The following is a 132,203-nucleotide window of genomic DNA, read 5'->3' as shown; positions in this document are numbered from 1 at the left end:
AATACATTCCCTGCTGCAACTGCACAATTCAAGGTGATCCAACAAAACAATCTTTCACGGAAGATTATAAGGACAATCCTCCGCTGAGCTGGACTCTGTATAATATTCAAACAACAAATTAAAAACAATATGAATAAAAACTATGGTTTACGGGCATGTGGAAAGATGGAATTACTTCTCCACCCACTCACCATCTGTGTGTAAAACCAGTGAGTTACTATCTTTAACCTGCTCTCCTCCACACCTCGGCACGGTGCACCTGAAACTTCCTGTCACATACAAATGGCCTGTCTCATGAACCGCTGTGTCAGACACAGGGACCAAACATTTCCAAATGGAGATGGAGACTATCTTGGTCGTATTGGTACTGATGCCATTCTATCTTTTCAGGGTGATGGTGTGACCTTGCTTAGAGCCCCCAATGATGAGTGGGGAGGAGACAACTGAGACGCGGAGAGGCTCAAGGAGGTGAACAGGAGTTGAGAGTGTTTCGGGCTGTGCTGTGTCTGAGAGATCGGTGGAGCAAAGAGTAGAGCTGATGCACCAGACAGTGTAACAATGACTCACTTTATGACAATTAGATTTACCTGAGCTTACGTGAGAGCTCTTGTTACAGGGTGACGGCTGCTGAGAGTGATGGTGAACACGGAATCTGAATCCAAACATAATCCATTTAAAAAATCTGACTGCCGCACGCTACATGTCTCCATCTTCACTGAAGCGTCCATTTTTAGTTTACTTGCAAAGGAAGTTTCCACATCACACTTGCGTGAGTTGAACGCTTGACCACGATTGGCCTCCAAACCTGTGATGTCACCATGTCAGCTCGTACGGACACGTCTTAAACTGAGACATGAGGTGAGGACAGAGAAAACATGTATTACCTCAGTTAAGGAGGATGTTTTCAACCCTGTCCATTTGTTTGTTTAGTAGTTTGATTTTAAGATTATACGCGAAAACTACAAGACAGATTGTTATGAAACCGGTTGGAAGGATGTGGAATGGATCAGATTATGGGGCAGATCTTGCTGAATTTTTCAAGATTTAATAAAGAGATCTTTATGAAAAAAATCAGGCATGCACAGAGTGCTAATAGATTATCAGATAAGATTGAATGCAGATAATGTATAATGTAAATTTAATTTTGCAAATCAAAATATGTATTTTCGGGGGTGACCTTTAATCAGTTAACGGTAACAAATATTCTTTTCAGTATATTAGAGAATGTATATTTTGTGTGTGAACATTTCTGTGTATGTGATACATCTGATCTCAACATGCAATATTGTGATAAAGTGGCCAATCTACTGTAAGTGCGCTTCTAGTCAGAGTAAAGTATCAACTGGCTTCTTGTGTCAAAATCTGTACATACTGGAGGTCAAACATTTGAGTGAAGTGACAATAAGCAAAACAGAAGGAGAAATCAACCAAACAAGTACATGTACATATCTACAGTATATGTACACGTAAGGATCGGGTAGCATAGGTAACCTGCCTGTGCCTTATTAGTGAGAATGAGTTTTCAAATGAAGCCTTGTAACAAAGCCCTACTCTGGATAAAGGTGGACACATTACGTTATGAAGAGAAAAAAAACCCAGAAAAATTCCTGAGATAAAAGTAGAAGAAAATGACATCTCATGAATGTGATCATTGTTTCCTTTCCTTTGGTGTTTCACATCATAAACCTCCCGGAATGCAGCTGCATCAGCGTTTGAGCTTTGACTAAATCCATTCAGACTCTTTGTTGTGCAGTCATTCAGATCGTACACACACACACACACACACACACACACACACACACACACACACACACACACGCACACATTTACACAACACCACACCTCACCTATCAGTCATCTACTACGCCTCTGATAACCACGATCAACACAGCAAGACACAGAGCAATGCAAGCTACAGCCGTGCAAGCACTTCCTTTCACTCTCAGTGTCTGCGGTGACTTCTTTCTTCTGCTTCCCCTTGTCATTTCCCACAATGCATAGAGGAGGTTATCGATCTAAAAGCAACCAGATGCCCTCACTGTAACATTTCACACCTTTACTGGAAGATATAAGTGACATTGAAAGAAGGAGAAAAAAATAATTGCGGAAAAGCAAAATTTCATATCTTTTGTCTTTTGACAGAAAAATGGAGGCCGGTGCTGAACGAAGTTGCTCAAAGCACTAATTCAGCCGTGTTTGTGGAAAGAGCCCCGAGTGCAGTGGAGCCGCGGCGTCGCCTTTGAATCTGGCGAGGTGTTCGGATCAGACCTGCAGCCATGGTGCGGCTGTAGAGCGCTGTCTGATCAAACAGCTGCCAATATGAAAAGGACTGCCATATCCTCTGAGCACCCCCGGGCTGTGTGAAATGAACACAGCCTCTCTGGTTTCCCTCGCTCACAGACACCTCTCGGGGTTGGAGCATTTTTTCATAATTGCATTTAATTCTACGTTAGGTGTCCCCACGGTGCCACTATCGAGGTTAGGGCTAATCTGCAGAAGCTTTTCAACCTTTGTCATCTGGGCTTTTTGCTCATTAAGAGGCAGTATCATCGATCTGACGCTAAGAACACAAGAAAAGACAAGATATATCAAGTTGTATCCCTGTTATTTTCAATATTATAACTACTCACATGAATAGTCTTTTTAATTGACTGATATTGTGGAATGCCCCTTGATGAATCAGGTTGCTTGGAAAATGGATCTTGTGTGAGAGTCTTTAATGAGAGAGGGAATTCTCAATTTGAAATCCTGAGTCTTTATTTCATTATAGTCTTTCATTAGGTCTGTTTTCTTCTCTCTGCAAAGCTTAAGGAGTGAAGGCTCATTAAAAGCTGTGACAGTGCCTCCTCTATCTCACTTACAGCTCTCACAGGGGGATCTGTCGAGTCGTGGATGTTTCGGTTCGGGTTGACTTCACCCGAAAAGGCGGCGTTAAGTGTAATTTGCGGGCAGCTCCTTGGTGGGTCAGGATTTGGCGCGGACAAGCAGCGAGCCATGTTTGAAACGTTAGCGGACGTGCACAGAGTCACACTCGTGCCTCCACTTGCGTTGCATGTGTTCCCACACACAACACTTCGGAGAGGGAGGTCTTGTTTTGACTTTAAAATTAAAGGACAGATTCATTATAGGATTATAAAGTCAGCTCGGGAAAAAAATTCAGCGTTTGGTGAGATTAGTATTGAATCTTCATAGAGAATAACTAATGACGGGGTAATGCATGACAATAACATTAAAGCAATTACACAGTAAATTAAAATGAATCAGTTTACCCTTTTATTATCACCAGTTGTTGATCATTTGGATATGATATCATAAAAATCTAAAAGAACTTGGAGACGGGCCATGATGATACAGTTGCGTGCATGTGGGAGCCCCTAGTAGGTGCTATTCGTCTCCTTCTCTGCTCTCCAAAAACATGTTTGGTGCAAGCTAAGGCCCCAAGGCTAGCTGAGGGTACATGTGCATTCCTTTCTGCCTGATTTAAAAGAGAGGTGTCGTCTTTTTTATGCACTTAGTTGAATCGGAGATGAGCAGGAGGCATTCCTCCATCAGAATCCTGACTGTAAAAAAAAAGTAATGTGACCTTCAAAGTCAACGCTGAGTTCACACAGTCTCTGCTGTTCAAGGGAAAATGTTAAAATTTTGAGAACTAGGACGTTTCTATTATTTCTCTCTACCTGCAGCTGCCCTGCACGGCGTACCTCTCAATTTCAGCAACTGTCTTGATGCAGGCAAGATGCAAGCAAAACACGCACACACACAAAGAACCCCCCCCCCCCCACACACACACACACACACACACACACATGCAGAGACTCATGCACAAGCAGAGGTATGCACACAGAGGGCAGCTCTGAGCCAACAATTCAGTGGAAATGAAGCCCTGCACCATGGCCTGAGCTTTCAGATGTATATCTATACTCAGAACAATAACGACACCTGATTGTACAAGATTCACATGCTGAACATTGTAAGTGACCAGACAACAGATGGCTTAGAGGAACAGAAACACACAGGAAAGTTTTAATTTCTTATTCAGGATCAATGACATATTTTTTCACCTGAAATAAGCTGCAGTTCACGTACATTACGTGCGGTTTAAGCTGGATAGTGTAACAAACTGCTTTAGTGTTGTTTTGGCTCAAAATAAATACAGGACATAATCTCACTGAGGCAAAGCACCTGAAACAGCTGCATGGTAAACCGGTATCATCCAGTTGCTGAGCTGCCCTGCGAGCAGTTTCAGACCTGCAGCTCTGGGCCTGCAGCTCCACTCAAACCTGGCTCACCGGAGATAAGGGACGATTACACCTGAGCCGGTGTCCAACATCCAACATCTCCAGGTAACAGCTTCTACAGTTGTCAGACTTCTGCCACCTGCAGGCAGAGTGTGTGTGTGTGTGTGTGTGTGTGTGTGTGTGTGTGTGTGTGTGTGTGTGTGTGTACTTGTACCTATGGAGTGATGTACATTTTTTAAAAGTGAGGACATTTTTGGTCCTTACTTTGAAAAAGTCTTGTGTGAGGGTTAAGACTTGCTTTTAAGGTTAGGGTTAGAATTAGGTTAGGGTCAGGGTAAGGCATTTAGTTGTGATTGTTAAGGTTAGGGTCAGGGTCATTATTATGAGTAAGGGTAATGCATTATGCCAGTGAGTGTACTCACCAAGGAGTTAGGGTTAGATACCTTAGCCTGGGTAGCAGTTTCAGACTTTGTGCTAAACTAATCTAAGCTAAACTAAACTAATCTAAACTAAGCTAAGCTAAACTAAACTAATCTAATCTAAGCTAAACTAAGCTAAGCTAAGATAAGCACCTTTCTTATCGTATTTGTATGACTGATCTCATGATGACCAATTATTTCTCTTTGTTAAAGAATGAATGTGCATGAACAAATTAGCTTCTCTGTTTTTCAAGACAACAAAATTCTCTCTGGGTTAGGGTTAGCGTTGATACAGGTAAATACGCAACCCAGTGGTAAAGTGTTTGGCACTGTCGCCTCACAGTAACAAGGTTCCCAGTTTGAATCCCGTCCTGGGAGGAGTCCACCTGTGTGAAGGTTGCATGTTCTCCTTGTGTATGCGTGGGTTCCTCTCATGTCTCTGGTTTGCTCTTATGAATCGAAATCGTTTGTATATGTGAATGGTTTTGTGCACCTTGCCTCTCGCCCATTGTCAGCTGTGATTTGCTCCACCCACTTTCTGCAACCTGATGGATGGATGGAAAGTTAAGTGCTGATAAAGATACAATCCAACAGAGGCTTTGTGACTTATGAGTGAGTTTTCGTGAGGTGCTCTGTATCAAAAAAGAAATGAGAAAAGAAAACAAAGAAAACATGGTGACGCAGTTGTATTTATTTTGGCTTGGTGCTTATCTAGCTTGATGACATCTGTTTGGGGAAACACAGTTCTGGGTGGCCCCGAAAGGTTCCTGAGAGTCATAACCTGGACATAGAACTGTGACTATCTACTGTACGTCAATCTCAGTCAAGCTTTGAAGTTTCAGCTCCGCAGACATTTTCTTTGTTGTCCTACGTTAGTCCTCGCTTTTCAAATCAAGTGACCTTGTGTGTGAGGTAATTGATCAGTCAGATATATCACCTCTCTGTTCTGTCTTGGTGATGAAATACAATATCAATATCTTTCCTCTGGATGAGTTGTGCTCTGTGTGCTATGGCATACAGTTACGTGTGTACATTTTCTTCCTGTTCCGTCGTTGCTGCCTTTTCCCCGTTTGCACGACAGTCTATTCAACCAGTTTCAAGCTTCCTCTTTACGCAAGTATTTTACCTGCAGGGCTGTGTTTTCTGTGTTTTTGTTCTACTCTGCCTCATTGACTCTAATATGGGCTTCCTGAATGGGTTTATCTTCAGACTTGTTCCCACAGGAGCTGATGACTCAAATGATATCAAACATGCATGATGAGAATGCAGATCTTTGTGGTCTGACACAACTGGATTTGTTGCTATTTATCCTCCAAACCCAATCAAAAGTTCAAAGACGTTGAACGTTGAACGTCGGAGCACACAGGTGAACAGAAACTGTCAGGACAGCTGCGTGACTCTCTCCTGTACGGAGAGAGTCACGCAGATTAGAAGCCCAGAGGTCCTGAGGCAAGTGCGTTCACTGTCATGAGAAAAAACAGCTATATTGACAAAATATGGATTGTTCAAACAGGTATATACTGTAGATGCACTTTGGACCAAATATCTCAACAGAATTTTTTCAAGAAGGCTATGAAATATAGAACTTTCATTGTTACCAGATTAAATGTTGAAATGTCTCAACAACTATTACAGGGATGATGACATTTGATTGGTGTGGATGACTTGTAACAAACATTGTGTTTCCTTAACTTTTGCTCTTGCACCAATAAGGTCAAGTAACCAGGAAGTTTGTAAAGAGCCTATATTTTGAAAATAAGCACCCCCCCCCCCCCAACATAGTAACAGGATGTAACCAGGAAGTCTGTAAAGAGCCTATATTTTGAAAATAAGCACCCCCCCCCCCCCCAACATAGTAACAGGATGTAACCAGGAAGTCTGTAAAGAGCCTATATTTTGAAAATAAGCCCCCCCCCCATAGTAACAGGATGTAACCAGGAAGTTTGTAAAGAGCCTATATTTTGAAAATAAGCCCCCCCCCCATAGTAACAGGATGTAACCAGGAAGTTTGTAAAGAGCCCCCCCCCCCCCCATAGTAACAGGATGTAACCAGGAAGCATGACATCACCATGCCATTGATCCTCCATGCCATTGATCCTTTCATGACTTTGACCATTCATGCCTTTTATACATGATACTTTACCTGTGACATTGTGTGGTTATTAGGCTCATTAGCAGAGGCACAAAACAAGAGAAGCAGATTTTTCTTCATTCTGATCCCTACATATTCATAAAGGAACAAAACCCAGCAACATGCCCTTCCTGACCCTTGGTGTCCTTGTAGGCACCGCAGTAACTAAAACTGTGAAGAGTCTTTTTGACCATTTCCTCCCACCTGGAGAGAGAAATATAGCAGCACCCATTCTAACAACTGAACTGCCTGAATGGGAAACTAATGTTGAAGAGGCAGAGGCCAATCCATTGGCAGCTGTGTTCGATAAAGAACAACAGGATGAGGTTGGACCTGCTGCAGCTGTGTCCCAAGTTACTACGGCGTTCAGTAACGCTGCACGCGCTGTGGATAAGGCTGTAGCAGAACTGAGAAGGACCTGCCCCACCTCTATTTTTTCAGGTGATACAGCACCAATGGGAGAGACCTGTGCTGCACTTCAGTGCAACCTTTCTGAAGCTGCAGATGCTCTGTATAACTCATCAGTAGAACTGCACCAGGCCGGTGCTGACGTTGATGTGCTTGACACTGCAGTGGCTGCCCTCAACACTACAGCTCTAGAGGATGACTCCAGTGCTTCAGCTGTGCTCAATGTGGCTGTAGATGTGTACAGTGCCGCAGATGCTTTGCACAAAGTCACACTAGCATTGGATTGGACCAGTGCTACAGCTATGTGCACCTTTGCTGCAACTTGGTACAATGCTTCACTCGCCATATACAAAGCTGCAGCAGCACTGCATGAGGCCAGTCGTGCTGAAACTCTGTTTGGTCTAGTACCACCTCTCTTATACATAACAGAAAGAGCGGATGTGAACAGTGCTGCAGCTTTGTCACCCGTTGCCACAACTGTTTAACGGAGCCGGTGATAGTTTTGGTTTTTTTTGGAGGATGGAAACTGTCAAATTAGAAATAAATAAAATTGAACAATATCTGCTGAGTATCTATTTTCTTGTATATACCAGTAGCATTGCACCTCTGTTGATTCACACCAATGTTTAAATTTACAGAAATTAAAATTTGTCCTAATACTCTACTATTGATACAACTTTAACTTTCATTTCAATTTTTTTAACTTTAATGAAAAATTACAATCTATTATCAGTGAATTTTACATTAAGATGAAACACACAAACATGAAACCAACTGGTTCCTTCTGCCTCCCTCTTCTCTCTGGCATACTGTATATGAGTGCATGTGCTGTGTTGCATTGCACCGCGCTGCTCAAGAATCCTGTGTGACAGTCCTGACTCACTGCAGAAAAGCACAGGAGTCAATCAATTCAATGCATTTGTTTAGAACCATACAACAACATACATTATGTCAAAGCACTTTGGGGGGGGGGGGGGGGGGCAGGGACATGACATCACCATGCCATAGATCCTCTAGTTACTTCTTCAATTACTTTTGAGCAAATAGCAGAGACTGTATATTTGTAGGTGGATGTTGCACTTCCAGTTCCTCCAGCTGTACAAAATTTGTATTAAATTATCATTGATATACGTAGATGCCACCAGCTGAAATTTTGCAGCCATGGCAGAAGTGATCTTGGTGTGGAGCCACAATACACGCGTTCAACCAATCGCAGTTGGTCATGACAATTCACCCCGTTGTTACATTAAATAACAAAACTCCTGAAACTACTAAAAGCCAAACTTACTAGATGTCCAATCCAATAACATGGAGAAGGCAAAGCTTATGACTAAAACTGCAGCCAGCCACCAGGGGGCGATTGGTGCGCTTTGGCTTGACTTTTGCTGAGCAGTCATGTTGTCCATCTGTATATACAGTCTATGCTGTATCATAGATTATATATAAAGAAGGATAATGTATCTCCACTTCCTTCTAATATCAAAAAATGAAGCCAGATCATCCTGGATATGAATGCTGCCATCTTCTACATTGTAAGTTAGTCTCAGCTGTCAATCATGACATTTCACGCTGTTTTCATGGCATCAAAAAACTAAGAAAAAGCAAACCTACACTTGAATAAACATCAGTGTGATACCTAAAATTTTAAAATGTTATTGAGCTTTTTCTTTTGTCCGTGTCACATGCACTAGCAGGATTTATGACCTGTACTGCAGCCGGCCACTAGGGGGCAATTGAGACTCTTTGGCTTCACTTTTGGGAGGACTTCCTACATGAATTAATCTGCATCATCTATATGGGATCCAAAGCTGTGGAGGCGTGGCTTCATACCTGACATCTCCTCGGCTGGCACAAGGCATTCCTCTCAAACCGCTCACAGCCAACCTACAATGGAATGCATACAGTCCACTCTTAAGTGGATTTCAGTGAGGGTAATACATTTTCTGCGGGTGAGCAATGGGCAGAGGAGAATGATGATGAAGAGTCGAGGCTTGCCTTTGGAAAGAAACAGTGTCACCCAAGTAATGAGCCGGCTTCAAGTGTTTGTTATTTTAAAAGACATTTTTCCTCTTCAAGGTGCAATCGTCATACAGATGTGGACTGTGCTGTGGCATGTTGCGCTCAAAAGAAAGGAAAAAAAAAATGTGAAGAGGGAGAGACAGATTTGTTTTAGGGGTGTTCCCAAAAATACTGTTGGTAAAAAAACACACAATCCAAAAATAGTATAAGTGAATGTGAACATGTGATTTGTATGAATTAGCTTGAGATTTGTGTATTCACTGATGTGGAGTTTTAGACTAAAACTCAACTGATCTGGATGAAAGCAACCCTTCCAGTTATTGTTGAAATTCCTCCAACATGATGAGAAATGATAGATTCAGCCAGTAGAGTTCAACAAGTTGAGTTATTGTAGTTTTCAAGACTCTACATTGAGGTTTTTTAAAAGACTTTGCTCTGTTTGGTTTGCATACATCGTCTATGGAGTAAATCTGACTGAAAACTGCACTTGGTCTGTTTCCAGGCCTGAATCGAGCATTTCCTGCTTCAGATCATCAACTCTTTTAAAAATAAAGATTTTCCAACACACAAGAACAGACAGGAATCCCCTCGTGTGGGGAAGTTATGACACGCACATGTCAAGAGATATGCCTTGAAGTCACTTCCAAACACTGCTGCTTTCACCGGTGAAGAAGAGGACAAACAGTAATGAATACACAAATGCCTGGATCAAATTTTTATTAGCGTGAGATGAATTGTTGCCAAATCCATCCACAGTGTGCAGGGGCACTTATCCTAACACAGTGTGAGACAACTTACCCAAATACTTGAAGCTATTAAAAGCACACTGTTCCTTGCACCTTATACCTTCTGAGTTTGGCTATATGACCGCTTGATAAAAGAATCTGTTTATAAGCTGAAAATCACCAGGCGTTTGTTTGTTGACTGTTTCCTTTGCTTTTGGGAGCACACACATGCAGTTTTTATTTTAAATCATTGTGTTCTTGAGTGTTGTGGGGGAGGATCAACCTGCCACCATGGCAGCCCATTTATTGCTGCTCTCCTACACATGAAATTAAGCTTCCATGTGCAAATACAGTTATGCAGGTTGGCACAGAACTCTGGAGGAATGTGCTGCTCTTCTTTTTATTGAATGCATAAATTCAGGAAGTCCAAACATCGGCCGAGAGTGCTCGCTACCCCGGGAGAGTTCTCAGAGAGCAGGTTACAAAACGTGCGCTCAGTCAATCCCACTCATCCGTGATGGGATGATACCTCTGTCAGTGTGGCCCTCTCAGATGGAATTACTGTCATAGTTGGCAGGATGACTCTCTTCAGGTGATAAAAGAGGTGTTGATACAGAAGCATCTGGCAGGCCTCTGAGCTCCAGACAGATTCTGGCTTTCACCCACACTCACCCGAATCTATCAAACCACAGACAGCATCTGTTTGGGGCCGAGGATCAGCCTAGTTAGCTCATATTGTGAAGTTCAATTAGCCTGTTGCTTGTACGGAGCAGAAATATTGATTTTGTTGATGCAACTTAGGAGAATCATAAATCCATCCAGGAGAGAGGGGTGCACAGTCCTCTTCAACTTCTCCTCCACAGCTTTCAAACAGCAGGGTTTTTCCTGAAGATGCCGCCCAAGGCCTGTTTTGGAAAGGTTGTGATTGATTACCAGGATTTAGTGAGGAATCTCACACAATTTAACACAATCATGAAAGACTTTGAGAGTAAACCACAGGGATGCTCAAAGGCAGTGGCATTTAGACTTTTCAGTCTAAGTATAAGAGCACAGCTGGTCTTATATCCACCATGCTGACAGATCTGTTGATTGTGATTTCACTGATGTCATTTTATAAACTTGATGACTGTGGTGTGCTTGATATCAAAGAGACGCTGACGGCCAATTGGACAGCTTTGTTGGATTAATTTTAAACATACAATATGTAACTTCGTCGTCAGGGGGTCTCTCAATCAAAACAATAACACAGTCTGAAGCAACGTAAATCATTTTCACGGATGAGGAAACACTTTAAGTTTTATTAATGTTACTCATGCAACCGGCAACCAGTAATTGTTATCGGTTATGAGTGACCTATACAAATAGATGAAGAAAACTGGCTAGGTGTCAAGAAGTGAGTTTTTCCTTTGGCATGTGTTGTTTGCCCTGGACAGTATTAAACATTGTGCTACTTTTCTGGGATTTCTGGGTTTGACCATTGTTGGACACATTTTGGAGAATGTAAATAAATTAATTTTATCTGTAAAAAATAACAGTACCAGAAACAGGAACAAAGTTAAGAAGTGGATCATTCACACAGGTACATACTAACCTCGCTGTCTCTTATATGTTGGTGTTTTTACATTTTACATTTATAGTGCGCACACACACACACACACACACACACTCACACGCACCCTCACACGCTCAGGCACACACTCAGGCACACACTCAGGCACACACATATATGTATAGACACCTCTTCTGTCTCTTAAATGTGGCCAAAACCCCGCAGGGACCAAAGCCATTTTTCATGTAATTACAGAAAACCTGCCTGACTGGCTTTGAGGCAGCTTGTGAAAGAAGGGACTGAGTCTCGTACGTTGCACTGTACATCTAACCAGCTACTATTAGCAAATGGGTAATTTTACTTGTTTCACTTTCAGTCATTGTGCCAAATTTGTCGGCACATCTAAGAGCTCTAAAAGGTGCGCCACAGTAAATTGGCAGGTTGAACAGCACCCGTGTGACGTGAAATGCTTCCATCCATCATCTCCTGCTACTGCTCTCTTTTTTATTTGGCTTCAATGATCCACCAACTTGTTTTGTCTTTCCAGACTTTATCTACACTTTGTCTGGTCCTCATCTTAAACCTGCATGTGTCTTTCAGCCTCGCTGTTCAAGCATGTGTTCACAATAGTGGAATTTTTCCATTATTGAAACACACATATATATCATCGTATGACCCACCACTGACAACTACAGTCTGCTCAGAGAGGGACAGTGGTAGAAAGGAATTTCCCCCGGGACAGACTCGATGAACTGACGCTGTCTTTGGGGTGTACGGCAAGTCTGCAGAGGAGGCAGCTCTGAGGTAATGTTTGTCTCTGTCTGTCTTCGAGATAAACCTGTCATTAGAGCCCTGATGAACGTGTCACATTGTGCGACTGTCTTCTCAGACAAATGGTGTCTAACTTTATGAGAACACATGAAAGTTGTGTTGCAGTGATACACTTAACAGGGGCAGCATAGGAGATTCTTCATTCTGGTCTCTGTCTGTAGGGGGCGACTGTTGCTTTGGATTCTCTCTTATAAAACATTGGACCATTATTCTCTCACCTGAATATCAGTAACGGTTACACTAGAAAACAGACACAGACAGAAGTGGCCTTTTTTTCCCAATGCAACTCACCAAACATCCCTCAGATCTGATCATGTAGCCTGCGGCACAGGTTCCCTGTAATGATAAGTCTCTCGCAGCTCATCTTATGTGTAAATCTATCAAGAAACACCACCTTTGCTTTTGTTAAATAATTGAGTCATTGCTGTTTTAGCATGCTTGTGCCCTCAGGTTGTCTGGAGCTCAGATTTATATATGTAGAACTAAGATATTATTATTCTACAGTTCATCTCTCTGAACCTCATTGACCTTGAGGGTCCTCACGACCTCACAGTCTGGCAGCGTACATCCGGCAAATGCAGTTGTTCGATGTCTAAACATGTCTCCCAGTGAATGTTTACCACCTGCAGCAAGCTTCCACCTGCTGAAGACTGCTGCAGTGCTTGTGGACGTTATCGCCTCTAAAGACTCATCATGCAAGAGCTGCAGCTCTCCTGCCAATAGTTTAATTGTTTTGTTTTAGACAGTTTTAATATTTTATATTTAACATCAACGAACAAAGAATCACATGTTTTGAACTGTGTTTTTTTCGCAGTGATGTTTGGTTTTACCTGCAGCGTTAAAGGATTTTCAATTTTCGCTCTCACAGCGTTATAAGGGCTCATCTCTCCCCTTTCGTACAGCATGGGAGAGGCACGTGATATTTTGGTCCCACAACTTTCTGTATGTTAGTCATTTTGTATTATGTTACGTTCACCTGCTAATTTAAAAACGCAGAGTAATACGCTGACGTATTTGTGTTGTTTTACATTGGGGGGGCTCCAAATATGAACAACACTGACTGGAGGATTTTGTTCTTTGGCTTATTTTTTCTGAATAAATGTAAATAACTTCCAAAGACCTTCATGGTCTGCCCCTTTTCCATCACATCGTTGGAATCCACCAGTTACATTTTTCAGCCACTAATAATATCAGGCTGCTTCTGGAGGAAGAAAACTCATGACACATTTGAGAAGAAACAACATCCTCATTCCCCCAGTGAGTGTCCTCTCAGCACCGTACTGTTTCTGTCAGAGCAGGCGCTGCTTTGTTCAGTCTACTCGTCCTGTCACTAGACACCCATCCTTTTGAGGAGCTGTGATTTATGATGGAAGTGATCACTGTGGTTTCAGTGCCAACTGACAATACTCCAACTGGTTTTGTTCTCTCTTTCCAGGTGACATCATAGTCCAGATCATGTTTACTCTCTGGCCCTCGTGACAACTGCGGAAGATACAACTCGACCTCTGTGATCCGTGTGACTGATATTACTGGATGGATAATTATAAGCCTGCAAAAGAGCAAAGAAACCAGAAAGCCAGAAACCCTTCAGGGTGTTTGTCTCTGTCTGGCACATTGTCAAGAGTCTCTGCCCACCAGGCTTTCTTTCTGGATTTAACTATGCCAGGAGAAGACACTCGCTAATGAATGACCAGCCCTAAAAAAATGTCATTTGTATTGCTTGTTTTCACTATTGTGAATACAACAACAGCCCTATAACATTACAATAACCATAAATCAACGTACTGTAGGTATAGAGCCTCTACAAAATCATTAAAGGCGAGTGAAAGTGAGATTCTCTGGCCTTTCATCGTTCTCTTTATGCAGTTTCCCTTTTGTCCTATTCTTTATCTCATTACCATCACTGAAGCTCAGCATCCAGCTGTGCTCCCCTGCCCTACAGACAAACCTCTGACCCTGCGCTGAACCGCAGGATCATCCACCACTGTCACTCAATGACCTCCGTGACTCTGAGGTCATTCGGTGCACAACCCGTTTCCATTTTTATTTTCTTTCTTTTTTCATGTGGATTAGGAATTTAATAGTGTACATGAATGCGTTGTCAGGGAAAAAGTAATGAATGGAAAAAATGAAACGTGTCGAGAGGAATGAACAGAATGACCTGAGATACCACCTGTCAGACATTTCCACAGAGGCCGCTACCTTGTTTACAGGCAACACTGGCTATTATTTACAGGGAGCCACAGACATAAAAACTTCAAACAAGTGGTTATTACAGTTCATGACATCATTGTCATGAAGTGTGTGCGCGATTAACCGCATACAAAGGCCCGTTTGTGGCTCACACTCACACGCTGTATGCAGAGAACACGTTGCCACAGAAGCGTCTGTTTCTTTCTTTTATTTTCTGGAATATGCATTTCAGTGCAGCAGCAGGAAATGAAATGAAGATAGCATGATTGAAAAGGCATGTGGCACTGACTTCAAAACACTTTTGTCACCAGCACTGCGGGATACATATCAAAAGAAGGTACTTTCAGGTATCTCTTTACCTCGCTGGGTTGAAGGTGAGGGTGTTTCCATATCTTGTCAATGCATGAGCAAAGCGAGGGAGAAGATTAATGATATAATAGCTCTGACCACACGGTTTAGATATTTAAACTGGCAGCATCAGCTCAAATTGTTTCATGGCTTTCTGCAATGATACATTTAGGAGCGTGTCTGGACAGGTTACAAGATGCTAGAGGAGAGAATTCATTGCAACTCCCTCTGAACTGTTCAGCCAAGAGACAGGAGCTTGGAAGCTATGACACCATCAGTAAAGTACACGCAGAATGTTTACTTCCCGCCAACCTGTTTGTGCACCTTCTCTGTTGACAGACAAAGAAATTAAAAAGTGAGACAGCGTCGGCATTGACCGATAAATTGGTTGCCTAATCTCAAATAGAAAGAAAAAATCACACTTGGCAGAGTTCCCTGTTTCATTCTAAGTATTCTCCGAGCAGGGAAAATGTTTCGTAATCAGTAGAGGAGTCAAGGAGTGCAGCTTTAAAAATGAGACTCTGGTAATAATGAACCTGCGAACAAGCGATCGACTCAAGGAGAGAAGATGCCAAGTCCTTATAGGATCGAGGAGGAGCAGTATGAGATTAAGAAAGCGGCTGTGATGACGCTGGAGGAAGAAGATCAATGTTTCCAAAGCGTCTCGGAGTCTTACAGGGTTGTAGTGAGTTTGGTGTTTTTGTTCAAAACATCCCGTGTCAGGACGCCCGAGACGTCGGAGGATTACTGTAAGCTTAGCTCAGGTGACGTCTACTGTGGAAGGGGTGGTGTGTGTGTGTGTGGGTGTGTGAGTGGGGGGGGCAGGTATGAGGGCCCTCCATAGCCCTGTTCCAAACCACTCCAAAAACAAGGAAAAGTATCATATGTGGTTCTCAGATCATTTGAAGTACACTATGTGCCATCAAAAGACGCTTTTAACAGACTCACTCAAAGTTCTTTTTACCCCATTTCCCAGATGCCGTTGCCATGATTACATATTTCAAGAGCTTTCAAAGGCAGGTTAAGTGGACGGGTATGTTCAATCAGACCACGGTAAATGGCTCCTTTAAAATACCCCCAGAGAGCCGGGGTTCTTACCTTAATGCCCCTGACAATGCCTGGAAGCTATTTGACCACTGTGTTTACCTGCAAAATCAGATAGAGCATGGGAAGTCAGATAGACCCTCTGAGGGGCCAAACAGTTGTGGATCCCTCTCTTGTGGGGAGTGGATATTGTCGGCTATCTCTGGCTTCCATCTCAAGCGGCGTGCGGTTAAGAGAGTGCATGAATGAGCTCGGCACCCATACAGTATCTCTGGAATCACATAAAGACAACCTTGTGCTCTGCAATTTACTGTGCAGCGCTCAGGTGCTTGTGCATGTCCCAACCAGAGGAAAAACAAAAGTATGACTGACATAATCATGTGTCAGAAGATTTATGGTCAGAGGGAGCGAACGGTAGAGAAAACCTGGAGAGCACATTTTCTCAATCCTCCTCCTTCAAATTATTGTCTTTAGTGCCGTCCACTTGTTTGAGTGAAACGTAGGAAGCGCTTGAATCGTCCACACACGCGGAGCGTCGTGTTAATGAAGGCCCTGTAAAATATATGATTCAACAACTCTGAGTCATTTCCGTCTTCATTGGTGGCATATTTTTTAGTTGTCAGAGGATTTTCTAAAGGAAAAGTAAAAGCAGGGTGATGCTGGTTTTTCATATGTATTTCTGAATCATGTTCAATAACAACTGAACAGGTAAGACTAAAAAGGAAATCGCGTTGGATGTTTAAATTAGGTTGACGTCTGTCTCTGGTTTTGACAAACTCCTGGATCACCAGGTAGACTTTTAATTCCATCCATAAATCTGGTCACTGACAGGCCAATCTAATGATAAAACAGAAAGCAGGATGGGTCTTGCTTAAATATGTTTTAAAAGACTCGTTGTTGGCTGTGACACTAATTGCTGGCTGGGGCTCACTGCTGGGCTGCCCTGATGTAACAGGTCATGAGCGCAGATAGGGAAGCTGTGGCAGGCCTCCAGCAATAACAGAGGGAGGGAGCCAGACTACCACCCATAAATCTGCTGCAGCTACCATCAATTTCCAACCACCACGGGTGATGGGTGAGAGCGTGTGTGTGCGTGTGCATGTGTTTGTGTGTGTGTGTGTTTATAAACAAAACTCCAAAGGGCAATGCAACCCCACTTCAGAGCAACATGGATATTACACCCCTGAACATCTTGGCATGGGCCTGCTCCTGTTTATGGAGAAACAAGGCTAAGAGTATAATTAGCACTGCAGTGATCCTGCAGGGTGTCTGACTTAGGCTGCGATATCAAAGAAGGTGGTATTTTGTGCTTGTGACTCAATAGAGATGAAGTGACTGTGGCCTCTGTGTGGGGAGGTGTTTTTGCACCTGACTGGAAAACACTGCAGGTGGATTATCCTGAGGCAGTGGCCAATCTGCAGATTTTATTTTAAACCCGCACCAAGGAGGTTTTGTTTCGCTCCTGTCTGTTTGTTTGTTGGTTGGTTTGTACGCAAGATTATGCAAAAACAACTGAACAAAGTTTTACGAAAACCTGGCAGAAGCATGTGGTGTGCGTCAGGGAAGATTCCAGTGAATTTCAGTGTGTCTCCAGATGAGGATTCAGATCTGGGAATTTATGAAATTTTTTGAAAACGTCAAAGGCAAATTAAGTAAACTGACATCTATGAGTGTTTGCTTGCCTGAATTTAGACGGAATGCACTCTACTGCTTGATATTCTAGTTAGTTGTTTTTTTTGACAGTATTATGCAAAAACTACTGAATGGATTTCCACAAAACTTTTTTTTCTGGACTTTTAAGGGCATTTTTGACATTTTAACCAATTCCCCAGTGAATAATTTGTTAATTGTGGTCAAATAAATGGGGCATGTAGGGGAACTGGTATCTTTGCTGGAGGTGTGTGCTCAGTGAGTGCCATTCTAGTTTGTTTCTTGGTTGGTTGATTTGTGTACTTGTTAATTTATTTGCCAGTAGGATTACGCAAGAACTACAGAATGGATTCCCAAGAAACTCCATGGAAAGATGGGAAATCGGCCAAGAGCGAACCCATTCAATTTTTGGCACAGATTTCCCAGAGAATTATTCAAGGACATTACGGTAACTGTTAATTATGAGTGTCAATTTGGTGCAGCTTGATTGATTTAAGGGGTCGGTTGGGCCTTGGTGGAGGTATGTGCTCTACTGAGTGAGTTGGTTGCTTGGTTGGTTTGTATATTGAGGGAACTGATATATTTAGTAGAGGTTATTTTGTGTGTTAATTGATTTGCCAGCAGGATTAAGCAATTACTACAAAACAGATTTCCACAAAACTCGATGGAAGGATGGCACAGGGGTCAAGAAAGAACCGATTAAATATTGGTGCGGATCCAGACAATGTACTCTATTGATTGCCTTTATAGTTTAAAACATGTTATCATCAACAGAAAATGTTTAATTGTGTAAATATTAGCGATTGATCCACCCTGTTACTTAACAACACGATGTTAAAGCTCCCCACACAACCCTGGTATTTTGTCATTTCGATTGTTACGAGTGAAAACAAGGTAACACACAAACTAAGTGACTCTGAAGTGTATGTGTTTTGTTCTTGAGACACTGTGGTGTGTTTCTCACACACAAAACCCTAGTTTAGGTTTAACCCGAGCTTTTGGAGCAGCTGCCTTTTCTTATGTGAGAGTCTTTTGTATCAATATTACGAAAGCTGAAAGCTTTTGTTAGACAGAGACAAGCCTCTATTATTATCCCCCTCACGCCCTTTTCTCTTTATTCTGGGCAGATTATCTCAGCCAATGACACATGATATGGCTAATCTACTGTAAATTAAACCTGAATTCCCTGATTCAGCTTCTTCAATAAGGTTTTTTTTTTTTTTTAAGTGTTTTTACCAGGAACCCCCCCCCCCCCCCCCCCCCCCCCCCCCCCCATTGAAATGTTCTAAAGCACAGGTGAAAACTTTACAGGCCACATTTGTCAATCCCAGGAGATTATTGGGAGCAGGTTTTCCGTCAACACCTCCGGGTCCGTCTCCTGACTGCACTTCCAGGCCGATGAGAGTGGAATCTGTAACGACCGTGGGCTTCAGCATCGTTAACATTTCCCTGACACATTGGCCGGCCTCTCTTGGAGACTGCCCCGCATTTTCTCTGCTGCGCTGGAGTTGTTGTAGCAACTAGTGGCCCAGGAGTGAATGAAGCAGATGTGCGAGTCATCTATCACCTGACAGCTCCCACTCCCCCGACTGAGCAAGTCATCACCGTGACAGTCTGTCCGGCCAGTCTCATCAATTACGCTGGTACCCTACCATTAGACCACAAACACTATTTCTCCCCGGACACATTCAACTGCTCCCCAGTCTGGGAGACGGGCCCTCAATTAAGCCTGAATAACTTTCCCCTTCCCAAAGAACGGATCTCTTTCTGTGGCCTAGTACAAGACACATGGTACGTGTGGGATCAGCCCATTGAGATGTGATTTATCTCCACGATGAGCATTTAATACTTGATAACATTTATCTCTCATTTATGAGACATGGCAGGTGCCTGATAATCCAAAAATCTTATTTAATGGGCAATTTAGGTCATTTATGTCATAAATGTTTGATAACTCCACTGCAGTGGTTGATTATATAAAGAAAACAGAGTCATTTTTGATTGTCGCCGTTTCAAGCACATTACAACATGTCAAGTTTGTTTTCTTCTTGCAGTACTCTCACAAAACGAAATGCTCTCCATGGGTTTCCTTTTTTTTTAAATCTTTTGAATAATGGAATAAAACATCGCCACTTGTGCTTTTGTCACGATCTTGATATATGAAGAAGCAATAATGGAATCCACGTCTTGTTAGTGTTATTCTGCTCCTGTATTCCATCAGTAGTAGTCATGAAATGCAGTAAACACAGACACATATAATCAGTTTCTATCACTTACAATACACAACTATGGCAGTGACAGCAAGGGGCCAACTTACATACATCAGCTTTTTTTCTCACAAAGGTTTCAAAACAGGTGTCGGGGTCAGAGCTCGACATTGAATATGCAAAAAAGATATAAATAAGACATTCATATAAAAATAGGCTTTTACAAAATAAACTCTATCAACCAATATTTACCAAAAGTGGAGAATGTGCCCATCTTTTTGATCAGTGAATAAGTCCAGTTAAGCTAAATCAGCTTGAAGTGAGCAATGCCATTGAAGACGGTCAGTAGAGCGTATACGGCCTTCTACCTCAACAAGTGGGATTCTCTAGACTAGCAGCAAACAGAGGGAAGACAAACTCATGAGAAGGTCAGAAGGTCAGTGTGAGCAGCCTACAGCAGTTTCATGTGGAACAACGTTATTCTACAAGTTATTCCAGGCAGATTGGAATCCAGTGTATCAACCACAGACGAGGGCCGATTGCTTTAATAAACTAAAACCTCCCAACATTTAGTTACTTTTGATCCAAAATGGACAAAAAAAATCAGTAGTTTTCTTTATAGAATAAATTAATATTAATCATTTTCATTCTCTAAATACAGTATGTTAAATATTCCAAATGGCTGTGTCATTTCATCTGGGCCCAGGGAGCGAGAACTACAGCGATGTGCTCCGCCCAGCAATCACATCCATCAATCACTTGCATCGGCAAAGTCCGAACAGTCAAAATGTAAGTACACGTCCACATAGCTTAAAGTCTTGACCTTTTTGCCTGGGTGACTCACGCTGTGGTCACCCTGTCCCGTATGACACAGTCCAGTTTTTTTCCTTTAACAGTCACCCCCCCGACAAACTACAATCCAAGAAGAGGGGTGAAGAGCTTTGTGTGCAAAAGAATCGCGACGCCCCATCCTCCGCTTACTGTATGCACATTGCAGTAGTTCCTCCTGACGTGCGAACAGGCTTCAATCACAGCCTCCTAGTTAAATTCAACAGTTCCAGTTTGTCTGTGACATCACAAAGACATGAACACACATGCTCCGACACACACACACACACACACAGTAACACACACACACAGTAACACCCACAGACACACCTTCCGATAAATATTCTCATTTGCATGTGTACACCTCTGTCCTCTCGCTGCAGGTGTTGCACTTGACGTAGCAGCACCACAGGAACTTGCAGTTGCACTGCCACACGCGTGAGTACTGGTGTGTGTTGTATCCGCGCCCGCAGCACATGAGGTCGCAGCCGCTGATGTGCTGCATCATAGTCTTGTTGCACACCCGGCCCTGTGTGCCCAAGCTCCCTGTGATGGGGTCCGCCTCACAGTAGTTGGGCGACCTATCTATGTACACCAGGTCTGAATCCATGGGCTTCCGGTAAGAGTAAGGCTTCTTGATCTTCAGGAATTTAGGGCGCTTGTTGCGGCTGGCTTTCACCGTTTCCACGTGCACGGCGTGGGCATACTTCTCCTTGAGAATGTAGCCAAGCTCGCGGAACTTGGGAAGTGTAGTCCAGCAGGTTTTGGTGGTGCAGGAGCCTGAGACACCATGACACTTGCATTCCAGTCGCATGTTCTTCTCCAGGACCTAGACATAAAAAACAACTTAGAAGTGTAGTAACAACTGGCAACTGTAGAAACACATTACAGTGATGAGTGATAGTCACTCTCTCATGATAGAATAATAACAGCCAAACTGTTAAAACCAAGTATTATGTCGGTCATGATTTCACTGCTTCCTCCCTCAAAGGAATGTTATTATTTATTCTCCAGAATAGTTATTGTTTCTGTACATGTTTCTACAACCTCAATCCACATTTCAACTCATGCACTTCAGGGTAAGTGACAGACGTGCAGCTTAATAACCACGTGACTGACAAATAAACTGCGGTCGTGGATTAAACACAGCACCATCATATAGCAGTGTGATACCGTACACACAGAAGCCAAAATAATGTATCGGATTTCAGACTCTGTGTGTGTAGTTACCACACACAACACACAAATGTCAAGAGTGATTGTACAAGGCGTCGAGTGACTGGGATTACTGTTAAACCCTGAACTGATGACAATGAGAAGTGCCACTGACTGAAACTGGAATTTTTCGTTAGCAACAAGGTCAATTGCGATTTCCTTTCTCTAAAACACTCGGTGTTTGGTATGCGATATCGTCTCCTACAGCCACCGACAGGAGATTTATGCCTCCGAGTTCTTGGCAAGTAAACTGTAACTATAAACCCAAATGCAGACATGAGAACAAGGAGCGAAAAACAACTTTTCCCCAAGCAAACCACTTCATAAAACCTCCTGGCTGCAACTCCCTAATCCATCAGTTGTTCTGTGACCAACACTTGTGACAGCCTTTGTCCGGACGTCTTCGACCGGGGGAGCTGTGAACGGCGCTCCTGCTCAGTGTCACTGCTTTTGATTAGCATAAATAAAGGCGGAGAGGGGGATGACTATCAAAACAGAGAGTCTATTTATCATTAAAGAAAGAGGGGACGGAGGGAATAGTGCTCAGAAGTTTGAATCCACAAGTATACACTTTTCTCTGAGAGGCAATTTAGCTGTCCAGATAAGACAATTTGAATTCATGGGCCTGAAATGCTCACGGAAAATGATCTTCTCTGCACAATTGTGTGCGAGGGGGCTTTTCAGCCACTGCTGGACATGTTGGTTTTGTGAATGAGGCTGTTTTGGCACGGTGTGGTGGAGAGAGGGGATATGAGTTAACATGGGCAAAGCTGCTTCTTTATTCTTCACTAACTCCAGCCTCACTTCAGCTGTTTTGGCACATTACCCCCTTGGATCTCTAACCTCTAGACTCACTGGAGTCTCTTTGTCACTTTGCAGTGAGTCTCTTTGTCACTCTTCTGCAGGCATGCATGCAATCAATCATTTCCTGATGAATAAGACGTCTTCATACAGGTATTTTCTTACTGTTTGATGTTGTAATTCCACCTTTATTTATGTCAGTGAGAATAAAATCGTTTATAAAATACCAATAAAACATGATAAAGATCCAGTTTTGAGTTTATTCCTGATGATTTGATTCAAACTGTTTCTTACCTCTAACAAAGAGGTTATGTTTCCTTCTGTATGTGTCTATTATTAAAGATTACACAAAAACTACTGATTGGATTAGCATGAAACCTGGTGGAGGGGTGTGGTATGGGTCAGGGAAGAAATCATCCGTATCACGAGATGAATGAGGTGTTTTTCATCATTTTAGTTGACTTATCAGAGATAAACTCTTTGATCCTGAAAGAAATCAGGGATATTTAGAGGAGTGATGTTCATGCGTATGTGTAATTTGGTGCAGATCTAAATAAAAGTCTTGATCTGGTGAATTTAAGTGTTCATAAAGGAACTGTTGGGCCTATTTGATGTCTATATATTTTGTTTTTGATGTATGCTTTGATGCCCTTTGTAACTTTTCCTTTAAAATCTTGACTTTCATACAGTCTGTCAATGAGCATGTCCAATAACATGATATATAAAATACAAAATGTATACTTTGTAAAGACCCACTTTGGAGCTTATTGCTAATGATGTCATTAAAACCTGTTTATTAGAGCTGTTATGGTGGACAGCATGTAACTGAACACCCTCTATGACAGCAGAAGACACATACTGGTCTACTCAATGATAATCCAACCCAGTATTCAAACAGCAATGGTTTTGAGGTACATGTACAAGCACATTGCACCACATTGATGTGGGTTTATGATATTAGAGAAACAGTGAGTGGGGATCGGTATAATGGAAACTGTGTACTGTCCCAGTGGTGCAAAGCATGTGCAGGACTGGGCTAATGCCTTTTTGTACAGTGTCAATCTGTTTTCAGACTAGAGATCTGGGTTGTAATCAAACCCTGCCACTTAGACAGCTCTTCCCCTAAAAGCAGCCTTTTATTCCGCTGCTTGTTTCATCCAGGCCCTCTTGCCCAGAACCTTGGCAAAGTTCACTCATGCCACTGCACGATAGAGACTGTTAACAGGAGCTTAGATCAACCACAGACTAGTTAACCCACAGTTCAATGTCAACTTTTTTTCCCTTGAGACAGGATAAGACCACACATTCACAACTTTTATACAAGATAAAGACGCATAATCCCATTGTTCATCACTTACCTTGCGTCCAACCTCATTATTATGGAGGTTCATGAGCGTCCTTGCGTTCTGTTTGACCTCCCGAGCATCGATAAACACTTTTGAGAAGCCCAGGCCGTAGCTGATGTCCGCCGAGCAGCCTCCCCACTTCCAGCCCTGGTCTTTGCTGTAGAAACCCTGCTTCTCCTTGTCACAGCTACAGTCACTCAGGTTACCCTGTGTGCAGGCCGCAGTGATGGCATGGGCCACTCCTGCAGCAATGATGGCGTAGGTGAACGCAGCCTCTTTGCTACCTACAGGGGAGCAGGGGGAAAAAGGGGTGATGAATAAAAAGTAGCACGTATAGATTTAGATTTTGTAAGTGTCCAGGATAAGGAAAATACAAAAGGATTTTCAAATAGGAAAAGTTGATTAACGATTAATACTATATGTGATTACATCACAGTCTCACTGACATATCACTCAAGGTCTGCAGTGTTTTGGAACCTGACCTGGAAACTGTCCTGCCCGTGAACTAAAATGACTGCTGGTGGTACAGTCAACAAAGCGGCATGAATACGATGGTTGTCGGAAAGGAAGTGGGCTATTGATCCGCTCAGAAACTGTCACATTCTGTGTAAACTCATAAACCAGTGACATCAGAATCTTCATTCTGCCGTTATCTCACCCAAGTCCGGCTCACAAATCATTTACACACACGAGGAAATATCGACAGATAACTAATGGTTAATCTGCCAAGACTCATAGACAGATCCTATGTAAACAAGCTACACTTTTTCCTTCCATTGCCAAAACAGCCCACAGCCAAATAAATGTGCATGTTCATGAACATAATCACCAAGTAGCATGTTTTCATTCTCTGATCTGTGATTCTTTATCACACAAACAGGAAATCACGCTGTATTAGTGTGTAAACAAACTCCGTTTGTTCAAATCTCTGTTTGTTCAAAACAAACATCGTGTCTTCTCCGTGCTTCCTCCTCTCACCCGCTTCACCATGTAAAGCTGCCGTGTTTTTGATAAACATCTTGGATCTGTGCCCTTGCCATTGAAAAAAAACCCAACTCATATTGAGGCATCAATTATGTGGACGCTTTTATAGAGTTGATGGGCTCCGAGCCAAAAAAGAAGGTGTGTCAGTTCTGACTGCACCGTTGTTAATTTTCCCCTTTCAGTTCTGAGTGCATGAGTTCACCGCAAGAGACGGTGTGAATTCTTCATAACCTTAATGAGAGGTGTAAGATATTAAAAAGAGAGAGTCAGAAGCATGTATAAGTTGAACTGGGAGTGCCGGTTCACTGTTCTTCTGCCACGTCTGCTTCTCCTTCATCTCCACAGTGTCAGGGACCTCTCCATATGCACGATCTTTATATGGACCTGGTCTCTCTCGCAGCTTAGTGCAACCACAATGCTCAAGTGCAAACTCAGTTGAAGCCTAAAATCCCAAAACGGCTCAGTGCCAACGCACCTCGCGTTGCTCATAAGCATTATGTCAGTTCACTGGTCATCCCTCGCTTTGCTTTGAGAACAATCACAAGCTGCAGCTGATGCAGAATGGGCATCAACAATGGTGCTCATTTACAACCTTTTAGCCTTCTGCGCTAATCTGAGCGGTGAAACCAATCTATTCGGTATGGCTGTCCAGCCCATAGACGTAAACTCCCCTCTTGGAAACACAGTCTCTCGATGGGTTAAAACTACTCATTCATAAAGGAACAGATTGTGGAACACCACTGTTTTCATTTCAACACTATGAGGAGATAATCCTTTCATGCCAATAGCAGCGTGTGAGATCTCAAACATCTGGTCCAAGCTACTGACCATTGTGTAAAAGAGTAAATGAAGCCTATTGGGAGGTTTTGGTTTATTTCAATAACAAAAAGTATTAAAACTCCCTATACTGTAGCCTTCAGGTGTCATTGCAGAAAATATTCTTATACCCTCAATATTTGACGGTGTTACATCCACCTTATCAGATGGTAGAAGACAAATGAGCCACAAACTTCCAGCCATGACTTCAGGTTTGGTTTGTCATATTTTAACAGGAGACCTTTGATTTAGCAGGAAGACTAATTTGTTGTTTTAATTTTATACATTCAAGTTCTGCTCTCCCCTTGTCTTTCCCCCCACTGTAACTTATACCCGTGGTAAGATCGACGTCCTTACAGTGGGAGCCACAGCACCCATCACTAGACAGGATAAAGACCAGTGAAAATGTGTCTCCAGAGGCTCTGTTCGGCTGAAAAGAAAGGCTGCCAACATTCACAAGAGCTCTGTTACAGCGCTGGCTTCAGATACCTTTTACACATCCTCAGAAAAGCCCCGCTCAATGAAAAGTCAGGAGAACTAGGCCTGATGTAAATGACACTGCTTCTATACAGGATGCTCCCTATATACTGGGATGCAGTGATACAAAGTGATTGATCGTGTATCTGCAGAGGAAGTCGAGCACTGATCTTGACTGCAGTTCAAGGGGATCAGATGTATAATTATGTATTTAAATTATGTACATAATTATACATCTGATCTGATATGTATAATAAATTATGTATTTTAAAGTTATGACTTTACACACAATTTTTCTCAAGCATCAGGTCATATTTCAACTTCAATTATTAACGGACTAAATATATTTAAACCCTTCAATTTACTTTGGCTTTGTGATTGTAAATACAAACCGTTTTCAGGGAGAATGGCAAAAGAACCAAGGGTTTTACGCACAATGAGCACAAATACGCATGGAATTGTGAGGTGACAGACAAAATGAGTTGAGCCCATTGATAGAAGAATATTTCAAACTGTAAACAAACATTAACAGACAGCAACATACCCACTTTCAACTCTTTTCCGAAGACTGTCCTCTCTCCAAGCGCAGAGCAGTTCCAGCGCCCGTTTTTGAACTGAAACTGACACTCGTTGATGCCCATTTGGGCTCCCTCTCCGATGACGATAATGGCATCGGGGCGACTCTGGCAGATAATCCGTTGTCTGGGAGCCAGACCGGGGATCTTGTTACAGATAATGCTCGCACCTAGGGCCACCACGGACGTGAAGCCACTGTGGATGGAAGATGGATAGGACTGAGGTAAATGACCCACCAACCGTTTCCCCCCCTCTTTGATATGCGAGTGAATTTGCCCGTTTAGGTTCAATAAATATATAATCAACACAATCAATATTTCCCCGTTTTGTTCGGATCATTTTATTTTAACATTAATTCTATGAGTCCTCCACTTTACAGGAGATAAAACATGTCCGGTTAAGGTGCACAGTTTTCCAAATTTCAGGCATTAAAGTTCCAGATACTGTTAAAACAGATGAAGCCAGAATGACTTTTACAAAACACAAAAGATATAATAAAGGAAACGTCGTCATTAATAGGCACGGTGTTAACATCACGTATACGGTAACTGAGTCTTTTACGCACATATGCCCAACTTTACGCACGTCGCTAAACTTTATATTTGTCATATTTAAAATCAACTGAGGAAGTAAAGGATAAAATCTGTGTTTTTTTGGGAAGGATCAGTAAGAGATAACAGATACGCGTTTTTATCTTCAGTGTTGGAGGACAACGTAACAAGCTCATGAGCAGAAGTCAAAGTGAAGGCAGCTCACCCAATTTTCAAATAAACAATTCCCAGACAAAGTAAAACTCTTAAAATCCAGCGTCGTGTTCTCCGACTCATTGCGGCCGAGCTCCTGTTCTCATACACCGATCTGCAGAGCTGTTGATTAACTTGTGCGTAACGCTTGTTCTCAGGTCGGTCACAGGTAAGTCCAACGGAACTCCAGAAGTCCGAAAAGCATAAGAAAAAAAGGAAACTATGGCGGTACAACCCCGGGAACTCTCACAAGCTGCCGGCTACAGGGTATCATCCAAACTCCGTTCACAAGGCCACCTTCCTCTGGGCCCTCTTGTCATTGCGAGGCTGTCACAGTCGCAGGTGAGCCGTGGGGTGAACAAGTGCGATTATCTCGTTCTCACAGTTCCTCTGCAAACCCGCAGGTCCTGGTTATATATCTGCCTCATCTATCTGGGGCGTGTTCTCAGGAGACATGCATGGGGCCCTGCTGAAGAAGAAGAATCCCGCCAGGGCTGAATATCTCCGCAACACACACATACACGCACGGACGCACGCACACCTTGACTGATTAAGATGGTCATTGATCTGGTTATTATTAAGTGGGTCAGGGCACAGCACAGTTTGAGGTTCCTTTAAGTTTACATTTTACGCACGTGTTTCCAGGTTTGCTTCTCTAGATTTATCCAAATGTTTCTCCTCTTACTTAAAAGATTAACCACAAACCACAAAAACCTCCAGAAATAATTAAAACAAAGACAGGAAAGATTATTTTCTTTTAAGAATCAAACCCTCATTATTAGAATTATTCCCAGACTCATAGTGTAGAAATATTTTTTCCTTGTATAAGTTAAATCACATTGTTATGACCTTGATTATATATAATATATATACTATATACATTGCATGTATATCTTATAATATATATATTCGATATAATATCACTTCTCGTTGTTCCAGTGCACCTGGTGCGCGCTGCCACGCGGTGCGTCTCCATCCTGCACCACCTTCCTTTTATTATGGCGACATCTGGTGGCAGAAACCGGATGTTACAGGCACAAATAAGTCAACAAGCCACTTCCTGTTTGACCCTGTACGCTTTCCGTAGCTTTTCAAAATTTGGAGCAGCCGTGCCCCTCATGAACAGTTGGGACATTATTGATGAAGTAGTGTTAGATTATTGATTTCACTATGGATCCTCATCACCCATACCTGATCAGGGATTGTATTATACATATTTTCACATTTCTAAATGAGGAGGATTTGATCATAGCGTCACATGTGTGTAAGGTAAGTGTCCAACTCGCGGAAGTAGTCGAGATAATAATGTTTGTTATTGTTGAGATCATTCTGTTCCCTGTGTCTCCAGGACTGGCAGGAAGCTGCAGGCACTCCTTGGTTATGGAGGTGAGCTGTTCACACCTTTATATCCTTTGTTTGCACAACTGTTAAATAACGACTGTTGTTGTGTGAACGTCAACAATAATTGTGTGTTTTCTCTGCAGGAGGTTGTGTCTGCAGCGCTGGACCTTCTGTAACCTCAGTGTGTTGGGCAGCAAACAAGTCAATCACTCCTGGAAGACTTACTTCCTGCGACGCAGCCACTTAGAGGAGAAGATGACGCAAGGACGGTCAGGAGGTTACAGCTGCAAAAGCCTCAGAGGACACACAGGTACACACACACACACACACACACACACACACACACACACACACACACACACACACACACACACACACTTCAGAGTTATCACGTCAACTACTTGCCAAACTCTGACCTTAACCTGATCCTAAACCTAACCCTCATCCGAACCTTAAGGCAGGTAAAGTTTATTTGTAAAGCACATTTCAACAGCAAGGCAATTCAAAGTGCTTTACATGGAATGTAAAAGGCAAATTATAAATGCAACATAAGACAATACAAAAAAAGAAGCATGTAAAAGACATGAAAAGTTGAAAACTTAAGATAAATTAAGTAACAGAAGATTGAAAAGAACACTGCAGTTTAAGAAATTAGTAATTGTATGATTTAGTAAATGGCCGTGGCAAAAAGGACAGGTTTTAAATTAAAAGCTGTTTCAGCGCTTTAGTGACGACACGAGCAGCAGCATTTTAAATTAGCTGCAACTTTCTGATCAATTTTTTAAAGACCTGTGAGCACACCATAACATTCTAATCTTAACATAAACATAACCTAAACCTAACCTCACCATAACCTTAACTTAACCTAACCTTAACATTAACCTTAGCCTAACCATGACTTAACCTAACCTCACCCTCACCCTAACCTTAACATTAACCTAACCATGACCTAACCCTCAACCTAACCACAATATTTGTATTGACTTTGTAAAGCCAACTCCCCATATTGTGATTGTGTAACTCTGGAATCCCCTTTACTTGACTCCATAATGATTCTAGTCCCATTTCTTTTTGTCTGACATGTGCCTTGTCCACCAGGCAGGGTGGTAGGGTTGGTGTACCTGCAGGGCAACTCAGCCCAACATCCTGAGCTCTGGACCAGCAGCTCCACAGTCTGCAGCGGCTCCACTGATGGCACAGTTCGAGCATGGAACATCCAAAATGTCAGTGCAACACCTTCAGCATCAATTGAATAGGTGCTTCCTTAGCCCATGTCCCATCCTTCCACCAAATTTTGTAGAAACCTGTTGAGTAACTTTTGCGTAATCCTGGTGATATCAAACAAACAAACAGGGTTGAAACCATAAAGTCTTGGTGGAGATAATAAGAAATAAATAACTCACCATGACAAACCTGTAAAACTCAGTCGTAAGTGTCACCTGCTGTCAGTTTTGTTATTGAAAACGTAGACGATGCATTTCCTCATGTCATGTGGGGTTTTTTACTCTCTGGTGAAAGTGTTTGAATGCGGGCACCCATACTGCATTCACACCTGTTATCTACACCCAACCCTGTCACATGTACCACAGTCATGTGCGACTGCAAACCACATGAATGCAGCTTTCATTCCAGCTCCGCACCCCTGAGACAAACTCTTTCAAAGTTTCCCCTGCTTGGCTCACAGATGCAAGTCATTGGAATGAAGGCAGTTCTCTCTCTCTTTCTCTCTCTCCCTCTCTCTCCCTCTCAGGGGGAGCTCTTGTGGTGCAGTCCTGTGCAGAATCCCTTGACGGCGATCGTAAAGGATGAACAGCATGACGTCGTGATCACAGCCGACTCCACAGGCCTCATTAAGACCTGGCAGGGAAGCACCGGCCAGGAGATGGCCTCATTTCCAACCGCATCCCCTCACTGTACATTACTCCAGTACAGCATCAACAACGAGTGGTTTCTCACTGTACGCAACTTCAGAGTAAAAGATACAAGTTGAATGTTTTTATTATTTGAAGATTTACACATTCTTTTCCTGATGTCTTTATCCAGGTGGGGACCAGTCAGGGGTCAGTGTGCACTCTAGCTGATTCTGCTTTGACTCAAAAGTCCAGCATAAAGGTTTGGGACACGTTTAAAGTCAATGTACTCGTAGTTTCACCGAACAAGAAGTGGATTACAGCTGGAACCAAGGACAATGATGATTTATCTCCAAAGGTATTTGTTATTGTCTTTGACAGTCTGGTTACATTTACTTTTATCTCATTTACATCTGTCCAAATGACACAGTGGGAGAACAGGTGTTCCTAGATAAGAACGATGAAACATAAACATGCATTTCATAGATTTCTCTTGTTTGCTTTGCTGCCAGGTGATCTACACTGAGAGTTTGACCTCTCCGTCTGAGGACGAAGAAGCTCTGTGCCAGGCTGTGCCAGTCACCGGGTGCCAGGCTGCTGTCTTCGTACCCACCCAGCCCGCCAGACTGGCCGTCGTCCACAGCCCCGTGCACTCAACCAACAAAGCCCTCAGTGTGTTTGATGTCAGCATTAAAAAGACAAAGTACAAGGCAGATATCCAGGGTGAGGACAGAGACTAGTGATATGAATCTCATAATAGCTGTTAAAAAATAGCAGTCAGTTGGTGAAGAAAAAAATCCTTTTAACTACTGAACAGCTGCTGGTAAAGAAAGTGCTGAATTTCATTGGTTTGTCATTGAGCAGTTTGCATTTTGTGGTGGCCGACTGGCATCATCCAAGAAATGTCTGGTACAATAACACTCATAGCTCCAACAAGACCCAACAGTCCCCTATGAAACCTCAAACTCACTAGATCCTGATTTTTGGTTGCACCAAATTTCACAAACTCTTAAATATAAGTCCCCAAATCATATTTGATTTATTTAATCAAGATCCATTCGTTATTCTCTGATAAATTATTCTTCTGTAAAACAACTCAGTGTTTAAGAAAACAAAAACACTTAATCTCCCCTCGGATCTGGATCTTCATCCCTGGGTCATGCTTCACCCCTCCACAAAATGTTTGAATTAATTGAAAATTGAATTGGAATAAAAATAAATTCACACTTGTTCTCAATTTTCTGTTAAAGATAATTCTGAGAAAATTAAAGAAATTAAATTAGATGTAATTCAAGTTGCTTGAGTAAATTTATTCTGTAACTCAACATCACAGAATAAGTACTACTATAATTTAGATTCTCTTCTCCTTGTAGTCCAGCAGGTGGAGTCCTTTCCCTTGACTCTGAACAGTATGTCCTCATATGTCCTGCTGGAGGCCAAAGACAGCAACTGCTTAGTGGTGGCAGCCGACAAGGAGCTGTGGGTGTACTCTCTGAAAGGAGTCCTGCTGGCTAACTTTAAAGAGCACATCATGCCCATCTCTTCTATATGTCTGGTCAGCTCTTCTCTCATTTCATTTCAAAGACATTTCCACTTCCCATGTTGAAATTGGTTCTGTAGGTTTCCGAAAAGGACTCATTTGTTTTTCTGTGTGTGTTGACTTTGACAGGATAGTTTTCGTTTGGTGACGGCGTCTCAGGATCTGTCCTTACGATTACTGATGTGGAGAAATGACAAAGACAATGGACTTAGTCTGGAGAGCAGATACCACTTACTGGGAGGCTCTCACACGATGTCCAGGTAATGGATTCTGCAACGTGCGATTATGTTAAAAGCAATAGTAGCTACACTCGTACTGCATCTCATTAATAACAGCTGTATTGTGCTGTGAGCTGGCAATGCAGGAACCAAGGGCATTGTCCATGTGTGGTTGTGTACAAAATAACTCAACAATGCATGAACATACATTCACCAAACTTGGTAGGATTATTACTTGGGAGAGTAGCTCCAGATGAGTCACTTTTGGAGCTGATCGGTAGATGGTAAAAAAATATATAGTCCGTAAGAACACATTTCCCAACAAGTCTACAAATAATAAGAGCTAGCAAGACGAGCTAAAACTTATATTAATCAGAAAATGACTCCCCATCATATGATATTATATGATAACTGACTTGTAATTGTTATGAAGAAATCACAAAGTCGTACATAGTTCAAAAAAGCAATAATTTATAATCTTGATAGGAATGACATCATCACAATGTAACTATGAAGTCAGAAAATTGTTGCAACCACTAACATTAAAAACATGATCTACAGTTTTATTTAGATTAACCAATGATTCATCATCACATGGTATAAATGATGTCTTGATGACGTCCTGAACAGATTTGTGTTATTACAATATATAAAAACGTGATATTGTGATACGTAGAGCGTGTGCGTCGCCCGTCAGCTTCTCCTCATTTACTAATTTTGTGACTTTCGTCTTTGTGCCCTGTCACTAGAGGGTTCACTCATGTCGCCTGTGACTACACCAGCATCGTGGCCTCAGTGGAAGGGAAAGATGGGAAAGACGTCTTGAAAGCGTATTTTTTCACCTCCTGAGCATCACTGCTTCACAGAGACTAGTGCCTTTATTTGCACAGCCCACGCGAAGGAGGAATGAAGAGAATGTAACTTATAATACAGATAAGAAGCACTATGTTATGGGAAAGGCATTGTTATGCTGTGTGATACAATATGTAAAGCTGAGGTATGTCACTGTTATGGATGAATATGACAAAGCTTAAGGCATGAAGTATTGCAAAGTAAATATTCTGGCGACCAGTTCTTCGTTATGTCGCCTCCACTCACTATTTAGGTCAAATAATACTGAGGCGAGCTTTGTATTAGTGGCAATAAACTACATACCATGAATGTTCATACATTATATAAACCCCCCATATTGACAAATGAGTTATTAAACATTAAATCAATTTGTCACAAGGCACAAAAAGCTTCCTTCTCTCTTTCAAGCCTCCACATGGAGTCTTTCAGAGTACACCACACATACATAACTGCTCCTATGATAAAGAGAAGGGAGACAGAGATGTCTCATCTGCGTCCATGCGCGTATATCTTTTGTCTTCGAGGACGCACCTCAGGACTGGAGTCATGGTCTCGTATACTTGTCTCCCCTCCTCTGAGTCACGCTCCACCTGTTCGAAAGGTAAACATGATTCTTCAGTTTTTAAAACAAACGTGATATGGAAATGAATTTAACTGCTCAAATAATTCGATGATTTTGTTTTTCTTACCCAGGTGAAAGCTTTGATAGTTCGATTGAGGAATGCATTTTCAACCTCTTCTGGTATCATCAGCATATTACCCATGCAGTCTAGTATGCACCGTAGTGTCTCTCTAGGAGCCTGGGAAGAGGTGACGAGGAGGGCGGAGTCAAAAGAAAGAATTGTTGCATTGCTGTTGTTACAAGTGTGAATCGGCACAGAGTCAACTCTGACCTGGTCGAGTGTGTTGAGGACAGTTTGAGGATCAGGGTTGTCAGGGTTCAGGGCTTTGGCAGCCTGGATGGAGATGACTGGCTCTTTAAGGTGCTCCATCCAAGCCCACATGAGTCCAGTGAGGATGAAGGGGTCCCGCTCCATACACAGCCTCTCCCACGCTCCGCCTTGGTTCAGCTCTGCCTGCACACATTCAGACATCACACATATTTAATTACCCCGTATGTGACTGAGGAAACTATTTCCGACCCATTGTACTGTTATAGCTGCTGGGTGTTGATTTGTTTTGTCACTAGAGCATAGCATGATGATGATTGAGTTCACTGGCTCCTATCGGTCATAGTTTTACGTAGGACAGGTATGTAGAGTAACAGGTGGAGTATCCTCACGCTAGAGTAGCGTGAGAGGCCAGTTGTGAACCCAGAGAGTTTTGTACTGTGTTGTTGTATTTAGTGACATCTTAGCATAACTTCTGATGCATTTACATGTGCGCTAGTTTCCATTTCCACTACACCACTGATCGGGGTCAGTTACCTGCCAGGCTAAGACTTTGCTCTTGTGCTCTTCTTCCCCATCGAGAAACAGATCCACTGCCAGGGCCTGTGCCACTAACAGCCTCCTGGCTTCCAGGGATAACTCTGTCTGCAGGGTGATGTAGGGCACCTCGGACTTCTCCGAGTGCTCCTCCTTTGTATCCTTAGGCTTCATGCCATTCATGGCCAACTCCTCCCTCTGCTCTGCCTTCCACCTGGACAACATGGATCCCTTCTTGGTAGGTTCCTTGTTCCCCACGGACCCGCTGCGCTGGATGGATTCCCGTTTGACTTTCCTCAACAAAATGGATCCATCTTGGTTTTCTACATTCTTGATTTGCCACAGTGAGCCTGTTGAGCCGTGGGAGGCCTCAGACATGTTGCTATTCCTGTCCTGACGCTGGGGTGCGACAGGCATTTCTATGTTATTCTGCGACAGGGATCCGAGGGGTTGCTTGGGAAGGTTGAGCTGTGAGCCCAGTCGTCTCAAGTCAGACTCACTGTAGCTCAGACTTTTGCGGTGGTAGAAGATGGCTGGCTCATTGAAATGCCTGGGTAAGGTGGGCGTACCCGGTAAGCGGGGCTCCTTGGCAAACATTTCAGGTCCCAGCTTCTCGATGAGGCTGAGAGTCATCTCTATGTCATAAATGTCAGGGGCCTCCAGAATGTCCTCCTCGATCACCTGTCGGTTCTCTGCAATGTCCATCAGAAGTCTCGACACAAGCTGGACGATCTTTGGTAGGTGCCTCAGCTCCTTCCTCTCGTAGCCATGCAGGATGTGTCTCTGGCGGTTCAGGTACTGCGATAGTGTGACTGGGTTGGACTGAGGCTCGGCACAGGAGAACACACTCCTCAAAGGGGCAAGGAACTGGACAAACTCTCTGACACAACGCAGCTGACCTCGGGTCTGGATAGAACCAGGGCGTTTAGCACGCACATACAAAATAGCCTGGTTAGCATTCATCCTGGTGGCGTAGGCCAAGAAACATGCTAACAGTACACCTGGAGGGAAGCACAGAGAAAACAGTTGAAACACCCACCCCTCCATCAGCACAGTGGTGAGTTGATAAACTATCCCTTTAATGCACCATTCCACATAAATCTACCTGTTCTGCCAAGACCAGCGTGACAGTGAACTGCCGTCTTTCCCTCCTGCTGCGCAAAGGCCATGACCTTCACCATGTCCAGCACAGTGGTGAGATTGGCCACTCCGTAGTCGCTCCAGCCAAAATTGTAGAAATAAACTGAAACAAAAAGATGTTTTCAGTTACACTCGTGCAAACGCTCCAGATTTATGAAGGATTCTTGCATCAAGCTCTTACTGTTGTTCTCCATGAAGACCTCCGGGCGGTATGAGAAGCCGCTCTCTGGCTCCAGAGGGTTTCCACAGCTGGCATGTTCGCCAGGTATCTGAAGGTTGATCACTGTTTTAATACTGTTCCTTGACACAAACACATCCAAAGAGAGACATGTTATTATTCTCATCCCTAAAGATGGTGCTCATATTCATAAAGTTGTGTGTATATATATACAGTATATATATGCATATATACCTTCTGAATTGATTAATAATGTCATATTTCTGAATGATTTCTGTCGAGGGTCTGGACATAGCAAGAAGATGATCAGTAACCCTGAAATAACAAAAAAGAATGTTAGTGGGATGTAGAATAAATAATAATCTGCATCTTATTACTTCAACTAACACAACACAAAGAAAAATATACACTAAAGAAAACTGCTATATTTTCTTTGGACTATTACAACTACTTAAGTAGAACAAACAGGTGTACCAGGATGAGTAGAGGCCTTTTATAGCTTGCTGGTCATCACTCCAATAACTCGGGTTGTCATACTTGCAGGCTTGACCTCCGCAGCCGATTGAGCATTGCATATGAGCAGGGATGACAAAACGTATAGCCTCTCCTACTATTGTGTAATTCGCCCTGGGGGCTTTGACTGTTGTTGTTGTGAAAGGGGGGGGGGGAAGAAGAAAAATCTGGTGTTACACAAATAATCTAAAATATAATCAATGAAATCATACTTATATTTAGTTATGTAAAGAGAGAGATGTGAAATACTCATAAACTGTTGTTCAGCACAAAGACTCCAAATCAAATGCAGGTTGTACTGCAAGGCCTAAATAATTAAGATCAGTGCTCACGTCGAGGTGTTTAATCCTCATCCGGCACTGCAGCTCTGTCATCAGAGCATGACTCTAAAAATAGCTGCTCTCGTGGCACATTTGTACTCGAACGCAGCATTCTGATGAAATACAAACCTGTAAATTCAAGCTCACAGCTGAGCAGCTAACTGACCGCTCAGTTATTAAGGTTTATTGATCTGTCTTCATCAGTCTTACTCACGGTATTCCATCAGAGCTCCACCACTTGTCTTTGCCTGGAGAGCCATATGAGCAGTCATTCAGACTGACATCCACAGTCATAGCAGAGCCTGGACACACAAATATCTGCTTTGTTACAACTATGTCACACTCTTTCTGCAAACAAGTGGTGCAGATGGATTTATCTTTAGTCTGGAATACAATCTGAAAAATGCCTTTTCATAAATATTCAGTTCTCTGGATTTAAATGTTAGTTTTCCAGTTTGAAACTAGACGACTTATATACCTGAGCACCTAGAAATGTGCAGCTCGATCCAAGATCAACATCATAGATCATATTCAGGCAAATGTAAAGCAAACATAATCCATTATGAGGGATTTAGCATCTGCCTTTCTTCTGTAATAGTTTAACCTCATTACAGTAAAGTATTCAAAATCACCCTTCCACTGTACAGAATAATCCACCAGATAGCTACCAAGGAAGGAAATACAGCTATTCTAACTCTAAGACAATATAAAATGCATTTCAATACAAAAGAATGATTTACCTGTTTTAAGTGGGACGAGGTGACTGTGACAACCATCTCAGAACACAAACAGCTCAGAGCGGCGGTTGCCAATATTTCTGACATCAACCACCGCAGCTCTGACGTTCTCTTTCCCTCCCGAGCTCTTTGGGAAGTCAATCCCGTGGCCTCGCTTGATTTGATTCGTCTCAGATTATCCCTGTTCAGTGAGGTGGGGTGATGACAAGTACCCACAGGATCCACTGCTCTCCTTTGTGGAAAGTGACTGATCAGAAATAGAAAGAGAAGAGTGTGGAGAAAAGGTGCAGAGATTGTGTTCTTTGTAATTGCCTCCATGCAGGATATTCCTCTCTGTGCTCTTGGGGGGGGGGGGGGGGGGGGAGTGTGGTTCTATTTCTGACTCCTCCTGGATTAGACGGCTAATCTCATTACCTCTCGGGTATAAAACAGAGTACCCACTCCTCAACAAAAACTATCACTATGATCATATCCCCAGTCCCTTCTGCTGGACTGTCCAATGATCGAAAACACATTCTGCTTGTTAATGCATTAATTCTTATCTGTTAACACTTCACCAGCTTCCACCTCAACAGATTCCCCCTAATGTGGACTGTGTATTTGTTGTGAACGAACACAAACAGAAGTGAGTTTTACTTATGAGAGGGATAGACGGAGGATTTCTAAAATCCAAACCACACAGTAACTCTCCTGGCCTGATGCTACAAATAGTGGGACCTGAGTGACATAGCAAGTAGATAACATTTGATTGGCTTACCTTGTGCCTGGCAAAAGCTGGTTAGGATGTAGGTTACCACAGAGAGAGAGATCAGGTTATGATGTACAGCATTTGGAGAGACTTACAAGGCGATAATCTTAAAGCAATGCTGTACACCTTTTCACACATCAAAAGATCGTTGAAGACAGGATTACAGATTTCTGCTTTTTATAATGCTGCATACGTTTAATGGATTCTTGCATTTCTGTCACCTGATCCTGATCCTGATCTTTACTATCCAATAATAAAAAGAAAAACACGGCCTTACAAAAAAATTAATAAATGTAAATATAAAGAAAAAACTTACAAAAACATCCCAAAAAATAATTGGCAGATCATTATTAAATTGAAACACAAATTCTGACAAATAGAGATGAAAACTTGAATCTCTGAATCTCTTTTTCTATTCTAACACACAACATATTGCCTACCTGCGAAAAAACTGTGGTGCTCGGTCTGGCTGTGAAGAGGAAAGAACCAATCAGCCTCATGATAACGGGCATCAGAGGAACAGGGACAAAAACTCACCTACTGAGCTAAATGCATGATGTGGGGTGTATGTAGGACGAGATAAGGCCCAGAGTAAATCACAGGCATGTGATTATAAGGCATGTCTCATTAGTCTTTTTACCATGACAAATACAGAGGAGTGAAGAGATAGGAGGATATCAAGAGTACAGGTACAGATAAACAAAATATTTGATAAAACACATAGAACACAGAAATCACACTTTTTAAATAATTAATTGTAGCTATAATGAGGTTTTAATAGCATTAGGCATTAATGTTGTGTGATCTCTGCAGTCACGTGATGCTCTAGATTTAATCTGTAAAGTGAGTACACGCTCATCTGTAACCATCAAAATAATAGTTATCTTCCATATCAGTGAAATTCACTTAGCAGACGGTTATAAAGAAACCAGCTCTGTGTCACAGGTATAATCTTTTTTATTATTTAAAAGTAGTAATACCACATTATTATTGCATTCAAAATCTTTGTTATAAGAGTATTCTCAACTAAATTAACTTGTCAATAGTAAACTAATGCATGGGTGCATTTAAGTGTAAGGAGCATTTTTGTGCTTTAATTTTTCCACAAATTTTAAATAAACCGAACGTCTGATAAAATTGGTATCCAAGCTCATTTAATAAAGTTCATTTTAAAGACATATAAATCAGGCAGCGTCATTTGAGGGTTTTCTCCAGAGTTTGCAGTAACATAAAAACATGAGTTCATGTTTATTCCGACAGGGGGCAGCAGATATACATGTGTCAGCTGCTGGGCGACCTGTCTGTTTGATCTATTTCTATGACAACCAGCGGCTCGATCCGATATTTCCGTGCTCCACATAAGCAAAGAAGCAAAGCCTGATGGGAAATGAGTTATTTTCGTGGTGTCGCTGGACCACACTACTTTAACTGCCTGTACTACTCCACTACATTTCCCATGAAGCACTGCAGCTCTGTCGGAGCAGCCCCAGCTGGTTGCGTAGGAACGTTCAGCTGTTTCAAACAAGCCGGTGTCCACAGCATAAAACTACCGGAAACAAGCAGGTTCGCCTTCAAAATAACAGACACGTGTTCTGATATTTCTGGAATATGTTAATACATTTCTACACAAATTTGACATAATGTATTTGTGCACATATTATGTTAAAACATCAATGTGTTACACTATATATATTGTCCTCACACTGTATATACTCTGTTTAAATTGTATATATTATTTCTGTTTTGTATTTCTTTGCTGTTATATTGCATATTTACTTATTTATAACTTTTACCAATGTCTTACCATTTATTGACTATCCCCAATTATATTGCAACAGAGCAAATCTCCCCATTGTGGGATGAATAAAGGATCATTTATTATTAAAGGACATATTATGTTAAGTATATAACATAGGATTATTTAAGAAACTGTCAAAGTTTGGCTCGCTATAATGAAATGTTATTTCACCTTGCTTCTTTTTGCAATAGCACCTATGAAGAGAAAACGTTGTTGCAGGTAATTTCAATTGACTACCAAGTCCATTTTATAATACCACGATTTACTCTCTCACATCATTTACCCAGTATGGTTATTTTATGATAACTTTGAATTGTATTTCTATATTTGTTGTGCTGTATTTGATCAGGTATTTAATTTCATTTAATTTAATAATAATATGGACCTCTGAGTCTGATATAAAGCGTAACTAACTCATTCACTCACTCACACAGTATGTTGCCTGGATGTGTTTTTTATACCCAGATCATTTGTAAAGTGTGACGTTTCTATTTGTATATTTTCTGTGCTTATTATCAGTTTTTTATTTTATTGTACACCAATGTGGAGTCCTATATAAAGCCTAACTGACTAACTAGCTCTACATATTATCCCTTTACTACATATATTATCATTTCAATATATCAACCACACAGAATAAACATTGAGTAGGTGACTCGAGGCCTGACGTCGACAAGCGTTTTATTTTGAAACTACAAACCCGGAAGTGTGACTTCCTGTCTGTGGTGCCGGAGCCCTGTGCTGGTCGGTTGGTCCTCTGCGGCTTTATCGCTCCGACAAGCCGGGGAGAGGAGAAGCAGCCGTGGGACCTCTGCTATGGAGCTCTGATAAAGACACGACGGCGAGCTCCCCCGTCGGAGAAACGAAACCTCAGTCCCCTACATGACCAAAGAAACCGGAGCGGCCACGAGAAACGCAAGCGTAACAATCATGCAGTTCAAATACCGACGAATCTGAGCAGCCGCCTCTCCTTCAAGGTTACGCCGCTCGAAGACGCCCCAGCATCCCTCGCCTACACCCCCCTTACCGGTTACCGACCATGTCCGTGGAGGAGCGGGGATACCCCGACGCGATGCTGCTGCTGGAGGCCGGGCCGGAGTGGATGCGCGCCGAGATCGAGCGCCTCGCCCGGGAGCTGAGCGAGACCACGAACGAGAAGATCCAGGCGGCGGAGTACGGGCTGGCGGTGCTGGAGGAGAAGCAGCAGCTCAAACAGCAGCACGACGACCTGGAGACGGAGTACGAGGCCGTGAGGCAGGAGCTGGACCAGCTGAAGGAGGTCAGAGAACACAGAATATCACGATTCAATCATATTATCAGTCAGAATATAGAGTTCTGACACATCAACCATATTCCCTGTGTCAGTTTTCTGTGTGTTTGCCTGTTTGTTGCAGTAAATACTTTATAGTATATTGTATTCTGTAGTTTATTTGAATGTTCACTTCAATATCCTTGATAAGACATTTGACAAGCATCAGTCAGAAAGCAGCAGTGTTGCCTCTCATCCTACAAGGTCATTCACTGCAGGATGAGGAGGGGGGGGGTGCTGCCCCTGAAGTCTGCTCCCCCTCCTCACCCTCTCTGTACTCAGGGTATCCCCCATTCCACTGCCACCTTTATTTATTTATACAGCCCCTTCTTCAAGATAAGACATTCCTGTCTGACTCAGAGTGAGTGTAGGCCTCCAACCCCCACTGCTGTATAATTTTCTTAATCAAGTGGATCTGCCATCTGTACATATATAAACATTGTTATAGGGTGTTTTCTAAAAGGCTTTGCTGTGCATGTTCGGTATAGGAAGTGAAAATCTGAGTCATTCATTGTGTTTAAACCCGTCCTATAAGCAGATTTAGAAAAATATATTTACATGTTCCGCTGTCTTTTAAAAGCAGCACCTTTATATGTTCAGAGGACGTTAGACGGTATCTTGTCGTTCAGCCCAGACACCCGCTCCTCTGTGAACAGGCCATACTAGTTTAGGTGGAAGGGTTGGGGCGGGAGCTGGTTTGAATTTTTGAACCTTCCCGCTCAGAAGAGAGGAGGGATGAGTTGCAGAGGAAACCAGACGAGTTGCGACCCCGTGGGAATGGAAAGAATGTTGAGAGTGACGGTTCAAGTTGGGCCGGGGAGTCGGATAAAGGATGTGTCTGTTTTTCCAATCAGTGGTGGGACTCACTCCCCCGCTGTGGTATCACACTGCGTCCAATTTTCCTCAGCAGTTTATCAGTGTCCCATATGAAAGTGTGGCTTCAGAGTGACGTGAGGCACAAACGGCTGAGGCCACTGATTATTTGACACCGGGCCGTTCATGGTTGCTCACGTCCTTCCTTTGACAAATGGATTCATCCTGTGTGAGGCAACCAACAGCTGATGCAGCTGACTTTGTGGTAAACCCTTTCTTGGCATGCCAGAAAGCTGCTCATCAGTCCCTTGGGTTTTTTTGTGCTTTTCAGGGGAGAGACAAAAACACAGAGAGTTTTCAGCTCTCGGCTTCTCCCTCCTCTAGCTGACTTGTCTTCCAGCAGCCCTCTCTCTCTCCCTCTCTAATGGTTGCTTTTGCAGAAAGGAGGAGGTCTCGGGGCTGTCTCAGCAACTCCTGCTCTAATTCCCATGCATTTCTTTTTGGCAAACAGGCCAAGCTCTGCCACAGAGGAATGACAGTGGAAAACAAGCTCTGAAAAGAAGAAACAGACTGGGAACTGTTTAAAAAGTAACCAAGGCTGCAAACAAATAAGTGAATTGGGACATTTTGGGGAGATTATTGATGGTTTTTCTAAATATGCTTGTTCAGAAGAAAGGAGCTCCCATTGTGAGACTGGTTGGACTCTTTGAGTTGTGTCTGATCTTTCTCTCTGTGTCATAATGGGCCACAAACATCCATCTGTGTGAGTCATAAACTGGATTGTTTGCTCTAAGCTGGGGCAGGGGTCCTTTATTTCGCCTTAGGCTCGGGTTATACTGGCTGTAGATCACTGATCAGATGTTCATGTTTTGAAAGACCACAGCTATATGGTCCTTTATCCTTCTACCCACCCCCCACCCCCACCCCCCTCAGCCCAGCAGCCTCTGGACGAAGGGCAGAAGTGATGCTATCACATAAGCAATGCACACACATCCTCCTGACACCCCTCTTCACTTCCTCTGTATTGTCTGTTGGAGAACAGATAAGCACAAGATAAGCTACCGTCTCTTAAGGTTGCTGAGGTTAAAGCTTGAAGCAGCAGTGGGTTTCCACTCAAAATCAAAACTTACAGAGCAGAACAGTGACCTGTCCCCACTTTTAGAGCGGCTCTGGCTGCAGAAGTAAATTTCACATTCATTTTCTCCATTGATGTTTCAGAAAATCCACATGAAAATATTGTTATAAGTTTGGAACCAATCCAACCACCTTTACCAAAAAAAGGTAAAGGTATGAGATTGTGTAAACATTACCATGGAAACAGCAAGCTACACCAATCAGAGAAGATGTCCTGAGGATTGTGGGTAGTGGCATACTTTTTCACGACATTGCAAATAGAACCAGCTGAAAACATGCAGTGGATGTTATCTGCTTCTACTGGAGCAGATGACATTGTTTCACAATCTCATAGTTTGTGGTAATTCTACTCTGGATTGTCACAATATTATATTCATTGCGTCTCACCCTTGCTTAGATCTTTTTCGGGGGGGGTGTTTTAGGGCTGGAGGGTCAAACTACGTGTGACATTTTCTGTAGCTGTTGGTAAAGAGCATATTTGTCTGGTCAGGAACAAATGTCATGTTGTCTTAGGTGCATGGCTACTATTTGCACTATTGGCAGCAATGTTTGGATGTCTCTTCTCTTTGAGACAGACTGGAGTGGATTGTCTGTGAGATTTACAGCTCAACACTGGGTTCTCTCCAGTGACCCTAAACCTCTCATTTCACTTCCAGGCATGTGCAAACACAACACAAAAGAGAAAAGACTGTTTATATGTATTCCTAGTGATTTAAATGCATGGACCGAGACAGTTGATTAGAATTCATCACAACGCTGAGCAAATTTCCCCTTTTGCCAGACGTCACCTTCTTACTTCCCCTTGGACAGGACACTAATGTTCACACTCAAACACACCCCCGCACACACATGAGGCTGGAAGATGGAGGAATGTGCTCTGCTGTTGCTTAGTAACCTCACGGCTCTGGGCCTGAATTGGAACCGCCGAGCTGCTTCCTCAGCAGGTGCTGCTTTCTGACTTTACAAACAGCCAGCTATTATAGTACATATACACACAATTGTTGGCAGGAACCATGCATTGGTTAATGGTATTCAGTGGACATCACACTTTAGCATTTGTCGACTTTACATGTGGGCCAGGGTCTTCTCCCCGCACTTTTCTTCTTTCTTATCTATGTCATCGTTGTCCTACCACAAAATAATTCTCACAAGCATTTTCTGTATACATTTATTGATACAGATGTATAATTATTATTATTTCCCCAATCCTTGTCCACCTTCTCCCCCACTCTGGACTCCAACAATGCTAAGATGTAATATGTCACCTGGTTTAATATTACGACTCTTATTTTATTTGACTCACAGTGTATATTATATCTAGAGCCTTCAGACACAGATATATCAGCTGATATAAATATAAAACCAATTGGCAATGTTTCCTAATATGTCACTATAACAACAAAATGTAATTGAGGTTTGATATTTCACAGTTTGACCAACAACTTTTTTATAAACAACCATAACTGATAAGAAAACACAAATACAACCCAATATAGAACTTGAATTCAGAAAGAAACATTTCTTAACAGGTAAAATAAATGCACATCTTTTCTACATTGTTTATTCAGTGAAATAAAGGTTTTCATATTGACACATGGTAACATAAACATCATGTTATGTCTGTGAAAGGCCAGTGAATTAATTTGAGCTCTTATTGTATCTAAAAGTCAATAAATGATTTCTGCATAGAAAGCTGCTCACTCCTCGATCAGTTTACAGATAAAAGCATCCTTGCCGCCTGGCTGCTAATGAAGCTGTATGGACTGATACCTGTTATCATACTGGCTGAAGAGTACAGTTTCATTCACAGCGTACAGTAGATAATGACATAATACTACATTACAGCAGTGGAAGAGCTTGAGGTCATGTTTCCTCGGCTGTTGTTGATATTCTTAAGTTAAGCCACTCACAAATGACATCCTGTGCCACACCTCCGACTGTAATTGCGGTTCTGAGGGAAGTGCCTGTTCCTGCATATTGTGTACCTGTATGGAGGTTCTGGTATCTGTGTGCTGGCCTTGAATGTAGCACTGCTGCTTTTCTTACATCTGTGTGAATGTAAGGAGACAGACCATAGTGGCTACAAAGACATCCTCTATCCCAAACAACAGAACCGCAGAGCATCTCACTTTTACAGACAGTCTGTAATAGTCAGCATCAGAAAAAAAAGTGTGGACTGGGGATACTGGTCCTTTCTTTTACAGACACTTACACAACAGCACTTTAATATAGGCCCAGAGTTTCTTGGGTCCTTGTTGCATTTCCAAAAAGTATTAGACCACACCATCATTCAGTCACCCACAGACTCACCAGCTCTCCTGTCAGTGTAGCTGCAGCTGTGTACTGTGTTGTGGAATTCAAACAGACAATCACAACCCTAAATATTGTTAAGCTCAGTAAAACCCAGGTTCTCTGTGCTCGTCTCACTGGCTCATTGTGTATTTGAGTCCACTGGGGTTAACAGGTCTTGGGTGTCATAGACGAAGAGAGGGTTAAACGCCGGCAGAACACAGTGGATGACAAAGGAGAGCCAGAGAGAGGCGTCCCATTGTGGTTACATTTGAAAGGATTGGTCACTTTTGTCCCTTTTGAAATGGCAGATCACTAAAGGATATATCCCAATGTCCTTAAACAAAGATATCTGGTGTGACTATAAGCCCTCTCTGTGGTGTTAAATGGGTTGGATGCTGATTGGACGTCACTAGAAAATACAAGGACACAAAACCCATCTGGTCGCTTGTATTAGGTCATAAATAAAGTCAGGCCACACTCGGCCAGGTTTCATTAACAGCTGCTCACCTCTCACTGTCAATTTTTTGTTTTCACTTTTCTCACTTACTCCAGCCATTCTTATAATTTACCACAAACTCCCATTCCTTATCAAATACCTCATTCAAGCCATCTCGCTCAGTCATTGTCTCTTCAAGACCGAGCATCTGCTCAACTGTTCAGCATTGTTGGGGTTTTTCTAATGAGCCCTTTTATTCATAATGTATTTTCCCCGGATGGCAAAACTGCAGTTAAGGGGTAATCTTTTCTAAATGGCACTAAATAAAGTCCCAAATCCTCTACGCTCTGGGCCCTAAGCGGATGAATCCCAGCCACTATACACAGGGCTTACAGAGGTCTGGGAGTCTGCCAAGCCCAGCGACACTCATCAGGCACCATTGCTGGGAACAGGTAGGTCCATTTTGGGGTAATGCTGTACAGAGGTTATCTGTTACTCCCGGCTAACTGCCCTCTTCTCCCTTGCCTGTCCCAGTAACATACTCCAATGGCTGCTAAGCCTAGCAGTCTGTTCTGAGTGCTGTCAGGCCTGGCAGAATGACTATTGAATCATTATTGTCAAGATCACCAGTGAAATACTTTTTGCATAACATTTCCACCATTTTAAAAGTGACCATACATGCCAGTGTTTCCACAAAATCCACTAATGTAGCCTTCTGTGTCACAGAGGGACGACCATATGGTAAATTAAAGAATCATACCGTCTAGTTTTAGGCATAGTGGCCCACTGCTAATCTCTAATTATTTTAGGAGCTTTTGTCCTTCACTTTAATACAATAAAATAACATCAGCATTAATCTACAGTTCAAGTAGAGGCTACATTTACTCTCAAGCAGTAGTGGGTGGTTTAAAGGCGACATGTTTGAAGAGTGGAGTGTTTGTGCAGTGAGTCTAAATGAAAAGAATCATTCCTTTGTTAAGTCCTGCATAGGCATGTCGCAAGAAAAAAAATTACACACTCTTGGTTAGTAGTTTATTGGCTGTTTACATGACATGAGTTCCTCAAGGAAACAATACCAAGTTTATCCACAAGCCTGTCAGATGTTGTTATCGCCAGCTAAAAGGAGAATACAATTTGGTTAGCGTTCTTGGAAATATTTTCTCTTATCTAGTTTTGTGTGCGTCATCCGGTCACACTGCCCTCTGGCTACAGTAAATATGGATGTTATTAGATAATCTAACTCAAACACAGTTGAACAACAACGAAGTAGAAGATTTTATTTTGAATAATACTTTATTCCCCATATTGTAAAGCCTGCAGTAGTACATGTATTAATTAGTTAAATGTATTAACTTTGAACTACCCAATCCAAAGACTTTTATCCAAGTTTCACAGAAGTCAAGGGTGCATGTAAGGAAGTGGTATGGCTGCCCAGGGTCACGATTCTTGCTGTGTAATCCAATTACTGAAGACTAGGGCTGCATCAGGCAGGGTCGAAGCTAAAAGCAGGAGATGAGGTCATAGTAGTGACTGTACAACATGGTTCACTCAGGCCAGTCTACCAGTTTTCATGCTCTGATGACTATTATGAATCTATCAACAAAGAATCCTGAGTTGCTTTTGTGTGTTTACGACACACATGCACTATTTGTCCATACTCTGCTTTCCCAATTGTCTTAAAAACCTAAACTATCCCTTTATTTTACTTTCAACGCCACAAATAAGCTTTTTCTGGTTATGTTTACTCTGTTGACCTCTATTATTACCTTATTATTCATGTATTTAATTGATTAAATAATTAGGAAGGGGGGGATTTTTGTCACATTTTGCACTGGGAGAAAAAAAACACATTAGCCTTTGTGTTGGGTAATTTTGCTCAGTAATACTACCTGTCTGTATTGAGTTTTTGTAACTGGATACAGCATGTTACATCACGTTGAGGTGGAACTGAAACACATGCCCCTGTTAGCTGCAGGCCTATAAACTACTATTCAGTTCAGGCCAGGTCAGTTTAATCAGACTAAAGTTGGGGCTCTGTATTTATTTGTATCGAGTGTAACTGATGAATCAGGTGGTGGAATGTGGGTAGACTCTAGTTAGGGACTATTTGTTTTGATCCCGCATTTATTAAATAGCTTTTTAGATGGGCTGCATCAGATTGTTCACCTCTTATCATGTTTGTACCAGAGGCCAAGCAGCGTGATCAGCACTTATCAACACCCTCACGTGATGTCAAAGGCCTTTTTTATGACTTTGTGTTTCAAAATGAATCTTAGCCTCTGCTTTACAGTAACAATAAGGGCTTCACATCATATCTTTCCTGTTCATTGTATTGAAATCAGTCAGGACTGAAGTCCTCTGCCCCTCCTGTTCTGCATCCTGTTTACTTGAGAGAAGTCTGGCTGAGGAAGCATATGAAATATGACTCTGTTTCAGTCCGGATATCTTTTAATGGATTAGAGGAAGTGACCACATGATGGTCATCAGGCAAATCACCACTGTCACCTGCGTTTAACAACAGACGACAAGGAAGAAGTCTGTAAAGTAAAGATGTTATTTTATCAGAGGAATATACTTGCCTTTCCTGCTGTGCTAACCTCAACAATCATTGTGCTGCATTTCCTTTCTCAGTGTTCTAGGCTTTACCACATCAGCAGAGACAGAAAAGGACATTCAATAGCCTCATGGAAACTCCTAGTGTTGCACCCTTTTTTAATCTTGTTTCTCAAAAGCTGCCCACCAGTTATTTTTCCCATGTCTGTTGGTGTTCAATATATTTATTGAACTGTATTGAAAATCTGTAGCTTTTCAAAAATGAGGATTTGCAATTTCATACCAGCAATCTATAAGTGTAGTCTCTCCATGCACGCAGTAAGCAAAAAGAGGCACAAATGTCGATGTCCTTTAGATGTCCCGTTGAAATCAACACAACAAAAGATGGGTGTAACATTTATTAGCATACATGACAAGCAGAAATGAACTTGTGGTAGCTATAAGTGGACAGATGGTGGGATCCCGGACCCCACCCCATGCAAACACCCCCCCACATCATCACACATTTGTTTAGTTTTGCAGTTTCTTCTCTGCAATTTGTTTTATGGCACTTTTTCCCGGCTCGATGCAGTAGATAAAGAGATCAGGGATGAGATGCAGACTTGCAGCGTTCTCTGTTTACATGAGAGCATTCTGCCACACCCATCTCTGGTTCCTCTGAAATTCTACATAGTATGCTCATCTCAATTATCCCCTGACTGGCAGAAGAGTCTCTCCAACCTCAACTAAATTAATTAAACCACAGGGCATATTCTGTGCATCTCCTCCTTTTAATAGGCCATCTTTTCAAACATTTGCAAACCCAATTTCAAAGGGTTGTCCTTTTGCCCTGGGGTTTCCTTTTTAGCTTCAGCACCACAGTGCAATGATAGAACAGCAGTGTGTCTACGTTCTCTCCACAGTCTATACCCACTCCCTGCCACCACCCTCCTCCTCCTCCTCCTCCCTCCTCAGGCTCCTATTGTAAATAGGCTTGTGGGCCTGGGTCTCCCTGTCGCAGTGTTCCTGGGTCAACCTTTTAAAACCCTCAGGCACGGTGGAACAGGGGAGGGAGGAAATTGGAATAGAAAAGGGGTGAAAAGGAGGGGAGATCCGACACAAGAGTCAGGCAGGGGGCTGGCGGTACAGAAATAACAACATTAAAGTTTGGGCTCAGGAGGAGCAAAGAGAGGAGGGGTCTTAATTGGATGTGTGCCAGTCTCTCAGGGGTCCTTGAGAAACGGGGATAGAGAAAGGGGGAGAGGTTTGGTGGGAGGGGAACTGGGGAACGCATGGGTTTCCTGTGGGAACCAGCTTGTGCTCTTTAAATGGGTGAACAACAGAGATTCGTCTATTAAATGGCTTAATGAGTTTAAAGTGCTGAATGGAAATCTTTTTAGAATTTCAGTACAAATATATATATAAATATAAATCTTATGAAACAGGCAATTTCCCCTTAAGGCATTAGGTTCTGGCTTGGCTTTCATTTTCTTCCACTATTTTTCCTTTTATACCATACAAACATACTGTTGAGGGAGATGAGGGCATGAGCAGGGATTTTTTTTGAACATGGAATAAAAAAAGTCATTGTTAATAAACCAAAGATAAACAATGTGTGCTATATTCAGATACTGTTTTTTTAAATTTATTTAACCTTCAGTACTTTATTTGAACACAGATGTGTGGTATTGACCCATGACTTAACCTCAGTGGTGGAGAGACTGTGCGGTCAAACAATCACATACAGGTTTTAATTATTGCGAATGGGGAAGAGAGGTCATTAGTCTCCATCTGGCTGGAAGCAAGGGCAGGACCTGCCAGACGGACCATCTTCTGGGTTTGGGAGGGTGAACAGAGAGAGATAGGACTGAGGACTTATGGAAAACAGGTTTAGAGATAAGTTAAGCCTTGTTCTCAACTGGAGTGGTAGAGGAATTGACAGAGTAGATCAGGAATGATAAATAGTTGTATTCAAGTGGCACCTAAGATTAAAAACCTCAGGAAAAACGCACTGCAGACCCGCCCCCACCCTGTCAATCCCTCAACCTGATTGATTGGATGCGTGTAAGCGCTAATGGATGAGTCTAGGATGACGAGGGGGAAACTCATTAGGGTGTAATATACAGCATTTACTCAATAGATGGTTGTTGGTAAGGTAACTAAATGGATATAGTTCATAGTTATAATAAATATTTTAGATCATTAACTATATTATTAGCTATATATTGCTTGTTGTGAACATTTTGAAAACAGTGAATCTGTTTCCTCTGACAATAATCATTACACATAAATTTCAGTTTCTGTCATCCCTAGTGTGGGTGTCTAAGTTCACAAATGTATGCACATGTTCTGCACCTCCTGTGTCATTTTATGTCAACAAGAGGGTGTTCAGCTGTGGAAGACACATGTAACGGTTCCACAGGGAGCAGTGTCCTTTGGGAAATTGTCTGAAATCTATACTATACATAGACTGTATATCCAGATCTATACTAAATGGAGACTGGGTCTGATTCACATCTTGCTTTTATGATGTACACTTGGCCAGATAGGAAATAGCTAAAACAAAAAACCCTCAAGTCAACTTCAGATCAACATAGTCATTGCACAGACAAATCTCTGAAAACTGGAGATGTACAGGACATGGATGAGGACTGTTGCCAGAGAAAGAGGGGAGAGAGCAAGCTGTGCTGGGCTAAGCTCTGAAACAGCCATCTGTGTCATTCGCACCCCTTTGCCCTGCCTTTACTAGCTGACTCCCGCTTCGTCACTGTAATTGGCATAGTAACCATAACGACGGCTGTTCCCCTGGGGTGCGGGCGCGTGGACCTGGGAGATCTCATCCAGACACAGAGTGCCAGGCAGAAAGGGGGACAGACAGATAAGGCTAACTTTGCATTGCAAATGATCGAGGTTGTGAATGCCTAGAACTGGAGCTGTTATGTGATATGAGCGATGATAAAGAACCCAGACTCCGGCCCAGAGGAGATATGGTGGTGCCGTATATCAAACCTTTTGAATTTCTGCTTTCCCTTAAGACACTGTTTTTTCCTTCCTGTATTCTGTAGCAGATTTAGCAGCTGAACTATAGACAAAATAAACACTCATGGATAAACAGATTCCATCTTGTAATTGTCTCTAACCCAGGATGCCAGTTCATAGATCAAAGTCAGAGGAAGCTTATGAAAGAGTCCTGTTCTCTCTTCTGCAGTAAACATAGGACCCAAAGTTGAGCATGGAAGCTAAATAGATAACGTTCATAATTTATCTGTGAGCGAACACTGTGACTTTCATGGAGACAGATAGAAAAGACACAACAGTGGTTTGGCAAGATTTGTTTTGAATTGATCAATGTGTAAAAGTAAGTGTTGCATGGCAGAACAGGACTTCAGCTCTTTTTTGTTATACAGCATGCCTCTGATTCAGGAACCCCCTCATCATGCAAAGGGGCAGTAGTATGCTTGCTTCTTCAGTTCAGTGTAAACAAGTGAATAATATATTCTGTATTTAAGGTGCTTTAGAAGTGAGAATAAAAACAGTAACCCAAGTCAAGACCAACCTTCTCAGGAAACGCTTTACCAAAATCTGCTTTTTCTGTAAATGTTGATCCACGGTTTGTTTTCAGGCTTATCTTGTGTTTCACCCCGGAGTGGAATGAAAATGACCATTTCTGATTCTGCGTCATGTAAATCTTTCTTGTCTATTATATATCACATACTCTGAAGGCTAAATAAACTGTGCTCAGATCCTAGTTCTTTATCTCTCTGCCAGGGGCATAATGAGTGTTTTACCCTGTAATAACACAGGAGCCAGTTCATGAACACTCACAGTACAGAGCCTTCAGTCTGACACAGGCTTTATAATTGCAGTAGGCGGCTGCTGGTCATCTACCTCTTGCAGATGTTTCACTTTTCTGAAAGGTGATATGTTTTCTCCACGCTCTGGCCTTTGTCAACGTGCAATGAATATAGATAAGGCGCGTGTTTGAACATGAGGTCTCATCTGACCAAAGACGAACTTCACACAGAATCTCTAATTTGGATTTCTGATTAGTGGCCCATGTGAAGTTGGAATTAAATACATGTAGTTTTCCCCAGCCAGATCTGATGAAAGAACCAACTAATGCTAAATTACTACAGCCTGATGTAAGCAGGGAGAATTCATGTAGAGAGTTTGTATCACTGAGCTCCTGCAGCCCAATTAGGCACCTCAGATATTTTTTTAATAGTAAAGGACAACTTCTTTAGTGAGGCGTGTAAAGGGCCCCACGAGTGTGATTAGTACATTGCTCATGTGTGGAGACTTTAATGTGTCTACCTTTGCCCAGTGGCTCCAGCCCCTCTGGCATTTGCTTTGTGGTTGTTTTTTTTTTTAGATGGTTTATGTCCTTAAAGTTTTGTATTCAGGAACTTTACTTAAGGCAAAGTAGTTTATTTTCAAGGAAACATGTCTTGTAAACTCTCATGTGGGAGCGTTTCTCTCACCTTTTTGTTTTCCTATATTCTCTGTAAAGCATTCCTTGCCTGTGGCGTGCAGTCCGTGGCCTGTATGGTTGAAGACATTATAGTTTCATGCAGTGTTGGTGGAACTCCTTTGAGGCTTTGAACACTTGCCTCTTCTTCCTTTATCTCGGAGGAGAGAGCAAGTCTCGACAGTGCTGGAGTGCCAGGTGCTGCAGTATGGCTGACTGCAGGGCACAATGGGAAAATTGAAAATGAGATGTGTGTGTATTTGTGTGTGAGAAGCTGTGAAATTGTCCAGGCCTGTGTGGGAATAATTGCCCAACGGCTCTGTGCTATGCAATGAATCAATGTGGCAATGTGCCAGGCAGCAGCTAATATCTATGCTTCGCTCATTCGCATTTCACTCGCCTTCTGTTCTCGTCTCTCCTTCTCTTCAGCACATATAACACATTGCATGCTTCCCACTGTTTATTGCAATTTCTTCTAGAATAGTTTGTTGCTTTTACTTCATTTCCCTGTTTGAGTGCAGAAAATTCCTGCTGGAAAGGTTTAGAGTTGCTGATGTGATTTGAGATCATCAGAGGCGTAATCAGAGGAGAATTCAGACCAGTGGAGAGTTAATCATTATATCAGTGGATTTGTATTTTTTTCCATCACACATTCCACTGAAGAGTAAAGTCTGAAGTAAATAATTAGCTTGTCTGTTATAGCGAGTAGCTTTGGCATAACCTTCACCACTGAGCAACAGAGCCCACTGTAAATGTTAACTTAAACAACTATTCACTGCCACGTGAGGTGGGAAGCATTCCTTGTTTCTTGTTGATGCAGAAATGAACTCTTATTGGTGTATTTATTTGGTGTAGTGAGTGGAATACTAGGTCAGCCTTCAGTCCGAGGTCAAACATGTGCTGCAGGAGGCTGCTGGTTGGCCAGATGTCTTTCAACCACATGCCCCAAGAGATCTTTTATTATGAAGAGTTGATCGTGGGCAGTTAAATATAGAATCGCCTCAAAGCTATTTGTCCCTTTAGTGTCGCTGTCTGCACATGGCCTGCGAATGGAGATGGTGACAGAGACAAAACGGCAGAGAAACGCAGCATGTCTCTGTTTATCATCACAAAGTGGAGGTCCACGTGAGCTGCGCTTCACGAGGCAGGAGAAGCCATTCAGTGTGTTTTCTCTTTCTTTCTGCTCCACCCCTCTTCCTCCGCAAGACGCCCACAGTGACAACACTGACCAGCATTCAGACTTGCGGAAACACTGCTTTGGAATCCAGGGTCAACCTCAGAACTACTAACTACATCGATCTAAATGACTCAGTGTTACATTGTTTAACATTCGTCATCACAGGATGTCTGTGTCATAAAAAGAATACTGTCTGAAATCCTGGCTTAAAATCAGACCACTCTGTTTTCTGCAAGACTTGTGAACCAGTCTCTTATCACAATTCTGCATCTCTAGGGTATGTTATCTGGAATTGCACCAAAGGCATGTTCTGTTGTGCATGTCATGACAGCATTATGGCCTGAAGTCAGTGTTGAGATGAGGGATGAGGGAAGGCAGCTCACTGTGCTTTTTTATAATTATACTGTCTCGTTAAATTTATCTATGTAGATGCCAAGAAAAATCTAAATGGATTAGACTTTTATTATTTTCTTGTTTTTTCCTCACTGTCTAAAATTATGACATTTACTCTTCTCCAGATTTTATCTCCAACTTTTTATCCATGCATCTTTATTTGTTTAATTTGTATCTATTTTCTCGAAGATGTTAATCAGCCCAATCAAAATATGATCATCAGTGGGTTCATATGTGAAAGGCAAAGTCCGGAAAATGCCCGGACCCAATTTTCAAGGACATTTTCCACAGATTATGTCTGGAAACAGCTTTACATCAAGGCTTGAATGAAAATGAGCAGCTTCTTTTAATCTGGCTCAGCAACAAATACGTTTTCCTCTCTCTGTCTTATCATGTTTCCATTTCTTTTTTTCCTGGCTGCCTCCTCTGCTGGTCTTTTTTCAGCAAGCTTTACTTTTCTATTGGAGTCATGCTATGAGACCACAGGGGGCTAAATGGAAACTTGAACAATGAGATGATTAGAGCTACAGCAGAGATAGAAGAATCAACCCAAATTCAGAATGCTCTAATGGGGTTCTGCTCCTAATGCAGGGCTTTTCAAAATAACCCGCTCATATTGATTGAAACGCTCTTGTCCTCTTACTTAAATCCAGCCCAGCATTCAGTTCATGTGTGGATTGGTTAACTTGAATGTACCTATTGGGTTTATTCTCCAGTTCAAGGGGTCTGCAATAATCAGATCTCTTGAGACATCTCTACCCGCTCACTGTCCTCTCTTCTTGCCACAACAAACACTTTTCATTGCCAGCGGAACAGAAACTGAAAATAGAATTTTAGATTTGGTTGAGTTCAGCTCCCCAGCACCTCTGAGACCAGCACTATTGATCTGTTTGTTGCTTGTCAGAGACCCAAAGCTCTTCCCCCTTGTGATCTTGAATCACCGGATTAGAGGAACATGCACAGTAGAATTCTGAGCAGGAAAACCGGTGTCAACTCTGTGACCTATATTCTCATCTGCTTTAATTTCCTATACCAAGAAAGGTGTTGACTATATGAGCAGCTGGGCTGTAGCCTTCAGAACTCGTTGTTTATCATTTCCTCTTTTATTCACATCGCACAAAGGCCTCAGTCCTGATTTCTCTCACCTTTTAATCAGCACACTTTAAAGTCTGTGGTCAGATTAGACGACAACGCAGTGATCACACCACATTGTGATTGAACACATAAACAAAGATAATTTTTGTTAAAGCCTTTCCTGTCAAAGAGTGCACTGTTGTAGCATCATTAGTTTTGCAGAAAGATAAACCCTCGTAAAGGGGATTCAATTTAACACCCTGAGTCTAAAATAAGTCCCATTACCAGAAGAACCAGTGTTTTGATATCGACTCAAAATGTCATAGCAACATTCTCCTTCCTTAAATTAGCCTGCGCTCATGCACCCACGCAGCGTCTTTATTTACACTTGTGAAGTTTCCATGCGATAATCATGCGACTAGGCCGTTAAGAGCCTTTGTTATGGTTCGAGCAATGTAGGGGAAGTAATGACAAAATTCTGACTGCTAAAAAAAAAGGCGAAGTAAGATCTGAGGGCGCTTGTCTCATTGTATCAGCTCCTCTGTCACATCCTGCTTTTGATCACAGTGATTATGTGCTGTGATCTCCACATGGTGGCTTGGAGTATAAAGTCCAGCTCAGCATGGTGCCTAACCTCAGTCCATAATGTATCTGGCTTGTGCAGTGGGATAAATCTCTGAAATTATCAACTTCTCCTTATGTAGTGTCATAATGTTTTGCTGTAATCGTCTGTGAGGAAAATCTATGAGGAAATGCAGTCCAGACAGCGTGCTAATGACTAAAGAACTACCTTTGATTATCTTTGCGAGAGATTAATAATCCATGGTCACATGTCCAATGTAAAAAAAAGCGACATATGCCAAGCTAAAGATGAATTATAAATTGGGTAGGCAGCTCACTGTGAGATTATAGGCCTGCGGTCGCGTGCAGCCCCAATTTACCCTCCCCTAAAAGTAGCCTAAAGCCACGCTTGGGTAGCTGAGATTAAAGACCTGGGGTCAGTGGGTTTGGGCTGCAGGGGGCTCTACTTTTTGTTTGAAGGACAGGCCTCTTAGTTTGGATTGATTGGACTCCCTTCGATATCCACCATGCACCAAGATTATAATGCTGGGATTCCCCTCATTTCTGATTGGGTTAATCCTGCCTCTTGACTTTCTAATCAAACTTAGCCCACTGCTGCCGATTATTTTTTAAGCAAAGGGAAGTAGATGGCAAGGTATGAAGAACACTCTTATCAGAGGTTACTGACATTAGTTATTTATTGATGGACATGTGTCAGGAAAGACTCATGCAAACTTTGGTCATCTGATTAGTTAAGCACCTCCCAGTCTTTAGAGCACTGAGGATGATTAAGGTGTATGTTTGCATCTCTGTGTCATAGAGCTGCAACTAACAGATATATATTTTTATTATAAATTAATCAGCAAATAGTTCATCTTCATATTGTTTCCAAAACTCAAAGATGGGCATCATATGGCTAAACCATTACTTACATTATTAGCCATTCATCACAATTCGGCTTTAGTGTTGGGCCTCAATATGTATTTGAGTAACTTTGTCAGTTATCAGTTCTTCTTTAAAATTGAAGAGTGTTATGACATTGTTTAGCACATTCATTCTGTTTGGCACGTGCGGTAATGTGGCTGTTTTTATAAAGAGGTTTGTTCTTAGAAAGATAAGGTTCATTATTTCCAATTGCCGTTGTGTCTAAATGAAGCATATAGTGCTGCTGAGTGAGATTAAAACTGTTCACCGTCGCTATCTTCCTGCTTGGACTGTCATCTTTCCTTGAATATGAGAGGTATTCTAACTACCATGGATGAGACATGATGTCACACACTCCTGTAACCCATTAAACTAGTTTTGCACATTCGCATATTCGTCTTAAGCCAAGCAAGTAGGTCAGTTGCAGTGATACAAATTTCCAGATTTTCCTTTCTATAAAGGAATTACAGGGATTAATACGATACCCAGTCAAACAGAAAATCCTACTGCAGCCGTGTCACGTGCAGATGTAAGAGGGTAGCAGGTCAGAGAGGAGAGACAGTGCAGCACAGATTTAATACAGCGCCTCAGGTGATTGCAGATAACTTGCTGTGCTCGAGCTTAGAGCATCGGCATGAATCAGAGTTTCCATCGGATCACTGGTGGTTACAGGATTGGAAATAAAATCCGTAATCAGTAGCATGATTATTTTGAGATGAGAGAGAGAAGCCTAACCTATATTCAGCTTTAGTGAAGGTCTCTCTCTCCCTTCCTCTGTGTGTCTTTGTCTACATTTGTTGTCAAGGCCTTGCAGGCCATTAACGAATTAGGGTCAAAAATTACAGCAGCACTAATAATAGGGATACATCCTTTCATATTCAACAATCAAACCACACAGCCTTTCAACAGCATATATTCCCTTACAGAAGGTAGAAGCTGCAGCCAATGGCACCCATGATTATTTAATCTTCATGAACTTTATCCCCGTTGTGCAATCTGTAAAAATCAAATAGTGTCTGGTGGCCTTCCCTTGCTCTGCTATGATCCCTGAGGTATTAAGAGCATTAGAATAGGAGCTTCTCATGATTGCCCGGACACGTCCATTTGCTCTACTTTTCCTGTTTCATTTTCCCATCTGTGGAGTCACTGCAGAGCACGTGCAGGGGATGCCAACATGCTGTGGGTCAGGGAGGGAGGGGTGGGAGGGAGTGAATGGGGGAAGACGGGATGATGTAGCCCAGATGGAGCCTTACTGATTATACCGACAAGGCGATGGTAATATATGGTGTTTTTTTAGCCCAAGCCCCCATCTTAACCGCAGGAGACAATATCAATATCACTTTAAAGGAGTTTTTGTCACTTATAATCTTGATATTCAGCATTTGAATAATCTGATTCACATTCTATCTCGTGTGGCCATTGAATGCTATTAGCAAATGTACTATTTGTTCTTCATTGTATCTTTAGGCCTTTGGACAAGCCTACTCCAACCACAGAAAGGTAGCAGCAGATGGGGAGAGTCGCGAGGAGTCTCTAATCCAAGAGTCAGCATGTAAGGAGGCCTACTACGAGCAGAGGGTCCTGGAGCTGCAGACCGAGCTCCGCCAGGCACGCAACATCCTCACCAACACCCAGTCTGAGAACGAACGTCTGATCACCATCTCCCAAGAGATGAGAGAGGTAAGAGAACAAGACCCAGAACCAGAAACACCAAGTTGTGAAAGGCTTAAAATGTAAGATTTTAAAAAGGATGCCAACACTGCATGTACGATATTGGAAGCATCAACCCGAAAGGGCCTCATAAATGTACTTCAAAGATTCTTGTTCTTCAGAAGACATCAGTACTTAGAATATGAACTCACTTAAGAGTTTAAGAGGAGTGCTGTGTCTTGTGCTCTTGTTTGCCTGTAGCTTCTGAGAACAACTGGTTCGTTCATGCTATCGTGTGGTTTTTTAGGTCTGAAGCTGCCGAAAACCTGACAAAAACTAATTTTATTCAACCTATTCCAGGCTGTAGTTTTGTGACTGTCTCGTGGTTCTGTGAAAATAATACAAACATGGAATGGGGGGTAAATATTGTTCTGCCTTTTAGCCGGCAGCAGAGGTATTTATAAAGCCAAATTAACTGATCTGATGCATTGCGGGCTCACCTCTGAATCTGGAACACCGGCATGCTATCTGAAATCAGACACAGGAGCAGCGGTATGTCGGGAAAATAGTGGGATCTCAATCTATTCTTCACTGATCTAACTGAAGCTCTGTGTTGAGCCGAGCAGGAAACTTTACTTTTATTTGTTTGCTGGGTGCAAAGATGTTTCAAATGGAGAGGAATGACTCATCCTAGTCTTAAAACTGTGGTGCTGTATACAGTAACAACTGCACCTACATTCATCCACCTTCGTTTTAGGTTCAGTGTTGATGTTCAAACCTGTATTATCTAGGGTGTGATCAGCACCTGCTGTGTTTTTGACATGTTAAGACAAGAGTAATGACTGTAGGACAGAGACCTGGTTGATTAAAGCAACACCTTGCCTTCAAGCCTAATGTGATGTTCTTATTGTGTTTTGGGTGGAGTTATACTCACACGAAAAGAGGAAAAACACCATGGGAACTTTTTTATTTCACAAAAGACAATATCGTGCATATGCGTATTGGCTGGATTAGTATCTAGAATTTGGGGGAACCTGTCTCTCAAGTTGTGACATTAGTAAGAAAAACACTCCACCTCAGACAAGCCCTGTTCTGTTTGACTGAAGCACAACTTCATCCAAGCCTACCCACACCCTTTACACATTCGAGCCAATATATCAGTATTTTGGTCACAACTGTCATAATGCAAACCTCTGTTGTCTGCGCCCCACTTTGGACAATGTCTGACCTCGCTTGCTGCTTCCATTTACATATACTTACAGCTAATTGACCTCATTAGAAGAGACAAGAGTGAAGTGCAGTGTGGGTCGAGCGTCTCTGTCAGTGGCCAAGCATGCAGGGTGTTGCGTGATGGAACGTTTGATGAGGAGATTCAGAGATTGAATTAACAGCAGCAGTGGTACAAGTTGAAATCACACTGACTGGGAGATGTGCGGAGCTCTGAGGACGCCGGCTTAGACACAAATACAGAGAGACATAGAGAACACTGACAAGGGAGCGTAGGGAGCCTCTCACCTTTGATGCACAGGTCTATGCTCCCTTGACAGCAGAGTAAAGGCTGGAATAATAAAGATGGGGCGATTGAAGTAGTGACTTGTTTGAAGGTTAGGATTATATTAAAAGAGAAGGAGCATACCAGACTAATGCTTGATTTAACTTCATTTGACACTTTCAGATCTAGGTAGGAGCGTGATACACCACATATCAGAATTTTTCAGTATCTTGATCACATCCGTATTTTGTGAAATTCATGCTTCTTTTGAATTCATGCTTCTTTTGGCCTCTCTATTCCCCCCTCCCCTCTGTATAATGCTCCTGCTATGCAGTACTTAAACCCATCAGTACTGCATCTTGCCATGTTTGTGCACAGCAGATTTAGCTGAGTCTTCTGTTTTGCAGGTCAAGTTGGTAATTCCAGTGTAAATGGGGGAAGGAGGGGGGTGAAACCTTGAGTGAGTCTTTGGGCACGCAGCTGCAGGAATGACTGCTGTGTTCTGAGTCACTGCTTGAAACAGATGTCAGCGGCATTTCTTACTGAGATTAGTGAAACAGGCTTGAAGACATCACAACAACTTAAGTTCCGGAAAGCTCCAAATTCCACTATAATTAGGTCAGCTGCTGCTCAGCCCTGAATCCAAGTTGGTTTTAGTTTGGCTTTATGGAAGCCGAATATTAGCAGACATGTTTTGGAAACGGAACACAAGTTTCTCTGGATTAAACATGATGCTTCCTTAATCTCCAACCTGCAGTTATATATATATATATCATTATGTGTTTCCCTGATCTACAGCTTTATTGTAAGCGGGTGTTTCACTGGTGGCCTGCATGATGGCCTTTCTGCAGGTGCCATTCCCTTAAATACCCTTCATGGCCAATGCCAGCTGTAATTGGCTAAATAAAAGATGCCGGAGTGTAAATCACCCCATGTATGGGCGATAATGACACCCTTCTAATGGTACTTCTGGGTGCTAGGAGGAACGTGTGTGGCTGGTAAATGGAGGGAGCCTGGGCACTGAGGCTGGCATTGTGACCAGACTGACGGGGCCTGAAAGAGGTCTTTGTCTCCAGGGTTTCAAATTAGCCCAAAAGCTCAGGCTGGTAGAGGAGGGAGGAGGAGGGTGAGGCACTAGGAGATGACGAGAATGGTGGAAGAGAAAGAGTCTGTTAAAGAAGGAGAAAAGCTTAATGAGAGTAAATTCAACACCAGTGGTGAATGATTGTGCTGTTTTTTCTGGCACAGCATTGTAAAACATATTGAGTCATGAGATTGGATAACTTAATTTCCTCTCTGAATGCAACTGACAGTTTGGCTGTTACTGTTGCCGTTTGGGTTTGGCCCTGCATATTTACAAGGTTCCTCCATAAAATAAAGATCTGTTTAGCTTGACAGCTTGAACAGCAGCACTATAGCTGCTGGTGCTGGCAAGTCAAACAGAAGAAAGTGGCGTAACTCCCCAGATATGGAAGCTTCACTTGGTGTGAAATGTCTTTTGTCTCTGAACACAGATCAGCTCATTCACAACCATTTAGTTACATCATTTCAGCTGGTTAAATATGTCACGTTTGAACCCTGCCGGGCTGTTCCTCTTGCCAAAGACTCGAATGTTCGCCCCCAAGCACTGATAAGACATATTTCACTGCTATGGTGCAGTCTACAGGATTAAACCCCCACAATGAGACAGTAACATTGTAAAGGAGGCGCACTCTAATAGGCGTGACTTCATTAAATTCAATCTCATGTCTGGAGAGGAATGTGCCCACAGTGATGGCTGCCATTATCCTCACAGAATGGGGATTCCCATCCATCGCCGGATTATCAAGCAAAGCCGAAGATAGAAATGCTGAGAAATTGTATTTTTGTACTTTAGTCTATTTGCACAATTATAAAAAGAGGAATGTGTTTCTAATTTAGCATTAGCACATGATTCACTACTGTATTTCCTTTTTACATTTGAATCATAAATGCAGTGCTCGTTCTAAACCTGCCCGTTTGAAATGGGCTGTTAGGTTTGCCTGTGGTGATGCTGGCTGCAGCTTTCTTTCTGAAACTGTTAAAGTGACCTCCAGCAATTGAGTTGCTTCAAGTAAATACTGGCTGCAGGACCCTGAAGCTGCACCACCGCTGCTGCACAAGATCAGTGAAACTTGTCAGGATGTAAAACCCAGAACTGGAGAATCAGTTGTTGTTGCCGCTGCTAGAGTGCTGCTCACCTGTTTATTCAAAGTGTATAAACATTGAATGTATTTTGTGTCCAAGTCCTACAGACATCGACTCTGCACTTCCTTGTTCCCTTAACAATACACATAGTGTAAAGCTGACAAGATGAACGGATTTGCGTTCCACACACAGACAGCTGGAATTGTCAGACCTTCAGGATGCAGTGTTGACACAGTAACTGTCTCCTGCAATCTACTTTAAGACTCATCCCTAATTTGCTCGGACCATTTAATGCTCACAGGCACTTTAAGGATCCTTTTGTTGTTTTTGTCAATCACCATGATGTCATAGACATTTCACATGTTCGGTTATTCCGCCTCATTGACACAGAGGCTGCAGCTTGATTGAAGTGCTGCTTTGATTGGTTGGATTAAAACACCTGAGAGAGAACTGGGGGATTGGGAGAGGGAAGGTGTCCGGATTGATGGGATGAGTTTAAAAGGTTAAAAGGGAGGCAGAGGGTTTAAGCTCATTGTGAGGAAGGCCATTGTCGTTATTGCATCCAGGAGAAATTAGAGTGCACGGCAGTTTTTCCGAGATGAAGCAGTAGATCAGATGGACGTGAGGGAAGGATTTTAGTTGTCACTGCAGCGCTGATGCTTTCCCTTGATTATTGAAAGGTCAGAGTTGAGTGGTAAAAAGATCCAACCTCTTTCTTCTTTACTCATTTTATCGTCTGATGTGAGGGTAATGTTACAGGAGTCCTCGGGGCTCTGGGGTGTTGGTGTCGAGGACGTTATTATTTCTTGTGACATTAATGCCAAGAGGGATCACCTCCTGTCCTGTGGGAGTCGGGGGGGAGCAGTGTGGAGAGACAAACGGAGAAAAGTCCCGAAAGAAGGAATAGAATGAGCAGAGGAAGAGATGAGGTGTGAAAAGATATTCCACGTGCACCATCAGATTAAATTTTTACCAGATGCATTGTTACTGCTGGTGCCACAGATGACCTACGACCTTCTGTAAACAGTCCAGATGTTATCTGGTTTATCTGCTCGCAGCTCCCAGCATCACCCAATCTCTCATCACTTCAGCTATTTTTAGCCCTTATTAGTGTGAGTCGCTGAAATACATTTAAAGAGATTTTCCATTTATTCCTAATAATGTTTATCTCTTTTGTATCAGCTTAAATAAAGCTCTGAAAATGTGCCGTTCTTGATTTAAGCCACTGGCTCGCCGGTCACAGCACCAAAGAGGTTTTCCATGCCAGATCAATGAATCCCAATAAATCAAGAGCATGCACGCAAACAGGCTTGAACACTAGAGCTTGACTGATGTGGATTTTTGGAGGCCGATACCAAGGGAATGAAACATTTCCTCCACCAATATTAGCCTATTTGTAAATATAATAAATAAACTGTCTATAATTCCTAAGTTGTCTATCAAACTCTCATGACATAGAGGCTGTAACTGAGGCTGGATATTTTACAGTTTAACCACAAACTTTAATTACAACCAGATACATAGAACTTAAATTAAGATTTTCTATTTTAATGTAACATAAAAAAACAAATGCATGTCTTTTCTGCAGTATTCATTCTGTACATATCACCAATAGCTATATGTCTGTGAAAGGCTCATTATCAGCCAACTGATGTATCAGAGTGGCTCTACTGCTCACTGACTAACTAATGGTTGTAAACATGTTCACGTGTACATTTCTCCACTTCCATCAGCGTGACCTCAAAATCACTAATTCACCGTTAAGTGCATGTGGGCACACTTTCACCCTGGGCCTTTCAGTATCACACACTGTGGACAACGCACCATCCGCCGCACAGTCACAAGGTTCCTTTCACTTTTTATTTTTTAATTGTGTCATTGAAACGTGTGACCTTGATGGTGTTTTCTCCCCCTAATGGAGTCTGGGTAAGCATGACAATCACTGGCAGAGGAGAGGAGGATAAAAGCAGATCTGCTTTCACCCGCATTCTCTGCTCTGACAGCAGCAATAGGCCCCTGAGCGTCATTATTCCTTTGCTCTGTCTAAAGCTACACTGTGGGGGTTGAGCTTCGCCGCATCTGTGATTCATTTCTAGTCTCTCCTGAAGGTAATCCTGAGATGGGTTTGGCTTTGTAGAGTTAGATTTAACATGGGCTGACGTGACCTTGATGTGCTGCAGAGCCTACAGGACAGTTAAAAGTTCCTTTTTTAAAATTCTTTAGTCCAAAAGTGCTTTCCAGAGCACAATATCATGAGAGCTCTATAAGCAGAAGTGAACAGGGCTGTTCCTGTTCGCTTCTTTTAATCTGATAGGTATATATGATGGAACCAAAGCTGAGTATGAAGAAGGAATTCAACTGTGACTGATGCACAGCCTCTAAAAGCACGCTGACACACTGACACAGGAGAGCAGGGAGGTGGGGTTGGAAAAATGAGAGCGGTAATAGTGTTTTGAGAAATGGCAAAATGGATGTCAGACAGAAGCTGAGAGAGGTTTAAAAAACAGTATTGAGCTGGGGTGCACTTGATCTCATGCCATCTGGGAGCCTCTCTGCACTTTGCAGGGTTTGTAATTTGTAAAGAAGAAGAAAGTGTATTTTACTGAAGTGAGCAGGATGGAGAGTGAAATGGAGGTCAGTGGGGTAAGGATACAAATATACAGTAAATATGGATTTTCCAGAAATGCAAGCTGGATTCATCTGGAGTTACGACGCTGCAGAGCCTTGAACAAAGAATTAAAACATTCCTAATCTATACTTGTGTTAAGCCTGAAACTTTGCCACCATGGCTCAGTAAGTAATAGAGCTGTTTGTAGAAGTCGGAGGTTATAGCAGCTCAAACACATTGAGAAATTACTCCGAGCCTCGGTGAGATTTAAGCAGGCTCAGCAGCACTGTGCTGTCAGGAGTGGTTTACTGGTGAGAAGAAAGCTTAAGAGATGAAAGTAAGAGTTCATACAGTTAGATGAAGCTCTGACCCACGTAAATGTGCAATAGTGACATTTTTGCAGCACTGCAACATCAAGAGACTTCATTAGAGCAGAGAACTACTCACATACTCTATACACGTACACTGCCTTGTCTTACATGCCTCACTATGCTTTCAAACATTTAATATATCATGGCTAAAATTGTATCCTGTAAGTTTATAGTGTATTGGTGTATTCACTGCCACCCTCTTTGTAAGGAAGGGATGTGGAAGTCGGTGTGTGTGGGAGGGCAAGACAAGCAGCTGTCCAGACGTCACCTGTAGTGACAGCAGGCAGGGGGTAATCGCAAACCACACACAGGCCTATATCCATTAAAGACCTCACATGGCCTTCAGTATATCACACCCCACCCCGGTCTCTAACCAGCCACACACACACACACACACACACACACACACACACACACACCTACACACATGCATCATCATCGTCGTCATGATTTCTATTCCCAGGAGTGTGTGTCCCATGCCTGATTAAATGTTCTTGTCACACAGGAGCACACATGTCCCTCACAACCTCTGGTGAATTAACTCAAATCTGTCAGGCAGCAGAACAGTGTAACCTCCCTCAGTCTGTGAGGGGTGCAGTGGGGTGGGGGATGTGGAAACCAGGTGAAAGGTCAAAAACGCTGCCATGCATTGTAATCAGATTGGAGGCAGATCTTAATCAGTCTTAGTGCTGGCCTGTATTCATCGGGACCAAATGACACTGACCCTCCAGCTGAGGCACATCATTGTAACCCTGACCAGGAAGAGACCTCACCAAGCAGCTGGCACAGAGTTAAAAACAACAGATGACTCCACTGATGAGATTATGTTAAACATGGTATACATGTTTCCAGCTCTTCTTTCCATTTTTTTCATCAATTCCCAGAAGTCAGGACGACTGTATAGAGGCTTAGTGGCAGGACAGATCTGTATTGTTAGCTCATGCATTATTCAGTAATGCACCAACATCAGGGCTTTCGCTCAGCAGACGCCCACACTCATTACACATGCGCACAACCCTGATGAATATTAATGCACCTTCAAACGTCAGCATCGACTCAGCGCCGCTCATAGAGATTACTTATTACCCAGAGCAAATGAGGAGTGTGTACTCTTCATCAGCAGGGGGTTCAGCAACATAATATTTGTCAGAGCATTCTGCTCTTTGTAAAATGAGCGAGTAAATTCCAATTATAGAGAAAGTAACAAAAACAGATTGCATTCTTGTTGCTTGTTACAAGTCTCCTGAGTCAAATTTGTTAGATCTCACAGAATCTGAATTATTGCTCTGTACTGTTAAAGCTCATTTACAGTATGAAAAGTGTGTGTCAAGCACATCACAGGTAAAGGGATCAAACCGCTGACCTAGTTACCGTAAGGTGTTTCTAACCATCAGAACACCTGTCTCCACCAGCTTATTACCTACTCTATTTCAATGAGTAATATCACTGATGTGTATTTAGTCTGGAGGCAGCGCTGGTATGAGAAAGTCTGCAAAGTGAAAGCCTCTCAGGATTTGCTTCCTGCAGTGGTTGAAATGATCACAGAGCAGGAGCAGGGATTGTGATGCGGCCACGTGGGGACGGCAGGAGAGGAAGGGGCCACCTGGCAGGGGATTGGGAGGCTAATTGTCCCTATGGTATTAGGTTATCTCTGCCAGCTCCTCTCAGAGCATCACACACACATAGTGAAGAACACACGTGCAAACCCGAACCATGCAACAGAAATACTTACTGTCTCACACATGTAAATCTACACATATTAACAAAGAGTGTGAGATAGGATTAATGCGGAGAGACTACAGGGCGCAGACACTCATATTACACACACACATGCACACGTATGTTTGTTCACTCAGCTCAATAAGAGAGAGAGGCTCACCCTCCTTCAGTGACTATCCCTTTACTCCAGAGCTTTTTTCTTTTCTCTAAAATGTCCCCCACAAGAATCTCCTGTGGGACTCTCCTGTTTTTTTTGATGGGGGGCAGCATGAGCCAGCATGTAGGGATGGGAGGACGTTGGCAAACCTCAAGAGAAGAGGACAGAGGGTTAAACAGGGCAATAGATCAGGGAGTGGGACACAGGTGGCTCAGTGAGGCTGATCTGATCCTTATGGCTCTCGGTATCTGCGAGTGGGGGGAAGGGATGGTCGCTTACCGCTCTCACCTTTATATAATTAATGATGCCTGAACATCAGGACAGGGCCAAGTGCACTTACAGAACTAGAGCTGGATTGTAATAACTGCAAACATGATGTTAATGTTTTGTATGTTGCTTCAGTTCAAAACTTTCGAAACTTTTTTCTGGTAAATTTTCAGATTTATATGAATTCCAACTTTCTACAAGTCTGTAATTTTTGCTGATTAGTCCTTGTATCCTCTTGTACAGAGAATCAACCCTAATCTATCTCCCTCTTTAGAAAATTAGACTGTTGAAGTTCTTCGTAGCCATTGAATAGCTGTCATCAATGGAGAGAAAATTAGTCCTTGGTCTCTTTGGGGTCATGATCACTGGCAGGCAAGCGAACTTGTGGCCTACTGCCCGGAGAGACACCTGGCACCGCCCTCTCAGATGACGGGTTCGGCCAGATGGGAGCTCTTTCTTATCTTGCAAGATTTAGTGTTTAAGAGTCATCGTGACACAAACGCTTACAGTAAAACAAGAAAAGCCAATCAATCGCTGTCTCTCAACCCAGATTGAAATAGTGTTCACAGCGCTCCTTCCTTTGGCCCCACAGAACAGCCAGATGGTGGAGCTGCAGAGGAATCAGCTGCGGGATGACATCAAGGAGTACAAGTTCCGGGAGGCTCGCCTGCTGCAGGACTACACCGAGCTGGAGGAGGAAAACATCTCGCTGCAGAAGCAGGTCTCCGTGCTCAAACAGAGCCAGGTGAGGACAGAGCAGTGTTGCAAGTCTCAGTCATGCAAACAGTGAGAAGGGGGTGGGGAGACGAAGGAAAGCACAAGATCATCCCACTTCCTATTAAATTTGCCTTGGCTGGTTGTAATCATCAGGCTTTTAATAAACCGGTTGCGTCAGGCATCACATCCTATTGTTTTTCATAAACACGTCTACTATCTTTGTAGCCCCACAGGGCTTCCTCCTCCCTCACTCCAGCTCTCAGTCTTTATTATACTAATTAGACTGCTAAAAGTAACATGAGCCCCTTAATATTCAGATTCAATTACGATATTAAAACATTCTCTGGTACAGTAAAGAGATAATTTGTTCATTTGTGTGTTTCTTTAACAGCTATCGCTCTTCAAGCCACAGATTCTAAAATTTCATGGTACAAAACATACTGTTTATTCAAATCAGCTGAAAGGGGAGAAATGTACTTTGCATATCTGCAAATATTTAAGCAGCTGAATTTCCAAGTAGGACGTTTCCATTTGATCAAGGCTTTTATGCTTGAGCTGTTAATTCTCTCTGTATGCCCCTGTCGTTTTTGGATTAAACTTGCTTTTTTCATCATAAGGGGCACGAAACAAAAGCGGCTCCTTAGTTGATCATTAAAATAAAGATTCCCAAATCCAATCAACTTAAAACTAATTATAAAGCTAATTAATTTGATGTTTTCGTAATTACCATTGTCTTGAATGTCATTCATGGTTTGCCATACATGAACCAGCCTGCCAGCTCATTGTCATCAGTGCTGCACCTAGCTGTTTTTAATACAGAACCCATTAAAGTGGCTCCTTCTTCTCCTCTGTCCAGGTGGAGTTTGAGGGTTTGAAGCACGAGATCCGTCGTCTAGAGGAGGACACTCAGTTCCTGAACAGCCAACTGGAGGATGCCATCCGCCTGAAAGAGATTGCTGAGCGTCAGCTAGGAGAGGCCCTGGAGACCATCAAGACTGAGCGTGAGCTAAAAGCATCCCTTAGGAAAGAGCTTTCCCACTACATGAACATCGGAGACAGTCTGTATCACAGGTGAACTGAGCACAAACATGCTGTTTCCCAGCTGCAGCATCCTGTCCATTAAACACTAAATGACACATTCTTCCTCAATTTTCCCTCAGCCCACTAAGCATCTCTCTGGATGGTCTCAAGTTCAGTGACGATGCCGGTACCGAGCCAAACAACGACGAGGCTCTCCAAGGATACGAGAACGGCTTCATCAAACTGGCCAACACATTTGCTGACAACAACCGCATCTCCACACCCAGGAAGGAAGAGTTGTTCTGTCCTGTGCCCAGCCTCGTGGACGACCTGCTGAGCGAACTTAACATCTCAGAGATCCAGAAGCTCAAACAGCAGCTGATACAGGTTTGTCTCATTGTTTGCATGTTCACAGTGTGCTCCCGAGTAGCTCCCATTAAATAATCAGCATCAATTCACAGACAAGAAGCAATCAATGAATGAAAGAGCATAAGAGGCTAATGAGAGTCAAATGGAAATAAATCACCTTAAGTATTCCTCTAGATTTTACTTTCATGTTGTAATAGATTGGTGAGAGGCCTTGGATTATTTTATCATACCTTAAATACTTTGTTTGTTGTTCCTAAAACAAACAGGTTGTCAATAGTTAGGGTCGGGCTCCATCCCGACCCAGGCTGTTGCAGGGATCTAAATCTCTTTATAGCAAAGTTAATCCAGGGAGACACACACACCCTGCAGGCTCGACTGGGCCGCCAAACAGCAGGTGGTGGCACCGGAGGACCTGCCATCTGCTTGCTCATCACCCCACGAGTCCGGGGCTATGCCTGACTGGGCACCATGGTTACCAAAAAAGTACTAGGAACCTGTGGATAATGATTATTTAGAGGACTAGGAGATTATGGATTTTCTCCATCTCCCTTCATCAAACATAAACACGGTTGCTGGATTAATGTGTGAACTTGAGGTTACCTTGGTGCTGCCTTGCTGTGTGCACTGTTGTGGTTCTCGACCTGACCGTTGTTCTGGTGAAGCAGGTGGACTGTGACAAAGCCCTATGTTTGATATGAGCCAGCAGCCTGCTGGAGCCTTCTGCCAAGTCATTCCACAGATTCCTGACAGGAATCAGAGCACAGGAAACGAAAAGCTCCTTTACTCATTCAGCATTCGTCTGTTGCTCCTATACCTTATCACTTTTAATGATTTAGTTCTCAGTGATCTATCCCAGATCTGGATTCCTCAGATATCTACCTGAGTAGTCCTTCGAAATCTATAATTACATCCAGAATGGATTCTGCGGGAGTTGAATAGTTGTTAGGGTGTTAAACTTGTAAATATGTGAAAGGATCAGTCACTGATTTATCAAGACAGTAATATGTGATACAGCCTGGTCGTCAACATGAAAACCTGTGTAACAAAGTTTGTGATCTCCTCTTGAAATGAATCCTAATTTTATATTCTGCAGTAATGAAGATGAGAATGATCTTGACACTGTAATATTATTTACAGTTCCACCTCTGAAATAGCTCAGTGCTTAAATCAGCTGTGCGCTGTGTGCATGAGTGAAAGACGAGCCTCCTCATGTCTAAGCCAGCAAATAGTCAAGGTCAACCTGACTGTGATGCTGGGCCACTGAGCATCACATACCTTGGCAGCACAAGGCTGATAGTGGGCAGAGTTACCACATGACAGATAATCCACTGAATCAGTTTGATCTGTTGAGTTCAAAGCAAGAATCCCTCCCAATATCTAGTTACCAAGAAATAAAACGTGAAATTTGATTTGTGCAATAACCTGAGAATCTGTGCTCTTTGTATGTGGTTTCTTGTCTCTCATCCTCAGATGGAGCGTGAGAAGGTCAACCTGCTGTCCAACCTGCAAGACTCCCAAAAACAGCTAGAGCAGGCTAACGGTGCTCTGTCAGAGCATCAGGAGAAGGTCAACCGCCTCACAGAGAACCTCAGCGCCATCCGCAAGCTCCAGGCCAGCAAGGAGCGCCAGTCGGCCTTAGACAACGAGAAAGAACGCGATAGCAACGAAGACGGAGACTACTACGAGGTGGACATCAACGGACCTGAGATCCTGGAGTGCAAGTACAAGGTAATTGTCGAGTTAATAATGGACAGCACAGAATGTTAGATTTAGCTTTAAATTGACAGATAATTCACATAAAATCAAGTTAAGTCAGAACTAATCAGATTTGGTTTATTTATATGCGACAATCGATCTCTCCTTGCCAGGTTGCTGTGTCTGAAGCAGCAGAGCTGAAGGAGGAACTTAAGACTCTGAAGGCGGAATACCAGACCTGTCAGTCGCGATACGATGAGGAGCGCAACCGTCTGGAGAACGATGTCACAACACTGGGAGAGAAGCTGGGGACTTTGGAGAGGACAAGTCAGGCAGAGAAAGATGCGAAGACCAAGCTGGAGAAGGAGCTTCGCAAGGTGGGATGTTGTGCTTGATATTGACGTTGTGTTTTTATAACCACTGTGAAACCAAAACACAGCTAACTAATTTCTGTTTCTGTATTTTCAGTTGAGCGACGTGGCAGGCGAGTCACAAGGTAGCCTGAGTGTGGCACAGGATGAGCTAGTCACCTTCAGCGAAGAACTGGCCACCCTCTACAACCACGTCTGCATGTGCAACAACGAGACACCCAACCGCGTCATGCTCGACTTCTACAAGGAAGGTAAGGGTGGTCGGAGCAGCCCGGAGGGCCGCGGCCGCCGCTCCCCCATCCTGCTCACCAAGGGCCTCTTCCCCGAGCCTGTTAAAACTGACGTCAGCGACCCTTCAGCATTCTCCCCCCTGCCTTCTCCTGTATCTGACCACCGCCGCGAGCCTATGAACATCTACAATCTGGTGGCCATCATCAGGGACCAGATCAAGCACCTGCAGCTAGCCGTGGACCGCACCACCGAGCTGTCGCGCCAGAGGGTGGCCTCTCTGGAGCTCGGCACTGTGGCCGACAAGGACAAGGAGGCCTGCATGGAGGAGATCCTCAAATTAAAATCTCTGCTCAGCACCAAGAGGGAGCAGATTGCCACCCTGAGGACAGTCCTCAAGGCCAATAAGCAGGTCAGTTGGTCTTATACACATTCAACATATCTTTTAACCAACAGGGTATCACAACCAAACATTTGTCAGATTCCCTTGAAAGACAGAGACAGACGACAAGAGTGTCAGCTATTTCAGGTCGATTCAGCTGTTACAGCAAGTGCTGCAGACAAGATCTGTAACAAGCTCTGGTGGGGACAGCAGTCTGATGGTGTCAGCTGCCCAGAGTCTGTGTTTAGGATTGAAGAACAGCCCTCCAAAGCACAAAGAACCATAACCCAGAGGCACAGTGTGTATGCAGTTGCTCCAGCAGCCCTTTAAAGTATGTGTGTGGTTACTCAGTGACCATTAGAGAACAGACATGAAAGCCTGTCATAAACCACACACCTTTGAATTACAGAACAGCGGCTAACAATAGTATCTAAGACAGGGCACAGGGCTACTTTAATGACTTACACGTGACCCAAAAAAATAGGTCATTCTTATTAACAGAGGTAGTCATCTTAAAACAGGAACCACACCCCCGATGTCTTCCAGCTGCTCTGACCTGTTTATCCCTCTCGTCCACCCACAGACAGCTGAAGTCGCCCTGACCAATCTGAAGAGCAAGTACGAGAACGAAAAGGCCATGGTGACCGAGACCATGATGAAACTGAGGAACGAGCTCAAAGCGCTAAAGGAAGACGCCGCCACCTTTTCCTCTCTCCGAGCTATGTTCGCCACACGGTAAGGAACACACCGCCACCTACCCTAGTGGACAAAAAGATCCTGCTTTTCAAGTCTCACAAGCATTTACCTGACATATCTTTCAAACCTCACACAATGTTTGACCACCTCACATTTCCAGAAGAGATTGCTGGATAGGCAGTCTTTGTTTTTTTATATACAGCCACATGGTCAGGCATGAATCCCAACTGTGACTATATGCTTTAGATTAGGGCAGTGGTATTACATTACACTTTGTGCTATTCCTAAAACTACTGTATGTCAATCATACAATGACAATGTAACCAGGTAAGATTAAAATAAGATTATTATCATACTATAATCCACATTCGCCATATGTTGGCTCTGTCTGTATTACTGTATGTACATGTCATCTTAAAGAGGATATTGTTTGATTTTGACAATCACGGCCTGAAAGGGATTTTAGTAGCTTTGATACAGACAGAAGGTATTTAATCTGGGTATCATTAATGTCACTTAAATCATGTTTTTGACCAGTGTTTTGATTTGTGTGTGTGTGTGTGTGTAGTATCAGATGGGCTGACACACTTGCTAATCTTTTCTGATTCCGAAGAGAAGCCGGTCAAAGGTTTCGTGCATAATCCCACCTCATCTTGGTCTGGATTACACATTCAACCCTAAACACATCATAGACTAAGTGCTCATACACAGCCTGTTTGTTTGTTTGTTTGTTTGTTTGTTTGTTTGTTTGTGTGCATGAATTTTGATAAAAGTAAGAAAATGAGCGACAGAAGATAATATCATCTAATTTCAGATATGATTTTTAGCGATTCCACAGTGGATGAACAACCCACAGTCTGAGTGTCATTTCCTCTTGGTGGATGTGTTTTTTCACTTGTCCTGTAAATATCGGCTCTGGTCCAGATGGCTGAGATGCAGAGACAGTCTTTCCGTCTGCATTTAAGACATTTAAGACTTTTGCAATCCACAGAAAAGCTCAAGCTGTGCAGAGGGAAGGAGGAGGAGGAAGGAGGGGATGGTTTTATAGAATGAAGGTTACTGAGGCTGCGGGGAATATGTGGGAGGCTCAGCACCCCCTCATCTTACCCATACACTAATTCGATACCCATCTCTGAAGTAAAGTCTGCTTGCAGTGTCTAATTAGCTATTATCAGGAGGATAACCCCTCTATCTGCTGCCTCTGTGGTTGGTGCGCTGCAAAAATAGATGGTTAGAGGCTCTAGATGTAAAGCTAAACTATAAAGGGAACCAGATCCTGCTCGCAATAATGTTATTTTTTCACCCATCTTTGAGACATGAGTTTGGTGAAAGTTTGAGATCATATGGACGATGCAGATCCATAGTGAAGGGTCTCTGTCCTTAAGCCTCTTTTGCTAGAGAGACTTAAGATATTGACAACACATTGGAGCTCGCTCTTTAGCGCCTGCATCATCATGTGTGTTTTTGTCGGCCCGTGCATGAATCACCTCCCCCTGATGATGATGTTCTTCGAGGCTCCAGCCCCACTGGTCCACCATCGCCCTGCGTGATTTACATTCAAGTGTGTTTTTAGGGATTCGTGCATTGGTATGTAAATTATGTCTTATACGGCACAGAGTTGGGTCAGGGAACTCTTTGAGAGGCAGGGGGACTCGCCTGAGAGAGGTTTCCCACACTCCCCCTCCTCTTTATATCCCCCCTTCCATCCTTCCTCAGATCCAAACAACCCGTTCTCTGGTCCATCTGGAAAAGAAAGAGAGGAAGGGGGCTGGCCTTCCGTTAAAGCCCACTACAGGAGCCTAATTTTACTTCTCTTCTTTTGTTCTTTTTTCATGATAATCACCTTTCTGACAAAATCTGTGAAAGTGGAATTGTGAGAGTGTAGAGTACTCAGATACAAATGTGTGGTCTTGGACAAAGAGGAAGAGTGGAATTGAAAGAATGAGCAGGTTTTTGTGCGAGTCCTTTGTGTGATCTCACGCTGCAGCCTGAGTGTAGATTAATAAAGTTACTTGAGATTTTCTACGTCCTTTTCGTTCTGTGAGGATTTCATTAGAGAGAAGCAGGCTCAACGTTTTTCAAGTGTGTGTTTATGTGTGTGTGTGTGTGTCTCCAGCTGCAGTCTCTGGTGTCATATTAACAGTAACCTCCTCCTGCCTCTAACATTCCTCAGACATGCCTCTACATGCTCCCAACTCCTGCTCGATACTGATTAACAGCTAAACCATTTGCCCGAGTCACGTTTTTTCCTCAAACACACACACCATCTCACCAACTCACCATCACTGTTCCTTCCATTCTGTTATTACTTCTTTCTCCCTGCTCCCTCTCCATGATATCCATCCCATCATGACCACCGTGACCAATCAAGCTTCAGACAGATTGGAGGAGGCTGTGTGTGTGTGTGTGTGTGTGTCTAAAGTAAATCTTCACAGAAGGATGCAGATAGTGTCTCTTTGTCAAATATGGTGTTCATTCCCTAAAAGGCGACTGGCTGCCTCCCGGTCCCCCTTCAGCCATTGTGCCTCCACACCCCCATCAACAGGCCAGAAAGGCTCCTATTGTATCCCTCCAGTCCCCAGAATAGACTTCTCTGTTTTTTCCCGGGAAAAATGCACACCCTCTCGCCCCCCGTACAAGAGTGACTGAGCTGTCTGCAGGCGCACCAGCCACCCCCCTTATTCCCAGGTCGTCCCCCCGTCTCACACTGGGTTTAATGAAGCAGCACTGATCCGTATTGTCTGGGTGTGTGTCCCACTGGGAATCAAACTGCATACACAAGAGGGGAGGGTATGGTTAATGTTTGCATGGTGGTCTGGCAAGGTCCGAGTTCACATGGCTCACAACCACGTGCAGCATGACTCAAAACAAAAACATCTGCGGTCACTACGTCTTTTTAAGACCAGACTCTACCTTCAACACTTATTTCTATTAAATACAAGAGCTTAAACTAGTAAAACTAGTAGAGCACATACCAAAGTTCAAATTCACTAGATGTGGGTTTCTACTTTAATCTGAACCAAATTGCACACACTCATAAATATCAGAGAGTTAAAGGTGGCAGATCTTTCATCAAGATCCTTGAATTATTCTCTGAGAAATAGAGCAACAATCATGAAATAGAACAATCATGAAATAACACTGGAATACTGAAACTATTCACATCCAAGTTATTTTCTTTGGAAATAAGTCCAAGATCTTAGATTAATCAACTGACTTGTTTTTACAGTGCAGCAGTGACAGTGACTTTCCACAGACTGAAACAATAACAGATCTCTCGTTCTTGCTGCGAAAAATGACAGTTGCAGACGGTGGAATACAGTTACATCACTTCAGTGAAATTTGTTGCGGTTATTCAGACCGTCAATTCAGGTAGAGGAGTTCCCACGTAAAGTAAATACTTAAATACCTGACAGATAAAGGGAGCAGGGTGAGGCCACTTACCAGTTCAACTGTGTCTGAATGTTTTTTAATGCTGCAGAGTTGGAGAACAAGGTGAACGAGGCATAAAGGTGTGTTGCTCAACACTGAGGCATGCCACTCATACTGCTTTGCCAGTAAAACACTTTAAGTAAAGGGATGAGCAAGATGGAGAGAGAGGAAGTGACTGATGCAGGCAGACGAGATGCAGACAGCAGCAAGGGGCCGACAGAGGGAAGGAAAGGGTGATAGGGAAGATAAGAGCCAGGAGAGAGGATGAGATCGAGAGAGAGAGATGAATGAGAGAGCAAGGTACTGGAAAGGAAAAAGGGGATTGATGGAGGGCAGAGGCAAGAACATGGAAAGTGGGCATGACAGCAGATGGTGTGTGGAGATATGAAACCCTAAACCCAAAATGCATTTCAGTGACCCAGTTTCCTACCTGTCCAGACACACACACACACACACACACACACACACACACACACACACACACACTCACACACACACACAAACACAAAGGGCACAGGGAGACGGGTTATAGTGCCGCAGTGCAGCACCCAGTCACATGTGATACAGTCTCACTTCAACTAGAAAAGTGGGGATCAGGTGTGAGCAGCTACAGCCCAGCACCACGAACCACATTCCTCTCTTCACCATCTTCAGTTTTCTCCCCTCGCTGACGCTCGTCCCCAGTCTGCTGCTCAGGTGACGCACAAAGGATCTTCTCAGTGACCCCTGGGTTAATGCTCTCATCCTTTGTGTATGTTATCTATTCTTAACTTCCTCGTAATATTCAGAGGAGCTTTGAGCCACACAGAGTTGTGGAGCACAGATAGTGCTGATGACAGTGGCTATATCAACCCCTGAATATCATTTTTTTAAAATATGTAAAGAGATTCAAAGATTTTTATCGTTCATGAACAAGTGAAGAGAAGTTTAGATGCAGACAGATGAGGAGTTTTGTTGTTTTTTTCAAAATATCTGCTCAAGTTATTTAAAAAATGAGCTGTGAACATTGTGTTTGGTGAAATTTGGTGAAGGTCTCTGACGCAGCTCATGAATTCCTAGAACTGAAGCTCTATCTGTTCTGTGTGGCCCAGGGGCGCCACCTGGTGGTGCCAACAACTGTGCAACCAGGGGAAAGGTCATGATGAAATTTTTATTTTATTTTAGTTGTTGTCTCAGTGAGTGTTTGTCTGAAACATGCAGTATGTGTGAGATGGTCATAGTTTTACAATAGTTTAAATGCAAAAATGTGAACATTATTAAATTATTTTGTCCATTGAGTTGCACTATTTCATATTACTGCATGTGCTATTGCCCCCTGGTGGTGTGACACGGGACATTACTGATGGCACAATATATCTTCCAGTTCAAAGTGAATAAATACACATCTGACTCTACATCTTTCTGTGTGTGTCTCTTGCAGATGTGATGAGTATGTGACCCAGCTGGATGAGATGCAGAGGCAGCTCGCTGCAGCAGAGGATGAGAAGAAGACCCTGAACTCGCTGCTGCGGATGGCGATCCAGCAGAAACTGGCCCTGACGCAGCGCCTGGAGGACCTGGAGTTTGACCACGAGCAGACCCGTCGCGGAGGCACCGCCAGCCGCGCTAAGACCCGCAGCAAGGCCGTCAGTGCTGCCATCAACAACCCCCACGTAAGTCAGAGTCTCACCTGCTCTGGCACCGGCCGCCCAGAGCCCAACATCGCCGTGCCCAATGGCATTCTGGGAGGCCCTGTGGTCTTTTGCAGCGAGAAGTACAAGATCTACTGCGACTGAGGCGGACAAGATTTCCGCAAGGGACTGCTGTGTACAGAGGGGAGGGTGCCTGTCGGCCGAACCCTCCCTGCCTTAGTGTTAAAGAGCCCCACTCGCTCGCTTAGCTCCCTGGCACGCCTGCGCTCCTCTAGGGACTGCTGTGTGACTAACCAGCTGCTCGTGTGTGCTAGTGTTAACGCTTAGGGGAATGCAGATGTATGTACAGTGTGCACTAGACATTTGGACTGTAGTAGACATATATGGCATGTGGATTATAGGGCCCCGGTTATATTGGGGGTTTTGTGGATATTATGGAGTGTCTATTCTTTCCTCTGTCATGGTGCCGTACGTATGATGTAAAAGGCGGCCGCTTCTGTGCTTGGTTGTTCTTCCCCCTGAGTGTATTGCCTGGTAACAGTAACACATTGTGGGGGTGGGGACTTGTGAAGAGGATGTCAATTTGAAGCTCTTGTAACTAAATATGACATCCTCTGCTCTACGGCTTGTCCGTTGGTATTGGTGCTCCTTTCGAAATAAAAGCCCCCTTCTCTCCTCTGCCTCTCCGTCCTGGTCCCCCAGGACTGACCTGTGCCCAGTCACCCACTGTCTAATCAGGTCACTCTTAAATGTTTACAAGAAGAAAAGAAATATGCAATCTCCCTCTGCTTTCTTGCACGGGGAGCACAAAATGATTCTACACAGAAATTCAAAAACTTGCGAGTGGGTTTTCTGGTGTAATTGTTTTGGGCCGATAAGGAGCACCTGTGACCACGGGTGTTTATTTCAGGATGGTTTCGAAGCTGTGATCGTAGCACACCAATACAATAGGGTTGGTAGAATCGCATGGCTTTGCAGCTAAAAACGCTTATGAGCTTTTTTACGTTTTTTTTCTGTTGTCAGGTGTGTGGTACAAGACAAATGTGCCGCAGGGCTCTACATTGTAAAAAGAGGAGTTATTTGGTGTCGGGTGCGATACAGGAGGGCTATCTATTCCATGTGACCCATTACGTTGCGATGGATTCCTTCAGAGCCATATTATAAGAGAGGAAGAAAAGTTTTGACAAATCGATCTCCACACCCAAATTAAGTGCACTTCAGCATAGGTGCCTCAGGTTCCTACTTCTGTTAGAATGATATATTGATTACTGTGAACAGAGATACAATATAGTTTTGATCAAAGATGAGTTTTTTTTTTTAAAAACGGTGCAAATCCTAAAAGAGCACAATTTAATAAAGGCACCCGCATCTATTCTGGATAATAAATCTGCAAAGAAAACCAAGCAACCACACGGCAAAAGTGCCTGTCGACCCAAACACTTGATATATTTATCTATCTGCTGATGTAAAGCCCTGTCCTGTGTCTCTCTCACTCTGTCCTCGCTTCTCCGTCTCTCTCCCCTCTATCCTCTCTCAGTTTTTGAGAGCTCTGTGTGTTGATGTGGATGAAAACATTTTTCCTCACGTTTTTAATCTGTGTTTTGTCGCTCAGTCGCCATAACGACCCTCTCTCTTTTAGACTGTCAGCAGCTTGCTCCAGCAGCATCACCATTCACCCTTTAAATAGAATGAGGAGTATTTTTGTCAGGTAACGTCCTCACATACTTTGTGTTCCTGATTTGTTTTTTGCCTGTTTGTGTATCAGAGTTGAAGTGAAGGGCCCTCATGTGTGTGTCATGTTTCTAACCTTTGCAAATGGAGGGTTGCTCATTTCTTTTGTCTTTAATTTGGTGTGTGAGGACACAGCGACGTACTGTTTTAGTATCCACACAATAGCTTTAACCCCTCGCAAGCTAGCATTACGCAAATAGGAACAAAATATAAGTGGGGCTTGTGTTTAAATCCATGTATTGCTTGTGGATCATAGACACATTAGCTTTATGATGCTGAAAGCAGGGTTGATGTGAGGAAAATCCTGCAAGATTGATCAAATTAGAAGTTTTCTACTACTACTAAGCTATATATTGTACTCTATATTCTTAATATGATCATGTTCAGGTTATAATCTTGCAGGATCCTACTACAGTATTCCTTCCTCTCAGATATGAAGAGAGGGGTGTTCCTTTATGCCTCAGACAATGGAACAACGTCACCAGTCAACCCTGCTTGAGTGTGCATCCATAAGCCACAGCACACAGCATGGATGTTAGAGATAGAGAAAAAAACAAATGCAGCCTCCTGGGAGGTCAATCACTCTTACGTTTGTGATTCACTTAACTTACAAGTGCGATATATTCAGTTTCTATCAGTTTGCGCTGACAGAGAAAAGGTTTGCGGAGTAGTCGAGGGAGAACTACTCGTGTTGTAAACCAGCTCCTGAGAGAGAGAGGAGAGAAGAAAAGCTAGACATGCTGGTGAGGAAAGCCACATGTCCGACTGAGAGCTGACTCTCATACTATAGTGAAATGAGTTTCCTGAGGGAGAAACTCACTGTGGAGGAAGAGACTAGTTGCTCAATCAACCAGAGGACATTGATTCAAATAAGTCGAGCCCCTAACCCCTTCTCTCCCCTTGTATAGGCTCAGTGGGATCACTGAGCAGTAGATAGACCCCAAGATGTGATTGTAACTAGAACCCCCTTCTCTCAACGATGATGAATCCCCACTTTGCTCCATCTGGTTGGAAATCAATGTCTGGCTCAGCTTGCCACCTAAAAGGCTCCTCCTACCTCTGTTTGCAGGCTCCGCCCACTTCACCTTTGAGTTTTACTACCCATGATGCATCTAGTGTCTGATTTCATGTAAGCCTGCATGTATTAAAAAAAAAAACATAACCCATTTTTCATGTACTTGCATGGCACAAGAAAAAAACCCATCTCCTCTGACACCGGGTGGCGGGATGTGGCTTCAGCTCTGTCCTATGAATGACATGGTCGTGGTACTCGTGAGTCATTGGCTTCCTAACTGCACCCGCAGGATGAAACATATAGATGAGGTCGATCAGACATGAACGCACCTGACGTGATATCACTGGTCTCCAGGGCTCCTACCTAACGTTAGCTTCTGTTGCTCTGACTAACCACAGTTTTGCTGTGTGTGTGTGTGTGTGTGGACTCATGTTAACACTTGCTCTAAATTGATCAATAATGCTAATGCTGATCATTTGTCTGTTTCTCATTCTTGCAGTAAATTACAATAGCTCTGCGCGGACGACGAAGTACCGACACATGGTCCATTCTCACAGCCGATTGAGTTTCCCGAAAAAGGGTTAGAACTGTAGACGATTTGGGCATTAAGACAAAAAATAAGGACATTTTTAAAAGTTAAAAGTCGGATCAATTGTCCTTCTTCTTGAACACTAAAGTGATGCATACACTACTTTCTCATTTTTGCGTGAAGCCAATTTCTCACAAGTTCAATGAACTGGTTGACCTCCTGAACCAGAGGTTGTGTTTGGCTAATCTAACCCTCCAGTGAGAAGCCAGGGGAGATGGGTATTTTTATTTTTATCTTATGTTTTTGTTGTTTTAGTTTATTATTTTCTTAATCTGTGCACTTTCATTATATAGGACTATAACAGACTATTATTATTAACCAATAGGAAAGCGTGGTAGCACTATGGTTTGTGAGTAATTCAGTATAGATTACACGACTATAGGATTATACGTCCTGCTGAAAAATCGGAATTTTAAGAGACTATTTACTCCGGTAAGGGCTTCGCAAACCACAGAGCGACTATTACGGCTTCATCCTCAAGATTTTATCCATGAAATAATCATTCTTTTATTGTTTTGTTACTTCATATGTTATGCTGTTGGTTTTCTCTTGTGTTTGTTCTACTGCCATGTTCTCTACAAAAAAATCCAGGGTGATCAAATTCTGGGGTTTTTTCATGTATTTATTATTCCTAGGAATAGTTCAAAATAACACAATGAAACTTGACAACGCTCTGACTCAAGTAGGTGAGTGGTGTTTTGGGAAAAATTTAAGCAACGTGAAAAGCTTTTCCTATCTTCTTACCGAGGGCGTTCCAATGAAGCGGGATCACTGACTCTCAGAATTCTCTGCAAGTGCAACAATTAAATTCCAAATTGGAATTGTTTCATTCTCTCTTCGTTTATCGTGCCAAATCTTGGTGCACCGTTTAGGTTGAAAAGAATCAAGACAGAAAGAAGACAAGCCGTCACTTACAAAGGTGTAATTCGGGCCATGGCTCTCTGTGCGAGTGCCGGGGGTTTTGATTTTTTGGTTTGTTCAGTTCTTCGTTTCTGACCAGTAGTGCCTTTCATTGTTTCAAGGGAGAATCTTAGACTAGTGTTTTTATGTTTTCAGTTTTTTTATAAAGGTGAGGACCTCGGGTTCAAAATGACTGTGAGCAGCAATAAGTGCAAAGGGAATTTCCGCCCTGTCTGCATGAGTGAGATGATAGTTTTAAAATTAGCTCAATAAAACTGAAATTGTATTGAATTCTGCGGGTCAGTGATCCATTCAATAAATTCAGGGGTATTAAAGAAAGGTTGGTTTTTTTATCAAACTTTGGGAACCAAAAGAAATCCCTTTGGCCTCCTGTTTTTGAACAAAATGCTCCAAGCATCTGTAATGTGTTGGGGTCGATCAGTGTACTATTGGAAACATCTACGTATCTCTAGCTTTGTTTGGTGAAGGTAATGTGATATCAGTAGTATTGTTGAAAAAATGTGCAGCGGGCGCATTTTACCTTTCTTTTCGTCCGATTTGTTTGTTGGTTTGTTTGTTTTTTTATTCTTGAATCTTTTTTTACGTCATCTTTGAGCATTGTGTTTTCAGGAAACAGAAAACAAAATGGGCATCAACAAGCATGAATAGTGCCATTATAGCCAATGCTTGTTTGTTGAGGCGTTAAAGTTACCAATAAGGACGAGAAGCTAAAAAAAAAAAGTGCAATTCAGATACAGTTTTACATTTAAAAAAGAAAAAGTTTTCTGTTTGCTGGAAGCGATAGCATTGTCATAATAAAATTAGCTGTGCGAACTTGATATTGTCATATTGTGTTTCAGTATTGATCCATAATGAGGGTTTGATATCTTTATATGAAATAACGACTTCACCTGTATGTTGGTATTTATTTGAATTGTCATGCAGTACTGTATTCTTATCAATAATGTGCATTATGATTAGTGGCATATTGATTACAGCTAAATGTCATATGCATGTTTCTCAGTCATGGGACCTTTACACAGAATTGAAAACAAACATTTTAAATCTTTTTTTCAGGGTGTTAGAATAAAAAACAAGGAGAAAGGAGGAAAAAACAAGAAAAGACGAGAGTTAAGTCTGATGTATGATTGGTGAATTAATCCTATGAAAGTGTTTTGTTTGTTTTCCAGTAGGAGGTGGTATGTCTGTGTAAAGGTAGTCATACTGGCTAAAAATAAAAAAATAAAAACTTAAGTTTCAAGGTGTTTTCAGTGTTGTTATTTATAGCTCCTCTCCCCCAGCAGCAGCACATGAAGGGTTAACCAGGGAAGTGTATGGTCTGCAGCCCCCGAGTCTCCTCAGAGTGTTCCCAGCTGGAAGCCAGGGGCAGGGGGAACTTCCCAGCTGTCAGAGCGCACAGCTCCAGGACATGATCACATTTCACACAATGCACAAAAAACACTTCCACCACCTCCTCCCCCGCCGCTGCAGACCCTCGTTCTCTCCCTGCCTGTTCTCTGCTGTGTCGCTTAAACCTTGCTCCTCCCTCTCCCTCTTCGGCCTTTCACAGTTTCCCATTTCTTTTCCTTTCCTCCTCTCTCCCTCTCTCCCCCCTTGCCTCCTGGTGATACGCCCACGCACTGAGAGCCGCCCTGTTGACCTTTGGTGCACCCAGAACTTCCTGTCTAGGCCCTGGAGACCGGAGCTCTGTCCAATTAATACTGCCGTGATTTAAAATGCTGACGGGCTCTTTTACAAACTGCTAAAAAACTTGATTTCATAGCCCAAGAGTGATTTATAATGATACACATAATATCAAATAAATAATTTCAGCTTTGAAATGTGATAAGGATAAAATAAAGTAGCCCTCTGCAACTAAAGAAAGATTATTAAATATTCCACTAACGCACAGATAAAGTTGCATGATTCGTATCTGTGGTTTCCACCCTTTTCTCTCTGATGCAGCCTCATCAGATGAGATCAAGAACCCTTTATTAACACCATCTGTCGTGATGTTATACCAAAGTCATTATTTAACACTGTGTTGCATTAAAGTGGATGTTGTTGTTTTCATATTTCATTGTACTTTTTCAACTGTAAAATCCGACAGGTTGATCTTACCCTAGAAAAGCCATAGTAAACCGATCTCCTTGAAAAAGTTAAGTACATATAACTGTTAGTCTGAAGTTAAAACTTAGTTCCATGTACTTCATTTATTTCGAGGTGTTACGACTTAAACATGACAATTGAAATGAAATTGATCTTTCTATGTTGAAATAATTTAAGTAAAAAGTTAGTCTGACTGAAGAGATGTGTTTATTCAGTGGAATTTAGGAAACAGATAAATAAAGTAAACACAAGAAGGTTGGTTCACAGGATTGTAGTAGGTTGTTTCTATTGATTATTGTGAGACATAATATGCACAAACTTCAGCCTCACACTAGTTCATGATCCTTTGGTGAGGTAATTTTGGTCATCTAGGTATCTTACTTGCTAAATATCTATTTTTATGTCGATTAATATGTAATGTATTTGATTGTGTTTTTATACGGCAGACAGGGATGTCCAAATTAAATTCCCCACTGGGGCGATAAAGTCCTTCTTATCTTATCTTATGTTTTCAAACTGGATGAGCTCCTCCACAATCTTTCCACATACTTCTTGGTGAATGCAGTAGTTCCTCCTTATGCTTTTTAAAGTTTGGAAGCTCCCCACAGAGACACAGAGACACAGGGTGGTCCGTGCTCCTCATTACTAATGAACTAGACATCTTGTGTGTAATATTGGCGGACTTCTCCTTCAACTGAATGCACTAGAATGTCCTCACAATCATAGATAAGTCCGAGTTCCAGTTACCGTGATAAAAAATTAATAGATCTTATCTTAAAGATAATGTCGCCCGCCCACACACTGCTGTGATTGGAGCAGTAAAACCATTGAAACAGCTTTTTAACATGTGGCAGCCTGATTAAACCTGAATGTCAGAGTTTCGATGAAAAGACGTCAATGTCCTGACAATCAGTGACATCACTGTAGCCACAGAGGAGCCTTTGTTGGTGCCAGTCTCCTCTCACATCCTCCCCAACCAGGGCTCCACTGGCAGAGGAGGAATATGGGTCAGTGGGGTTCATTCCTCCACATCAGTCATGTTGATATACAGGTGCTGTGGTTTCATTCTCTGGATGCAGGTTTGCACGGCTGCTGTCTCACATATGATGCACTGTTAAAATCCACCACCTGGGGTCCCTCTACTACAGAGGGTGACATCTTCCTGGGCACTTTGTCAGTGGGTTCAGCATTGGTCTTAAAACAGAAGCAGAATGTGTGTGTGCACTTACAAAGAGTCTCCTTTATGTCCATCAGCCGGCGCCGTCATGTGATAAAGTCATGTGGAGCCTAAAGGAAGCGTGATCAGCTGCTGTGGATGAGGAGCTCCACAACTTCAGCACCACACAGGCCCTCACATGGATTCACTTCACACACACACACACACACACACACACACACACACACACACACACGTTCCTGAGCAGCTCTACTGGAGCAGAAATGATTCCAGAGGACGTTAACTCATTTATGGCCCGTGGAGGAGTGTGAGCTCAGCCTCATGATGCATTAAAACATTCCTCAGTCCTGACACTGGACGTGGGGTGTGAGCGTCCTCGTGACTCACAGATCTGTCAGGATTATCGAAACTCCTGGTGCAGACTCAGAAAAGTGCCACAGCAACAGATCAGTGTGGATTCAATGAGCAGGAGGAGGCTTTCATTTGCACCTGAAAAGGAGTGAAGGAGTAAAACCTGGCACCTCAGTACAGAGTGTGATTAGTCATATGATTCAGGCGTTTGCACCGAGACGGTTTCAGATAAGTGCAAAAGACTCATCTCACACTTATCTGAGCCGACGTTCACACCTATCCTTCATCTTGACTGCTCATCTGCCTCAGTCTTCTTTCTCCTCTAGTCCCTAATTGTCTTACTTTTTCATACTGCTCTGTCTGTCTCTGTTCTCTCCCCCTCCTCCTTTCACTCCCTTCCCCTCTCTCTTCCTCCTTCCTCCTCTGTGGATGCTGTTGTTCCTTCTGGGAGGATGTATCCCAGGGGCTGTTTGGTGTTCTGCTTTCTGTGGACCAGCATGCCCCAGACACAGTGACAGGCAGCTCCGTGCACTCGGAGGCACTAACAGGGGCACTGGGCCCCTGGTCTATTTAAAACACGAGTTCAGTCATCCACAAAGCTCCTGGCCTTTCTGACTCCGCTCTGACATGTTCAGAATTATTCTCCGAAGCAAGGAGGGAAAAGGTTGAAGTGAAAAAGGGAGGATGTGTTTTCTGTTCTTGTCTTTGCTTGGGTCTGCAAAATGGAAGCCATGTTTTGCAAATAAAGTGATCAGAGCAGATAAGGAACAGCTCATACATGAGGTGTTAGTGTCAATGGCTTTGTGTGCACAGCAGCCAGGCAGGGGGGAGGGAGGGAGGGAGGGAGGCATTACCATTAGAGACCCTGCTGTTGTCTGTGTTGATCTGAGACAGATGCAAAGCGTGCAGCAAAAAGGGGTTAATGACGCGTGGCTGAGTCGACACGAGCTTGAAAAAGATGGAGGGCTGAACGGACAGACAGACAGAGAGAGGGGCAATGAGGGTTCGCGACCACACAGTCATGCTCCTGCTTGAAAACTTTATTACTTGACACATACAGATTGGCAGTGGTGGAGGAAGCACATGGATACTTTACTGAATTAAAAGTAAAGAGACAATCTGAAAATATTCAAAACAAGCCAAAGTGTTTTAGGTCAAAGTCCAAAAATATCATTCATTTAAGTATTTAAGTATTTATTTAAGTATTTAATTTGAAATGTGGAGTAGAAGTTTAAAGCAATTCAATGTTATTTGCATAGCTTCAAATTACAACATATATTATCTCTAGGCACTTTACAACCTTGCAGTACTTGAATAAATGTACTTAGTTACTTCCACCACCAAAGGTTGTGGCCCTTATATATGTAATCTTATATACCCCCCAGGAAATGAAATGTGATTTTATATCTATGGTGAACTGCAAAGTCAATACTTGTCCTGCTGCTGAGAGTTTCTTGTTACTGTTTGCAGTGATTCTCAGAGGCAGCTGACAGCCTCCGTTCAGCTGCCTGGGAACTCAAGATAATCAATTAAAAGATGAGCAGCGACATGGAAACGCGTCGCCAGTTAGTATTTGAGTTCCAGCCTCTTTCCCCCACACTAATAGGCAGCTGTGGATTCTTCTAAGCAGAGCCATCTCTGGAACTAGGCCTCATCCATTTCATGCCTTCACGTGACACTGTCATGTCATGTCATGCCTCTCGGTGCCAGTGGGCACATCATGGCTGCAAATGTAGCCTGTTAGAAAACTGACTCTTAGATTGTGGGAGCTGCTTTAAAGGGATAGTTCACGCAAAAATTCACTCATTATCTACTCACCACTATGCCGAGGGGTCTGAGCCCACAAAACACTTAAAGTTGAAGGGGTGAACAGCGTTGCAGCCAAATCCAATATAATTTAAGTAAATGGTGACCACCTATTTAAACGTAAAAAAACAACAGAAACAAAAACATAAAATGTCTCCACACTGCTCCTGTGGTGTCATTCAAGTGTCCAGAAGTCCTGACATTCAAATTTGAATGAAACAGCGTCATTTACACCATGTTTTTAGTCCAAATGCAACTCGGTATCCTCTTCTGGAGCCACGTTCACGTTTGCACACTCAAACTAAGGGAACGTGCCAGGTGCACGGTGACATCACTACTTCACTATTTAGGCTAAAAACATGGTGTAAATGAAACTGTTAAGAGTCTAATGTGAATGTCGGGGCTTCTGGACACTTGGACGACACCACAGGAGCAGCATGGAGGCTTTTATGGGTTTTTTCTGCCTTTTTTTTTACGTTTGAAGAACTGGTCACCAGTTACTCAAATTGTATTGGTTTCGGCTGCAACGCTGTTTACCCCTGAAACTCCAAAAAGTGTTTTGTGGACTTCACCCACCCCTCCATAGTGATGAGTAGATAATGAGTGCATTTTCATTTTTGGGTGAACTGTCCCTTTACAGTCAAGTGATGAGTCCAAGAATAGCATTTATTAAGTTATTTCCTTTTTTTCCAACACACATCTTTTATTCTAGCATTCACTCACCCAATGAATGAGGTTATCGTGCTCGCGCACAGCACAAGCAGGGGCGCGCATTTCCTTTTTTTTTCCTCGAGCGGCTCAGAGAGGAGGCTTTTCTCTTCAGGAGGGAGGAGAGAGGAGCGCACGGAGGAAACTACACTGCTCGGTACTCGGCACAAAAAAATGACCCGGGCAAAACTCGCTGGAGTCCGTTGGGAAACCATGAAACGTCCTTGAGTGTGTGTGTGTGTGTGTGTGTGTGTGGCTCGCTGGACTTTCTGTGGGACAACAGGAAAGGAGGAGAAGTGGAGACGCTCCGTACGCAGGAGAATCTGTTGTTGCCAGTTTCTCCGAGAGGAAAAAGGACGCGCTGAGCAGAGAAAAGACCCGGAGAAGAAGTTTGTGCAGGATGCAGGGGGTTTCAGCTACTGGTGAGTTTTTAGAAATCCGGACGGCTCTGCCTCTCTGTGTCTGTTTGAGAAGAAGAAACTCTGCTGGGAGAGGTTTTCTGAAGTTGTTCCCCAAATGGCCACGGCTTCCATTGCGCACAGGATTTGAAATTCCAAAATGCTTTTGCCAGCTGTCAGCGGGGCAGCTGCAGGCCTGCATCAGCCCCACAACAACCGACACACACACAGACACACAGACACACACACACACACAAACAGATACACACACACACACACACACACACACACACACACACACACACACACACACACACACACGGTGTGTTGGGGAGCTGACATGGCAAGAATAGGAGCAAAGCTGTGCCAAACCCTGAGGAAAGGCTCCTGACCTCACCATTGCCCCAGACTGACGCAGGACCCCCTCCTCACACACACTCACACACAGACAGACTCACGCACGATTACCGCAATTATATTAATAATTTTGAGAGGAGTCATTCATCCTCCTCTCTGCAGTAGTGTGTATGTGTTTGTGTGTGTGTGCTCTGTAGGACCTTGTCCAGCTTTAATAGAGTGTGACTTGTTAATAGTGTGTGACTTGTTGTTAAGTTAAGTTAAGTTAGTCCAGGTTAAGGTTAGAGTTAACCATTAATTGGTCCTGGTTGAGGTCAGGGATGAGGCTTCGGTTTGGCTGTCCAAAGTCTAAATTAAAGTGTGTGTGTGTTAAATATAATTTGAGTAGAGGAGAGTTTGTGTGTATGTGATGCGGAGTTGTTGACCTCTTTCCTCTCTTCATTACATACACTGGTCATTTTGATGATTCTATACTTCTCAATTTGTATTCCACCATAATCACAAAGTCTATAATCAACTCTCCGTGTCCAGATGTGTGTTGAGATGACACATCTGGGGCATCTGGCTTAATATTCCCCTCCAAGTAATCACAGCAGTGAGTTGAAACAGGAACTCCATTCAAATCTCAGCTAAATCTGGAGATAGTTCACAGGAGGCCTGAGAATACAGTGCTAGCATGCAGACAAAGAAAGGGGGAGGGTATAAGAGTGATAGGGATGGAGTGCTGATGGGGCGATATCAGGCTGCAGCAGAGGTGAGCTATGCAGAGAGAAAGGGAGAGAGAGACCAAAAAAAAGAGTATGTTTGTTGTGAGACTCGGGGGAGGAATTGATCTGCCGTCCTCCTGGCTGACTTTCTTTTTCCGGCAGTCCAGCGGTGTATCGTTTCTCTCCCACACACACATTCATTCCCAAGGCCTCGCTCTCCCTCTTTTTTCTCTGCACTTCCCTCTTTCTCTCCCACACTGTCCCAGATCAATCTCCTCTGCCCCCTCATCGCTCTGCCTGCCTTAAATCCCCTCCCCAACACACACACACACACACAGGTTCTCGCTGCAACTGCCGTCGGATGAAATATATCAAATTTTTTTCTTCTCTAAACTCCCCTCAACTCTATTCCTTCCACATGGGAATCCAACCAGCCTGTGCACTCTCTAATGCTTATTTTTATGTTTACGATGGGAGGGTCAAAAGGGTTGTAGGCTGCTCACATCAAATCATCGGAGAATCTATTAAAATAGACCACATCACAAATAAACTGCGGTCGGATAGATAGCACGCCTCTCAGTTTGAATTCCACCTCAAGCCTCAGACTGGTTTCCCACTCCATAAACTTTTCTCGACAGACTTCACTCTGTGCGAACGTGTCTCGTCCGACAGATGTGGGACAACGGTGGTCGACATTTTTTGGCAGCATAGTCCTCCGTGCAGCGTGGACGTCCCCTGACTGGCTGTTTAGGTTATTTATTATTAACAAAGGCTATTGGGCCTGTCTGTGTTTAACCAAGCCAATGTAAACATCTCCCCTCCGTGTTAGATAAACACAGAACACAGGAGTTGGAGGAGAGGATGGTGAGAATATTATCTGCCCGGCTCCCTTTGTTCCCACTTGGTTTTCAGCTCAGATTCTCCTGCTGTTTCTCTCACTTCCAAAGTCTGTCATCTCGCTCCAAGTCTAATGGAAGTCGATTTACTTTTTAGGTCACGTTGACGAGAGATGTTCAGATAAAGTTTTTCCCTTTCCGATACTGATTCCGATACCTGGACTTACTGGCTGATATCAAGAACTGAACTGATACCAGTGACTAATAAAACAACATACAGTATATATTGTATTGTTACAGCTGTATGTGACTAACCCTGTATCACAGTAATTATTTCTTTCATTGTCGCCTGGCCCAGTGCTAGTGTTGTCACAACGTGGTTGTCACAACGTGGTTGTCACAACGCTTGCTTACAGTTCACATCATTATTTTACTTGTGGGACTTATTGACAAATTACTGACATTTCAGCTAGCGGTGGCTAACGCTACAATACTGGAAATCACTCGCCAGTGGCAGTTTAGTGCAAAATCTGATTTGGATCTTGGTTTTGGTGATTTCTGGGAAAATACATCAGTGAAACTAAAGAGGTTTTCAGGTATGAACATCAGAGTATTGGGTCTGAACATTTTCCAGAGGTCGCCTCTCACATATGCAGAACGCAGCAGGAGATTGTCCTGGTCAGACAACAGGACAAGTGTTCAGGTGAAGGGAGGCACCTGCTGTTGATGTATAACTTCCACTGCAGAATTGACATGTTTTGGTCTCATCACCACAAGCTCCTGAATGTCTTTCCGAGTTGACATCTTTGCTGAAATCTTCTACGTGTATGACACCTCCTTTTCATCCTGAGATATTTTTATTCTTATGTATCTTCCTGCTGTATTCTCTGATCATGGATGATCCAGAGTTACTGAATCAGACGTTAACATTCTCACAAACAGTACCTCAGAAAAATCTATGAAAATGATCTGAAAGCAGCTCAATATACTTTAAAGACATGGTGTAGGATCGGTAGGTAGATTTGCGTACCTGCTGATGAGCCGGTATCTTCAGCAGTAGCAGAGGTATTTTCGATGCAGGTATCAGAACATCACTAATGAGGTATGAACCACAGACTCTACGTTACTACTGTACTGCAGTGTTACATGTCTGGAGACAGTTGGGTCCAAATCACCAGGTAGGATTTTTATTAATTGATTGAAATAGACAACATCTTCTTATACTAGTGGGTTCATTTATTTAATGTTTTTTTTATTATGTCAATGACATTTGAGCAGAAGACAGTAATATCAAAATAACAATGGACTGTTAAACTGGGAAGCTGTCTCCGTCTCCAGATAAGAAGTAAATGTGGTGGATGATGGAAGATTTCCTGTTGCCATACTTTCCCTCCAGCTGTCTTGGCTTGTATGAGCCAACTGATTGTTGTCGTACATTAAATTAAGGGCTCAATAATTCCTTTAAAGTGTTAGATAGATAGATAGATAGATAGATGTTCTTTATTGATCCCAATTCTTTATTGATCCCAATTTGGGAAATTATTGAAGCACTTCAGCTAACAAGCTACTGCTCGATCTCAAGGTGACCAGCAGACCGTTCTTTAAACATGTTGATGTATTCCTGTGAGCACCAATATCTACTATCCCCTCTGTGTGTGTGTGTGTGAGTGTGTGTGAGAGAGAGAGAGAGAGAGAGAGAGAGAGGCAGCATGACTCAGCTTCAATGCCGTTCTGAAGCTTCAGGCTCTTCCTCGGCCTGTCTGAGTGTCACATTGATTTTCCCAATGGTGGTCATGTGTGTGTCTTCAGTTAAGACATCCCTCCTGTGTGTGTGTGTGTGTGTGTGTGTGTGTGTGTGTGTGTGTGGCTCTGATGTGATTGTGATTTCTAACACATCATTTTTAGAAAGTGTTTTTTTCCTGTGCTCTCTATCAGAATGTAAATGCCTGTTGTCATGTGAAGCAGTCACAGTGATTGTGTTAAATGACCCGTGTCCAACCTTGCACCAGATAAGACAGTGGTTTATTAGCTTTGCAGGTTCAACATTAGACAGCAGGTACACATTAGACACATTTACAGAAGGAGGATGACACAGGGACTGAACCACGGAGGATACGAAACTGGTTTGTTTTGGTGTCTTTACTACTTCTATAAGCAGGTGTGAAAACATCATGGCGTTAGACTGAAACTCCTGTTCAACAGGTTCTTCAATCATTTTCAGGCACGCTCCTTTGAGAGGTGTGTTTCCAATTCCATTCAAACTGTTGTAGCATATGCAATTATAGAGCAATGTTGTAATTGTTGTTGCATTGTGACAATTCTTACCGCACCTAACTAACTGTCCTGTGTGTCGTGTGACGTAGGCCACAAGACTGGGCTTCCCAACCCTTTTGATTAAAGGCCCAAATATGAAGTCATATGGCGTCATAAAATATGGACGTGAGTTATGAGTAATTCAACAAAGATCTCTGGAATTTTCATTTGAAGTATCGTACATTCAAGAGGTATTCAGTCTCTTAGTGCCCTGGTGTTTGTTTGTTAGTATTACACAAAAACTACTGGAAGGAATAACACAAAATCTGGCAAAAGGATGTGATATTGGAAAGGGAAGAACACACTACATTTTGGTGGGGATACAGATCAGGGCATGGATCCAGGATTTTTTTTACTTTCTTTAATATTACAATATAGAGCGTTTTTCAACATTTCCACAGTTTTCCATGGGAAATATTCATTGACCTTGATGAAACAAATCGGGCACATTTAGGGGATTGATGTTTATGAGTGCGTGAAATCTGATGCAGGTTGATTGAATTTAAGGGGACTGTTGGTCCTGAACTGCCATTCTTGAATTCCCTCAAATCAATTAAATGTTTTATATTTAATATCAGAGTTTGTAGGAGAATAACCTCTTGTACAACAACCGTGGTTGGAGAGCTTCATAGAGTTGGTGTCTGTATCCTTGTGATGCAACACACAGGCCATGTCCGTCCACACCAGAAGATCACACTGACACTTTGAGTGTTTTGAAGAACAGAAAGTTTTCACAGATTCTTTTTGGGTGAGCTGGAACGTGACAGAAGGGGTGGCAGGAGTGTTGAGTAGAATGCTGTTTGGTATTAGGATGTTTCTGTTCAGAGCAGCAGTCCTTCCTGCAATATGTGTTTATACTGGAGGTCTCTTGGCTTCAAGTAGGGTCTGGCTGACACACACACACACGCACACACGCACGCACAGAAGGCGGAAGTGACCTAGATTTCCTAAATGGTACCAACTGTTGAGGCCTTCGAGAAATGGACAGAATTATACTCAGTGTCACCCAATAAAGGACAAGCATGTCAAACATCGAGTGTTACCCTAGAGACTAATCTAATCTCATCCTGGTCGTCGAGGTAGATCAAGTTGTGTGGAAGTCAGAGGCTAAACGGTGCCTGGTTTAAGATGGAGAGAGAGATGGAGTGTTCCTCGAGGCCTTTCTAAAAATGGGAAAAATAATCAGAAATCAGCACAACAGAGAAGAGAAAGGGTCAAGTTCAGTAACCTTTCACCCTCTAAACGTCTTTTGGGGCATTACTCACAGGAAGAGAAGGTCAGTGTCTCTGCACAGCCGTCTGTGTCTGTCTGTATCGGAGTGTCTTCTCCAGTCTACTGTCTGTCTGGATTGGACCGACCCTGATGAGGGGGATTTTCCTGGGAAAGTCATATGGAAAGAAAAAAAAAGGCCTTAATAGTAAAAGCATGTTCCATTCTATTTCTCTCTCTCTCTCTCTCTCTGTCTCTCTGTGTGTGTGTGTTTTATGAGTGGAGCTCCATTCTAGCACACTGAAGGCATTGTGTTTTTCCTCTCTGATCATCAGAAGAGCAGGGGCTCTAGAAGCAGGGCTTCCTGTACACACTGGGGTGAGGCAGGGGAACAGGGAGGCAGGGAGGAAGAGGAGGAGATGGAGGCCAGGTGGAGGTCACCTCTAGGTTAGATGGTAAGCATTCACGTTCGGGTTCACATCAACACGGAACTCTGACTGTGAGACACTTCGATAATCAAATATAAAGGATGGGTTCTGGGATGTGCCATACATAAAAACTGTTCCAACAATTGATTGAAAGGAAGATTTGCCTGTGTCATAGAAGTCCATTGTTGTGCTAACGTGCAGAGCCTGTTCTAAACCTGCCTGATCGGAGGGGGTCGTTTGCTTGACCTGTGGTGATGCTGGTTGCAGCTTTCTGTTTGAAACTGTGGAAGTGACCTTCAGTAATTGAGCCTCAGCACGTAAAGACTGGCAGCAGGAGTCTATGAAGCCTGAACCGCAGAGTCTGTTGTTGTTGCTGTTGTCGTGATCGACATGACTTACACCGATGAGTCCCAAGTTTTATTCAAAGTAATATTGAACATTTTGTGTGTCCGGATTGCACCAAATTTGTCACTGCACTTTCTTGGGCCCTTAACAACACAGATGCCAAGTGTGAAGCCAATATGATGAACTGCTCTCGTGATAGCAAAGCCACAGACAGAGACATGTCTGTAAGTAAATGTAGATAACTCCTGTATTATTGAAAATATCAATGTGGTACACAATTAAAATAGTTCATTGATTATGATTGATATGAGCATTGTGCTCTGCAGTCTATTGTGAGGAAGTTTCCTGCTGCTGTAAATAATCCCGTGTGCAACAAATCTATACCTATTGAATGCTCTATAGATCTGTATCTGTGTAGACTATGTGTCTATGTCTGTAAGAAAATCCACCTTTTTTTTTTCCTATTTGTGTAAAATCTACAGTGTCCAACCAAAAGAAACTCATGACCTATTTTAAAGATTTACCTCTTCAGTAGAAATAAATTAGTTAACAGGCTGAGCTCCACAAACAGGCTGGGAAAGTCAGAACGTTCTGAACGATGGAGTAAAGTGTTTTGCTTTGGGACTCTTCATATGATTTGTTGAAAATATATCAGTCTTATCAGTATCTAGTTTATTTATCTTATGTATTTGTCGATATTCGATGTTTAAAACAGTGTCAAATATTGAAATAAGTCTGTCCAGTATATATGTAAAAAGTTTATAGATTTCTCTCTACTATATAAATCTTCCAGGAACTTACTTAACCTTATTATTTTTAACAAGGTTACATTATTTCATGTGGGATTCTGGTTGTGATTTCAAGGACGCTCGTCACTTTGAGAGTGCAGCATTAAAAAAACATCCAGTAGCCAAACAGGCGGTGTGAATTTGGTGTTTTCTTTCATTATCGATGTTGTTTGTCAAAGCACTTCCTTGTGCTGACGCTGTTCAATACTCCAGACAGTGAAATGATGATTGATTATCAGATTTCCAGTGGTAGATTTTTAGACCAGTGTGAGATTTAAACCACTGGCTCGGTGAAAAAATAAAATCTAAAGAAAATAATCATGCAAACTGTACACGCTCTTCTTGAGAACTTAATGTCCCTAATGTCTCAGTTTAGTTCACCCTCCCCTCCCCACCGACCTTTCTTAATTACAGCACACACGTCGCCATTCACATTGGCTCACCTGATACGGCCATAAACCATGTTGTAAATGTCTTCCTAGTCTGGATGATTGCAGCCAACAAAGGCGGCTTGTGTTGAGTTCTCCACGCTCTCTCCCCTGGGTGCCCTTCCTCCCTCCGCCCCCCTCTGCTCTGCCCTTCTGTTGTCATTAACCATTGTCTCTCTCCCTTTTCTCTTCCTTCCTGTAACCCTGCATATTGTTGGTACAGAATAAATCTGGGCTAGAGTCGATCTAGCTGCTAAGCCCCAACACTTTTTTGCCCTTCTTGACATTCACACATGATTATAATTTTTAATTTAACACATAAAAATGTGCGACGCAGCCTCGGGGCCTCTCAGTCTGCAGGAAACATTTCCCTGCTCTGTTCTTTAGTCTACGCCTGACACAGACGAGCTCCTTTTTAAACGCCACGCTGTTGCTTGAACAGGCCTCTCTTTTAGTTCACTACAAGACACTGCCAGATAGTGAAAGTTGTTCTGTTAGCAGCCTTTCTCTTTTGGCAGCATTCAGTTTATGGTCCCCCTCGTTCAAAAGTCCTAACTGCCACGAGTGTGTCTTTGCAAGCGTCTTGTTCTTCCTGCTGTAATTTGCTGTTTTGTCGAGGAAAGATGCTGCTGTCAGTGGAAAAGATTTGTGGTACATGATGAGTGCACATTTGTTCTCCCTTACACTCGACTCGTGAGAATCTTCTTCTTCCTCTTAAATCTCTAAATTTACCGTCATTCATAAAACGCTGATTCAGTAGTTCATGTAATAAAGCAGAAGAAACAGCTTTTACAGCCCCCCTCCTGAACCCTTTCTTCTATTAATTCAAATGTGATTTATATCAGATGTGGATCTTATTGCCGACCAGAGCAGTTTTCCATAGAAATCTTTCTGCTCTGTTGAGTGTGCAGCAGTTATTGTGCCACTAGATGGCACTGTTATGTCGTTCCTGTAAAGTTCTTCATCCCACCCGGCAGCAGCAGGATTCAAGAAGGAGTCAAGAGACTTTGTTCTTCCTCTCACTTTAATAAATAATCACTAAAGAGTCTGTGGGTCAGAACTCCCACAAGGTGTTTATTTACTTTATTTTTCAGACATCATCATTTCAGTTTTTCTTGTGAGTTAATAAAAGGGTGAAACGCTTCAGGTCTGTCAAAGACATATTGTACCATTCAGGATAAATCGATGGAAAAGCTTTTTGTTTTAATTGGTGCATCCAGTGATGAGCTTTCAAGGCGTCACAAGCCAAAAAGACTTTCATGACCTTATTTTGAAACATCTTTGTAAACAGCTGTCGAACGTTTTCTGTCCATCATCACGACTCTGCGTGTTGGTTCACTGACTCTCTCTCTCTCTCTCTCTCTGGGCTCCAGACAGAGCTGGAGCTCAGCAGTCGAGCTGCTCTCAGTCTGGGTGACATGGAGGTGCTTCACCCTGACCCTCGGCTATCTCCTCTGCTTTTTCCTATTATAGTCTGTGCTTCTCTGCAGCCATTTATCACACTGTGCCCCTCTGACTCTGTGATGACTTTGTGAAACAAAGTAGAGCTGTTTTATTACGACTCTGCACCAGTGGCTGGTGTGTCATATTTTTGGGTTGTCCTTCTCTCCGTCCCATTCTTGTGAACACAATGTCTCAGAATTACTTCAAATTAGTTTCAACCGTTAGTTGGACTCAAGGTAAAACTGCTCACAGGTTAAAGGTCAAGGTTGCTGTGACCTCAAAAACACATTTTCTGGCTTGTGAACACGTACGTCAGGAACGTCTAAAGAGGATCCTCTCAATTTTGTTAGAAATGTTCACTTTGATAAAGGACGACCTGATTAGAATTCAGAGGTCAATGGTCAAGATAATCGTGACCTCACATAACTATTTTCTGCCTCGTGAATAATGTATCTTAAGACTCACAGGTTAACTGGTTATATTTCGGTGGTCAAAGGTCACGATGGATTCAAAAAACATGTGTTTGGCCTCTTGAACAATAACTTTTGAACAATTGACATTTGGACTTGGAGATAAACTGATTAGATTTCAGTGGAACATGAACACCTGCAGGGACTGACACTGCATTGGTTGGCAGAGGCATATAACTGCATGACAGTAAATCTAGTTGGAGCGAGGTGTGGACTCTGATTTACCACTTTAATGGCTGCAGTTTGTGATGACTTGCATTTTCAACAGTAGTTAAGAGCTTCCCCTCTCCTCGTGTCAAGTTGTGTCACCTGAGATCCTCCTTTTGTTCTAAACTGTCACCCGGAGATTTGAACCTGTCGGCTTCCACTGCCACCGCACTGCGCCGCTCCCTCTCCCAGCTCTCATCACAGGGCGGCTGCAACACCCTGCACCTAACGAGGAGATGAGAGCTACATCCACACAGATGGATCCTCTTCCTGTGGCCCGCTGCGGATTGTCCTCCTCAATTTCAGGCTTTCAGCATTTTTTTTCTTTCATCAAGCTCCTAATACACTGACAAACCCTTCATTGGGTAAACATTGATCCTGAAAGGTCAAAATGTTATAAAACAAAAACTGCTTCAGGCACATGCATGTATGTCAGCTGATTTTCTGAAAAACTTGCCTGGAGCTAAATTGTTGTAATTCATTTCTTCCAAAAATACCCTTGAAATGTGAAGTACAGCGCTGGAGGTTGTTATACTGCCATCTATCATTGTCCGGACACACACCCACACACACACACACACACACACACACACTGTGCTGGTCCCCTGCATCATGACTCTGCCGCTGTGCCCGACTCAAAAACAGAACACCCAGACGCGACTCATCCTGCTCTAATCTATTTGACGGCTGGGTGAGAGAGCCAGCAATACACTTATAGGTAAAGCATTCATAACCACAACAAGATTCAACCCTATTACAATAAGTAGCTTGTGGGCTTCTCTTTACTGACTCCCGGTGCAGGATTGCGTCATTGCTGTATCTCATTCAGTGGAAGAAATATGAGTGGAGTGCTGATCTCAGTTTCAGTGAGCTGACTGAGGTATGAATGTGTCGATTCATTCACAAGAGCGAGCTTTGGATGTTTTGCATTCTGCCTTTGCTCTCTCTGTTCTGAGTCCTTTGTCTTGAAGTCAGGGGCATGTCACTGCAACTGTGCCCAGTAGATGGCTCCTTTAAAAAAGTTTTTAATGAAATTCTGCAACATGGAGTTTTTATGATTTAATTACATTTTCACCAGCTCTGTCTAGAGGCACCATTCAAACAGATATCAGTGTTATTAGCATAGATTCCCCTCCAGAGGAAGTTCTGCCAGTAAACACACCGAGAGTTAAATATTGTTGGTTCAGTGAAGCATTGATCATTTTTCACATTGCTCTTTTGGGTGTAGTTTGCTTTCCAGTGTGCGATCAATCATGTCAAATGTTGCTGGTGATAAATGCCCTCGTGTGTATTCCTTGCCTGAGATATTCCCATCAGACACACACAGGCACTCGCAGACCTCCGTCATCCATCACCTGCTACCCCTGTCACGCCTCGTCCTCTTAAACATGATGCAACACATGAAATCTGAGATTATAATTTTGGGCTGCAACAAAGCTAAAAGCCAAAAAGAACCGTGGAAATGATGCAGCTGAAAGGTCTCGTGTTTCTCTGCAGATGGAGGTGTTTGTGCACGTTTGCCTTCTGTTTATTCTGCGCTGGGTGACGCTAGCAGCCCTGCATCCTCACACACACTCCGTTTCTTTGACCTGACACGGCCGATGTTCCCAAATCATTTTGTGCCAACCTTTTCCTCATTTGAACTATTTATTTTTACTCTCTTATTTCCATCTCTGCCAGCGCTGCACACTAATCTCTACTGAGCCGTGTATAATCATAGGCCATCTGGGCGCTGTAGGGAAAGATGAGCCTGCAGCTCATCTGATGACCAAATGCACTGTGGGTGGACACACACTCACATGCACACAGTCACACCTTTAATAGTTACAAGCTATCACAGGGAGGTTCACTCGAATCACACCTTTGAAGACAATACTCAAGGACATGCACACCATGGGGTGACAGTGGAACTACAAGGGCACTCAGTATAGAGCACGTCCCTCCACCAAGGCCCAGCAGTGCCCTTAAATTCAATCAAGCTGCACCAAATTTCAAACACCAGTCCCCTAAATATGCTGAAGCTGCTTTTTCCCTCTGGATCCATGAAATACATATGAAAGATTTTATATAAAGAAAGTTAAAAGAAATTCCCGGATCTGTACCAACATTTAATGTGTTCTTCCTTGACCCACATTGCATCTTCCACCATCTAAAATCAGTGGTTAACTATCTCTGCATTGTCCATGTAGTCTTTGCTTCACAAAATAAAAGAACCTGACATCCAGACAGAGATCCCAATCAAATAACAACCCCCATGTATTTATTAGCTGCTGTTTCTAATATTGCTCCCCTGTCTGCAGGACTGCCTGCTTATGTCTTCTGAGGGGCTGAAGAAGAGCTCATCCAGATCGTTACTGAAATGCTGAGTGCCGGTAAATTCTAACCCGCCCCTCTGGTTTAATAGATGCAGCGTTGTGAAAAACCAGGTCATACAAATAAAAATAAAATATTATAATTGTTCCACTGAGGGTGGAGTTTGAACTGGGGCAAATCATTATGTGAATGTGTAATGAATTAAACCAAGGACGGTTCAGCCTTTATATAATAATCACATGGCAGCAGATACAGTATCAAAACTGGTCCAAGGTTGAAACTAGTCAATAGCTGAAATAACTACATCGAAAAATAGATGTGTCATTCTAGATCTACCTGATATCACAATAACAGTATTGGGACTTACAAGGTTTTCTAGTATTTTATGGATAAAAGAATCAGATTGGAGTGGGTTACAGTTACAGTGATACACTAGAATATGCATATATGCCAAGGCCCAACAGTTCCCTTGAATTAAAACCTAGAGGTCTTATTGCTAAGGCCTCTTTATGTCTCAGCTACATATTGGTTTTAGTTACAGGTTTCTGGCCCTGCATGCAGCGACTGAAAAAAGCCTTCACCCCCTTTACAAAACCCTATTTAAACCTACTACATCTAGATTTGTATTTGGATCGGCACCAAATTGCTCACACTAATCGATACCAACAAAACAAACAACCCCATCAATACTCACACCCGATTCTCAAAAGAAATCAAATAAAATGTTATCTCGCAATGTTAAAAAGGAATTTCCTGGATCTGCACCAAAATTGAATGGGTTCTTTCCTGACCCATGTACATGTGTATAAATATTTATTATTGACTTCAGGAAGTTTGTGTAGCAGACATTTCTAGTTTACTTTAAATATTCAATTCAGGATCATTTTCTTGAGCCTGTTGATAATTTCTTTGCTCTTCCAGTGAATCGTTCCTCCCTGTTTCTGTCTCCACCGCACGTCCTAGGGCCAAACACCCACAGACAACATGGGACCAGTGTAGAAATATCATTTCCAGATCTTTTACCACCACCAGTATAGCTCTGCTCTAACAACGTGCAGCAGCAGGTCTATAGTATGTTGTCTTTCCATCGAGGGGGGGGGTAACACAGATAGTGGGATTATGCAGACCCCAGCCTCTTTGTAATTCAGATAAGACCTCTGTACTCCAGGAGGATAGCTTTAAATATTAATCATGACTTTAAAGACTCTCCTCTGAGTGAAATATTAATGAATTCTTCTTTAAAGAGAGGCTTTGACTCTTGAGAGAGAGAGGAGGACCTGAGCCTCATTTAAAACATCTCTTTGATTTTTATATCTGAATGTTTGAGGAGTTAAGGTAAAGGTGACTGTCGGGGCACATGTCTGTGAGCGGAGAGATGGAATGACTGCTGAAGATATTTTTTATTCAAGGACAAAAGAAGTATAGCCAAGCATTTAAATTTGACACAGCAGATCACCTGTCGTTATTCATAACTCCGACCGAACCCTGTTTCCGCTTGAAAGCTCCAATTGATCCGTGCATTGAATGGTTGTGGGTGTAATTCCCCTCAGAGAAACCTGATCCGCGGGCACAGTGAGTCAACATGAATGTGTGTCAGGAACCGTGGAAGACTCTGTGCAGCTGCGTTAACTGTGTCCTTCCTCGACCTCTGTCCTCCGCTGAGGTTTGTCTGGATGTTGTGTCTCGCTGCCACTCGGGGACCTTCAGAGACGTGTGAACATTAAAGCTGTTCATTTTCCCAGCATGAGCTTGTGTGTGTGTAACTTTTGTGTGTGTGTGTGTGTAGATTTATTCATGTGTGTGCGCCTCTCTGTGTTGTCTTTCTGTGTGAGGGCTCTTAGGAAAAATCCTGGAGTCGGGTCAACATGCTGTGGAATGTGAATTGTCTCCATGACAACAGCCCAGTGTCCTCCTTCCGGCTCTCATCCGCAGGGCACATGCTGAGGCCTCCAAACCAAGTGTGTCGAGGCATCAACGCCACTGATCTGAGCTATTTAAAAAAAAAACACTTACTTATCTATGCTGATTTCTGTACCAGGTCCCGCCTGACTCAAGCTGGGCTAATTCTTCATGGCCTGCAGTGTGTGTGTGTGTGTGTGTGTGTGTGTGTGTGTGTGTGTGTGTGTGTGTGTGTGTGTGTGTGTGTGTGTGTGTGTGTGTGTGTGTGTGTGTCTGTCTGTGTCTGTGTCTGTGTGTGTGTGGAGTCGTGGCGGGTGTTGAACCATGACATCATATGCTTCGATATCTGGAGCGTAATCCACTGAAAGAACAGGAAACGTAGGCACCAGATTTGTTGTCACCGTCCTCGATTCTGATATTAAACAGGAAAAATATACACATCAATTTTTAATTTTGAAAACCAGGCTATGAGTCATATTTCCTGTCCCTGTGTAATAGAGGAAAGGAAGTGTGTGTGTGTGTGTGTGTGTGTGTGTGTGTGTGTGTGTGTGTGTGTGTGTGTGTGTGTGTGTGTGTGTGTGTGTGTGTGTGTGTGTGGTTGGTGATCCCACTGAGCAGATGGGTGGCAGATGCCCTCCTTAGGTCAGTAGAGCGGAGAAGGTTTAGACTAGTCGTGAATATTCCAGCGGGTTTGAGACAGAGTCGACGAGTAATCACACACACAAGTTTCTTCTCAGATGAACAGGGATCATCGTTGTAATTAGTGAGAGTGGTAACGCTCGACAGACGGACAGAAGAACTGTGCCAGTCTGCTTCATTTCCTCTGATCTCTGTTTACTCTTACTGACTCCCTGTCCATCTCTGTGAGCTCATTCCAGGCTGTGACATGGAAATCTTCCATTTGCCCCCTTTCTAAAGCCAAACTCTACCTTGAGCATCCTTGATCGCAGTAAAAGCGATAACAAGGTGGTGAGAGGTTCGACATTCCTCCCCAACCCACGGCTCACATTCCTCTCTTTGGTGTAAAGAGGGGGCACGAGCACCATGCCTCATTAGATAACCCACAAAGGCACGGCTCTATTCTTATGTGAAATGGGTTTTCCCCCATATTTGGATTGCCCCTCAGGGCGGCCACGGTGCCGAGTCTCTATCTCGTCGTTTCCCCTGATGTGAGAATATTTCACCCCGGCTTGTGGATTGAGCAGCCAGCGTAATTGCTGTGGAGAGCAGCACCTGTTCCCCCTGTCCAGTGCGATGCATTATTCACTGTGCCGAGAATTTCAATCAGTTCAGCAAGAGGTGGCCTATATAACGAGCTGCTGGAGGTGAGGGGGTTTACTCTGGAGGGTGTAGTTATTGCCGCTGTTTCAACAGGAGGACAAGGGGATCAATCAGGGCCCATTTTAACCCAGTGTCAGTCGCACTCAATTTTAAAGCTTCTGCGTTTCCTGAATCCAAATCCAACACAGCCACCCATCCCCCTCTTTACATTCCCCGTCTTCCGCTCCTCTCCTCAGACTCAGCGTTTAAAGCTCTGTTATCATTTTGGAACAGGGGATATTCCAGTGGTGTTTCCATGGTTATCGGTGGCATTCGCCTGTAGGTTCAGAGCCGGTGTCGGGCTGTGTCACCCCCGTCTTTCAGGCCCATGTCACCCCAACTATTGAGCAGGATGAGGGGGAGCACAGTGAGATATGGAGAGGGGGGTGGGTTGTAATTATATGTGCATATGAAGTGGGTTGGAGCAGCTTGGACGCGTCACCCTGGCAGCTTTTGTGATCCTCGTGTCTGTGGGGGGAAGTCGCACACGGATGTACTCCCAAGAGACTTATGGTAAAGAGGGTCCCCGAAGGATACAGCAAGATTATTTAATTTTATATTTCAGAAATACAAATTCTTTTCAAGGAAAGAAGGCGTCAACACAAACACAATTTGACAATAATTTTGATCATGGATCTATTATTTGTTTGAGCTTCTCAAATACTGAAAGTTTTTTATATTAGTAACTGAAACTGTCATTTGATTGAAGGATAGCTCAATAGAAATAAACAATAATCTACTAGAATCTTGATAATCAATTAATCAATTCCTTCATTTAACAAGACAAATTGCCAATCATTTGCAAGTTACATGTTTTTAAATGTGTTTAATATCATTGCAAATAAAATGTCCTTATCTTTTGGAGAAAACCAATGATTTGAAATAAAAGTTTCTCTATTATCATATGACATTTAAGGACACCTAGAGAGCCCGTACCAACGCCAATGATGAAGCCACATTTAAATTCACTAGATCTGGTTTTAAACATAGGATCTGCACCAATATAAATATCAGTCCCCTTAACATGCCTGATTATTTTCATCAGGATCCATGAGTTCAAGGAAAATGTAAAAAAAAGTTAACGCAAAGTTACAGTGTGTAGAATTTAGTGATATCTAGTGTTGAAATTAGATGTTGCAGCTGAACACCCCACACCTCACTCTCTCCTTCCAAACATGAAAAAGAACCTGTGTTGTCATAAAACTTAAAGGTGTTTAGTTTGTCCAGTCTGGACTAATGTAAAAAAAGATTGGCGGCCTCCGTAGAGGAGGGTCCCCTCGATGTAAATATAAAGTATTTATATATAAAGGGCCTTTTCTGGGGTAAAGAAAACTACAATTCATACAATTTAGATGAAACGAACTAGTGAAAACATCATGAGAATTATTCTACATTAAATTTCTGCCAATAATAGTTCCCTTTCAACTAAATCTTACACACTGGACCTTTAAAGGAAACAAAATTGCTTCCTGCCCCTGACCACCAAAATGTAATAAATCTGACCAATACCACATCCTTCCATCAAGTTGTGTGGAAATCAGTTGTGTAGTTTTTGCATAATCGTTTTAAATAACTAACAAACGTAGAGTAGGTGAGAATACAAACTGTGTTTTCAACAATTACCTGATGATTCCTCCAAAACCTCCCCTCCTCTCCAGCTCACACACACACACACACACTCATGCAACAACTGTGCAGACACACCCACTGATACTTACACACACTTCCCCCATCTTTCATACAGCCACTTCTCTTCCTCTCTCCCTCCTCCACTCATCTCTCTCTCTCACTTAACTCTCCCCTCCCTCTCCATCCACCCCTCTCCACCCTGCTCCCCACCCTGCTCCCCACCCCGCTCCCTCCTCCTGCTGCCAGGCCGGGCCGTCATTAGTTTCCATGGTGACAGTTGGGAGGCATTATTGCCGGCTGAGAACTGCTCCTGGGTCTCTTTTGAGAGCGGCGGCGGCGCAGGCATTGTTCACTCTGCTCCTCTGAATGGTGTGGGGATCAGGACAGGGAGAGCACAGAAAAAGGAGGAGCGCATTTTTTTTGGGTGCGGGGGGGGAGAGAGAGAGAGGCAGGGACAGTGTAGTGGTGGGTTAAGGGGAGGAGGAGGAAGGGAGGAGGAGGAGAGTGTGAGAGAGAGAGAGGGAGGCAGCGTGGTGTTTGGAGAGAGTCAATGAGGGAAGAGGAGTAGTAGAGGCAGTAGCAGACTCATGTCGCCTCCCTGAGAGCTGTAATAAAGCAGGATCCTCTCACAGCCTCCTCGTGGCTCGGTGCTGAACTCGATCGGACTCTGCTTTGATTTTTTTTTACTGTTCGTGTTGCACTGCAAGAAAAGGATCTTCAGAGATTTCAGACAGAGAGTGAAAACAGAGGCATCGGAGGCAGATGGCAAACTGAGTTTAGCTGGTGAGTTCTGCTGCTTCATCGTCTCCCGGTAGTAGATCTGTATTTATGTGGGAATGAACATGTGCAGACTTGAGCTTTGTATTTTAGTGTGTATGAGTGAATGCAGGTTGTGTTGCTTTACAACACAATCAATGTTTTCATCTGTCTGGGTTATGTTTGGGTGCGTGGGCTCGCAGCTGTCTGCTGAATGTGGGCTAATTCTCGCTGTCCTCTGAAATATACATGCCAGGCTGCATGTTTTATTCAGACCGTACATCGGGGGCAATTTTCCGCTGCCTTGATTCCTGGATCCCCTGTGATGTGTTTTTTTTCCAGGGAATTTGTGCGAGGGACCGCGTCGGTTGTGTTTTGGTCCTAGTTTGTTTGGTTTTCTCTTTCATCCACAGCTCAGTGTGTAATTAAGAGTGAGAGCTGAGCCCTCTGGCTCCTTGAACAAGTGATGTGCGGTGAGTAATGTAGTGGGAAGCGAACAGTGCCGATGTTTTTTTGGATCATTGCCCTTGAGGTGCCTTTCCGATAAATCTGCACTCCAGATTATTTTTACATGGACAGTCTCACAACTTCCAGTCAATATATGTGTGACACGGTGATGACCACTACCAGCTCGATGATGTCATAACATGGCAGCGTGACAGTGATCTCAAACATGATTTGAGGCTCAACTGATTATCAGCCAGTGCTGGTGAATTTTATCATCTCTCTCACCACTGCTGTGTCTGTGTTTGTGTTCAGTCTCTCTTTTTTTTTTGGCGCACTATAATTTAGCTGACTAGGGAGTTGTCTTGAGGAGCAGGGAGTCTGAGTGTTTCCATGACTACCGGCAGCAGCTGTGTGAGTGTGTGGCAGACATTGTGGCATCGCCTAGAGACGTCGAGACTCTGTCTAATCAACGACCTTTTGACCCAGATCAATGGGGTGGTGCTGAGCCAAGCAGCTACAGGATCTGGCTGACATATATACTGTAGCACGACGTCAGGGGTGCACAGCTGCTTACGTTTCCTGGAACGTCCTTTTAGGTTAGGGTACAAATGAGCTGTTAGGCATATATTAGCTTACAAGTATCCAAACGCTCCTAAATATCAGTGTCCCAATGACTAATGCTTTTCTACAAGTGCAAAGTTCTTAAATCTGCTGAAGATGAACAGCTTTAAAATAAAAAACTACATCAGCAGAAGGAGCTCGTCGGTGGCCCTTAGTCCAAAAAGGAACAGAATCAGCACCTCTGCACCACAGTCTCAACAAAAACAGTTTGTCAAGCTACGAACCCGGTAAGCTGGCATTAATGGCTGCCATGTAGAGGGCCTGCACTCAAGGCCGCCACACAAAGACTCCCACAGTAAGCTCGTGTGAAAGGCAAAGTCCCAGAACCCCTGGGCCGTGGAAAAAGTAGTGAGTCATGTTTCACCCTTTTTCCTACGTCTTCACAGGTTTATACTTTTAGAGAAAACCAAAGGAAAAGGAAGTCTTCAGCCCACAGTGTCCACAACTATTTCATACTTTACAGGGGCAGGTCTGTTATGTGCAAAGAACCATGAAAGAGCAACGATTAGTTCTGATGATTATCCTGCATCTTTTCATTTGTTGGTTGCATCGAGATGAAGGAAGCGTTTCCTGTTGCCCAGAGATGCTGGAGAACTTGTGGTGATAGTGTTCAAGCCGCACACAAACAAAATGCAAATACCATGTTTAACAGTCATCCTGATTACTGTGCTCCATCACACTGGTAATTAAACCCACGACTTCCAACACAGGGCACCTGGGGTCAGCCGCCTTGTTCTTCTGGTGTTGGCACAATAATTATAGGAATCAAACGTCAGAAAGAAATGTCGAGCCATCGGATGATGTTTTCAGCAGACGTTGCTGCTGGAAGTCTAACTGGAGATGACAGAGCAGATATTTTATGTGACTCATCTCTCTCAGTCTAAAAATGTCCGGTCAAACATCCAGTACACAAATCTATGTATTACTCCCATTCCATGTTTTAAAAGTATATTAGATTTATGAAATTGCAATTTTCTTTTACCAGAGAACACGTCTTCTTTGCAGAAGTTGGACGGTCCTCTCGCTGGCAAGTACTGATTTTAGAGCGGCGAAGAAGAAGGGATTTCCGTTGCAGAGTTAGCTTTCACCAGCAATTTGGTAACAACTTCACACTTGAAAGTCCCACATGTAAAACAGTGACGTGTACTGTATGCAAGACTTCAGTTTCGAGGGGTGTTGTGAGTATTCCTAGATCTTTCTATACCTGTTCTTTTCAAACTAGATTATAAAGTTCTATGGCATTCTAATCAGTATTTGTTTTTCAAAGGGTTTAACCTGAGCCAGGCCAGACATCAATAATAGCAGTCATCACTTCCATACAGGATTAGCAGCATACAGCTGTTAACATACTGTATGTAGTGTGAGTTGTTATTACTTAAAAGCACTGGTATCAGATCATTACTGATGAGTAAAGTCGGCTTCGTATCATTTCTACTTACATTCTTCAGGTTGGACAGTTAAACGTCACAACAGTTTTGTTTTTGAGTATCATGTGTGTCCTTGTGTCTTTGCGTTCATACTCCTGTGTGTGTGTGTGTCCTTCTCTGTGCAGCCAGTCGGAAAGCGTTAGGAGCTCTCTTGTCTCCGCTGAAGCATGTGTGTTGTCTTTTGTATGAGACTTTGTCATTAGACAGGAGGAGGAATAGAAAAATCACACACACGCTCACAAACAACACTCCCCTCCTGCCAAACTCAATCACAGCACTAACTTACATCTTTTAATCTGACCTCTGTCTGGGGAGTCTGGGGGGGGGGGGCTGTTTGTATCTTAAAATGCATTTTAAAACACACTCACTTCAAAAGCTCATAAGGTTTCAGTGTTAATGCTGAAACCCTCTTTGTAGTTGTGTCCCACTGCTGTGGAGAGGATCAGAGATGGCTTCCAGTGGCCAGTAACAAGATATTTATTGAATTTCTGCTGCAGGGCATGGTGGGGGTGCATGCACAGTACATGTGGGCATCTGTTTTTATGTCCCTGTGTGCTTGTTTATGTGCATTCGCTCATGTGAGCTACTGTTGTTTTTTAAATATACTTTACTTAAGGGATGTTTGACTGGAAAATCCTAGCCCTGCCACATTCACATCGGGGGGGAACTTAACCGTCTCCTCATAAAGTGGAAAGTCAGTACCTGTGTACACAGGGAGCAGGGGAGCTACCATAAATGGTAAATTTCAGGACAGTAAGCTGCTCCTAGTGATCTTGCAGTTTTTTTGTCCTCTAGGCTTGAGGGAAAGAGAAGCAGAGAAAAGAGAAAAATGTGATTGTCTTGTATTCATGAAATATTTACTATTATCAAGCATTTTGTTTTAGAAAAAACTCTTTTCATGTTTCAAATTTCCCCCAGGGATGTACAGAAACAGCTCTCGCCCGGGGCTGTTTCTATACATCCCTGCCGTTGACCCATAGACACCACGTAGCGGCAGTTATGGCAGTCCTCTATAATTGGGCGCTCTTTGATCAATCCTCGGCTTTCCCTTCAGACCCCCTTCAGAGACAAGCTGTTGCAGGTAACACAGGTAACAGATGACAGAGCTGCAGGCAGCTCGGTCTAAATTCAGCGAGGAATAGTCCACAGTCACGAAAGACAGTTACGAGCAAGTAGAGTATGTGATCCCACTACACGGTGTATTTTATGACAAATGTGTGTGTAAAGTTTTGGTCCTTACACATATTTTATTTTGACATTTCTTTATAAAAAGTTGTAATTTATTCTCCTGTGTTTTCCTGTGTCTCTGACGGTGTAGCCGTTGTTTTAATGCAGTGCAAGCGAAAACAAATCATACCTGCTATAAACAGAGCCTCCCAAGGGTCATGTGGTATAGTCTGCAAAAATAGAAATCCCTGTGCATGCGCGGATTAATAAACCGTGCAGACATAAATAAACCGTACGTGCTTTGGGACATGCACATAAAGCAGATTAATCACATGCACATTAAGCAGATTAATTGATAAAACAATCTAATTTAATTTTAGTCTTATACTACGATCCTCTATTTTATATACGAGGTGACAAAAAAAATCCATTTGTGACTAATCAGGAAATACATAATGGATCATAACAATTTTATTCCCAGAGGAGAAAATCTGTGAACTCATGTAAGGTGAGAGGGTCGGATGGATTACAGCATAGCACAGACATAATAAACTGATTCCATCTCTTTAGCACAGATACTGTAGCTCTGAGATCTGTTAGCAGTGGGTTAGCATTTCCCACATTGGAAACCAGCTTCTTATACTTGACGTTAAAGATGTATAAGAGGCCGACTCTGGCAGAGCTGTTGTCTCCTGTGTGGGTAAACTAACATGGCTGTGAGCGCTGCAGTGCGGCGCTGTAAAGGGAAAATACTGGAGCCATTAGAGAGGAAATAGGAGCCTTTATTAGTCTGTCTAGTGTACACCTGGCTTCTATAACAGGCCTCTCCTTGTACAGTGTGTGTGTGTGTGTGTGTGTGTGTGTGTGTGTGTGTGTGTGTGTGTGTCTGTGTGTCTGTGTCTGTGTGTGTGTGTGTGTGTGTGTGTGTCTTGGCTTCTTGCTCTTGTGTCTTAGCTAATTCTGTCCTCTTCAAACCTCAGCCTGAAAAGCTTTCGGTGATTTTAAGTTTCCATTCATGACTCAAGTCATCTTCTCCCCCATCGACATTTAAAAGTATTCTCAGCTTTCTAAGTTGAGTGACTCATCCATTAGAAGTGCAGCCCAGTGAACTATAGTGTCAAACACTTTGTTCACGAGTTCAGACGGACTGACGGGAGCTGCTCGCCTCAGATGCTTCTTGCCGTAGAGCTCCAGTTGCTGACGCTGCCGTTCGAGAGCCAAGTGACATTTTGAAAATGATCCTGACGTCAAAGAAGACGCATCTGTGTCGAGTGCACACTGACCTTTTTGTCTGTGTGGCGTGTTGGTCTGAGTCCAGTGTGTGTCAGCATAGAGGAGCAGTGACAGGGGAGGAGACGGAGCATAACCCCCTGTTCCTCACCCTCATCAGCCCAGCCCTGTACATCCACACACCCATTCTGCATCAGACCAACCAGACTGGACTCAGCTGGACTGGAAGGGGGCAACATGTTGACCTGTGCTGGGCAGGGCTGTCCCGCTCTGGGACCTTTTGACTGTCAGCAGCCTCATAGTCACTCCCCTCCACATGCTGACATCCATCCTGCCTGGAACAGATGCAGGGGGGTGCGGTAGCATCCATGTTACCTATACTACCTCACAGCTCGCAGGATGGAGGTCGAGCAAAACTTGGGATTGAGTTTGTAAAAAGTGAAAATATTTGGAAGGATGCTAGTGCTGAAGTAAATGAGGGGGAAAATGCATCATCTGGTTTATTGATGGTGCTTGGAACTAGAAAAAAAGTCAGGTACTGAGAACTGAGAACTATTTCTTTGTGGTTTTTCAAAAATATGTAGCTTCCTAATATTTTTAAATTAACAAAATAAAAGCATCAGAAGAATCAGAGAAGGATTTACAAGAACACAATACCTCAGCATGAAAAGATAGATATAGAATCCCCACATTTGAAAAGCTGAAACCAGCTAATCTGCTGCATATTTGCTAAAAAAATAACAAAAAACATTATTTGATGATCAGAATATTTTCAGATGAATTTTCTGTCACCTAAGGTTTGTGTATTTATGAGTACTCGATCATTGGGACCAATGAATGGTGTAACTAAGACAACATTGTTCAGATTTTGCTGTGGACACAGAATAATATTCACATTACACCTGGGACCTTCTCCCTGTTCTGAATACAGTACAAACGCCTCTTTTCCAACAAACACATTCGTATGTAAACTGGAAAACTGAGCTCAGTGGACGTGATCTGCACACACCACTTCCCCGCTCTGCTCGGGGAAACCTGGGTTTACCAGAGGTGTAATTCTGTGGCTTTTAGAGTTGTGTTTTGGTCGCCCGTGAAATGTTCTCTCTGTTTGGGTTGCGTTTTATTTGGGAAAGGGAGCGATTTGGTCGGCCGTGTTTTTGGTAGCTGCTGAGTGTTTTTCTATGGTCACAGTGGAGCACTTTGCAGCACGCTGTAAAACATTAGCAGCAACAATGTTGACATGAGTTAAGTGTCAAAGTGATTTTGTGGTGTGCACTGCAGATGGGGTTGTGTACAGTTAAACCATCAGACTGAGCGACACAGGCATGTGCATGTTTACATGTGTATGCATATACATGTGTTAAAGTGCACGTAAGCATGTGGTGGGGGGAGTGTTGTTTTCCCCTGGAGCCACTGTTAACATGCAACAACATCCAAGTCATCAATCAGTCAGCAATTAATCAATCCTGCAGTCGACCACATGATCCGTTTTTAACTGGTTGTGTCCACTGCAGTGATTGGTTGATCCCACCAATCAATTCATGACAAAATAATCAATACATTCACACGTCAGCACAAAGAGTGATCGAGTCTCGATTCAGAATATTCAAATGCGTATTCCTCATTACAATATGGCTGTCTTTGAACAGAGGATGATTGAAATTATTTTTGAAAATACTATTTCAGGCTTTGGGGGCTGGTGACTCATGAAGCAGACCTGTGTTTGTCCAGACCTCCCCCACTCCCTGTGGGAATGGAAAGAGCTGGACTATTTTTTCCAGCACCAGCAGTTTGATTTTTTTTTCTTTTTGCTGGTGAAGGTGTGTTGGTGTTTGGTAAAAACAGACTGAGAGGAAGAGACAGGATCCTGCTCATTTTTCTTCTTTTTTTTTTTAGTTAATTGTTGTGCAAATCTTCCAGTAACACAGTGAAAGCCGCCATTGAGAACGGCTACAGTAAGCTTCAGTGGTTTCTGGGACAGTGAGGCAGTCATCTCCACGGGCAGGTTTGCAAACCCCCTAGTTCTGCTGTGTGTGTGTTGCCCTAATTGCCAATCTGTGGCTGCTTCCTTTACAGTAAAGGCTCTGGGCTACTGTGCTGCACTGCATCCAGTCAAACAGAGGCCCACCTCTCTGCACTGAGCCTCATAAAAGTCCTGTTGTGTGTTTGTGTGTGGGGGGGTAGCTGGGAGTGAATGTGAGAGGCCGGAGGGCAGAATTTCAGAGGCCACTTGTTAATGTGCAGCGAATCACGAGTTTGGTGATAAACATGAAATTTGAATCATCCCCTCACTATCATCATGCCAATGGCTGTAAACTGTGAGTGTCCTTCGCTGACTGTATCTGTGAATCTGAAACTGTGAGGCTTTGAGTCACGCTGCAGGAACAATCTCACCCACAGCGCTGAATCTGTCCGGCCGATAAGGACACCACAGTGTCTGGGGAATAAAGATGAGATGATAATGAAATCAGATGATATGAGCCTTTCACGGACAAACCGGTATCAGCATTTATGTTTGCAGATATGTGCTGACATGAAAAGTTTATTTTACAGAATAAACGATGCAGAAAAGATGGTTGAACTGTAAAATATAAACCACCACCGGGTAGCATGGTCCTCCACATGCAGAGGCTTGATTCCTCCTCCAGCAGCCCTGGGTTCAGTTCTGACCTTTTTCCACGTGTCCTCCCCCATTATCTCTCTTCCCATTTCACACCCATGTCGACAAAGGTGAAACACCTGGAAAAAATACCAAGGAAAATAATATTAACCACCGATTACATTTCATTCTCATATAAGGGTTTGATAACAACATTTCAGGAAGCATTGGAAATTATATGAATATATATATGAATATATATATGAATATATATATATATCGCTGTCAGACACTGAAAATATTGGAAGACTACTCTTTGACCTATATCTTGCAAATGTCCACATGCACATTTGTGTGTTGCTTTTACTGAAGACTGTAATGAACACTGAATGGTCAGAGGACAACGGCCACAGTTGTTAATTCATTTGACATTTTTAAGTCCACTTTTGTCTGAGCTGTGTGTCCACTGAAAGAAGAAAGTCGTTCTTTATGGTTCACTGTGACCTGCCTGCTATATTAGCTATATAGATCAGCAGTGTTGCCATGGCAATAGCCTCCTCTTTGGTTTCTCGGGGCTCGCTGATGCAGAGTCTTTCTCCAGTAACTTGATTTTGTCGGGGCTCTACAAGGATGATGCCACTCTGATATTAACTCGTTTGTCTTATTATGTTGAGCTTCCCTCACTCGTTGACAGTTTCAATGTGTTATTAGAGGGAAAACAGATGGGTCTATTTTTCCACACTGTATTTACAGCTTTGTCTTGTGCTCTCATCACTTTTCTTATACCACTGCCCTCATCTATGCTTTTTATTAAAGCCGCTCAACTATATTTCAACTTATATTTTGCTTCTGCAACAGTAGCCTGCGACCTTCTTCAACACATTCCAGCCGTCCACTGCCTCCTCTTCCTCTTTTCAGCCTCTCTGCCTCGTCTCATCCCTGCAGGATTTCGTGGCGCTTATCTGTGGGAGCTGTTGAAATCCTCCTATTTAGTGTGGGAGACATGTCTGTGTGCGTGCTGTGCCCACTGGCCTGATTTAGGGGGAAGAAGACGAACCTAACAAGATGACTTTCCCCACCCACCCCCCTCATCCACTCCCCTCAGCCCCTGGGAAGCCATTACACCAGTGAAACTCGAGGCACTTTCTTAAACAACACAAAACGTATCTTCCACAGGCGGCTCCTCGCTCACAGAGAGATTGACAAAGACAAAGTGGCCGGTTATGATAACAGAGTGTGAAGAGAAATAAAAGAATGTAGATCTGTAATCTGAGTCCAGATGCTGGGATTTGATTGCGTAGCTGTTGATCCTCATGTATTTGTGATTGTGTGTTTGTGTGTGTTTGTGTGTGTGTGTGTGTGTGTGTGTGTGTGTGTGTGTGTGTGTGTGTGTGTGTGTGTGTGTGTGTGTGTAACCCTAAGGGAAGTCTGCTGATTGTCACAGATTGAGGATCTGTCCTACAGCGGATCCTGGAGCAGCTGTTTTACTGACTGACCCAATATTTCCTCTCTCGGCTCAAGTTCCTATATTTCAGTGTGTGTTCGTGACATAGATCTCGAGCTGCAACGATCAGTCGACCGATCAACAAGAAATGGATTGGACTATTTTGATCAGCAATTTAATTTCAAGAATGTCAAATATGTTCTGTTCATCGCTTCTCAAGTGTAAGAATTTCACCCTTTTCTTTCTCACACATGATAATGAATGACTGATGTTTGAGACCGTTAATGAGACAAATACAAGGTATTTTATTGACAAAAAGTTTATTTGAAAGAGTTAATCATTAATTGAGGTAATCGTCATTTGCAGTCCTATCTTTAAATATCTACCCCCCACCCCCCCTGCAGGCTTGTGAGGTGGCCATGAAAGGTTTGTGTATTTGTCCTTCGCTGAGCTCAGCTGCTGAGTTCAGACTCAATTCTGTTCTGTTATGATGGATTCCAACACTCATCAATTTGGATGGTGGCAAAACGTTCACAGCAACTTCTCAAACCACTCCTCCAGCAGCTCCGCCTATTTCTCTGCTCTGAGAGTCAATGCTCTCAGACAAAATGTCAGAGTGTGGCTGTAGTAACTGTACGACTTCTGTCTCAATCCTTATGTCACCTGTGTCAGGTCTCTTACACTGGCCTGTGTGAGTGTGGCACATGTACTGTTAGTCTGGCATTTTAAAATATGTATTCCAATTTTTTTCCCATCTTTTTTCAAGGTTCAAGAAAATTATAAAAACAAAATTACTGCAGTTTCATCCTCAGTTGAAATCAAACTGTGTCTGTCTGTGAAGATTTACCGAGGGAAATATTGAACAACAATAATAAAATGAGTAAAGTGACTTATGATACAAACAATTAAAATAGTATGACATTTGTAAGATAATACATATGATGATTATAGTTTAAGGCGACATGATAAAGAAATAAGATCTTGTCAGTCTGAGGAGAAGTTTGTGGTTTTTAATTGTGATTTCTGAAAAGCAGATCGAGGTCAGAGCATTTGTTACTGAGAGACTCACTGAGACAATATGTACGAGTCAATATGGATCAGCAGTGGACAGCATATCTCTGTCTGTCTTCTTTTTCCAAACTGTTGTTTTAATTTTGCTTTTCCCACTTGTCACTTTATTTTGCTGTTTTCTTCATCTTGCAGAGAGCAAACACTGAGGCGTGCTGTGTGTGTGTGTGTGTGTGTGTGTGTGTGTGTGTGTGTGTGTGTGTGTGTGTGTGTGTGTGTGTGTGTGTGTGTGTGTGTGTGTGTGTGTGTGTGTGTGTGTGTTTAAAAGTGTCTCAGAGCCATTAGATGAGAGACTGCTCCTCTTTCACTCAGTCCTTCAGGGTAACGGACTGAAAAACCAGATCAATGTGTCTCGGTGCAGAGATAGAGTACAACAGACACATGGACACAGGTGGAATGAGAGGAGCAGATTTAACGCTGGCAGAGAAACTGGGACATTTGAGGGTGGTGTGGGAGTAATGAGGTGTCAGACTCAGAAAAGTCTCATTGGGATTGGGCTGCGTCTTGGGGAGGTTGATGTGTTGTCAGCTCAGCCTGCACAAGCGGTTGGTTTGTGGGGAGGAGACCTGATTGACTGGCTGCCTGACTGGGGACACTCCACTGAATCTGAATGCTCCATCTCTCAGACAGCACCCGGGCGAAGAGGACTGTACTCAAGGGATGATGGGTAATAAATGACTGTGAGGGGGTCGCCTCGGGGCCGACGGTGACTGACAGCCAGCCAGGTTTGAGCAATTTGTACGTGCGTGTGCCTGGATGCTTGAGAAAATGTAGGAGGAACAAATGTTTGTTCCAACATGAGACGTTGTGTGTGAGCAACAGACATGAAAGTTATTGAAGTCATGAAGCAAATGATTCAAAGATATGGAAAATAACCAGATGGTCAGAGACGAGAGAGGTCAGATCTGGAGCTTATTCCAGACAGTTGTGGGTCTGAGGGCTGTGATGTATTTATCTTTTATTTTATTTTCGGTTTTGCCCTGTCTGTTGGTTTGTTGGTTGGAATGAGCAGCAGGATGCCACAGAGAGAGAGAGGATCTTAACTGCAAATGAAGTGAAAGCGTTCAGTGACGTAACAGAGACATTTCGTGTTTTTCTTTCTTGTGACCTGCAGCATCACCAGAGATTTGTTGGGGCCTCGTGCCTTCAACATAAAGAGGGTGGGTGAGAGTCTCATTACATGTCCGATGCGTCCCCGTCACATACCTGACAGTGTCTGAATATTTCTGTGAGTCCGGTACACAGCAGCCTTTCACTGTCTAGAAATCCACTGTAATGCAGTCTTTCAGGTTCGACTCAAAATAGTCACTGTGCTCCCCGGGTGCCGTTTGTTCCGTTCACTCTCAAACAGCGTGTTACACCCCGGCCACGTGTGCACAGATAAGATGATGGGTTATCTGACGCTCTGACTAATTGAAAGGATGCTATAGTGACAAATTGTGGCTGGAGTAGTTTCTGCAGGGGAAGGTTGTCACAGTAGCACACAGCCTAAAGGGTGAAAAGGTAATAATGTCCTATAATTGTCCCACTTATCCATCCCTCAGTAAATGGAACTGAATGAATTAATGAGTTCACTATTCTCCTGTGTGTTTTCACAAAAGCATCTGAAATGTACATATTAAAGAATTAGTCTGGGGTCCCTCTGAGAACAAATCAATTAGCTGACTGATCCAAACCTTCAAATATTGTTTTAGTTATTTACTATATTTACATGGACACCAATATTCCCAGTATTGACCCTGTCTAGAATAATACATTATTTTTATTATAATGTTTGCACGAGTCACGAATAGAATATTCAAAAGACGATGAAGATGTTGCAGAGCATAACCCGATTATGGCTCATTTCATCCACTTTCAAAGTTGGATTATGTCATCAGTACGTTCCTATGTCATACCTTTTTGAAAATATCGCTATTTTGATGCTTCTGCCCATTAAAACTCTTCATAATATCAATTTCCTTTATAACATGCAGCATAATATACAGTTTCTCCCTCACACTCAACATGTGACTTCTTCATCCTATGCAGAGGGCATGTGTTGTCAATCCTTTGGTAACTGTTGTATGTCGATGTTGCTGTGATGCTGTGAAAACTCCAATATGACGTCATAATGCTACGAGGACATACACACATATATACTCCACATGTCTTATTTGATTGTTGCTTTTTCCATGTATGATTGAATGTGTCTTATTCTATTGTATGAATGGAGTTAGTATCACAATAATGTGAATCCATGTGAACATTGTCGTTGTTGTTACAAAGCTGTGTGTGTTGAGGTATGAGTGCAGCTACTGTGTGTGTGTTGTGGGTCGGCAGTAAGAGTATGCTCGGATCGTCTGGCCTCCACAGTGACTCACAGTCGTGGTTACCTCGGCCCTGGGAGGAGCTGCCTGGATCAGGTTAGGCAGGTGAACAGACAGAGACGGGTGCAGCTCCTCAAACAAGGTGTGTGTGTGTGTGTGTGTGTGTGTGTGTGTGTGTGTGTGTGTGTGTGTGTGTGTGTGTGTGTGTGTGTGTGTGTGTGTGTGTGTGTTCTGTGTGTCTGTGTGTCTGTGTGTTTGTGTGTGTTTCTTTCCAACAAAGACTAGTCTCAGCTGCACATGCGCCCTCTGACAAACTGGGAGGGCAGGAGTTGTTTTGGTATTTACCGGCTTGAGACTTTTCCTCTTTCTTGTTCTTTGGACTTTGGATATGTGAAACTGAACAGTTGGAGGTGAGGAAATTTGTTTGTTAACCAGCTCCTCTCAGAACATATTGACTGATTATTTATCTCATTCTGTTTTGAATCATTGTAAAGTTTACTCACAGCTTTTATTGACAGCCTTAGCTCATTGTGTCATGGTTTAAGTTATTTACTTGTACTTATATTCATGTTGAATGCTGACATGAAGTGTTATTTTACTTGGTTTTAATTTAGAAAAACTGTGAGCCTCGGCGCTTCTCTTTCTGCTGTGTCATCAAGTTTCTGTTTGGTGTTAGGAGGTTTGATATGAGGGTTTCGCTCTCAGGTAACCATGGCTATGCTAAGTTCCCATAGGCACCGGCCCCTATGTGTCCGTCTTCTACCGCTGTTTGTTTTTCCCATGAACGACCCCGGTCGGTCTTGGGTCACAGAGTTCTTCACCAGGCAGTCGTCTGGCTGAAGGATCTGCTTGTTCACTCGATCACAGGTCAAGGTTTTCCTCTGACTCAGCCCACGAGTCATCTTGGATTAAGAGGAGCAGAAACCAAAGCAAGACAATACTTGTGTTGCTAGGGGCCAAAGTCAAGTTCACAGAGTGAACATAAAACCTGTACACTGTAGGATTTTCGATCCTCTGAGCTGAGAGAGATGTTTGCACGGCACATCTCTTCCTCCTGCCTGCTCTCATTCCTTTGTGGTGCAGACATGGTGGGAAAGCCTGCAGTGTGCCACATGGTGGCACGCCGTGTAATAAGACTCATTACAGACTCAATTGTCTCCTTCCGCTGCAAAGAGCACAGCTTGAAACCCCAAATTAGATGTGCCGGGCTTTGTGCTTCCAAAACAATTCAACACATAGAGGACAAGTCCGGCAATATTGTCAGCAAAGATCCAAAGAAAAGACTAGAACCAGCAAATCCTCTGTGGCAGATCGTTTCATAGATGTTCAGGAACTGTTAAAAGACATTATGACACTGTTCCGTCATCACCTTAAACCTGGGCATTGTAGTTTGATTTTAGTTCATGGTGGGGTAAACAACCGCTAGCTCCACAAATCAGCAGCTGAAGATAGTCCTCAAGAAATACACGTTTGTCTGCAGTTTGAGTAACGTTCCACATCAAACATTCCCGACTGGATGCAATCGGAGTCGGAGCAGTTGACTGCCCATCACAAGTTAATGGAAACGTGTCTTGTGGCTCACAAACAATTTCTCTCTCACTTGAGCTATTAACGGACAGTGTCCAGAGAAGATTAGATGTAGTCGGTCAGATACAGGCCTATCAGACAGCGAGAGGGAATCCAATCTGTCGCCTGCTGCCTGAGGATGGGTGTCAGGATCGATGCTGCAAAGCTTCTCTGCTCCTCTGCGCCCCCCCCTGCTCTCTGTCCGAGGGCGCTGTCCTGAGCTCAAGGTCGTTCACCTTCAGTTCTATCACTGCACAGTGCACACAGTTGCATTGCTGTTAGGATTACACTGGGTTGTGCGTGTGTGTATTTAGACGAATCCAATTATATTTTGATCAATACCTGAATATTGTGTTTCTTCTCCTCTGCAGACCTCCCTGCCTCCGCTCTGCAGTACCAGTGTGGATCAGTGGACTACCTGTGTTCTCCACAGCTGGTTAAGAAAAGTCCGACCCCCAGACCATGTCACGACAGGCCCGCCATCAAACCACGGCCCCAATCCTCCTCCTCACCCAGACCGCAGACCGCACAGAAACCTCAAGGTAAAACGCTGTGACATATTGCGGCCCCCCCTTCAAGGCTGGTTTTGACATTGGTGCTGTCATTATAATTGAAAGGGGCAACAAGATCAAACCACTGGGATCGAGCTGTAGGTTACTCTGCTCTGACAAACACTTTTCTATAACGTGGTGCGTGTCAGCGGACTGACCTCACTCTGTCCCTCACACTGCTCGGAGGTCACCTCTGTAAGAGCAGCTGGTGTAAAGCAGGGCAGGAGCTCCCAAGTGTTTATGTTTGAGTAATATTTGAAGGAAGCGAAATAAAACAAACTGAGGCTCACAACTATTCAACGTTTGCTGGAGGAACAGATTAAGAATGATCAAATAATCGTATAATAACTTTCACCAAAGAGGTTATGTTTTCACCCCTGTTCGTTTGTTGGTTGGTGTGTTTGTAAGCAGGTTTATATAAAAGCTTACGGGATGGATTTCCCCAATACTTAACTGAAACAATGTGGTGTGAGTCAGGAAAGAACCTTAAAATGTTGGTGCGAATCTCAGATCCCAAAAAACTCCAGGGGGTGGAGGTATTTGCTCTCCTGAGTGAGTTGTAGTTTTACTATATATTGCCAGTGTTGTTAAACATGAGTATTTGATCATAGTAAGTACTTTATTAAAGATGAAAGAATCTAAACGGAAAGTAAACTTCAACATAGATGTTTTAAAAAAGTGTTGGTCCACCTCAACAGTTTCAGTGCTCTTTGGTAAAACTCTCAAGCTTTTTCCTCATCTCATGTCCTGATTGATGACAGAGAGCTGCAGTCTGACACATTGTTCCACTGGGGAATTTACAGTGATATAAAACAGAGAGAAGCCAGTGCGACCTCAAAATGGAGGAGCTGTGACATTTTTGGTTTGATAAGTGACTGCAAGAATTAATCAGATCATTTTAATGTCTTGTGATGAATCAACTCATGCTGTCAGTTTTATCCAGAACAGATGATTCACACAATTTTCATGCTAATCAAACAAATCAGTGGCCCCTCGTCCTCTGTGTGCATTCATTATGTGTCTCTACTCTTCCTGCATCCACACAGTTCCTGAGCAGTGTTCTTACACCAGTTTAAATTATATGGTTGTAACAATGAAAGTATGTCATCATGTCACACTAGGTAGGAAACACCTTTATAAAAAATGTTAAATTAATATGCTTAAAGACAAGGGAATGATTATATTGTTCCATTTTGCACTGCACAGAAAGAACTACCATATAACTGAGCACAGTTCTAATCCTCACGGTTTAATACGTGCAGTATTTCCCACCTGACAGGATGAACTTCCTCTCCAAAGCGTTTCTATTCCACTCATAGCTCATCCTTTGAGAGCAGCTCTGTGAACACTGGCAGGGAAGTAATAACCAGGGAGCAGGAAGTTTTCAGGGGCAGGAACTAAGGTTGGACCTCGGTTGTCAGTGGTTAAAATTCTGAGTTCCTGTGGCCCTCGAAGGTTCGCTGGAAAAATAAAACCTGTGGTCAGAAAATGTTGATGCATGTTTGCACATCCTTTTGTTTTGCATGTTTTGTTTGTGTATGATTGCACACTTATATAATTCTATATACATCACTGCATTCAGCTACTCCTAATTTAATCTCGAATGCTACAAAATAAGAGTAAAAGCTGAAAGTTATGTTAATGCATTTTGAAATGTCTAAATTATAATTTTTTCATTTCTTACTTGCACAATATGTGTCAGTGTAACCACAGGTACAAAGTCTGAATAATTAATCACCTGGTTTATCGCTACATTGTTGGAACGTCTATTCAACATCTTTTCTGTTATGTGACTGCCACAGAGGAAGTGCTCAGAATAAGAAGTATAGCTTATCATTTCCTTGTTTTCTCACATTAAAGTGAAGAAAAACATGCAAATTAAAGACTAGACAATGAACTTGTGTGTGCAGGGATGCATGAGTTCTGCTGCATTTTAAAGGCAGCGCAGTCATTTCTCTGCCGGTGCTTTCATTTTAAATTAAGTGGAACCACGGTAGCTTCACGTATCTCAGCATCCTGTTCTGAAATAAGGAAGTTGGCAGCTGAAGCTCAGAGTTGTTTCGTGCTGTACACTGCACATAGCGCTCTTTCCTGAACTGGTTTTTTTTTCAATTTGGATATCTTTTGTGTGTTAAACGAAAAACAAGCTTCACACACAAACTCAGCCATGGAAGTTTTTTCTCTCGGATTTATTCGTGTTACCTGATTGGTTTTGTTAATGTCTGCAGCCTCACGCTTCTCTCTTGCTCTTCTCTTCTTGCCTCGTCTGGACTTCTGCATCTGTAGTGCCCCCTAAACCTGCGCACCTGCTCGCGCTCGGGCAAGACAAGAAACCTAAAAGGATCCCCCCAGCGCCTTCCAGGCCTTTGCCAGCACCCCCTCCTCCGCCGAAACCAAAGCCGAACCTGACCCCTCCTGTCCTGGGAGCACAGCCGCAGCGGGAGGCCCAGAAGGTGGGGCTGCTCATCGAGAGGTTTGAGAATTCAAGGTGAGGAGGACATTTTATCAGAAGCTCAGTTTTTTAATCAGATACATTCTTTGTGATGTGCTTATGTAAAAAAGACGTTTCATTATGTTCCATATGTCATGTGGATTCTGTTGCTTAAGGCTTGAGAATAAAACCTTTAAAAAGCTTTTCAGTATGATTCCAGTGTGAGGTACAGTGCAGTGCTCTGATTCTTCGCTTTGCTATGACTGATAATAAGCTCTTTTTATTAAAGCAGATGTGACTGTGTCTTTTACTTTCCTAGGGTCCCAATCCTGGGGGTGCTCCCACGCTCCCAGCTGCACCTGTGCCTGAGAATGGACGCTGCGAACGACATCAACTCCTCCTGCGGCCAGGACACGACGGCGAAGGCTGCAAGAGACTCCGAACAAACTCCGGAGGTATCTGAACTTTCCTGCCTGGCCTCCATGCACATCGACGGTTCTGATGAGGCTGCGCTGGACGAGTGTGCGGAGGACGACATCACGCACGGCATCGGTTGCCTTGACGACGTGGAGCGGGAGGAAGGCTCCTCCCATGAGCTCCTGGACAATCCGGACTCCTCGGAGCAGAACGGGAAGATTCCCAACCGGGACAGCGGCATCGACAGCCCGTCATGCGCCGCGGACGGGGAGGTGTTCCCAAACGAGGACGCCATCGATGAGGAGGATCATTACGACAGCGTCACGGAAACGGAGAGTGTGTCCTGCTGTGTTACCCTGGGCAACAAGCGAGACTCAACGCAGGATGAGGATAGTGACTTGGACGAGGGGAGTAGTGGGGAGATGCACCCTCTGACAGACACACAGACTGGGTATATAGCAGACACAACGTCAGAGGCGAACAAAGTGAGTACCTCACATTCTTAAGCCTCATCAAGTCATTACCATAAACCTGAACGACCATAATTTAATATCTGAATAACCCCTCTGTGCATCAAAGGTGGTCATTTGCTCTCTGTACCCCCGCACCTTCACTTTTTAATTCATGTCATGTTGCATCATGAGTTTCAGGAATTTTCATTGCATGCTTAAATTCAGCTCATCGAGCTGGTTTAGAAGCCTCATGTCAGACAGTCACACTTCCTTTCATGTAGTGGAAAAAGTAGCTAGTATCTATTATTATCATCTCAGGCTGGGTGAACAGTTTCAAAGAATAATTCTGCATGAAACGCTAGACACCGCTGCGGCCTCAGTTTGCCGGTCACAAGTGACGGGCTCATATCTAAAAGCAGCTCCATCGTTCCATAAAAGGATGAATACCTGCCCGAGAGCTGTAACAAGAGCTTGTGAGGGCTGAGAGATGAAAGAGCCCAGAGACAAAAAAATCTCCCAACAGATGATCTTCAGTTTCAGTTTTCTCTTGTCGTTCACTTCGACTATTGATTGTAAACAACACTGATACTTTAAACTCTGCACACACTCTTCCTGATGGTGGCCTATATACAGTGTGCGGCATCAGTGCTTCTGTTACTGGAGACGACAAAGTTCTGATACAAAAAGTCTTCAAATGTAACCGATTGCAGAAGTGATGGCAGGAATATGAAACGATGTCAAATGAGAAAAGACAAAAAGCTCAGATGAGCAGAAAATGTTTGACAGCCCGATAAACTCAGAGGGCAAAGTTTTATTACAGCAGCACTGATGTAGATGTAGAAAGTATCGTTACCACGGTTACTGTCTCTGTTTCAAAGCTGTTCAACTCAACCCGAACTCACATGAATGTCACATGGACACAGAACACAGGTCTGTGCTGACTGGCCACAGCCAGAGTTGTTCAGGGAACGGTATCTCCACTCTGCAGTGCTTCCTGATGCCAGCCCTGCTGTGTACAGGAAGAGTGTGTGTGTGTGTGTGTGTGTGTGTGTGTGTGTGTGTGTGTGTGTGTGTGTTTTTGCACATGCATGTGTGTGTTTTTTATAACCTTTTCCGGCATAAACATTGTTCGGAGGACCAGAGGACCTCACATGGGACATCATCCCAGAGCTCCTGGTTATGGATAAGAAGTTTAAAGTGGTTAAGGTTAGGCATGAACTGCAAGGTTAAGGTTTTGATAAAGCCGTCGACTATGAATGGAAGTCAATGTAAAGTCCTTATAAGGGTAGCTGCATGTGTGTGTGCATGCGTCCCTAATGCTACAGTCAACATGCTGAAGTTGTATGATGAAAACCATGTCACAGAGGATGTGGGTTTTCGGGCGTGTGCATTGCTAGAGGTTAAGAGGTTTAAAAAATCTTTTGCTGCCTGCAAACAATGAGAAATTTTGAGTGTCACTTTTTGATACACTGCACAACATGTGTTGGCAAATTCACCCTCCCGTCTCTGGTACGTGCATGTCTGTTTATGTGGGAGATGACTGTTGTGAAACCAACAATGTTGAAACAGGCCGAATGTTTCATGACTCTGATGTGAGTCCAAGCGTCACTGAGCTTTATCAGCAGCATTACTTTTGTTTTGAATCATACAGAGAGAGTGACGGGCTCTTAACCTTAACCACATCAGCTAATAACACACCACTTCACTTCAGAGGTTACATCTGCTGCACTGAACTAATGACAGAAATAGAGCTTTGTGAACGTCACACTGAATCTGCTGCAGATGTTTGCTCAACTGTTAACATCAAATCTGCTGTTAAAAATGTTTGTTAGTCAAAATATCCCATTGGAACAAAAGACCAAAACTGATAATACGTTGATCCTCTTAACTGCTGAGGGAGGTACTAACAAAAGTACCCTTTACACCCGATTGACTTATGTGGCTTAGAATATAATATATATATTATATATAATAACTGTTTGGAGTAGAAAAGAAAGATTCAATAAGAGTTTGTCCAGAGTGAAGCTGTAACAGAAAGACACTGATCCAGGCAACAAATAAATAGAACATTAAAAATAACTATATGTTAAATAAAACAATAGAGTAATAGACGCTGGTTGAAATCTCTGCTTATTAATGACATTGTCAATCAATCACTCAATAAAAGATTCATTCCTCAGATCATTGAGGAAGAAAAAACTGATTCTATTGTATGACCCGTTTAACGCGGACCTCATGGTTCTCAGTTTGAAGGTTCATTGTGACTTGTGTTGAATCAAAGCTTCGAGCTCACAATAAAGCAAATGTCACAGTGTTCAACAGATACAAAAGGATGATGTGCTCTGTTGAAGCTACATCAAATAAATGGATGTGGGACAACGGCTTTAACTGAAAAACGACACGAAGGCCACACAGCTGAACAGAAATATCTTCCCTGACAAAAACAGCCCTAAACAGTACCAGTGGGTACTTTTACTTTGCACACATATTGTTTGTATGTTCTATTAGTTCTTAAATCTTGTGTAAAAAAGCCTCAATGATTCAATATTTTGAATTTAAGCGATGTGTTGATTCTGGTGTTTGTCGTCTCGGATGTAATTCTTGGTGTTTGTCTGTTTCCCTCAGTGCTCAGAGGCTCAGCGACTCCTGAACATCGCCAAGGAGCTTCTCCACACTGAAGAGGCCTACGTCAAGAGACTCAACCTCCTCGACCAGGTAACACTGGGCCTCTGCGTGCGCCTCCTTCTCCGTCAGTGGCGTTGTGAGTTAAATCAGGGTGTTCGGGTGCCTCAGGTCCAGATTTCAATCTTGTAAGGGAGCCAGAGGTCTTAGAGATTGAGATCAGATCTGTGATCCACTGGACAACAACCCCTCCTCTGTTGACTGGATTACTCAGAGCCGTGTAAACACAATCATGTGAGAGATTGTGCGTGTGTGAGTGTCTGCGTGAGGGAATGTGGTGTGTATTTATAAATGTGCAGCACGAACCCACACATCTGCACTAAGTGTGTGTGTGTTAATCTTTAAAGGGACACATACATGAATTGGTGTGTGTCTGCTGCAGTGTCGGGGCCTTGCAGTGTTTGTGTGTGAATCCCGTGGATAAAGATGTGTGTTTCCTGACTCTTAGCTGAGTTTATAATTAGAAAGCGTTTCTGGGTTGATGATGCTGCCCAGCTATCGACATTAAAACACGACACTTAAAATCTGCACCATGCAGGAAAAATAACAAAAAATAAATGTATTAAACATAAAATAAGAATCATAATAAAACTTAATCCTACGCTGTGTAAATTTATTTCATGTTATAAGTTTAATTCATGTAATTTTTTTGTATTAATCTCTATTAGCTCTTATACACAGGCTTATTTTCTTAATGAGTCTATTCAGACATTTTCAATAATGCTCATTACAGTTTCTCATGGTGGAAGTTGACATCTTCAAATCCTTTTTCAGTGTTTGTATTTAGTTTCAGCCTGTGTTTGTGCTGAGACTGTAGTCGTGGTAGTTGAGTCTTCTTCCTCTTTGTTCGGCTCATGTGATGGAAGAGATGCACGACTGCCCTATCACACAACAGCTTTATCTGCTGCTGAAGGCCACAGTTAACTTCCTGTTTTCACATGCTACTTTCGCGCCAAACTGATACGCGTTGAAACAACAGCGCCCACTCGTTGTTGTGAAAGAGAGAACAGAAATGGTTGGATGAGGATAGCAGGACGCAAAACAAGAAATGATCCCCGGGAAAAGAGAATTCCAGTATATTTATAGTGAATAGGATCGGTACATAGATTTGTGTATGTCAATGTCCGTCAGATTATTTTCAGCAGTATCAGAGGCATTTCTGATGCTGGTATCAGAACATCTCTGTTTATTGAGCAAAATTTCCAAACGTTTTTTTATCTCCAGCTTTTTCAAATTTGATGAATTGCTTCTTGTCTCTGTTTTTATCGGCTATAAAATACGGATAAAGAAATGATTGTCAGTGAAAATAATCGTTACTCTCAGAGGTTTGCATTGGGTCATGAATTATTTTCATTATATCAGTGACATTGTCGACAGTTGCTTTACAATCCAAAGTAAACTGGGAGTAAGTTTATATTTTATAGTTTATCTGAGTGTCCTACGATAACAAATGAGCAGCGAGGCTTCAGCTGACTCATATCTACTTACTGGTCTCACTTAAAGCCAAAGCTGGAGAAACATTTATGTTAAAGTGGACGAACACCAACACGGAAATGTCTGTGTCTCTGTTTACCTGCTTGCTCCATAAACATAAGTCAGATTCAGGGTGTTTAGAAATAACTTCACTAATACAGATGTTGTTATGTTTCTCCAGGTATTTTGCACTAAGCTCACAGAGGCTGGAATCCCTCAGGACGTCATTACAGGGATCTTCTCCAACATCTCCTCCATCTACTGCTTCCACGACAAGTTCCTGCTCCCCGAGCTCAAGACGCGGATTACAGGAGAGTGGTAAGGACGAAGCTTTCCCCGTCAGTATGATGCTAATCTACAGATGGTTTTGGCTCCGTTAGTGTTTAGTTGGGCTCGTTGCTGTTGGCCGAAGCTCTCAGACAGCCGGGCGGCAGCGGGGGGGGCTTCTACTGTCAGGTTTTCAGTGCTCGGTTGTGTGTTTTGATGTGAGTCGCAGATGAGGGCATTTTCGGTCTCTTTTTCACAGTAAGCAGGGATTTTACCTCCAGTGTGTGTAATCTTGCCAGCATCAGCCCTTGATAGATAATGACTCCTCTAGAGGCCGTGTTTAGGGAAATCACCTGCTATTTTCTGGAACTCATTAAAATGCGTTGGCTCAGATTGGAGAAAAACAAAAGACTTAGAAATGATTACACACCAACAAAAGACATCTACACAACAAGGCAGAGAAGTGCACCATGGGAAGAAAGTTCATAAAAGGGATTGATTTGTGCAAATGTTTCTGAGATTAGTCACATCTTTTATGAGCCTGCTTTAGTTTCCTGCTTATATAGTAAAGATGTAATTGAAACACCTGAAGGGAACTTTCAATTACCAGCCTCAAACTGCAAGGAGATCTTATCTCCCAGCATGCAGTGGGGATTTTCTCCAATGCCTCACACTCGCAGTATTTGCATCTATATGGTTTACATCGATAATTAACTTCAACAAGATATTAAATCCTGCTGCTTCTTCTCATGAGACAGAATAAAAACGTTTGTATGTTTGCTGCAGGGACTCAAACCCTCGTATCGGAGACATCCTCCAGAAACTGGCTCCGTTTATGAAGATGTATGGAGAGTATGTGAAGAACTTTGACCGATCGATGGACCTGGTTAATACCTGGACGCAGCGGTCTTCACAGTTCAAGAGTGTTGTCCAGAACATACAGGTATGAACTCCTGCTTCTCCACAGAGTTTTCTGCCCAGCGAGTATTTCTTTCATCATCTCAATCTCTTCTTCAACTGCATTTTTTTGTGGTTAATCATTTCAAATCTTTTATTTTTGTGATGGAATCATCAGAAACAGGATGTGTGTGGGAACCTCACGCTGCAGCACCACATGCTGGAGCCGGTCCAAAGGATTCCTCGCTACGAGCTGCTGCTCAGAGACTACCTGAAGAAACTGCCTGACGACGCCCTCGACCGGAAAGACGCAGAGAGTGAGATACTTAACCTGCACGCACAAACACACTTAAATACAGCGTTCAGAGAAATCTTACCACTCCAGTCCACTCTTCTTGACAACCTGTTTATCTTTGCTTCAACTTTGCAAGATAAATATTTCTTAAACTTTCACCTGTAGGCTGCAATTTTCTGTCTAAACCAGACTGAGCCAGAGAGAAAATAACCCGAGCCCGACCTGAATCTGACAGAATTCCAGTTTTTGGAATAAAAACACATCGTTACCTGAAAGAACCTGTTAACAAGAATAGAAGAACACATTTCTAGATGAGAGTGATGAGGAGGGAATAGTTTATGAACTTGGTTGAGCTTTTTTTTTATTTCTGGAGCTAAAATAGAAGTGCTACCATTCAGCTAAAGCCTTGACAATAATTAGATGTGGCCTGAACACAAAGAGGTCAACAGAAAGACCTGAAAGAGGGTGAACCGATGCAGAGCCACATTCCAAAGAGCAGTGATGAAGCGGAGACACGTCCACTCGAGTTGATAATGAACATGTGTGTTACATGACTCCATGACTGTACAAGGGCAGGAGGAGAACGTGGAAGGGAACTGGTGGTCTTTGAAATCGGATTGTCTGAGTCGGTATCTGTACCTCCGACTGTGTACACACCCGCTCCGGTTGTCAGAACGAGATAAATAAACTACACAACTTTGTGTGAGAACAGTCACCATGTGACTCCTCGCTGCTCCACTTTCATTTCGTGGTTCTATCCATATCCTCACATTTTGCACAGAAACATGTGCAATGTCACGTATTGCAGATAAGACAGAGATGAGATCAGAAAACAGACTTTCCTGAAACTACTCACAGTGCTTTTAAGGATGTGTTTGATTTCTCTCTGGCTCTTCCCAGACAGTTTATTTAGAAATTACCAATGTGCAGAGAAGATGCTAAGTGAAGGCAAACAGTTGTGTGATGGTTTGGCATCACGGTGTCTTCCATCATGAATGAGCCCACAGAATTCATCTTCACTAAACTTTTAACCTTGCTTTTATTTATTTATTTTTTTACTGTAACTGCAGTCAGTTAAATTACACACATTATCCTGATGTTAGCGTCACTTCACTGGCTCCTGGTAAACTTCCTGGTTCATCAGTATTCTACTGAAACTGTACATGATCAGTCACAACCTGACGTCTTCATCCAAAGATTTGCTCGCCATTCTACAAACAATGATTAGACCCAAGAATGTGCTTTTTTCTGGGGTTGTGGTCTCAACTTTTAAAGTCACCTTATAATACCAAATAATAATAATGATAATTATTATTATACTCTTATTGTAATTATTATTATTTAATCCAAGTAAATGATGTATATTATATATTAATATTATTTATGCTCTTTACAATATTTATATTGTTGGAACTGGTTCTTTTGCCTTAGTGATGCTCTGGTTGATTTCGCCATTGATTTGGATCCAGGTCACTCACCAGCCTCCTGTGACACAGTTGGACAAGCACATTTCACCCTGATGCTTTAAATAGACCTTTGAGCTGTGTGTGTACTGTCATCCTCTGCGTCATGACACACTTCATGATGATGTCTGACCTTTTATGCCCACAAATGAAATTAATATACTTAGGAGTCCAGGGGAAATGGGGGGTTTCTCATCCTGTTCCGGTCTAAAATCTGTTTTATCACAGTTGTCCTGGCCTCATTTTCCTAAAGTGTGTAGCTTGTGTTAATGTAGGCCTCTGTTAAAGTGGCTGATTCAGGTGTTTTCTACTGGGCTGAAATCCAGCTACTGCTCCGAGGGTGTTTAATGTGAAGAGCTTGCACTTTTGGTGCATTCTGATCATGTGATGGTCGGTTTTCCTCAAAAGTCATCTGTGTTCATTTTGTGTTACAGAGGCGCTGGAGCTGATCTCTACTGCAGCGAACCACTCCAATGCAGCGATCAGGAAAATGGTAACACTCTCTTTCACACAAAGCTTTTCTCTTTTTTCTTTTTCGTCAGTTTCAACACTCTGTCGCCGTCGGGTTCAAGTTTTGTAAAAACCAGCCACATCGACCAGCAAATCATAGAGGTGCTGATGCCACACTGTCTGTCAGCAACATTGCAAGTGTCTGTCTGACGGAGTGAAAAAGTTGAATTGGTACAGACAGGAAGTTGCCGTTTCCTGCCTTGAGTTTCACAGCTTGCGGAAGCCCTCGTTTCTTCAACACTCATCCACCTCATCTCTTTCCTCCATCTGGCCATGATAATGTTTCTCACGTCTCTTAAACAATTTAAGCTCGCAAGTTTATGAATCAATAAAGAAATAGAAGAAAGACACGAAGGAGTGC

The 132,203-nt window shown here is 42.9% G+C and overlaps 5 protein-coding genes and 1 long non-coding RNA gene across 11 annotated transcripts in view; 3 read left to right on the top strand and 3 right to left on the bottom strand.

Moving 5' to 3' along the window:
• Positions 1-19,742: 19,742 nt before the first annotated feature.
• On the bottom strand, positions 19,743-28,011 carry LOC109635000 (protein Wnt-7a). Its single transcript, XM_020095878.2, has 4 exons — positions 27,562-28,011; positions 26,774-27,000; positions 23,965-24,236; positions 19,743-21,419 (listed from the first exon to the last, which is right to left on the bottom strand). The coding sequence occupies exons 1-4, from the start codon at positions 27,630-27,632 to the stop codon at positions 20,937-20,939; spliced, it is 1,053 nt and encodes a 350-aa protein (XP_019951437.1). The 5' UTR covers positions 27,633-28,011; the 3' UTR covers positions 19,743-20,936.
• A 598-nt stretch (positions 28,012-28,609) lies between these two features.
• Positions 28,610-33,737, top strand: fbxw12 (F-box and WD repeat domain containing 12). Its single transcript, XM_020095885.2, has 10 exons — positions 28,610-28,817; positions 28,897-28,934; positions 29,033-29,199; positions 29,988-30,112; positions 30,640-30,846; positions 30,933-31,097; positions 31,252-31,462; positions 32,113-32,294; positions 32,409-32,539; positions 33,247-33,737. The coding sequence occupies exons 1-10, from the start codon at positions 28,719-28,721 to the stop codon at positions 33,344-33,346; spliced, it is 1,425 nt and encodes a 474-aa protein (XP_019951444.2). The 5' UTR covers positions 28,610-28,718; the 3' UTR covers positions 33,347-33,737.
• On the bottom strand, positions 32,949-39,692 carry ptpdc1b (protein tyrosine phosphatase domain containing 1b). Its single transcript, XM_069526228.1, has 10 exons — positions 37,668-39,692; positions 37,142-37,229; positions 36,569-36,734; positions 36,329-36,409; positions 36,098-36,216; positions 35,882-36,019; positions 34,777-35,777; positions 34,243-34,425; positions 34,039-34,149; positions 32,949-33,939 (listed from the first exon to the last, which is right to left on the bottom strand). Exons 2-10 carry the CDS (start codon positions 37,197-37,199, stop codon positions 33,805-33,807), a joined length of 1,992 nt encoding a protein of 663 aa, XP_069382329.1. The 5' UTR covers positions 37,200-37,229; positions 37,668-39,692; the 3' UTR covers positions 32,949-33,804.
• A 1,225-nt stretch (positions 39,693-40,917) lies between these two features.
• On the top strand, positions 40,918-83,790 carry LOC109635181 (protein bicaudal D homolog 2-like). Of its 5 annotated transcripts, XM_069526226.1 has the most exons (12): positions 40,918-41,489; positions 58,791-59,003; positions 68,346-68,498; positions 69,327-69,541; positions 69,631-69,877; positions 71,330-71,587; positions 71,728-71,931; positions 72,023-72,565; positions 73,119-73,270; positions 78,084-78,315; positions 79,934-80,002; positions 81,540-83,790. In XM_069526226.1, exons 1-11 carry the CDS (start codon positions 41,250-41,252, stop codon positions 79,979-79,981), a joined length of 2,505 nt encoding a protein of 834 aa, XP_069382327.1. In that variant the 5' UTR covers positions 40,918-41,249; the 3' UTR covers positions 79,982-80,002; positions 81,540-83,790. The 5 variants fall into 5 exon arrangements, 4 of the variants coding, with proteins under 4 accessions (XP_069382327.1, XP_069382328.1, XP_069382326.1 ...); XR_011243164.1 differs by having other exon boundaries at positions 78,084-80,002; XM_069526227.1 differs by lacking the exon at positions 79,934-80,002.
• A 4,969-nt stretch (positions 83,791-88,759) lies between these two features.
• fgd (faciogenital dysplasia) overlaps positions 88,760-132,203 on the top strand; it is a 51,913-nt gene continuing 8,469 nt past the window's right edge. The window contains exons 1-9 of one of the 2 annotated variants that reach the window (XM_069526713.1): positions 88,760-89,102; positions 120,776-120,946; positions 123,242-123,443; positions 123,706-124,288; positions 126,881-126,970; positions 128,592-128,728; positions 129,464-129,620; positions 129,753-129,891; positions 131,767-131,825. In XM_069526713.1, coding sequence (XP_069382814.1) covers positions 89,081-89,102; positions 120,776-120,946; positions 123,242-123,443; positions 123,706-124,288; positions 126,881-126,970; positions 128,592-128,728; positions 129,464-129,620; positions 129,753-129,891; positions 131,767-131,825 — 1,560 coding nt within the window. In that variant the 5' untranslated portion in view covers positions 88,760-89,080. Of the gene's footprint in view, positions 89,103-118,949; positions 119,249-120,775; positions 120,947-123,241; positions 123,444-123,705; positions 124,289-126,880; positions 126,971-128,591; positions 128,729-129,463; positions 129,621-129,752; positions 129,892-131,766; positions 131,826-132,203 lie in introns of those variants that run through there. The other variant, XM_069526714.1, reaches the window with a different exon arrangement.
• LOC138410484 (uncharacterized) lies at positions 94,208-96,618 on the bottom strand. The gene is made up of 3 exons (XR_011243192.1): positions 96,505-96,618; positions 94,557-94,668; positions 94,208-94,454 (listed from the first exon to the last, which is right to left on the bottom strand). It is a non-coding gene; the product is annotated as an uncharacterized lncRNA (long non-coding RNA).

Source organism: Paralichthys olivaceus, chromosome 6 (assembly GCF_024713975.1).
Source record: "Paralichthys olivaceus isolate ysfri-2021 chromosome 6, ASM2471397v2, whole genome shotgun sequence".
Taxonomy (NCBI): domain Eukaryota; kingdom Metazoa; phylum Chordata; class Actinopteri; order Pleuronectiformes; family Paralichthyidae; genus Paralichthys; species Paralichthys olivaceus.
This window is presented reverse-complemented; position numbering and strand designations above follow the sequence as displayed.

Coding starts and splice junctions, on each gene's coding strand:
- LOC109635000 (XM_020095878.2), bottom strand. CDS start 27,632: ATGAGTCGGAGAACACGACGCTGGATTTTAAGAGTTTTACTTTGTCTG. Junction 24,237..26,773: donor CGGAAAAGAGTTGAAAGTGG/GTATGTTGCTGT, acceptor GCTCCCCTGTAG/GTAGCAAAGAGGCTGCGTTC. Junction 21,420..23,964: donor ATAATGAGGTTGGACGCAAG/GTAAGTGATGAA, acceptor TTTTATGTCTAG/GTCCTGGAGAAGAACATGCG.
- fbxw12 (XM_020095885.2), top strand. CDS start 28,719: ATGGATCCTCATCACCCATACCTGATCAGGGATTGTATTATACATATT. Junction 28,935..29,032: donor GGCACTCCTTGGTTATGGAG/GTGAGCTGTTCA, acceptor TTTTCTCTGCAG/GAGGTTGTGTCTGCAGCGCT. Junction 32,295..32,408: donor CCATCTCTTCTATATGTCTG/GTCAGCTCTTCT, acceptor TGACTTTGACAG/GATAGTTTTCGTTTGGTGAC.
- ptpdc1b (XM_069526228.1), bottom strand. CDS start 37,199: ATGACTGCTCATATGGCTCTCCAGGCAAAGACAAGTGGTGGAGCTCTG. Junction 36,735..37,141: donor TGGAGCTCTGATGGAATACC/GTGAGTAAGACT, acceptor CAACAACAACAG/TCAAAGCCCCCAGGGCGAAT. Junction 36,020..36,097: donor GGTCTTCATGGAGAACAACA/GTAAGAGCTTGA, acceptor TTTTTGTTTCAG/TTTATTTCTACAATTTTGGC.
- LOC109635181 (XM_020096175.2), top strand. CDS start 41,250: ATGTCCGTGGAGGAGCGGGGATACCCCGACGCGATGCTGCTGCTGGAG. Junction 41,490..58,790: donor AGCTGGACCAGCTGAAGGAG/GTCAGAGAACAC, acceptor TTGTATCTTTAG/GCCTTTGGACAAGCCTACTC. Junction 71,932..72,022: donor TGGAGAAGGAGCTTCGCAAG/GTGGGATGTTGT, acceptor CTGTATTTTCAG/TTGAGCGACGTGGCAGGCGA.